The sequence below is a fragment of the Mesocricetus auratus genome, unplaced genomic scaffold (genome assembly GCF_017639785.1).
Source record: "Mesocricetus auratus isolate SY011 unplaced genomic scaffold, BCM_Maur_2.0 Super-Scaffold_4256, whole genome shotgun sequence".
Lineage (NCBI taxonomy): Eukaryota > Metazoa > Chordata > Mammalia > Rodentia > Cricetidae > Mesocricetus > Mesocricetus auratus.
Genome location: NW_024429182.1, coordinates 95,047,857 through 95,192,035, shown reverse-complemented (window position 1 = coordinate 95,192,035; position 144,179 = coordinate 95,047,857). Strand labels below are relative to the sequence as shown.

Below are 144,179 nucleotides of genomic sequence, written 5' to 3'. Positions count from 1 at the left end.
TTTAATCTTGCAAAATAGATTTCAAATCAAAACTAATCAGAAGAGACCAGGAAGGGCACTATATACGAATCAAAGGAAAAATATACAAAAGTGACATTTTAATTCTTAAAAACTACAGTGCAAGCATAAGAAAAACTCAGTTTGGAAAAGAAACCATACTATAACTTGAATAAAATGTTGATTCTCATGTGCTAAGGATGAGAGATCTAAGTACTCTACTCTCACCAATAGAAAGCTCATGCAGACAAAAAGTAAACAGAGAAATGCCAGAGCCAATAGAAGTTATAAACCAATTGGTCCTAAAATATACTTATTGAACATTTAACCCAAACAAAAAAGAATATAAATCTCCTCATTTCATGGTAATTTCTACAAAACTGACCACATACTCAGACACAACACAACCCTCAGCATGTAAAAGAAAATTGAAGTAACATACTGCATTCTTTCAAATCACTACAAATTAAAGCTGGATATTAAAAATGTCAGAAACAACAGAAAACTTACAAACTTATGGAAAGAGAACAACTCTCTACTAAATGAAATATCAGTCCTACTATATTTGAATGAAAATTAATAAGCAACACACTCAAACATATGGGACACAATAAAAGCAATTAAAAGAGACTAATTCACAGCACTAAATACTAATGTAAAAAACTGGAGAAAACTCATACTAGCAAGTTAACAGCACATCTTAAAGCTCGAGAACAAAAGGAGTAGCTGGCAAGAAAAAAAGAAACTCTGGGCTGAAATCAATAAAATAGAAACAGGGTAATATAAAGAATCAAGGAAACAAATAGTTGATTCTTTGAAAAAAATCATTAAGATTGACAAACACTTATCAAAATGTACTGAAAGGGAAAGAGAAAATACCCAAATTAACAAAATCATAAAAGATGAGTGGGACATAACAATACACATTAAGGGAACCCAGAGAATCAGGTGGACATGCTTTAAAAACCTATATTCTACAGAATTTGAAAATTGAAAAAAATAAATGGATAGTCTTCTCTACAGATACCACTTATGAGTTAAATCAAGGTCAGATATGCAATTTAAATGGACTTGTAACCTCCCTATTGAAATAGAAGCTGTCATTAAAAGTCTCCCAGTCAAAAACTTTCCAGGGCCAATTGGTTTTAGTCCAGATTTCTACCAGATATTCAAAGGAAAGTTAACATCAGTTCTCCTCAAATTATTCCACTAAATAGAAACAGAATGAACTTTAATCAATTTGTTTTAAGAGGCCACAGTTATCCTGATACCCTCACCACATGAAACCTCAACAAAGAAAGAGAATTATAAAACAATTTCCCTTATGAACATAAATGCAAAGATATTCAATAAAACACAAATTGAATCCAAGAGCACATCAAAAAGATCACCCACCATGTTCAAGTAGGCTTAATGCCACAGAGGCAGGGATGATTAAACATAACCAAATCAAAAAATATAATCCACCATGTAAATAAAATGAAAGACAAAAACCACATTATCATCTTATTGGCATCAGAAAAGCCTGTGACAAAATCCAACACCCTTTGATGACAACAGTTCCGGAGAGATTAGAGATACAAGGAACATATCTAAACCTAATGAAGGCAGCTCACAGCAAGCCCATACCCAATATAACTTAAATATAGAAAAACTCAAAGTAAAATCCACTAAAATCAGTCATAAGACAATGGTGTCCATTCTCCATACCTATTCAAAAATAGTAATAAAAATTCTAACTAGACAAAATAACAGAAGGTGATATAATTGGAAAGGAAGAGATCAATGTATTTTTATTTGCAGGTTATGTGACAATGTATATAAATTACCCCAAAAATTCAATTGAGGAACTCATAGACCTGATAAACACATATAGCAAAGTAGCTATATACAAATTTAAATCACAAAAAACTTAGCCCTCCTATATACAAATGGCAAATGTACTAAGAATATTGGGGGGGGGGGAACACCTTTCACAACAGCCTCAAATACTATAAACTGCCTTGTGGTAAATCTAATCAAGCAAAGACTTGTGTGATAAAAACTTCAAATCCTCAAAGAAAAAAAAGTGAAGAACATATCAGAAGTTGAAAACATTTGCAATGGTCATGCTTAAACAAGATTAACATAGTAAAAATGCCCATCCTATCAAAACAATCTACAGATTCAATGCAATCCTCATCAAAATTCCAGTACAATTCTTATAGACCTTGAAAACACAAATCTCAGCTCATATGAAAAACAAAAAACCTAGGATACCACAAACTATCCTAAACAATTAAAAAAACTGCTGAAGATCTTACCATTCTTATGGCACCTCAAGAAACTGAAAAACTTCTGTAAGGAAAAATAATTGTCATTGGAACAAAGTAGATGCCTATATAATGGGAAAATATTTCCCAAGCCAATATTTGATAGAGACCAATATCCACATGAATAAAGAATTAAGGAATGAGATATCACAAAAACCAAATTATCCAATTAAAAACAAAGCACAATTCTAAACAATAATTCTCATAGAGCAAACTTCCATGAGTGAGAAACACTTAAGGATATGTTCAACATCCTTAGCCATTAAGGAAATGGAAATGAAAACCACTTTGAAATTGTATTTTAAACCTGTCTGGATGGTTAAGAGCAATAAAAGAAGTGACATTTCAAATTGTCAAGAATGTGGAATAGGGTGAACACTCCTGCATTTTTGGTGGGAGGACAAGCTTGTACAACATTATGGAAATCATTATGATGATTCCTAAGGAAGATGGGAATTTATTTATTTCAATAGCCAGCTATACTACCATTGGACATAAAACCAAAGGACAGCTCATACTATCACACAGATACATTTTTGGCACTTTTTTAAAAACCATGTTCCTTGCATCTCTATTCATAAAAGCTAGAAACTGAAAACAACTTGCATGCTTCTCAACAAAAAATAGATAAAGAAAATGTGGTACATTTATTTACACAGTAGGGTATTAATAGTTGTAAAAAATGGAACTAGAGAAAAATCCCTAAACAATCCAGTCTGTGGCCAATCTACTAGGTTGCTCTTCACAAACTGAAAGCAAGGCACCACTGCAGACAACACCTATAAAATTCATAGAAAATGGAGAAGTCTTTGGTGCCTATATAGAACCTTCACCCCTATTTTCTAGAGTTTTTGGTAAAGGAAGGTCCTTTGTGGCCTACCAAAAGAAAAATATACTCCAAACCAGTCACAAACCTTTGATGTACAATCTGTCCTATCTGTAAAATATAATAGGGCAATGGTGTCACAAAGCTTGTAGGAATAACAAACCAATGTCTTATTTGAGTTATGGCCCACTCCTGGACATGGAACCCATACTTGACACTGCTTCTGTAACCAATATCCAAAGACTAGATAGTCCAGAGACCTAGGGTAAACCAAATTCAATGAAAACATCATGGTCTAAAAAATGTAGCAGTCTGAAAATTAAAAGAAAAAAAAATGAAATGACACCTAATGATACTGGGCTATACTCAGATCATGCCTTATTCAGCCATTATCAGAGAGCTTCCTCCTTCCTGCAGCAGATGGGAACAAATTTAGACTCATTGCCAGATATTATGCAGACAGACAGAGAGAGATAGAGAGAGAGAGAGAGAAACAGAGACAGAGAGGCAGACAGGCAAACAGACACACAGACACACAGAGACAGAAAGAGATTGGGATGGTCTAGAGACACCATGAATACACAGCTCTTAGGTAACCCTGTGAAGAGGAATCATAAAGAGTCTTAAGAGGGAGTATGGATGGATGTAAGACTCCAGAATAACAAGTCCCTCTAAATCTCCCAAGAAAAGATCATATGAATTTACAGAGTCTGAAGAAGGAAACATACAGACTGAATGGGTCTGTACCCAGTCATCTAAGTATATATCACAGCTTTCAGTTTAGAATGTTCATGGCACTACTGAATATATAAATGATTGTGTCTCTGATTCTTGTGCCTTCTCTTGGGTTTCTTTTCCTTTTGTTGATTTTTCTTTCTTCAGTTGATCTTGCCCTTTCTACAGTCTCTGAGCCACGTATGCTTGGGATATTCTGGTTTGATGCCCATGAAATATACTTTGGTGCCTGTGTGGCTCAGATGTTTTTGATCCATGCCTTCACTGGCATGGAGGCTGAGGTTCTCATGGCCATGGCTTTTGACCGTTATATAGCCATCTCTGCTCCACTCCACTACACAACCATTTTGACATCTAGGGTGCTGCTGGGCATTAGCATATGTGTTGTTATTTGTTCAGCCTTGTTTATATGTCCAATGATCTATCTCATCTACCGCCTACCATTTTGTCAAGCTCATATAATAGCACATTCTTACTGTGAACACATGGGCATTGCCAAATTGTCCTGTGGAAACATTCATATCAATGCAGTGCATTGCCTTTTGTGGTTTCTTTATTTCTTTTGAACCTTGTGCTTATTGGCATCTCATATGGATACATTCTCCGTTCTGTGTTCAGACTCCCATCTCAGCATGCACGGTTAAAAGCCCTGAGCACATGTGGTTCCCATGTTGCTGTTCTCTGTGTTTTTTATATCCCATCAGTCTTCTCTTTCCTGACTCAACGATTTAGACAGAACATACCACATTATATTCACATTCTTGTTACAAACCTCTATTTGGCCATTCCTCCCTCACTTAACTCCCTCATTTATGGTGTGAGAACAAAGCAGATAAGACAGCTAGTTCTTCATGTGTTTACTAAAAGGTAAGATTCTCTCATATTATCTGATCCATCCACCTAGGATGACTCATGTTCTTGTCTTTGTGTGTACTTCCTATGTTTTGCTGTAGGCTGCCAGTTTGCAAGAAGAGTTGGTTTGTCTCAACATGTGGATTAATACCACAGTCCTGTGGAAAATCATCATATCTCCAAGTTGCCAGACTATTAGATTACACTGGACAGACTATTTTTCGACAAGAACTTAATGAGTCTTTTATAGACTCATTAAGAGCTCTGAATTCCTTTTCCTATTTTCTTTCATTCCTGTATGTTTGTAATCATCTTTGATTTGCATTACTATTGTGTCAGTGTGTATCTTGAAATATCCTAACTTTGAACTATCAACTAAGAGCCAAAAAAATTCAAACTTTTTGCCTCCGTTAAGATTGTGTTCCTGTTAAGTCCAAATGGATCAAGGACCTCAACATAAATCCAGCCACACTGAGCCTCTTAGAAGAGAAAATGGGTGGTACCCTTGAATGAACTGGCACAGAACACAGCTTCCTGAACATAACACCAGTAGCACAGACAGTGAGATCAACAATTAATAAATGGCACCTCCAGAAACTGAGAAGCTTCTGTAAGGCAAAGGACACAGTCAGCAAGACAAAAAGGCAGCCCACATAATGGGAAAAAATATTCACTAACCCCACATCTGACAGAGGGAAGATCTCCAAAATTTACAAAGAACTCAAGAAGCAAGTCTCCAAAACACCAAAGGATCCAATTAAAAAATGTGCTACAGAACTAAATAGAGAATTTTCAATAGAAGAGTCTAAAATGGTTGAGAAGCACTTGAGAAAGTGCTCAACATCCTTAGCCATCTGGAAATTGCAAATCAAAACAACTCTGAGATACCACCTCACTCCTGTCAGAATGGCTAAAATCAAAAACACCAAGGACAATTTATGCTGGAGAGGATGTGGTGAAAGGGGAACACTCCTCCATTGCTGGTGGGAATGCCAACTTGTTCAGCCACTTTGGAAATCAGTATGGAGATTCCTCAGAAAAATGGGAATAAACCTACCACAAGACCCAGCAACTCCCCTCTTAGGCATATATCTGAAAGATGCCCATTCATACAACAAGGATGTCTGTTCCACTATGTTCATAGCAGCATTATTTGTAATAGCCAGAACTTGGAAGCAACCTAGATGCCCCTCAACTGAAGAGTGGATAGAGAAAATGTGGTACCTTTATACAATGGAGTACTATTCAGCAGAAAAAAAAAACAATGGAATCCTGAGATTTGCAGGCAAGTGGATGGCAGTAGAAGAAACCATCATGAGCAAGGTAACCAGTCACAAAAAGAGAAACATGGCATGTACTCTCTCATGTATGGATTTTAGACATAGACCTGGGGAGTGCCAACCTACAATCCCATGGCCAGAGAATCTGGGAAACAGAACCTTCATTCAGTGACTGATGGAAGCAGAGGCAGACTCCCACGTCTAAGCACTGAGCTGAACTCAAGAAATCCAGTGACAGAGAGGGAGGACTGATGACCAAAGTCATTAAGACTGGACTGGTTTAACCCTCAGAAACAGCTGACCTGACAAAGGTTAGCTCTTGAATCCCAAACTGATGCCTGGGTATCCAGAATGGGACTGATCAAGACCCCCTGAATGTGGGAGTCAGTGAGGAGGCCTAGGTTATCTATTTAGCCATGGGTAGTAGATCAGTATTTTATTCCAGGTATACAAATGGACTTTGACATCCATCCAACAATGAGAGATGCACTCTGACCCTGAACTCTTGGGGGAGGGTCTAGACCCTGCCCTGGATGAAATGATAGACTATGGATACCCCCATGGAGGGCCTCACCCTCCCTGGGGAAATGAGGGGATATTTGGGGGGTTGGTGGGAGGGCTTGGGAGGAGGGGAGGGAAACGGAGAAGGACCTGGAATTGACATGTGAAGCAACCTTGCTTCTAATTTAATTTAAATTTAAAAATTATATATATATATATAAGAAAATGGAGAAGCCTTTGGTGCCTATATAGATCCTTCACCCCCATTTTCTAGAGTTTTTTGTATAGAAAGTTACCTATACAAACCTACCAAAGAAAAATATACACCAATCCAGCCACAAATCTTTGATGTACAATGTGTCCTATCTGTAAAATATACTAGGGTAATGGTGTCACAAAGTTTTTGGGAAGAACCAACTGATGTCTGATTTGACTTATGGCCCACCACAGGAGATGGAACCCATACTTGACACTGCTTGTGTAACCAATAACCAGAGACTAGATAGTCCAGAGACTCAGGGTAAACCAAATTCTATGAAAACATCGTGGTCTAACAAAATGCAATGGTCTGAAGATTGAAAGAAAAAAAATGAAATGACTCCTAATGACATTCTGCTATACTCAGAACAGTGCTTTATTCATCCATCATCAGAGAAGCTTCCTCCTTCCTGCAGCAGATGGCAAAAAAAATTTGGAGACCGGCAGTCAGATATTGTGCAGAGGAGGGGGCAGACAGGCAGAGAGACACACAGACAGACAGATAAGACAGAAACACAGAGACAGAAAGAGATAGGGGTGGACAGAGAAAAACCATGAATACACAGTCTCTATCAAATCCCAACATTCAAAGCTCAGGGAACCCTCTGAAGAGTAGGCAGAAAGAGTCTAAGAGGAAGTAGGGAATGATATAACATACCAGGAAAACATGTCCCTCTAAAGCTCCCAAGCAAATATCATATGATCTCACAAAGCCCAAAGAAGGAAACATAGGGACTTTATGGGTCTGTACCAGGTCTTTTGAGTATATACTACATCTTTCAGTTTAGAATGTTCATGGCACTACTGAATATATAAATGACTGTATCTATGATTCTTGTGCCTTCTCTTGGGTTTCTTTTCCTTTAGTTGATTTCCAGCTTCGATGTCACAATTTTTGTTTTATCTTACTTTGTTATATATTTTATTTTACCTCATAGATTCCTATTCTTTTCTAATGAGAGATAAAAAAGGAATGAATCTGAATAGGAGGGGTGGTGGGGAGAAACTTTGATGAGCAGAGGGAGGAGAAACTGTAATCAGGATATATTGTATGAGAAAAGCATAGATTTTCAATAAAAAATGGGAAAATAAAAAAGTGGAAATGTCTTTGAAAGGGGATACCAGTTTGTCTGGATTACTTGCTGCTCCTGAAGCTGCTTCTAGAACAAAACCACAGTGATTAGTTAATTTTATCATATTTAGTCTTCTTGTTTCTACAGGTGATCTCAGGAGATTTCAGAAAAGCCACTTTCTACTATCTAAATTATTTTCTCTCATAACAAAGATGCATTTATACATAATGAACTGAATGGTCTTTTGTGGACTTTTCATTTCATTGTGTTGTTTGTCTTATTGGTCTTTTATCTGTGTTGGTTTTCATTTATTTCTGTTTGTATTTTTGTTTATACTTCATTTTGAAATATATTTTAACCTATTTAAAGTGTGATGGTTGGTAGTTCACTTGTTAGACTTCCTTGCCCTGAGTTTTTATTTTGATAGAATACTTTAGCATCAGTTTTTGTTCCTACTTTCCTCAATTTTATTTTTTGGTTTTTCTAAGAAAATATGCTTATTAAAAGAGATATCTTCTGACAATTTTTATGCTTAAAGACTATGAAATAGAAGCTACTGAAAGGTTGAAAACAAGAAGTCTAAGGTATGTTTTTCATAGAAAATTCATAAAAGGCTTTTGTTCCTTTTTGGGGTGGGTCATCAAAACAAGTTTTCTCTATGTAGCCTTGGCTATGCTAGAACTCATTCTGTATACAAGACTGGCATTTAACTCACAGAGATCTGCCTGCCTCTACCTCCTTAAAAGTGTCCGCCACCACCTCCTGACAGAATTTTCTTTCTATATCCATTCAGACTGTGTATTTTGATGGGAGAACTGTGGAATGTATAGAGTTATTACTGAAATGTAAATGTTATTGAGCAGATCATGCTAAGGATTTTTGGTGGTTGTGTTTATTTCTCTGTGATCCTTAACTTTTTAACAATTAAGGTCTCATATTTATCTCCAAAGTCTTTTTACCATGCTCATTCTTCTCTTTAGTCTCAAATAATAGTACTTTCTGCACTTTCTTGAGGTTTGGTTTGTTGCATGCACACAGATACATATGTATATATTGTTGTGTGGACTCTTTCCCACCAGCTGCCTGGGTCCTGCAGTTGCTTCAGCTCCAAACTAACATATGAGACAGTATATTAATTATAAAGTTGTTTGCTGTTGCTTAGGACTTCTGATTGGCTAGCTCTGTGTTAATTATGAACGCATTTCTATAAATCTAAGTATTTCCACTTGATCTTATCTTACAGTAGAAAAGATCTGGACCTCTTATTCCATTGTGGTCTACCATGCGTCTCTCTATGCTTACACTTCCCAGAAAGCTCCTCATCTCCTAGAACCACCTATATTTCTTCCCTATTAGCCAACAGTGCTTTATTCATCAACCAATAAGAGAAATATATTTACAGAATGCCATCTCGCATGAATATACATATATGTGTATATATATATGCTATTATGTCATAAAATTGTTTTTCTCTTTCGATCATGGCAGATAGTTTTATTTGGTAAGTTATCCTAGGTTGATCCTTTAAATCTTTCAGACTTAGAATGTATTTATTCAGGCTCCTTTGACTTTTACATTTCCATTGAGAAATCAGCAGTTATTCTGTTGGATTTTTCTTAATATATGACTGTCATTTTTTTCTAATGAAGCTTTCAATATACTCTCATAGTTCTGTATACTTAGTGTTTTAACTATAACACATCATGGGGTATTTTCCTTTCTGGTCATGTTTATTTAGTGTTCAGTGTGATTCTGTGTGTATATGTTAGGTATGTCTTTCCTTACTTTAGGGACATTTACCACTATGATCTTATTGAGTATCTGCTGTACAGCATTGACATTGGATTATTTTTTCTTACCTATGCCTATTAAAAGTTTGGTTTTATGGTGGCATCTTACATTTCCTGCATAGTTTATCCTGTGTTCTGATTGTTTTCATATTCCTTGCTTATTGAGTTTAGACTCTATGTTTTGGTCCTGATATTCTATATTCTGCTTGATTCATTGTAATTTTTCCCTTTGAGGTTTCTTTTTTGTTGTTGTTGTTTCTATATTTTTAATTTAAATTAGAAACAAGATTTTTTTACATGCCAATCCCAGTTTCCATTCTCTCTCTTCCTTCCATGGCCCCTACTAACTGCCTATCTAATCCCCTTTCTGCTCCCCAGGGAGGGTGAGTCCTTCCATGGGGGATTTTCAAAATCTGTCATATCCTTTGGAGTTGGGTCTTTGCCCTCTCCCATATGTCTAGGCTGAGAGTGTATCTCTCTATGTGTAAGGGGCTCCCAAAGTCCATTTGTATGCTAGGGATAAATACTGATCTACTATCAGAGGCCCTATAGATTGCCCAGGCCTCCCATATTCAGGGGTGGGGTCTCTGGGGTCCATGAGCTCCTCCTTGTTCAGGTCAGCTGCTTCTGAGGGTTTCAACAGCTTGGTCTTGACACCTTTGCTCATCACACCTCCCTCTCTGCAACTGGATTCTAGAAGTTCGGTTCAGTGTTTTGCTGTGGGTGCCCACTTCAGCTTCCATCAGCTGCAGGATGAAGGCTCTAGGATGAGTAGTCATCAATCTCATTATTGGGGAAGGGAATTTAAGGTAGCCTCTCCACTATTGCTTAGATTGTTAGTTGGTGTCATCCTTGTAGATATCTGGACATTTCCCTAGTGCCACATTTCTCTTTAACCTATAATGGCTCCCTCAATTATGGTATCTCTTTTCTTGCTCTCCTCTATTCTTCTCCTGACTCAACCTTCATGCTCCCTCATGTCCTCTTCCCCCCTCCTCTTCCCCGCTTCACTTTCTCCTAGCTCCTGCTCCTCTCTCCCCCATGCTCCCAATTTACTCAGGGGACCTTGTCCCTTTCTCCTTCTCCATGCATGTCTCTCTTAAAGTTCTCCTTGTTTCCTACTTTCTCTGGCAGTGTGAAATGTAGACTTGTAATCATTTGCTCTATGTATACAATCCATATAGGAGTAAGTACATACCATGTTCGTCTTTTTGTGATTGGATTACCTCACTCAGGATGGTTTCTTCTAGTGCCATCCACTTGCCTGAGAATTTCAAGATTCCATTGTTTTTTTTTTCTTCTGAGTAGTACTCCATTGTGTAAATGTACCACATTTTCTCTATCCATTCTTCAGTTGAGGGGCATTTAGGTTGTTTCCAGGTTCTGGCTATTACAAATAATGCTGCTATGAACATTCATGAACAGATGTCCTTGTTGTATGAATGTTCATCATTTGGGTATATACCTAAGAGTGGATTTGCTGGATCTTGTGGTAGACTGATTCTCATTTTTTCCTGAGGAACCTCCATACTGGCTTCCAAAGTAGCTGTACGAGTTGACACTCCCACCAGAAGTGGAGGAGTGTTCCCCTTTCTCCACATTCTCTCCAGCATAAACTGTCCTTGGTGTTTTTGGTTTTAGCCATTCTGACAGGAGTAAGATGGTATCTCAGAGTTGTTTAGATTTGCATTTCCCTGATGGCTAAGGATGTTTACATTTTCTTAAGTGTCTATCAGCCTTTTTAGACTCTTTTATTGAGAATTCTCTAATTCTGTACCCAACTTTTTAACTGGTTTATTTGGCGTTTTGGAGACTTGGTTCTTGAGTTCTTTGTACATTTTAGAGATTAGCCCTTTGTCAGATGTGGGCTTGGAGAAGATGTTTTCCCATTTTATGGGATGCCATTTTGTCTTTTTCTTGACTGTGTCCTTTGCCTTACAGAAGTTTCTCAGTTTCAGGAGGTCCCATTTATTAATTGTTGATCTCAGTGTCTTTTCTACTGGTGTTATGTTCAGGAAGTGATCTCCTGTACCAATTCGTTCAAGGATACCTTCCACTTTCTCTTCTAACAGCTTCAGTGTGGCTGGATTTATATTGACGTCTTTGATCCATTTGGACTTAAGTTTGTTACATGGCAATAGAATTGGAACTATCTTCAGTCTTCTACATGCCAGCATCTAGTTATGTCAGCATAACTTGTTGAAGACGCTTTCTTTTTTTCATTGTATAATTTTAGCTTCTTTGTCAAAAATCAGGTGTTCTTAGGTGTGTGTGTTAATATCAGGGTTTTCAATTTGATTCCATTGGTCCACGTATCTATTTTTGTGCCAATACCTAGCTGTTTTCAGGACTATAGCTCTATAATAGATCTTGAAGTCAGGCATGGTGATGACTCCAGAAATTCCTTTATTGTACAGGGTTGTTTTGGCTATACTGGTTCTTTTGTTTTGCCATATGAAGTTGAGAACTGTTTTTTCAAAGTCTGTGAATAATTGTGCCAGTATTTTGGTGGGGATTGCATTGAATCTGTAGATTGCTTTTGACAAGATTGCCATTTTTACTATGTTGATTCTACCTATCCAAGAATATGGGAGATCTTTCCATTTCCTGGTGTCTTCTTTAATTTCTTTCTTTAAAGACTCAAAAATCTTTCGATACAGGTATTTCACTTGTTTGGTTACGGTTACTCAGTTTAAATTTAGATAAGAAACAAGGTTGCTTCACAAGTCAGTTCCAGGTCCCTCTCCCTTTCCCTCCCCAAGGTATTTTATGTTGTTTGTGGCTATGTAAACGGTGATGTTTCTCTGATTTCTTTCTCAGACCATTTATCATCTGTATATAGTAGAACTGATTTTTTTTAGCTAATCTTGTATCCTGCTACTTTGCTGAAGGTGTTTATCAGCTGTTGGAATTCCCGGGTAGAGTTTTTCGGGTTACTTATATAAACTATTATATCATCTGCAAATAGTGAAAGTTTGACTTCTTCCTTTCCCCTTGATCTCCTTTTGTTATCTTTTTGTTCTAGCTAGAACTTTAAGTACAATATTGAAAAAATATGGAGATAGTGGACAACCTAGTCTTGTTCCTGATTTTAGAAGATCCCTTTGAGTTTCCTAGTTGAATGTTTGAGTTTTTCAATTCCATCTTTATTTCAGTTAGAGTCACATTCATTGTTTCTGTCACCTTATTGAATTTCATTCTCAAATCCAGGATTGTCTTTGGCATTTCAACCATCCTCATGTTTGTCTTTTCCTGGGTACCTCTCAGGAATTTATTCTCCTAATGTTCTGCCTTCTTAATTTCATTGACATGTTTCTTTGTGTCTTCTTTGATATCCTTGAATTCTTTGAAGAAGTTCATGATTTTTTAACATTCTATGTCCTGGGGTTCATTTAGGTAATTCTCGTTTGTAACCATTTCTATAGGACTGGTTGATTTTGAAGAGAAGGTACTGGATTGATATTTCACATTGTAATCTTGCAATCATATCTGTGCATGTGACTTCTCTTATTAACTATAAATCTGATATATATATAGGGTAGTATGGGGCAGAATAGAGAATATACAGGTAGGGTAGGCCTAGAGGTTGGGTATGGCTTGTGTGGAATTAGGGCAAATGGACAGAGAGGAGTGGTGTGCAGTATGTGTTTCATGGTCAAAAACTGTAGCATGAATGTAGATCTGGTATGGTAGAAGGAGCAGCTGTGACTTAGAAAGGGCCTGCCCTTTTTCTGTTTGATGGGAAGTATCATGACTGAAACTTAGAAATGGTGTATTCAATGGTGGCTAGACTAGTACAGGGCACTAGATGTGAGAAGCAGTATAAATCTGGCAGTATATAGAGGGACATATATTTGGAGGGCTATGAAGGAGACTCACTGGGCTAGACCTTGATGAAAACTGTGATATCTGGCTGTGTAGAGAACTTGAATGTGGCATAGAAAGAATGGATCTGTGTGTAGAACAGGTAGCAAATCTGATCTTTTAAGTAAATTGGTTGAAATTTTGTTTAATTGTTAGGTAAAAGAGGTTAAATATGTTTATGAGTGTAAACTAACAAGGGCTCGTACAGATATAGTTATGGAATTGAATTTCATGGAATTTCTACTGTGGTCTTCTGGGGTCAGTGAGATACCAAAGTCTTAGAATTTCACTTCTATATTCTTCTGGAGTAAAATTGTAATATATTATATTATTACCTGGTAAACCCTGAACTCCATATCCATGTATCTATAAACATACACATATTCACACAAATACACAAATACTCCAACATGGGGTCATAGCTATAAGTTACCATTTTATCTTCATTGCTAATGTTATCTCATTTTATTCTTAGTATTTTATGATAGGGAATACTATAAAATACAAATAAGAAAATGAACTTTAATGAATATTGCTTTTTTCAGGATGGGGATTAGTCATTGTTGTTCTGCTTCCAGGGTAGGATCTAGGATTACATAAGCTGTCTCTGAGGATTCTGTCCCACAGCTAAGTCTCACTTGGATACATTTTTAGAAAATCCTTACTGTGCTTGAAATACAACATAAATTCATATTTTGGGTACTTCTCAGAAAGGAGTTTAAGTAGTATTCTGTTGGAGGTTTTGCAGTAGACTGCAATGAATCTGCTGCTGATGTCTGATGAGTAGATAAGTCAGTACTGACAGAAACATATGAAAGTACAGTCTAAGATCCTTCCTCATGTGACTCTATAATGGTCCATACAGAGAAGTCAGAATTTATATTCTGAATCCATGATTGATTTACTTTGCTTATTGCATTTGTTACTTCCTTGGTAGTGTATTCTCTTTCCCTCTATTAAGTCCTGCAGCAGAGAGGATTCCAGTTAAATCACATTCTGCAAATATTTTCAAAGGAAGAAGAGCAGTCTCATTATTACAAATCTGCATTGAGTTCACCATAATGCCTATGCTCAGAGGTAAATGAAAACCTGCAATACGAACATGGTGAGAATTATTCAGATGTCTAAAGAGATGAGTGAGCACAAAATCTGCTACAACAGTCTGTATAACATAGTAAGTGAATTCAACTCTGTACCTTTCGTTAACAGTTGCGCTAACTTCTCCATCTCGGTTCTGTTATCAATTTCTTATTATTTTGTGTTCTCTCTCTCTCTCTCTCTCTCTCTCTCTCTCTCTCTCTCTCTCTCTCTCTCTCTCTCTCTCTCTGTGTGTGTGTGTGTGTGTGTCCATGCTTGCATGTGTGTGTGTGCCTGTCTCTGTCTCTGCCTTTCCCTGTCTTTTCTCTCTCTCATTTGTGTGTGTGTGTGTGTGTGTGTGTGTGTGTGTGTGTGTGCGCGCGCGTGCGTGTTTCCCTCATTTTTTGCTAACAGGAGGAAGAGCTTTACCTCTTCTGACCAGTGTAATATGGCAACCCAAAACCGGAGCATTACCCACCCAGTCACATTTTTCCTCATTGGGATCCCAGGTCTGGAGGAAATACATTCCTGGATCTCCCTGCCTTTCTGCTGTATTTATCTTCTGGCCCTAATGGGAAATACCACCATTCTGGTAGTTATCAAGACAGACCGTTCTCTCCGAGAGCCCATGTTCTACTTTCTGGCCATCCTTTCTTCAGTTGATCTTGCCCTTTCTACAGCCTCTGAGCCACGTATGCTCTGAGCCAAGTATGCCCATGAAATATACTTTGGTGCCTGTGTGGCTCAGATGTTTTTGATCCATGCCTTCACTGGCATGGAGGCTGAGGTTCTCATGGCCATGGCTTTTGACCGTTATATAGCCATCTCTGCTCCACTCCACTACACAACCATTTTGACATCTAGGGTGCTGCTGGGCATTAGCATATGTGTTGTTATTTGTTCAGCCTTGTTAATATGTCCAATGATCTATCTCATTTACCGCCTACCATTTTGTCAAGCTCATATGATAGCACATTCTTACTGTGAACACATGGGCATTGCAAAATTGTCCTGCGGAAACATTCATATCAATGCAGTGTATGGCCTTTTTGTGGTTTCTTTATTTCTTTTGAACCTTGTGCTTATTGGCATCTCATATGGATACATTCTCCGTTCTGTGTTCAGACTCCCATCTCAGCATGCACGGTTAAAAGCCCTGAGCACATGTGGTTCCCATGTTGCTGTTCTCTGTGTTTTTTATATCCCATCAGTCTTCTCTTTCCTCACTCATCGATTTGGACAGAACATACCACACTATATTCACATTCTTGTTGCAAACCTATATTTGGTCATTCCTCCCTCACTTAACCCCATCATTTATGGTGTGAGAACAAAGCAGATAAGAGAACGAGTTCTTCATGTATTTACTAAAAGGTAAGATTCTCTCATATTGTTTGATCCACCTAGGAAGACTCATATTCTTGTTTCTGTGAATAGTCCCTATAACTTGATGTGAGCTACCAGTTTGCAAGAGTAGATGGCTTGGCTCAGCCTGTAGATTATAACATATTCCTGTAGAAACTTCATCATATCTCCAAGTCGACATATGGTTAGACTAGCTTGTACAGATTGTTCTTATACAAGAGTATGTAGAAATTGTTTATGTGGACTTATTAAGAGCTCTGTGTTCCTTTTCTATTTTCTTCCATTCCTGTATGCTTGTAGACCTTTCTTTCATTTGCATTAATATTGAAAGATAAACTAAGATTCAAAACTCAAAACTATTTGCCTCTGTTAACACTGTGTTACTGAATATTCCTCTAAAGCCACTGCCTTGTGTACAAAACAATTATCACTAAATTGGTAGTTTATATTTTAATAATCTGCCAATTATACAAGACTCAGTATATTAATAGACAAAGCAAACTCTTATTTTCAAGAACATTTACCACAAAGCTCCTAGCAATGTATGTTTAACTATTCTGCATTAGCTCCTTGTAATTGCTTAGCACTGTAGCTAGTCTTGCTTTTTCAATTTACTTTTTGATCTTATAGTACTCTTTTACAATATCCAAGGTGCCTTTTCATGAGTCTGTGAAATAGTTCTCATTCTGTTTAAGAAAGAAGAGGAGAAGCTGAGAATAATCACTTTTTACATGAGGCTAAAGGGGGTTTTCAAGTGATTTGCCAACAAAGTCAAAGCCTAGAAATGAAATACGTGACTAAATAAATCAAATTACATCTTCATACTTTTATGCATTTGAAACTAAAAAGTCAAATGAAAACATAAGGGAAACTGCTGCTAGGGGGAAAAGTGCACAATCCTACACTTACTCATGTCCAAGAGAGCACTTATTAAGGCATATGCAATGTTGCCTTTAACAATGACCTGACACAGTAACTCTCTTCTGTTTTAGTGGCAAAATCTTGAGTGTGATTTTGCCAAGCAAAAATATTTAGTCTGAGAACAAGCATGGACTTTTGTTAGATCATTTGTTTTTTTAATTACATAGATTAAATCTTTTAGAATAGCATTTTATTAGTTTTTGAGACGTTTATACAAATAACCTTTATCACCGTATCCTTCCACCTCTTCCCATATCCATCTCAACCTACTTTTCCACTCAAATGTTCATCTTTTCTATTATTTTCTGTTTTTTATTATTTTATCCAAATATACCACTAACAACCACTTAATGCACATAGTCAGTCTGCAACACTCTACCAACAATTACTTAACACACAGTCACTCTCCAACTATATGCCACCACCAACCACTGGAAGGCTATTTTCTGTTTTTAAAGCCCTTCAGAAGCAGAACAATATTGGAGCCTACTTTTAAAATTTTACATTGGTTGCTTTCCACAAACTAATGACAAGTTCCTATTGCTGAAGATAACACCTATAAAAACCATTGAACACAGAGAAGTTGAGCTGGTGAGTAATTAGAGCCTTTATTCTAGTGTTCATGGTACTGGAAGATAATATGCTTACTACTGATAAAGGGGAACCTTGGCAAATTCCATGGCAGATAAGGCAGGGGACAAATGTGTCAGGCAGATAGTCTTAGTAAGGGGTTTTAATAGAAAGGGAAGAGGGGGGAAGAGCAGAGGTAAAGAGATGCAGAGACTGAGACAGGGCAGAAGAGAGGAGGGAGACAGGAAAAGTCCTGTCTGCCCCAGGGGAACAACATGATAGAGAGAGGGAAAGAAAGTGGGAAAGGGGTTGTAAGTGGGCAATGGTGGTCTGTTTTTAGAGGGGTCATTTGCACCTGCATGTGAACTAGTAGTTATGGAATGCTGGGCAGACCAGAGTACCACCTAAGTAAATTCTGTGGTCAGCATAATGCCTGCATCCTTACACTACCAAAGGAGAAGTGTAAACATCAACACAGCTGCAAATCCTTGTTATAGAATTATGACCTACTTGCAAGACATTCTACTACAATAGTGGCATAAAATCTGTGGGAATAATCAACAACTCCTTGAGATTGAATTCATCCTTGACATTGCCCAGGTGGCTAAGAACCTGATACGAGATTGACTAGGGACACAACGGGAAAAACCAAATAGTACTGTTCTGCTAAATAAATGAATCAATAAAATGACTCCTAATGACATTCTACTATACTCATAGATTAATGCCTTGCTTAGCCATCATAAGAAAAGCTTCCTTATACAGTAGATGGACACAACTATAGAAACCCACAGCCAGACAATGCTAGAAATTTTGAGAGATTTTGGAATACTCAGTCCTAAATGGGAAGTCTCCATAAAATCCCTCACTTCAGGGCTCACGAAACATTGAAGACGAGAAGGAAGGAAAGTTGGAAGACCCAGAGGGGATTGAGACCATCAAAGAAATAAGGCCTTATGAATACAGGAGGATCAATTTACATATAAACTCATAAGACTGTGGCAACATGTACAAGGACTGCACTGTCCTGAGCCAGATGGGATTCCAGTACTGACAGAGAAGTGGGTACAAATCCCCATTTCTAACTAGAAGCTAAATCCATGATATAACCATTCCCAAAAGAAAATTTAGTTTTCTTTAACAGAGTCTCACTGAGGATACTAACTACTCAGAGGACCATTACAAAAATAACTCAGTGATATATTTGAAGGTTCTTTGTCTCATAATGTTTAGTCAGGAAATTTATTTTTAGTTTTTTTATGTTTAAATTAATTGTCATTATTAATATTGTTTTACCTTAGAGGTATTTTGTGTATATTTTATGGCTTCCATTTTATGGGATTCATCTATGTGCTAGCATGTGTCTCTGTGTCTATATATGTTTCTTGTGCTAGCTGTTTGTCTCTTTTTCTTCTGTTTATTTGTTTTATTCCCATTTCAATTTATTTTCTTTCAGTTCTCTGATTTTATTATTGTTATTATTATTAGCATTATTCCTGTTTTTTCCTAAGGAAAGACAGAAAGACTGAGGATTCAGATGGGAGAACATCAGTTGGGAGGATGCTGGAGGAGCTGTGGAAGAGAAAACTGCACTACGAATGTTGTATGAAAAATTATTTTCAATAAAAGAAAATCTCAAAAGAAATAGAAAGCCCTCTTATTGAGTCAGTAAGGAAAAGGCATTTGTGCCTTCCACATTAAAGAGAGAGAAGAAAATATATAGATAGATTTGCTGATAAAATGTCACTCAGGGTACCTCTTTGGCCTAACTATCAGGAATGTAGAGATTAGAAATAGAGACTGGAAGTTAACTATGAAGCAAGAGTTGATCATACATGTCTGTAAGTCCAGTGCTGTGAAGCCTGATAAATATAGATCCATGATATCCTGGAAAACTTCGCTGCATAATTATTTCCACTCCCCTTTGGGCTACAACTCAATAGATTTTCTCAGGAAAGAAGAGAAAATAAAACTAATGATAAATAAAACAAAACAAAAGAAGGAATAAAGGCAACATCTATGGGTTGTAAATGCTTTTAGAAGGTTAACCAGGAGGGTGTCTACTCACTCACATCCAAAATTGATTTAGGAAATCCTATTTTGCTGCCCTATTGTTACTTGAAACTTATAGTGTTTGTATAATTTAAAAACACCGCCTGGGAATACAGCATGGGACTGATCAAGACCCCCTGAATCTGGGTGTCAGTGAGGAGGCCTAGGTAATCTATTGAGCCTTGGGCAGTAGATCAGTACCCATCCCAAGTATACACATGGACTTTGGACTCCCATAGAACAATGTGAGGTGCACTCTCACCCTGAACTCTTGGGGAAGTGTCTAGGCCCTGCCCTATATGAAATGACAGACTATGGACACCCCCATGGAAGGCCTCACCCTCCCTGGGGGAATGAGGGGATAATGGGGGGGGTATTGGGGGGAGGGCACAGGAGGAGGGGAGGGAAAGGGAGAGGGACCTGGAACTGACTTGTGAAGCAACCTTGTTTCTTATCTAAATTTAAACTGGAAAATAAAATTAAAAAAAAACCAAAAAAAACCATCACCCATAAAAAATCATAATGATATTTATTTACTTAGAATCATGTCCCATCCACATAGTAAATTATCACTACTTAAAGTATTCTTCAGTAATTTAAGACTAAACATTTCTGGAATCTCTTTTTACATTTAAATAATATTAGAAATATTTTGTCTCATTCATATTTTATTAATCTAGATCCCTGATACTTTGAATTGTTGTAGCCAATGGTGCAAAATTGAACCACAATCTTAAGGTAATGAAGTAGAGACTTTCCCTAGTTTTTTCTCTTGCAGCCAATCTCAGCATACCATTTGTTAAGTATATGCTGAAAAACTTGATCAGTGTCTATTAAACAGAATATCAAAATTAGTTAGACTCATATGATGAAGTTCATAGAAATTTTGTCACATTTTACAGTTTAAGATTAGAGTGAGATTGACTTCACTGTGCTCATTTCAGGCCATCTTTCAATACTCTAGTTTTAAAGAGCTGAATTCAAGGAAAATAAACTACCTATATTCTATTATTTTAAAAAACCTTATTGTATCACCAACAAAGGAAATTACTATTAGTAAATATGGCACCTTTAACATGAAATTCAATGGAAAATATACAGCATCTGTTACAAAAGTGACTTTTCTGGACTTACTGTGACATTAAAATCATCCTTTAATGCTTTTGTCCTAGTCACAAAAGTAGCTCTATCTCTTAGTATCCTAGTCACATTTTGAATGAGGTTAAGATGTTTAGTCCATGTCTGTATGTTGACAAATGTTTGTTGAATTGGTTGAACATTTGGTAAATTCACCAGGGTCACATTTGGGTTGGAAGTTTACCATCAAGATACTTTATTCCCATTCAATTACTTTAATATATGAGTTGTTACTCATGATATCAGCATCCTCTTGTTGGATGTGAATGAATCACATACTTCACCTTCCTCTGTGTTTACTTTGTCTATAATATGTGAGCTGGTTGGTCAAATGATCTTTCTCAGCGGAGATCTTTCCCTTTGTTCTTGCACCACAGATAACCCCCGCTTATATATAGTATGAGTTTGAGCTTTAAGACGCAGAATGTTACATATTAAAAACATAGGCATTAGAACTTGATTCCAAAGTAGGTGTGTCGTTTCTAGTGAATTATTTGCACACTCATGCTATAAAGGGGTTTTCTGTGTCTAACTTCCATCATTTAACAGATTGTTAGTCAAAGTCACCCATGAGAAACAACCAAATACCAAAGGCAAGCTCATGTTTCAACAGCAGTTAAACAACAAAGATAATTACTCACAAATTAATAAGAACTTGTCTAGCAACAAAGGGTTTCTAAGCAATAATGTAGTTGTGAGGTATATAGTGATGGCTTCCAAAGCTAAGAGATGTGATAACTGCTATGATAGCATTGTTTCACTAGAAAAGTATTTATTTGGAATGAGGATAAACAGTAAACTTTCAAGAGAATGGATAACAAAGTTGTTAACATTTAAATATTCTCAATATGCGAGTTGAAGGGCATACTGGAGAAATAATGCAATTTGTTCAAGTTGTTTGTGATAAAACAAACAAAAATTTAATGTGATTCATAGTGCACATGGACTCACACAAGCACACACAAACACATGCACACATACTCACTCATTCACCTAAATAAATAGTATTTAAATAAATGAAAACTTTAGAATAATTATAATCCAGGCCTGTTTTGTGAAAGTACATAACACACTTATTTGTATGAACCATAACCACAGATTATCCAGTGTTTTGTAAGCATCCAGTACTTGTCTAGTGTGTGCATTAAAAATATCAGAAAATATACAGCCTGTACTGATTTCTCCTTTGCTTTTTCTTTCAATTAACTTTATACTCTATCATCTTAAATAATTCAATACTCTTTCTTTGGAATATGATTTGATGGTTCTATAACATTTTACTGAATAAGTATCCCACTATGAACAAACCTTTCCCTCTCACGGGACATGAGCCATTTACTTTGTCTTGTTGCATGCAACATTTTGGCAAATAGTTCACCACCCACGTGGTCATCTTAACTAGATATTCTAAAAGTGGAATTTCAGGATTAAAACATATGTCGTGACTGTTGCAAGACAAAAAAAAATTTAATGTGATTCAAATGGTGAAACATCCATGTATGAAATTCCTCTCACTCTCACTCTTAATATACCCACATTGGTCTCTATTTTCTTTCTTATATTATATGCCATATTGCATTTGTTTGTTGTTTGTTTTGAATAAACAATATTTTGATAAAGTGTTTGCCTTAGAATCACATCTGTTTCATAATGGCTGTCACTACATCTATGTTCTCTAACTAGAAGATTGCTACTATTTTAAAACATATATCTTCAGTATCATGAAGGTTAGTTGTCAATATGACTAAATATTTGGTTGTTGTGAATAGTTTTATTATTCATAAATTACCATGAATGTTTTTAGAAAGTTGGGTGTTAGCCAATCCTCAAAAAATATATCATTATCAATAATTCAGGAAACCAAATGATAAGGAATGGAACCTCAGAATACTTTTTACTAAAAAATCCAAATGTTGAGGGCTGGAGAGATGGCTCAGCGGTTAAGAGCACTGACTGTTTTTCCAGAGGTCCTGAGTTCAATTCCCGGGAACCACATGGTGGCTCACAACCACCTTGTATGAGATCTGGTGCCCTCTGCTGGCATGCAGGCAGAAGGCTATATACACAATAAATAAATAAAATATTGAAAAAAATCCAAATGTTATCAATGTTGTCTAAATTTCAATTAAAACTACATTTCATTATCTTTTAAAAGGTTAGAAACTTCCCAGAACAAATGACTGACAGACAACGTTTTGTGGGTTTACATTAAGGATGGATGACAAATAAGATCCTCTCAAAAAAGAAGTGAGAGAATTATATTGGAGTAAATAAGAATTAATTGCAACAGGCTAAGAAGAACTATATAGTGTTGTCAAAATGACTAGTGAAGGGTATGTTCAAAGTAAGATGTTCTCAAAGATTTCTGCTTTTCTATAATTTTTCTATAATTTTCTAAAATTTCCACACAAATTCAGAATCATTTTTCTGTAAATGAGAATACAGGCATTATGTTAAATGAAATGTTTAAATGCCATGAATTACAATGAAAATAATTAAATTTACATAATTATTTATAGGATAATGCTTAGAGCATCATTATAGAGCAGTTGTCCCTTGTTTTGGAAGCAGGTCTGAAATTCACAGGAAACCTACAATGGCATCTATTTTTAGCAAACAATTATGCCTTTGTAAGTCACTTTCCACTGAAAACCCTTAGCAATCTTACTAAAAAATTTAAAATTGAAGAAAATAAACTCATGTCCTAAATCAGGCAAAAGAATGTATTTAGGTTTCACTCATCAATAAAACCAATTCAGGTGGTAAGCTTTGAAAACCTAAACACTCTGAGAAATCTCTTTCTTATGTTCTTGGTCCTTACACCATAAATAATGGGGTTCACCATGGGTGGTACAAGAAGATAGATGTTGGCCACAAATATGTGCACTTGGGGCGTCACTTTATGTCCAAACCTGTGGGTGAGGAAGGAGAAGAAAGCAGGGGTATATGATACTAAGATGACACAAACATGTGAGCCACAGGTGCCCAGAGTCTTGAGTCTGGCATCTTTGGAAGGAAGATGGAAAACAGTGTTGAGTATGAAGACATAAGAACAAATGATCAATATGAAGTCCACCCCTCCAGTGAGGAAGGCAACAACGAGGCTGTAAGCTCTGCGAATGCTCGTATCAGCACAGGCAATCTTGATGAGGGCCATGAACTCACAGTATGTATGGGAGATTATATTAGTCTTGCAATAGGGAAGCCAATTTAGCAAGAAAGGATGAGGACTTAGAAGGGCTATTCCCCGAAGTACAACAGCTAGACCTATCCTTCCAGTTACAGTGTGTGTCAAAATAGTTGAGTGTCTTAATGGGTTACAAATAGCTATGTAACGGTCAAATGCCATGGCCAAGAAAAAGCCTGACTCCATGGTTGAGAATGCATGGATTAGGAAGATCTGAGTGAGGCAAGCTTCAAAGGAAATCTCTCCATCATGAAACCAGAAGAGGCTGAGAAGTTTGGGAACAGCTGTGGTGCATACCACAAGGTCAGCCACTGCTAACATGCAGAGGAAGAGGTACATTGGTTCATGGAGGCTGGAGTCTGTCTTGATGATGAACAGAAGAGAACAGTTTCCCACTAATGCTAAAATGTAGACCACACAAAAAGGAATGAAAATCCACATGTGTGATGTCTCCAACCCAGGAATACCAATAAGAACGAAGGTTGAAGGATGAACATCAGACTTATTATAGACAGACATAACAAATGTCAGATGTCTTAGCTTCTTTTTCATGGATGTTTTCTATAAAAGGAGCAAAAATGATTTCTAAATTTGAAACTTCTCATTACTTAAAATGTACAGGGAGTACTTTTTTTACTGAAGGAATTACTGTACCTTTAAATGTATAGCAGAAAGTTATTTTATGGCATAAAATAATCAGCTATAATTACAGCATTACTCTGCCTTTGAAAACTTACTACTCAATTCAGAAATAGTTGATATGTGTAATGATATCTTCATGAAAATTCTTGTTCTAGTGGTATGCCCTGAACTCTTTGTTCTCTGTAACCACACAGAGAACAACTTTCATAATTTCTAGTTATGTATTAATGTTCTTATTTTCATTACTATATGAATTTCCAATTTGTCATATTATTGATGTGCAAATACAAATGAAGAAGACATTGGAGTACTAAAATAGAGATTTAAATGTTTGGAATTTCTATTATCCTTCATTGGAAAGAATTTGATACTGATTGAAAACTGAAGAATGTGTATGTTATGGTATAAAAGAGTAGAACATATTAATAAGAAAACTATTCCATGAAGGACTAGATGGGGATTGTTTTCCTTTCTTTGCTTTTATGTCTATTAAAAAATAAATTTTAGTGACAATACTTTAGAGAAATTTCAAATGACCCCGTACACGTATCTATGATACAGGGATACCAATATATTTGAAAGCCCAACAATAGCAGTGGATGAACGACCATGCACACTTTGCAAGACTAGCTGAGAACCATTTGAGATAACAGCAATATACATATATATGTATCAGAAAAAATATATATATTAGGAGATAAGCAAAGCAAGGTGTTATTCATGATAACTTTATTGTACTTTCCTTTTAATTTACTAGGCAGTTTTTGCAATAAATTGTTTATAACATTATTTTGGCTATTGAAACTTCTTTTAATTTATCTATGAGTCAAACATGCTCTCCTTAAAAACAAACTCTCCTTAGCCAAGTTAATAGATCAGGTATTCTTCATCAAACCTTCAGTTCATAAATTTTTCTTGCCTAGTATGTTTTTGTTCTCTGATACTCAACTCCAGAATTGTGCTGGAAATTAATGATTTCACTTGTTTAATTTTTAACCTATTATTAAAACACAACCTGTAAGTTGTATCAGTCTTATAATACATAAATTATTTTTCTCTTATACTTAGAAATACCATTGATACTGCTCCTAAAGTATTTACTAATACAGATAGTCTTGTATTATGGGTTGTTTATGATCATGCCTATTAACAGTATCCAAAAAATCAGACTTACAATATGTATTACAGACTGTGTGTCTATCAAATGTTAGATTCATTGTTTATTTTAAATTTTAAACACAAAGTATGTGCTCACTTCTACTATGTGACATTCAGAGAGCTTTGAGATTGAAATTCCTTTTTAGTTATAGAAATAGTTGAATAGCTAGGTCAAGGCAGGTTTGTAATTTCAATTAATGAAATTTCTAAACTGTGTCATATAGTTAGAAAAAGAATATAAAGAAAAATACTTGGAATGTCATTTAATTACATATTATCCTATGTTTCTAATCCTGTTAGCTATTGATAAGACATTTGTTCTGAAAATATCACATGTATTAACTCATAAATCTGGTATACCTTCTTGCTGTGGAGAGTCATAGTCACTTTACCACTTTAGAAACCTGGTAAGTGATAAATCTGGATTGTAGCTCACATACTATACTATTTTTTCATTATATGAAGAAGCTCCTCCAAATCTAATATTTTCCTTGTCAAACTAGACCATAATGCAAATCTGAAAACTTAGCTGAGAAGAAATTTTCAATTCTATAATTAAGATTAATGTATGTACTTCTTTCTTATAAGGTACATGTATTCTTTACAGTTAACACAAAAACATCTGGGATCAATTGCCCCAAGAAATCTTATAGAATCTGACATAAATGACTGCTTGCTTTGAGTAGAGTCCTGGAACTTCCATGTATCCCTACTTTATCATATAATGAGAGCTACTGTGTATTCATTACCTCATTACCAATTCTTCAAGCATCAAGATGCACATCCTTACATAGGCTGTAGTTTCTTCCATTGGTTACTGTGTGTCACGACTGAATCCAGTTATGGACAATTATCAGTTGCTTCAAGTTCCCAGGGCCAAGAAATAGTGATGATTTCCTCATGAAATCAAGAAAAAGCAATACAAAAGATTGGAAGTTGGAGATTTGAGATCAGAGACAAATTTAAGATCTTTGGAGTCACATCCTATTAACAGGAGAGTCTAGAAAGCTGAGTGGACAGGGAGACCTCCTCCATCTCTGCAACCTCCCCATCAGCAGCACTTTTTAATTGTTTGAATCTCAATATTTAATTTTAAGTAAACATGAAAAGAAAATATGAAGACTCAGCATTTTGAAAATAAAAGTGGGGCTCTCGTTTCACTTCTGTTGTCATGATAAAGTATCCTGACAAAAAAGCACCTTTGGGGAGAAGGTGTTTATATCAGCTGACACAATCACATCACATCTACTCAAGAGGAGATAAGGAGACGCATGCATGCTTCCTTGCTTTTTTGTTCTCAGCTCTATTTTTCTAACATTTTATAGTTCATGAGCCCTTTCCCAGGGAATGGTGCAACACACATTGGGCAGGGTTCCCACATCAATTACCTTAATAAAGATAATGCATTGCAGACATACCTAAACCAGCCTGAGTCATAATCCCTTCCCAGGTTATTGTTGTCTCTGTTAAGTTGATAAAAAGCTTGCCATGTTAAGGTCAACCTTGCTAGTTTTCTTAGATATAAAACTGGGAATTATATAAATTTATTGTTGCATGGCATTGTATTCTTCATATATGTGTTAAATATTTATGAGCACATTATGCACACACACATATATAACTAATTAATTCTCATGATTCAGAGATTCCATATTTAAGTATATATAGTCCGTAAAACATAACTGTAATCAAAAAAAATTGTGGCTTATTCAAAGCACTTTCAAAATTTGAGTGCCCTAATATATATTTTCTCAGAAGAGATTTGGCAAAGTAAGTTTTTTAAATTCTAATTTTAAATCTCATAAACAAAATTACCCTGTAAAATGTTAGTCTGTCTAATTTCCTCTCTTCCTACATCTCCTTATAAACACTCCATCAATATAGTGCTGAGATCACAAAGTGTCCCAAGAGCCAGAACTTGTCTTGTGCTTGGTAAGACAAGTTTCATACATAATAAGTTGCAGGGCTTTATGACAGGAGTTATATGTTAAACCATCACTACAGTCTCTAAAGAGAATGAAGTTTCTCCATATATACATGGCATCTGCCTGGGAATCCTTATATCTACGTATAGTGTGTGAGGAATGCATGGAAAGAAAGTTTTATGTAAACTTTACTGTAGGTGTCTTGTCAGTGAACTTATAATGGTGGCCACGCCTCCTTGGGCATGGCCTCAGACGGAAGTAGAAAGAAAGGGGCTTGAGATGTGGTTTTCATTACATCCTCGCCTTCAAGTAACAGGATGACACTCCAAGCTATTATGGAGTCACTTGTACTAAGTGTTAGGTTGTCAAATTGAAACTCTGAAGGGAACATCCTGAAATGGACTAGTCTTAAAGCACCGAACAAAAATTCCAATGACATCCTCCGGTTCCAAGTGATTTACAGCCCGGACGCCAACTGCCTTCACTGTATACACAGGACCCAAAGCCAATCTCCCTTCTTCCAGCCTGGCTGCTGCCATCCCACTTAAAACTGCAGCCACTGTTTGCTTAGGCAGTAAAAAAAAATCCAATGTCACTTGTTAGATAATTCTGTTCAAGTTGGTGGTCATGAATCAGGGATCCCAGCAATCCTAAAATCAACATACAGCTCTATTGTTGGAAAGAGCACATATATTGATCACAGAACATGGAGAAGTCAATCAGGTGCTGACTTGGCAACCTCTTTCATCTTGGTAACTTAACCCTGTGTCAAAGGTGCTATACAGTCACCTAGGGAAGAACAGTCATGAAACATGTTTACCTGGACATGAGCCCCACTAACTACAATATTAACCAGACTGACAATGCACACCCATTGGGGTGGTGGTATAAATATTGTGGTGGCTAACTAATGGCATTGTGACTTGTTAAGTCCTACTCTTCAGGTAGAAATTCACATCTGTAAACCTGACCAAGAACCCATTGCAGTGGTGGTCATGTACCTCAGAGGAGAACCTTTTGTTGTTATTTTGATGAATGGAAATAGTGTGAAATTTCTTTCTAGACACTTATCATCATACAAATAGATAAACGCAGCTCTTGTCTGACGTTTTTGGAAGCTTCTTATTGCATCCAAAGAGACTATATAGACAATAGGCCTAGGGGAAAATGAAATACTACTGTTTTGCTGAAGGAGTGCAGCAATAAAATGACTCCTAACAATATTCTGCTACAACCAGAGATCATTTCCATCATCAACAAAGCTTCTTGCGGTAGATGGGAATCAACACACAGAGCCACAACTAGACAATTTTTAGAGAGTTAGAGGCTTTGGAACACTCAGCACTACATGGGACGTCTTCATCAATCCCCTTCCCTCAGGGCTCAGGGAGCTATGGGAAAGAAAAGGCAAAAAGATTGGAAGAGCCAGAAATGACAAATGACAGTAAGGAAGTGGTGTCTTCCAGACACAGTAAGACTGAAGCACATATGAACTCACAGAGACTGTGGCAACATGAAGGTTGCCTGCACAAGTTCAAACCAGACAGGGTCCCAGCACAGAGAGGGCGAAGTGGAAATGTGTTCCCATTTTTAACCTAGAAACTTTCTTCAGTTGATATCTGCTTACAAAGTAAAACTTATTTTTCTTCAATGAAGTCTCACTGAATATATTAACCACACAGGTCGGCCCTATACCCAGCAGTAGATGGCCAACAAAAAAATGAACTCAGTGGTATTTTTTTGTAGATTTTTGTCTCACATTTATTTGGGCAATTTTTTTGCTTCTATATTAGGTTTCTGATTTTGTTTAGAGGTCTGCGTGTGTGTGTGTGTGTTTGTGTGTGTGTGTTTGTGTGTGTGTATGTGTGTTACCTGTGCTTTTTTCTTTTTTAAAATTCTGATTTGTTTGTTTGCCTGTGTGTTTTCCAAAGAGATAGAGAAAGGAGGCATGGTGGGAAGTTGGGAGATGATCTTGGAGGAATTCAGATGGGGAAATCATGTTCAGGATGTATTATAAGAAAAAATAGTTCTAAATCAAAAAGAGATATAAGCACAAGTAACAACATTCTGAAAATAACTCCAGCTACTCAGAAAATAAGGTCAATGATCAGTAAGTTGGATTTAAGGAAATTACAATGCTTCTTTTGTTCAAAAGAAACCATTTATAAGTGAATAGATAGCTAACCGACTAGGCAGAAATCTTTGCAAGCTATATAACAAATAAAGGTTAGACCATACTAAGAATTTCATAAGAGAAACACAAAGAAAGCAAAATATTTGATAAAAAGTTGAGAAAAATAGTTGCTCAGGAAAGAAGAAAAACAAATTGATAAAAATACTTTAAAAATTATCAACACCAGGGAAATGTAAATTAAAATTACATTGATGATTCATCTTACACAAGAGTAGCTATTGTGTTAAAACAGCAACAAAACAAAACAGAAAAAGGAACACAAAAATATACTATATTTGTCAGCAAGGTTGTGGAGAATGCTGAATCTTTTTGTTTATTTTTCGTGGTAAAATAACTGGTGTTAAAGTTGTTAAATAGTGAGTTTCCTCCAAGGGTAAATACAGAGCTTCCAAATGATCTAGATGTATCACGCCTGGACTTAATTAAAAGGACTCCTAATACCATAATCAGAGAAACCTGAACTACTCTGCTCACAGTAGCTAAGAAGTAGGACAACTTTGGATGTTCATCAATCAACGAATGAATATTTAAAAGGTGGTACATATGCACAATGGAGTTTTATTCTGTGGGAAAGAAGAACGAAATTTGAAGTAAAATGGATGTATCTGTAAAATACTGTATGAGATATTCTGGCCTAGAATTAACCACAAATATTCACATATTCACATATTCTCCCATATATCAAGAACCTAGCTATGGAATTTTAAAAATAGTATGTCTAATAATGGGTTCTGGTAAAAGCCAGAATGAAAAAAGTGTCCATAAGAGAATAGGAGTGGTAATAGAAGAACATAATACTCAAGAAAATGTAGGAGGATGCTAGGGTAGAAAAATCTACCCAGTGAGTGAGGTGAGCGAATAGGGAAGAGGAAAGCTGAGTAGGGAGAGTGATAACAGTCAAGAATATGAAAAAAGTCAGCCATATGGGAACCTTCTATTTAATAAGGTTAGTAAAAGTACTATCTAAAGCTTAAAGAACATTGCTGAAGGTGCCCTTGATGGTTGGATAATAATCTTCCCATAAGTCACAAAGTATGGAAAAATAGTGAGCTCAGTGTAATACACTTCCCTATGAGTCGTTGACGGGCTAGCTCCCAAAGCCCCTCAAACAGTGTAGGCTCTTTCCACTACTCTTAGTTGTCTTCAAGAACTTGATGATAAGCTTCTATTGCTTAACACACCATATCCTTTGGCCACAATCATAGGCAAATCAATCTCAGAGTGAGCTGAAATATTCCTTCATAGTAGCAAGTACTCATAGTTTCAGAAGGTTCTCTTATAGCTTCTGGGGGGTATTAATATTCTTATTCAGTTGTAGCATGAATTGTAATTGGTCAAGCAATAACAAAATGGAAAAATATAATTGTAAAGAGCAATCTTCCCACAGTACTCTATATTAATTATGAAGCTGTTGGGCTATTGGCCATTTGATGGGGTTTCTTGTTGACTAGATCTGACTTAATTATAATGCCATAACTGCTAATCTGAGTATTTCCAGGTGATCTTCTCTTACCAGAGAAAGGGTCCGGACCTCAGGTCCTACATGGTGACTCACAGTGTCTCTGTTTCCCAGAATACTCCACCTCTCCTAGTCCCACCTATCTTGCTTCCCTATTGGCCAACAGTACTTTATTTATCAACCAATAAGACATACATATATACAGAAGGACTTCACCCACCATATAATTCTTAAAGAAGATTTTATCTCTTTAATGAATAACTGCTACTCCAAGCTAGACTTCAAGATATTGTTAATTCAAAAATAAAACAAAACTCTTCATAATTTTCATTTTAGTTTTTTAAATAACAGCATCTTTCAGCATCCAGCCTCTTAAAGGCAGCATTGTCATTTTTGCCTGAATGTTTCAATGAGTTTACTTTTTTACCTCATATATGTGTCCAGAGAGAATTAGTCTTTTATGTCTGGACTATTAAATGAATGTAATATCCTATGAGGTTAATCATGTTGTCACAAATGACAAGGTTCCATTGAATAGTTTTACTCCATTTTCTTTGCCTCTTCTATTTCCTATAAGAGAACTCAGGCTGAGACATTTTCCTTATGATGATAAATGCAACCTCATTGTGTGTTCTTACTATGCCCACAAGGTTATTGTGCTTACTGTGTAAATTTTAACATTCTCTTAAAAGAGGTTTTTAATCCATGGTAGTTATTAATTGAGTATTTCTATTGGGAAATAGATACAGGACCCTTCTGTTCTGCTATCTTGCTGTTATAACCCTAGGTGTTTTTTTGTCTTGATTTCTCTGGAAGCCAGAATTTCCCAACTGAACATGTTCTGTGCTTCAGTATAAACAATATGAACATCCTCTGTGTGAGGACTAGTATAAAAAGATGACTCTTCAGAGACTTTCTGTCAATTACAAAACCATCTCTAGGGAATCTCCCAGTGTAAGTGCCTATCCTGAAAAGGGCAGAATCTTAATAAAAATGGAGGCCAGTGAGGAATTGTAGCAGATGGGGCTCCATCTTGTTGCCAAGCCTGGTAAGTTTTCTCTGACTTCCACCTCACATTCACAGATGAGTCCTACAGATGTGAGCACATGTGCGCGCATGCGCATACACACACACACACAGAGAGAGAGAGAGAGAGAGAGAGAGAGAGAGAGAGAGAGAGAGAGAGAGAGAGAGAGATGACAAGGTAGAGATAAAAGTTACAGGGTAGTGTCATGTACTTGAAAAGGCATTTGTGTTTCTGCATAAATCCTTTACATTTTAGAAAAATCAAGCTCTTAACATCTAAAGAATGATGAACAGAATTTATTTTCAGATGTCTTAAAACAATTGCTTCATCCTAGTTAGAGCCATTCTTTCTTGTCATTTCAGTTTTGTACAGGAAAAGGAGACAAAAATGATAACGTAGTTGTGCAATATTCATGACTGACAGTTCATGTTTTTTAGACCTGTCAGAAAATAGGATTTCAACACTTTCATCTCATATAGCTCTTATGCTACAGTTAACCAAAAATAGTAATGACTTGAACTAGTCTCATTAGTGTAGAGATAAGTTCATTGTTGTTAAACACAATGGAGAATAATACCAACTGTACCTTTTAAATGATATATGAGGACAAAGGAAGGCACTGTTGCTCAGATTTCTCTTCTGGTTAGGGCACTGAACTAGAAATTTGAGACAACTGCTCAATCTTAACACTGTGTGTATTTCTTGAAATTAAGTATAAATCAATATATTGTCTACTTCTCAGACACAATTACACCATAGAATATAAATTTTTGTATTAAAATGTAATTTCCTTTATTCTCTTATTTTTCTTTAAATTATCAGTACATTGATGATTTCTCTGGTTTAAGATTTTATGTGCCCTTTACAATTAAATTTAACTTTAAATAAGTCATGAGAACTCTATAGATTAGAAGAAGCTCTCTTATTTACTGAGATTCTATTACAAGTGGGTATGTTGACAAAAGGAAAAGCTTAGCTTTCAAAGACTGTTAGTTGTCTTGTTTTTTCCACAAGGGTGATTTATAAATACAGAAAGTTTTATTTTTATAAAACAAACAAAAAAACCTCACCATTGTTTTATAAATTGATAACAGAAAAATAAATTTCAACTTCACTGGTAGAATCCTGCTTTAGCTCCTATGTAACACCTTTTTAAAAAGTGTCCTTTATCCCACTATAAGGACAGCCTTATGGGAAAAACAAAAACACTCTGGTGGATATTTCAGCAAGTTCCATAAAACAAACATACCATGTCATTGACTTTCCTTCTGTTGAAATATTTGCTTTTTAGGGAAGGAGTCTTGCATTTTCTCCACCCATATCATACTGGTCTTTTGTTACCTGTTTATGAAGGAGTAATCTCCCCACCCACTCAGTTTGCTTATTGCTTCCATCAGTGTCTTCTAGATAAAAACTTGCTCTTATTCTGACACTCAGGTCTTGATTGTAATTGTTTCATTCCTCTGGAATCTTGTAAGGAAACACATGTACAATAGTTACTTTTTACTGTGAAACCATCAGCATAGAAAAGGATTAATGAAAACATTTCTTAATAGTGTCTTAAGTAAGGCACATGAAAACAGAAAACAACAGGTATCCTTGGGTAACTGAAAATGTACATGGCTACTAATCATATACAATACATTTTTCCCTTTGTATCTGGTCTTTGAAATTTTTTGATATGTTTTGGACAACTCTTAAAAATCTTGATTGTCTTAGATTTAGAGGAAATATACTGATATCTATTATTTGAATAGACAAGAGTCTAAAATACATATATGAATATAAATTTGTCGGGAGCTTTGTAGTATGGTATAATCAAGGCAGAGGTTATCACTTCAGTTTTATTCTCTATTTTAACTCACTACTTTGCTTTCAGTTTCCCCTGGATGAAAATTATAGATGCTTTGGGCATTTGAAGAATCTGAAATCATGTGAAGTTCACTGCATTTGTAAAAGGTAAGAACATGTATGTTTCCAGGCAGTGGTGGCTCACATCTTTAATCCCAGCACTCAGGAGGCAGAGACAGATGGATTACTGTGAGTTTGAGACCAACCTGGTCTACAAGAGCTAGCTCCAGAACTGCCTCCAAAGCCACAGAGAAACCCTGTCTCAAAACAAAACAAAAAACAAAAGAATGTGTCTGTTGTCTGTAAATGTTTATAAGGATTATGTATATGTTTTGACGTAACATTTTGCATAGTAGACAGTACCTCAATAGGGGTGGTTGATGCTATTACTTTGACTATATTAAACCATAATTTTGAAATTATAATAGACATATACTGACAAATAAGTCAATTCTAAGCCTTTAGATGGTTTTTAATAGTTGAGACTACATTACAAAAAATTATTTTGACAAAACAATGTCTTTGATAACAGCTAGAAAAATTGATGCTTACTAGAGAACCTTCCTTGGCCCTCAAGATAAACAATTTACAATGAGTATTCGCTAAACCAAACCTTTACGACAACATCAATGACAAAGCCAATGCAAATTAAAAGAGAAAGGAGTAAGACGGATATATTGCTACTACTTTTATCTTGATTCATGACATGACTTCTGTAAGCCACCAAAAATTTAGCTACACAACTGTGACATATATGCAGAGGGCTTAGGTCAGTCCCATGCAGACTCCTGGTTGTAAGTTCAGGCTCCATGAACTCCTATGAGACCAGTTTACTTGATTCTGTAGGTTTTCTTGTCTTCTTGTGAGACTCCTAATGATGGGAGTAGGGTATGTCTGTGATTCTGCTGGTCTCTGAGACCCTATTCCTAATACTAGGTTGCTTTGTCAAGCCTTAATACAAGGTGAGGTGCTTAGTCTTACTGCTACTTAATATGCCCTGTTATGTTGATACACATGGGAGATCTGCCCTTTTCTGAATAGAAACCGAGGAGGTGTGGGTAGCAGAGAGGCCAAAGGGAATGGGGGAATGGAATGATAGGAGAGGATAGAGTGGAAACTGTGTTTGGGATATAAAGTAAATAAATTAAAATATTTTCTCTTAGATGTTTTGAATTGTGCTGCTATATTGAAACATAGAACATGTACAGATGTACAGTTAGTATAATCTTTTACAATAGGTCTTTAACTTTACAGATTTTGATCTGCAACCCTGAAGACTGATGAATGCTTATTACTCAGGACTATGGACTTAGGTAGCATCAAGCAGGATGCTTCTTCCCAATGACAGCCAATTTCACCCTTCCTCCTTCCTATTGCTGGGGATCCCAGGACTAGAGTCTCTCCACATCTGGATTGGCTTTCCCTTCTGTACTGTGTATCTGATTGCTCTCCTTGGGAACTTTACTATCTTGTTGGTGATTAAGAGTGAGAGCAGCCTCCACCAGCCCATGTTCTACTTTCTGGTCATGCTAGCTACAATTGACTTGGGCCTCTCAACAGCGACCATCCCTAAAATGCTTGGGGTCTTCTGGTTTAGCTTCAGGGAAATAGTCTTTAGTGCCTGTCTTACCCAGATGTTTTTTATCCACAACTTCACAGGCATGGAGTCAGCAGTCCTCTTGGCGATGGCTTATGACCGCTATGTGGCCATCTGCAACCCACTTAGATATAGCACCATCCTCACCAATAAGGTCGTTTCCATGATTGGTGTAGGGGTGCTAGTAAGATCGTTTCTTTCTGTTATTCCATTTGTATTTCTCATACTACGCTTGCCTTTCTGTGGGAATCATGTAATTCCCCACACCTACTGTGAACACATGGGTCTCGCTCGCCTATCTTGTGCCAGTATCAAGGTCAATATAATCTATGGTCTGGGTGCTATTTCAATTCTGTTTTTTGACATTATAGCCATTGCTCTTTCTTATGTACAGATACTCCGTGCTGTTTTCCGTCTCCCTTCTTCAGAAGCCCGGATCAAGTCCCTCAGCACTTGTGGTTCTCATGTCTGTGTCATCCTTGCCTTCTACACACCAGCCCTCTTTTCTTTCATGACACACCGCTTTGGTAGAAATGTGCCTCGCTATATACACATACTTCTGGCCAACCTTTATGTTGTAGTGCCACCCATGCTCAATCCTGTCATATATGGGGTGAGAACCAAGCAGATCTATGACCGTGTAAAGAAAATGTTATTACAAAAGTAAAGAATTAGTGTGTGTGTATCATGTTTATACACACTTTGATATTATATATATACATAAATATATATTTATCAGATGACATGCTTGAACAGAGGGACAACTTGTATTTGTAGATGAGAAGTTTTATTCTCTTTTGTGATTTTGAGTTTAGATTGTGATACATCAAGCATTATTGTCCAATTCATATGGTAAATGTCAACTAATGTAGAAGTATGTTTTGGTTTTCATGAACCATTTGTTCTTAGCTTTTTTAAAAAACAAATTTGTAGTTATTTTATTCTTTATTCCAACATCTCTCATATGATGTTAATAGTTATTCAAAGATTGATTATTCATTTCTATATCATCTTTTTGTTCTTTAGAAAGAGATTGACTACGATCATTACCATTAATAATCAATCCCATTTAAATGAAAACGAACATTTATAAGCAATATTTGGGAATGTGGGCATAGTTCCCTCCGAATTGCTTCCTGCTGTTTGGGGGTGCTGTCAATAATCCAGGGATCCTGAGAAAGTCCAGACCCCTGTCCAAATCCTGGATTTAGTAGTCTGAGGCTGTATTTTCCCAGCTATTTTGGATGTTGAATCACCTGGGCCATTGTTTTAGAAGGTCTTGTTTGATCAATCTATATTAGTCTGGAAGGAATCCACTGCTTTTCATATTCTGTGAAAAAAAAAGTAGAACCTCTTTTTCAAAGAAACATGTGCTTAGACTTAAATTTTAAAGTTAAGGTATTTTCAAAATGTATGTGTTGGATTTATGGTCAAATGTCTTTTAGCAACTGTTGTTCCTTTCTCAGAAATCAAACAATTTAAAGACAACATAATAACATACAGTATCTAAACTTTCTGTGTATTTTTCATGTTTATGTGGCCTTTTTTTATTACTCTATTTTTTCCTTTTTAGTTTTAATTTTTGTCTCCTCCCCCACCCCACCTCCCATTCATTCCTCCCACAGGGTAAGGACTCCCATTGTAAGTAGACAAAGCCTGGCCCATTAAGTTGATGATGGGATGCCATGCTCAGCCTTAATGCAGGGGGGAGGGGCAACAAGTACTCTTAATCTGTGAGCCATCTCTCTACCCCAATCACTAGACATTTAAAGCCATAATGCTTCCTCTGTAGTTAGTATCCTGCTTTAATGTGATTTATTCTTGGCAGTTGCTGGTATCATTACTTATGTTATTCATTTTCTCTATTTTGCTTCTACACTTAAGAGTTCTGTTGCTATTAATATCTCCTGAACTTGTAACATAAACAAAGCAAGAACACTAAAGTGTATTTACAGTGCACATAAGAAAATACACATTTAATTTAGAAACTAAAGTCAAACTAATCCAGATTTTATGTAGCTATTGTGTTTACTTTTGAAGATCTTATTCAATGAAAGTTGAAAAAAGGCTCATTTCCCCCTCAGGTCTATCATTGATTTACTGCACTTTTCGTCTCTCAGTCTTTTGGTCTCTGTCTTTCCTATTTCTGTATCTCTGTATTTATCCCTCTATCAACTTAGAAATACCTTTCAGTTTTCAAACATAATATATAAGTTGGAAGTAATTATGTACTTAACACATTCTCCTTTTCCTTTTTCTGCAATAAGTAGATGAATATTTCCATGTTTTTTTTTAATCTGAGACCACATTCCTTTTATTTTAATTATATTTTCCTCTACTGACCTTTTTGTATTGTGATTATTTGTATTTTATATTATGACCCCATCTCTGAAATCTTATCATTCAGTCTTCTCTATCATATATTACTTCATAAACATATTTTAGATATTTTCTGTATGTCTCTATTGCTACTGAGTTCTAGCAATTGTCATATGTTATCTTGTCATTTGTATCATTCTCAAGCTACAGTTCCTTTAAATTCAATTTATTCAATACCTTTAACAGTCCTCTTATTTTGTAGATATAAGCTGATTCCTTTAAAAAATGCTTCTATAATACCACCTAAATTACAAGGTATTTCTTTTTTTTTTGAGACAGGGTTTCTTTGTGGTTTTGGAGGCTGTCCTGGAACTCACTCTGTAGACCAGGCTGGCCTTGAACTCACAGAAATCTGCCTGCCTCTGCCTCCCGAGTGCTGGGATTAAAGGCGTGTGCCACCAACGCCCGGCTACAAGGTATTTCTTTATTTCAGTTTCTCATCCATGTCATTTATGTTCTGTCACTGACATTTTTAAACTTTCTCTTCAAACAATCTTTTTCTTAAAAGGTCATTTAATAGCAATGAATGCTCATGTATCAGTATATCATAAATATTAAGAGTTCAGTGGTAAGGTAAAGCTGGAACAGAAAATTGTCGAAATGGTATGATGAGATTAAAGAGGCAGGGGAGTTACGTTACTGTTTTAAGCCAACTCTTTCATTAATGAATTTAATTAAATATTTTAAATTTGTTCTCTGTCAATTTCATACATGTATATAATTCATTCTGATTATTCTTACTCTCCATTCTCTCTCATGTCATTCCCACCCCATCAGCCCCTAAATTCCTTCGCCACATTCTAGTCTTTTCCTTTGTAAACCAGCCTTTTGTTATTGTTGCCCTCTATATTGTTTAATGGTCCAGAAAGCTAAGTTTGTGCAGGGATTGTTTTGAAATAAAAGATGGTAATATGCTAATTCACAGAGGAGTTTTGTTGAAAGTACTCCCTTTATTTTTATATAAAATCTAATATTTGCAGGGTAGTTACTGTTATAAAGTAAAATTCTTTCTTCCTATTATCATATTATATCCTATATTTTAAGCTTCTATTTGAAAACCAGTAGAAGAAATGAAAACATAACAAAATCCTATAGATACTGGTTTTGCTTGACTGACTTATAAATGACTGTTTTATGATAACTGCTTTTGGAATAATAGAAAGATTTGTGAAATGTTGACCTAGTGTATAGCTTAAGAATGTGAATTTAATAAATCATATATACATGTATAAAAAGACAATAAAAAAGAGTTATAGTCAGAAAAATGTGTGCATGCAAGCTATAGAATAAAGGGTTGCTTTATAACTCTGTAGATGTGTGAGCAAACGGCCTACTTATATATGCTATATAGCTGAGTATGATACTGAGCATCCTATCTTTCTGCCTCAGCCTTGTGAGTTCTAGCATTATACCAGTGCCAGGCTTGGTTTATGTGGTGATAGATACTGAACCCAGATCATCAATGCCAGACAATCTACCAAATAAGTTACATCCCCACCCCCAGTTGAATATATTCTAAAAGCATTAAGCATGTAAATGAATAGGTTTTCTAATCTAATTACTTTATTGATGCAAAATAAATGTAAATTGGTAGGTTATTTGTGACAAGTAATTTTAACCAGTATATAATAATTATATTATATATATTTACAATTATTACCTTTGATTACATTCCTCAGGTAGCAAATAAAAGAAATAAAGTTTACATGTATTTGAACCATAACAAAATATTATTACATGTGACAATAAATCTATTGCAAGGCAGGTTTCAAAGTTGGTTATTTCAGTGGTCCATGATGTAATTAACACAGGCCCTTGAACTTGCTGGGCTTCCTAGGCAAGTGTTTTCACTGAGCTAAATCCTGTATGCATACCTCTTAGTGAGTCACAAAATATGCAGGCATAAATGTAAGAAACGGGGTTGTAGGAAGAGGGTGTAGACAAGTCAAGGGAAGGAGATAGAAGCAGATGGGGTCAGAACAATCTGTGTGTATATGTATACGAAACTGTCAGAGTGAATTTAATTAAAGTTAACAATATATAAAACCAATCAAAAGCAAAAACCAACCAAAGAAAATAAACTCAGGGAACCCTGCAAAGGCAGAAGTGGAACGATAGTAAGAGTTACATGGGATGAAGGACACCAGGAAAACAAGGCTGTCTAAATCAACTGCATAAAAATCATACCAACTCAGAGAGACTGAACAGCAAGCACAGGGTCTACATAGGTCTGCACCAGGTCCTCAGCATATTATTTTTGCTTTCAATTTAGTGTTTTTATGATAATATTGAGTGTGTAAACAAGTGGGTCTCTGATTCGCGTATCTTTTCTTTTCCTTCTGCTAGTTTGCCTTGTCCAAATTCGATGTGATTTTTTTTTGTTTTATCTTACAGTATTTTATTTTGTTAAGTTTTGCTGTTAGATCTTAAAAGCCTTTATTTTCTAATGTGAGACAGTGGATCTGGATGGGAGGTGGCTGTTGTTTTGCTGCAGCTGCAGGCGATGAAACTTGAGCCACAAAACTCAATAAATCCATGTGGAATTTATTGGGGAAAGGGAACAAAGGGAGGGGCAGGGGCTGGCCAATTGGGAACAGAGATGGAAGAGGATGGGAAAAGGGAAGAAGGGGAGGAAGGAGTAGAAGGAGAAAAAGAAGGGAAAGGAGAAGGGGAAACAGAGATGGAAGGAGGAGAAGGGCAAACAGGTGGGAGGCACACACTTAAAAGGGAAAGTGTAGGAGGAAACAGTGCCCCACCATTAACCATGTGACTTACTAGAGGCACATACAGATGAGGTAATAAAAGGGCGGTTTACCACACCACTAACCACACCCACTTTAGGCATGACTAAAGATGTATACGGACATAGGCATTGAACTACATCACTAGCTAGGCCCACTTTTGGGCATGGCTAGGGGCGTTACAGAACAGCGGAAGTCTAGCTCTCTTTTTTTTTCCAGCTTTCTGGCTTCCAGTGCGGTGGTGGAAAACTATTCGGCTCATTTGGGTTACTTGTTTGTCTCTTGTGAGTAATTTATACAATAAATACTTATTTTTACTTTCAGTAAGTGTGCTGTTTATCGTTGCAGCATCAGGAAAGCTTGCACATGCATACAGAGTCCTTATGTAGCCATGTAACACATTATGTAGCCAGGCAACACAGGGCCCTTTGAGCTAAGTATCTGCCTGAAGGTAATGCTGGTGTGCATATTCTGCCTGTTGTCAGACAGTAGGGTCAGCATGATGCCTGAATCCTTATAGTAGGGAGGAACTGGGAGGAGTACAGGGAGGGGCAACTGTAATCAGTATCTACTATATGAGACATGATTATACTCTCAATAAAACAGAAAAAATAATTATACTAATACAGGTGTCCTACATTTCTTTTCCTTCCTCTTCTCTCTCCCCCCTCTGTGTGTGTGTGTAAACATATTTGATATATTTTTTCTACAATTAAGGAATAACTTTCCCTCCTTTCCCTTCAATCATTTCTTTTAGACAAGGCCTTACTATGTATCTAAGGCTAGTCTTAAATTCATGAAATTCTTGCTTCGATATCCTGAGGGCTTGCATTATAGCATGGACCACCAGACTACCATACATTTTTTATTCATGAAATTTAAATACACAATTTGATTTGTTACACTGAGCAATACTACAGCTTTCCTTTTTTTGTAATTAATACTCTGCTTTTTAAATTTAATTGGTATTATCTTATGCTTGCCAGTAAGTTTAGCCAGGCTGGAGAAGGGATGAAACATCTTATCTGAATTGGGATCCAGGATGTCTTAGTGAACGTTGGTGAGTGCTAGGATGTGGTTGTGGAAAATGACACAAGCATATGACTTGTTAATGCTTTGAAATAATTATGACTTCTCAGAAAATGAGAATAAAAATTTTCCAGGGAAGTCTGTTCTCACATAGATACTCTGTGTGCCAATCGGTTTTATCTGTCACCTTTGAGCTTTAATATGTGTGTTTTGGGAGAAGTATATGGGGATACTTTCCACTCAGCATCAGTCTACCTGTCCCTGATGAAGAAAATGCAATCTTTCCCAAGAGATTCTAAAGTTTTAATCCTGAGAGAGAAAACAGATTTGAACTGATTTTAACTTTAGGCATCTCCCAGTAACTCTACATAATGATATTATAAAGGTCTCTTCCTTTTAGTAGATACACAAAAGATCTCTAGACCCACCGCTACTAGAGGTGAGCTTCCCATGAAACATGCCCTAGACAGGATATTGACTAGATTCCTGTTCAATGGTTTAGAAAACCTATGCAGCTGAATTTAGTAAGCTGACAGTCTCTGTTTCATGTTACAGAGAGATCTTGCCTTGTATTTTTACTGGAACAGTTTGGGGCACTTGTATTTTCAAAATAACTATCTGGAGAGGAAATTTAATGACCGTGATATAAATGATGACATCCACTTCCAGTGATATATGGTAATATCTACTCCTAATGATGATTTTTTTATTAGCATGGATTACCCCCTCGAGAAGAGTAATAATTAAAAGACTTTCAGAGAACCAGTGTCAAATACAGACTTATGAATCTGATTACATAGAGGGGGAAAAGGGGTAGAGATTGTACAAATATGTTGCATGAAAAACTTACCAGAAGGGAGATATTTACAAAACAGTAACAAATTATTCTCAAGACTGAAATTTGCTCTCTTTTCTATGGATACCTTTTGTGCTGAATTAGTTTTTCTCCCCCTGCTCTCTTGGTCTCATCTCTTTTCTTCTAAACATCTACTCTCTCCTTTATTTCTATGTCCCTACATCTCACCTACTTTTTAATTTTAGTCCTATATATATCTCTTATTTCCAAAAGATAGAGAGGGAGATACAGATTCAAGGAAGGAGAAGGAGGGGAAGAGGAAGGGGAAGAAAGAGGGAGGAATACAGTTGAGGTGTTACAAATCGAAGCAGGGATTTCTTCAGCCCAGTGTTGACCAACTTTCCTTCCCTGGGCTTGCTTGTCCCAGCTATTTTCATTTGGGCAAATTTTTCTGCCCACATGCAATGAAGGGAAAGACTGTGAGATATTGTGGTATATTTCTTGGAATTTCACAAAATATTGAGTATGTGGGCTTTCTTAGACTGACTGCAACCAGGATATGTGTTACTCCCATAGACGAGATGATTCTGAGCTTCCATGGTTCACAGGTTTGTGATACTACTTAAGCTGAACCCTGTGGGCCTATGTCAGTAACACTGGGAGGATGAATTAATGATACACAAGTCTTTATTAGGAGACTAATTTTCTAAATATGTATCATTGTTGATACTGAACAAACTAGTTTTAAGAACACACTAGATTTTCTGTTATTTCATGTGTCTAGTCACACCCATATGCTTACATATACTGAAGATTCTTTGTGCAATGATTATGCTTGACATTCTGTGATTAATTCTATGTATTAATAATCTAAGGCATTTTATTATAGAAAGATGTATGAGAATACAATGTAAACACAATCTCCATATATTTGAAATTAAACTTCAGGTTTTGTGTGAGACTTTATGAAATAATAAATTAATGTTTGAGACCTTAGGAAAGAACTTTTGATAAATGGTGCGCTTTCCATTAGAGGAGTCTCAGCTCAGGCATATATTGGGTTTTGGACTCATGTTTTGACACACATAATATCAGAATGAAGCAAAAGCAGAGACCAGTGAGAGGGGCAAGGTGAAAAAGAGAGAATAGGGAGACGTTGTGGGATAATATATTCAGCCTACAATATGTACTATTAACAATAAACATACAGGTGAAAAATTTGAAAATAATAAAATAGTTATATTCCAAGTATCAATTGTATTTCCATTGAAAATATTTCTGTAGCACATAAGAATAGTCAAATTATACCCAGATTTAACAAATAAGCAAACCAAACCAAACTAAACAAACAAAAAAACCCCTACCACCACAAAACCCCAACTGAATAAAAAAATGCTGATAGGGTGGCCATAGAGTTAAAAGGGAAGTAGACAACTTTTGACTTTTGGGTCAAAAGCAAAGTACAAGTTGCAGAGTGTAACCTATGCTACATTCAACTATGTTTTGCCTTGAACATAAAGGATTGCAAAGCAGATAATTTATGAGTACAATCATATTTCTTCTATGCAAGACTATTCCAAGACAGCAATGGATGCCTGAAATAACAGATGGGACCAAATGTTTATTAGTCTGTATTGTTTCCTATATTATATATCTATAATATCATTTAACTTATAGACTAGTGAAAATAATGAACTATTACTAAAATAAAGATGATAACATGCTGCAATAAAAGTTATGTGAAATTAGAAAACAATTTTCATAGGATGTTGCAAGCTAAGTCTATCTAAACTCTAGTTTTTCTTCTAGAGTTAATCCTTCTCTCATCAATGGCAAGATGCTTCACACCAACTTTTCCAGTTTCCACCCAGACACCTTTTATCTCGTAGGCATTCCTGGACTTGAGAATGTCCATGGATGGATTTCCATGCCTTTTTGCTGTATCTACTTAATGGCTTTGCTGGGGAATACCACAATTCTGTTGGTCATCTGGACAGACCGTACACTGAGAGATCCTATGTTCTACTTTCTGGCCATCTTATCAGCCATAGATGTAGCACTATCCACATCCTCAGTACCTCGGATGTTAGGCATCTTCTGGTTTGATGCCCATGAAATTGGTTTTGGAAACTGTGTAGCTCAGATGTTTCTGATACACACCTTTACAGGAATGGAGTCCACAGTTTTGCTGGCTATGGCATTTGACCGCTATGCTGCCATTTGTGTGCCAATCCGTTATACAACCATTCTGACTCCGCGGGTGCTATTAGGCATTGGTGTAGAAATTGTAATGCGCCCAGTCCTGCTCATGTTGCCCATTCTATACCTAACCCACCGTCTACCCTTCTGTGAAGCCAGGGTTATCGCCCACTCTTACTGTGAACACATGGGCATTGCTAAGCTGGCATGTGCTAACATTCGAATCAATGCCATTTATGGGCTTTTTGTGGCTTCTTTTCTTATTTTGGATGTGGGTTTGGTTGGAATCTCTTACGCTTATATTCTCCGTGCTGTTTTTCGCCTCTCTTCCAAAGATGCAAGACACAAAGCATTGGGCACATGTGGCTCCCATGTTGGGGTCATGTGTGTTTTTTACACACCTTCACTCTTCTCCTTCCTCACTCACCGATTTGGAGAAAGAATCCCTCGCTATGCCCATATTCTTGTTGCCAACCTCTATGTGGTCATCCCACCAGCCCTCAATCCTGTAATCTATGGTGTGCGAACCAAGCAGATCCGTGAGTGTGTGGTCCACACTTTGACTTCAAAGTAGGGGGTTGCAATCTTTAGTTCTAATGGTTGAAAATACAACACAAGAACTCAATTTTGATTGAGTTCGGATTGTAATTTGAAGATATCCTTACATAAGAATCCTATAGTAACTAAAGGAACAGGCATTGGAGAATGTTTAGGTGTCTTAGTGTTCAGTGTTACATTATTCTCCTTGGTGGATTGCACTAGAGGACACAGAGAGAGGAGTGGATCTCAAAGACGATGTGAAACTCTGTGACTATTTGAGAATAATATAATATTCTATTTGGAAACAATTACTTGACTTCAGAATTCTTGATTTTCTGTGATAAAATGATTAAGTTCAAATGAAAACAAGAATCTTGTTTCCATTTTTTCCAATATAACTATAATGCATTTAATTGATCTGGGAATGTAACTGGGATATTAATTTAAGTCTTACAAATGTAACTGCTTTGCTTTCAACATCTGTGGGCAGCAATGCCCTCACTCAACCTCCTTTGTGAGGAAGTATGAAATATACCCAGTATATTTCCTAAAGTGTGTAGATACTATTTTTAAGAGAATTTGAATGTACAGAATTTTAAAAGCATTATTTGAGGCCTGAAACTTTGCAGAAGTGTTGGAATTTAATGTGCAAAATAAAATTTCAGTTTCACTTACATTAACTGTAGTTATCTGGGTATCCCTCTAAATAACTTGTATTGTAGTCAAAGGGATAATTTCACCAGAACTTCTGAGTTATGGGCAGTTTTTTATTAATAATTGTGATTTTCTGTTGACAGAAGATAATATATAATGCTGCTAGAAGATACATAATGCTGATCAGGGGCATAGAACAGATTTTCAGGCATCAAGTTGTCATTAGATGACAAACAGCTTTGTAATCCTATGCCATTACTAAATGGACTAGGAAAATACTCAGTGCTTACAAATACAGAAGATTAATTATCTTATTTCTTCATGAGCTAGAGTCCACTAAAATATCTAGAATTAATTAATGGAGGTTAGAAAAAGAGAATATCTACCTATGATTATTCAAAAATTGTATTTTCTATGTTCTTAATAATATTGACTGAATTGATTTTAAAGTAAAAGACGAGTTGGTGGTCCATGCCTTTAATTTCAGCACCTGGGAGGCAGAAGCAGACAGATCTCTATGAATTCAAGGCCAATCTGTTCTACAAAGCTAGTTTCAGGATAGCCAGGGCTACACAGTGAGAACGCAGCCAGAAATTATGAAGAGAATGAGTGACCTTGGAACATTCTGCCCTAAACAGAATGTCTCCATCAGATCCCTCCCCTCAGAACTCAAGAGATCCAGAGGCAGAAAGAGTATAAAAGCCATAGGGAATGGTAGACTCCAAGAAAACAAGATTCTCAGAATAAACAGGATCAGTGGACATATGAATTCACAGACAACAAGGCAGAATTCATGGGCCTGAACTGCTCTGCACCAGATGAGACCCTAGATCCGAAATGAGAAGTGGACAAACGCTCCATCCCTAACCTAGAAACAACCTCCAATTAATAGCCACTTACAAACTGCTGGGCAATAGATGGTTAACAGAAAATAAACACAGTGGTATCTTTGGAGGTTCCTTGTCTCACAACGTCATGTCAGACTTGTCTTTTTTAAATATCTTATTATTTTTTATTTTAATTTTATTTAGATATTTTTCTTTTCTGCTTTCAGCATATAGGAACTTTGCATATAAATAAAGACTTCCACTTTAGAGGTTTTATGGCATGTCTGAGTATGTGAGCAAGTGGATTTCTGTTTTTTTTTTTTTTTGGATTTCTGTTTTTAATGCCTTCTCTTGGGCTCTTTTCCTTCTGTTTGCTTTGATGAATTCTTATTCAATACTTTCTGTTTTATCTTATTTTAATACAGTATATTATTTTAATAAACAATAAATAAATAAAAGATGATGAAAACAACAAAAAACAACACAAATTTGTAAGTGATATTATCTGGAAAACAAAATTGTAACTTATTAACTAGGAGAAAATATGTCATTAATGTGTCTGAACATGCAGTTGCTTTTTAATACATAAAGTAGTTTTTGGACAAAGCAGAGAAAAGATAATTAATTCAGCTAAAAACAGCAATGGATTTTAAATCTTTTGCGAAGAAGATATGCAATTTTCAAACAGTTTGTTACCATGGAAATGAAAAACAAGAGCTACGGTAACAACAATATTTTATATCAACCGTGATGGGAGCAGTAAAAGAAAAGAATAAATAACAGCAAGTAGTGTGGAAAATGCCACTTGGATTCCTCAGATGTGGTTCATGAAACTATAAAGAGTTGTTGCCACTGCTATTTTGATATGCTGACTTAGTGCTTTGCATCTAGGCACAAGTTAAGTAGGTAAACAACACATATTTTTAGGTTAACTTCAAAGGAGGATCGATGATAAAGACAATTTGAATGATGATAATAAAATGAAGTTCACAGAAACAGGTAGTGGAAGGGTGTAGTAGATATAATGTTAAACTTGTAGAAGATGAAAACATAAAATGTGAATTCAGTGACAGTTTGACCATCTGTTCTCAATCATGCTATCTGGAGAACGTATATTGTATTAACCACCAATGCTTTAGTCAGGAGAAGTACATGTGGGGGGTTTTAGAAGATACACAATTTATATGCTAACCTAGCTGCATTACATTTTTATTTGTGAGTTCACTGCAATTTGCCATGTATGAAATTATCACAGAGAAAATGAGACAGTCTGCCAAACTCACGTCCCTTATGGGACAGTATTTTACTGAGTCAGGTACACATTTCAGTTGTCAGAGAGACAGCATCCACAGGATGGAAACCACTCACCATAATCAAACTTTCAGGAGTGTGTTTGAACCAGAAGAGATCATGCAGTTGAACAGCCATCTTGGAATAATCAAGAAGAACTACAGCTGAAGCCCTAATTAGAATGAGTTCTTTGTGCATATGTTATATCAGAAGCCTAGTATTGAGGGCATTTGGGACTAAGTATTACCTGTCTGATGTGCTTTCGTAGATATTTAGAAACATAAACAATGATAACGCACAGACAGGAAGGTCTTGTTTCCTAACCATGAATTTAGAAGTCTTATTGTTAGAACAGATATACTAGGCAGGGTTCCACCGTTAAGCCATATGTCAAGATTGAGGGAAGATAAGCAACATTATCCCACAAAAGTGCATCTACGTGCTTTTGAAGCACACTGATGAAAGAAATGGAAGTTTTCATAAAACATAATGGCCTTTCATTCTTCAAGATGTTAAGACATCTATAGATGATTAGAATAATATTTAATAAAAATTTTTGTTTTCATGGGAAATAGTTCTAATAAGAATATATGACATTTCCTGGTCTACAAAGTGAGTTCCAGAAGATGTTCCAAAGCCATACAGAGAAACCCTGTCTCAGGAACCAAAAACAAAATACAACCAAAATCGTGGCATAGAACCTATGATTCCAATAACAATAATGTGATTACAGTTTTCATACAAACTATGCCATATTATATGCAAATATTTAACTGTTAATTGTGACAGACACAATTGAAAATTTACTAATAATTGAACATTTGAAAATCTACCCATTGTTTAGAATCTGGTAATAGAAAGCATAACAATATTTGATGTCAGCAATAACTAAGAAAAAGCATATAACTTAGGGTGATATTGTATAAAATTGGTCTTGCTTTAAGAATAAAGCACACTTGCAAAGATACTAAAACTAAATGAAGTTTTCCTTGAAGGCATTATGAACTCAAAAAAATAGGAATGAAGAAAAATTAAAATGGCATTTAGATGAACATATAGTTACTTATAATTTATGATTTTAATTATGTGTGCCTATCTTATACAGAATATAATCAATACAAAGATTATCACAGTGTTATGCTATATGACAAGCTTGTTAAACACATTATAAAGAGTGCAGAATATCTGGAGAATTGCCCATTTAACCTTTGGAAACAAACATTTTGATAACTCCCTCTCGAATCTGTTTGGTCTTCACTCCGTAGACAATGGGGTTAAGCAGGGGTGGTACAAGCAGATAGAGGTTCGACAGCAGAATGTGAACATAAGGAGCAACATTAAAGCCAAATCTGTGTATGAAAGACGTAAAAAATGTAAGGATGTAGAATTGGAGGAAGACAAAGATGTGAGCTGTGCATGTGTTGAATGCTTTAAATCTGGCCTCTTTCTGTGGCAGTTTAAAGACAGCCCGAAAGATAAATGCATAGGACAAGAAAACGAAGATCACATCAAATCCAAGAACTGAAAATGCCACAAAAAGTCCGTAGGCTTTATTGATCCTGACATCCTCTGAAGCCAGCTTCACCACAGCCATATGCTCACAGTAGGAATGAGAGATGACCAGGGTCCTGAAATGAGTCAGCCTCAACTTAATTAGAAGAGGGCACATGATGATGATAACTGATGCTCTTGTGGTTACCAATGTGATGATGGTAATTAGTACTTTCTTAGTGAGAATAGCAGAATGCTTCAGGGGATCACAGATTGCCACATAGCGGTCAAAGGCCATGGATAGGAGAATGCCAGACTCCATGCACTGGAAAGTATGAGTAAAATACATCTGAATTAAACAGGATTCAAAATGAATCTTCTTTGACTGAAGCCAAAATATAGCCAGCATCTTAGGGGTGATACATATGGTGAGTCCCAGATCCACAGCTGCTAGCACAGCTAAAAAGACATACATGGGCTCATGGAGACTGCGGTCTCTGTGAATGATGGTAATGAGGAGGCCATTTCCAGTTGTGGCCATAACAAAAGAAATGAAGAATGGGATCCCAATCCAGTGCTGCACTGACTCAAGGCCTGGAATTCCAATCAGTGTAAAGATGGATGGCTTGAAACAGGTGCCATTGGTCAATGGCATGGTGACACAGAGATGTAAAATGTCTCAGACCTTTAGTTCTATTCAGAAACAAAAAGAAATTATTAGCCTCAAACATGAACTACAGCTCTGAAAAACTATTTTTGAAAAATAATAAAATCATTGCATTCCTATACTGATAGACTAAACTTCAGATTGATTTTACTTGGGGAAATATGTATTTTTCTTTATAAGGGTTTTAGCTAAAGTACCATCTTAAACAATTGTTTCTCATTCTTTAAAGCATGTGTAGGAAAGGACAATGAAGATGAGTACAAAAATCTATCAATGATAGTACCAAAGTTTATATATTCTAATTTTATTATGCCTTTATTCTCTTTAAACTTAAGGGTATTATAAATTTTGTGTTGAAACCCTTCATAATAAAGGTCTTGGAGAGATCCGGGATAACAGGAACATACCTAAACATCATAAAAGCTATATACAGCAAACCAACAGCCAACATGAAATTGAATGGAGAGAAAATCAAGGCAATTCCTCTAAGATCAGGTACAAGGCAAGGCTGTCCCCTCTCCCCATACCTCCTCAATATTGTGCTGGAAGTTCTAGCTAGAGCAATAAGACAACAAAAGGAGATCAAGGGGATACAAATTGGAAAGGAAGAAGTCAAGCTTTCACTATTTGCAGACGATATGATAGTTTACATAAGTGACCCAAAAAACTTTACCGGGAACTCCTACAGCTGATAAACACCTTCAGCAAAGTGGCAGGCTACAAGATCAACTCAAGAAAATCAGTAGCCCTACTATATACAGATGATAAAAGGGCTGGGAAAGAAATCAGAGAAACATCACCCTTTACAATTGCCACAAACAACATAAAATACCTTGGGGGTAAACCTAACCAAACAGGCGAAAGACCTGTATCGCAAGAACTTTGAATCTTTAAAGAAAGAAATTAAAGAAGACACCAGGAAATGGAAAGATCTCCCATGCTCTTGGATAGGTCGGATCAATGTAGTAAAAATGGCAATCCTACAAAAAGCAATCTACAGACTCAATGCAATCCCCATCAAAATACCAGCACAATTCTTCACAGACCTTGAAAGAACAATTCTCAACTTTGTATGGAAAAACAAAAAAACCAGAATAGCCAAGACAACCCTGCTCAACAAAGCAACATCTGGAGGCATTCCTGACTTCAAGCTCTGTTATAGAGCTATAGTCCTGAAAACAGCTTGGTATTGGCACAAAAATAGACAGGTAGACCAATGGAATCGAGTTGAAAGCCCTGAGATTAATCCACAAACCTATGAACACCTGATTTTCGACCAAGAAGCTTAAATTATACAATGGAAAAAAGATAGCATCTTCAACAAATGGTGCTGGCATAACTGGATATTGGCATGCAGAAGACTGCAGATAGATACATGTCTATCACCATGCACAGAACTTAAGTCTAAATGTATCAAAGACCTCAACATAAATCTAGCCACACTGAAGCTGTTAGAAGAGAAAGTGGGAGGTACCGTTGAACGAATGGGTACAGAAGACTACTTCCTGAACATAATTTTAACATACCTGATGTTATGCACAGAGTACAAAAATTGTTTAAGAGTACTTACATTTTTGTCACTGCATGCCTATTAAAGTTCTATTTTGCATTGATATAAATGAAGCAAGGAATGGTCAGTACAGACACATTGTCTCAATACTTTAAGCAGTTTACATAGCATTATTTTCACTACACTAGAACAAATGATGATTTAATTTAATTAATAATAATTTTAGTTTGATGTGCATAATGAAGCCATTGATGGAAATCACTGAATTATATAGCATTACTTTGAATTCTTACTGTAATATATTGACTAACAATTATCTCCTCTGATTATATATAATGTATAATGTATAATTATATGTTGTCTTGTTCTTTACAACAGTTATTATAAATATCATATACTTACAGTATTTTATAATATAGTGTATAATATAATATAATAATTATAATATATAAAATATTACCTTATAAAATAACTGTTGTTACTTATAATAAGTACACTAGGAAGGATATAAATGCAATAGATCTGTCAATTCTTCAATGAAACTATGGAATTACCAAATTTTTAATGAAATTCAATTATTGAGATGACTATGGTATATATTTTGCCTCCAGCATAATATAGTGTATTAGAAGTAATTAAGAAATAGGAGTATGTTTTTAACATGTGGGCTTTCATATTTAAAACCATCAATGTTTTAAATCATGGTTGTAATATAAAAACAAACATGACATGAGTTAAAGGAAATGTCCTCGCTGGTACTCACTTAAGCAGCATGAGAGCATCTACATCTACATCTACCTTTTATGAACAGGCTGTTCCACAAATAATTTATTTCAGTGATTTGTATATTTATTCAACTCAAACAAAGCATGTGCTCTGCATTTTCTATGTCTGAGGCACTGCTCAAACACCCACAATTACAGCTATAAAAACAATCAAAACTGCTCCACATTCCACAAAATTCATTTCCCATCAGGTAATACTAGACTGTGAAACTCCAGTTGCTTCAAAAGACAGTAAGAATACTCAACATTGTCTGAGGCTGTCAAGCCAGACTGAAACTACAATTCTGAAAATGCTGAAAGCATCAGCAAAGTAGTAGATCTTGGTCTTTGGCATTTTGGACTTTGCATGAACCCACCTGCATTATCTCTTTTAATTATAAGAAATAACACTCACAAAGCAGACTTTGTGTCAATTGGATTTCCTTTTCTGTATATCTATGGTTTGGCCACAGAGCTAAGTATCTAAAATGAAATCTCATTCATATCAATGTTTTAGAGCTAAGGCATACCCTATGATTCTATTCAGTATCTTCTGTCTTACATTCTGTAGCCTTTAGACTTGAGAGCCTACCTCAGGCATTTCAGGAGAAGGGAAACAAAACAAAGATGTCTCTCTCTCTCTCTCTCTCTCTCTCTTACTACATCATTACAGTTACTTACAATTTGCTTCTTCTTTGTTCATTTTCTTCATAATTATTAAAAATCTCTGTATTAATCTCTCCTACAATGATAACTGTTTTTATTGCTCTTCTCTATCAGAATAAGACCTGCTCTTAGCTTGATGACCTTGACTGATCTTTCTAGGTACTGCTAAAATACTTACACAAATCTGACAAGAAGAAATGTATTAGATGTTCTAATAGCCACCTGCAGATGTTCCACACCACTGAAGATCTTCACTGCAGTGGAGTTTATAAGATTCCAGATGTTTCCCACAGGAGTCTAGTGGCACTCAAGAGAGAAAGATTCATTCTGACATCCCAAAGGCATTCACCTTAACTAACTTTGATTTTTTTCTCTTCATCTTCTTACTTTATGCTAAGAACAAGAAGAAAATTCGGGCATTTGAAAGAATGGATAAAGAAGCTGTAATTAAATAATTTTGTAACATAAAGATATCTATCCAGATCTCAATAACAATAGAATATTGCTACCAATTCCCGAAGCATTTTTTCAGGAATATTGAACAGTTACAGAATTAATTAACCCTATCAAATTTATCTATAATATACCTTAAAATACAAAGGCATAATCTTGACAGTCCAAGAATAATATTTTTAGACAGCGTCTTACCTTACTATGGAGTCCTAGCTGATCTTGAACTCATAGAGACCTATGCCATCCATAAGATTTTCCTTTAAAATCAAGATTATGCAGTGTTTATAAAATACATTTATCACTACATGATATTATTGAGCCTAAAAGAATAGAAGTGGTAAAATATGATGTCTCTATAGAAAGAAAAATCATACACTATTTGTGATAGAAATAGTTTCAATGAGAAATGTATAGTTGAAGAATAATTGATGGTGAGAAACTAAGATAAGAAACAGTCCAAAGCTTTCCCACCTTAAATATTATGCTAAGCTCTAGATAATGTACTAAATTATAACAATTATGTATGGCACATTTTTATATATGTATTTACATATGCAATTATGTATTATATATACATATAACTTTTAATAATTTAATGCATTTCTTAGTGAGTAGTCTTAGTTGGTGTCCTCCTTGTGGATTCCTGGGAATTACCTTAGCACCAGGTTTCTCCCTAAGCCCATAGTGGCTCTCTCTATTAAGATATCTTTCATTGCTCTTCCACTTCATCCCTTCCCACCTAAGCCATCTTGTTCCCTCCTGTTCTCATCACCCCTCCCTTCCCCCTTGCCACTCCCCCAGTTTGTCCTTTAGATATCATCTAATTTCTCTTCCTATGGTGATCCATGTGTCCCTCTTAGGGTCCTCCTTGATACCTAGCTTTTCTGGAGCTGTGGACTTTAGTCTGGTTATCCCTTGCTTTACATCTAATATCCACTTATGAGTGAATACATAACATTGTATTTTGATTAGTTCACCTTTTCGTCAAGATTTAGATTTTAGGCAATATACACAGCCATTTAGCCATTACACACACAGCAATAGCAATCAAAGAAAAAGGTTATCAACTTGAGGGGGAATGGGAGGGTTGCGAGGGAGGGATGGAAGGGATGTGAGGAAGGGTAGATAAATTTTGCTTGTGGACTAGGGGCAGGGTGGTGGAAACCAGAAGGATCATATGTGAGGGCATGAAGGGAGCGACAGCTGGAATTGGGGAGCAAGGGGAGTGGTATGGAAGGAAACCTAGTGCAGTGGAAACTTGCTGGAATCTATGAAGGTGACCTTAGTGAGTCACCCGCCTAGTCATGGAGGATTCAGTATGAATTGGTCTTTTGTTGGATCCCACCCCCCATGGGGTCTTTGTAAATTGCTGGTCATGCAACAGGTACATCCTGTTTTCCACTCCAAGTGCATCCTGGTTTACTGCCCCAGGCTTGCCCCACTGACATCAACATCTAGCACAAGGAAAACATGATCTCTTCCACCTGGGGTTTTTCCACTGTGCTGTAAGGCTACTCCTTCTCTACAATAAAAGAGAGAGACCTCTCAGCACTTGTAATAAAGACATATACATGCAATCTCTTGCAATAAAGGCATACACATACATTCTCTTAGCACAAACAACTGGTACCTCATTTCCCGGTACCTCAGACTTGCTTTGATGCAGGAGCCACAGCTATCTTTTGTAGCCACGCAAGGTTTCCAGTGGTGGAATTTGATTGTATTTGGTTGAGTTGTTGGCCGAGAGGGTCCTGTGGAGATATCAAAACAACTCAAGCAGAAGGCCACTCTCTGAAACCTGAGAGTGGGGCAACTTTGAAGACAACTTTTATAAAACTCATTCCAGGTAGAGAGATCAAGCTGTGCCTGCTTAGAACCTTCATCCCTACATTCTATACTCTTTGACATGAGACTGAACGCAGTACCTACTGAAAAAGAAAGCTGGACACCAACTCAATTGGTAAGATTTATTATCATATGGGCTCACCAGAGACTGAAGTAGTAAGCATGAGGTCTGCATGGATCTGCACCACCAGATCCTTTGTTTGTATGTGAAGACTTAGTTTGGTGTTTTTGTGGGAGTGGCTTATCTATGACTCTTGTCTGTTCTTTATACTCCTTTACTCCTTTTGGGTTGCTTTGTCCAGCCTTGTAGTGTATCTTGTTTTGTCCCGTTTGGCTGTTGTTTCTTGGAGGTCTGCTTTTATCTAAAAAGGAAATTTATTTTCAATAAAAAATTTTTTAAAATACTCTAGAAAATTTTTAAGTTGTAGATTTTTAAATGACTTAGTTTCAGTTAAATTTCTTTCATCTTTCTGATATGACTTAATTTAGAAATAGAGTATTCAATAAACAATCAGATGTTAAGAAAATTTTAGGAATAAGAATTACATTACTCAATTCGAAATGGAATTATAAAAGGCACTGTGCATTGCTTTGATGTCAGAAGAAATGAGTAAAAATTGCAAGGATGTATTTGAATATATGATTCCAAATATAAAGACTATTTTTTAAAAATTACAGAAATTAAGGGCATAAAAGCTAAAAATAAAAGTGAACTACATAGAAAATGGTGTTCTTTGAAACAAAGTTTAAAAGAGATTCCCAGACTACTGATGAATTTTGAACTCCTAGGATTCTGATGACTTGATCCAGATCTCAGAGACTCTCAGTCCCTGAACAGCCTGACCTCAGCTATCTTCTCAAGGGAGTTCTCTTCTCTTCACAAAATCTTTATCTGGAGAAAGCTGTAAACCAGAACACTTGAGATGCCTGCCGCTATGGCAAACAGGCAACATTTGTCTTTCTTGATAAAGGAGCACAAGTCTTGTATATGTATTTGGCCCCTCACTTAAACATTTCAATGAAAGTGAGGCAGTCTGGTACAGTGGACCCAGAAGAGATACTGGAAGTTCTATCAGATGGTACTAGTTACAGGTGCAGCACAGGTAAAAGTGTCACCTTACTTTGTTCCAGTTGTCATTATGTTTGGGAAGGTCCCAGACAAGGCAGGGTACAGTCTTCTCTGATAAGGGCCTTAATAAATGCCTGGTGTCTAGAGCCATGATCTGTACTTGACATATTCATGTTGACTCTTAGTGACCTCTTGGATACACTTGGCATGGCTTTAAGAGCCCTTAGATATGACCTTGTACTATGGGCTCCAATATATGTGCTAATAAATGTTAATGAGTCATATTCTGAAAGGACTTAATGTTTTTCAGGTTGAGGATAGTTTGAGTGAGGAAGGGCCAATTTGAATCAAGTCTTCCACACATGTTCCAGGTTTCACAGTGCAATTCAGGAGACGCATAAGCTTATTCTTAAATGGTGTTTTATCTAAATAAGTATCGGTAATGGATTCTTAATTGATTCTTCCTTTTGCCACCTAACAAAATAGGTAATGTGTGGGTAGAATGATGATCTAACTGAACTTCTTGACTTTCAACTATACTGAATGGTGCAGACTCAGTTCATAATAATCCTTCTAGAATAATTAATTTTTGTCTGAATGATTAACAAAAATTTTATTTGCACTCAGATGTTAGAACCACAACTGTCCTCATGCACAATAATAATGAAAATTTATTCCCTCCTAGTGTGAATAAAGCCTTGCCATCAAGGCATTCCACTCAACTCCTCCTGTTGATAGTGTTACTACAGTCACAGCTCTTTACAGACAAAGAAATTAAAGCTCATGAAAATAATTTTTCCAAAGCCATCAGTAAGTGACATAGTACAGTTGTAAATGTGGGTTTTTCTGTACCCAAACAGTGTGACTATCCATGATAAATAAATGAATCCCTAATCACCAACAGTGGAGCAAAGAAATTTATGTGATATAAGTGGATAAGACAGAATGGATCAGAAAGACCTGGTAAGAGCATCTTTGAAAGCTTGAGTTCTTCAAGTAAATGCATGTTTATACTACTGTTGGGAAAGGTGTAATGGAGAATAAGTGTGGAGATGGTTTAGTTGTAGGGTCATCATCTATAAATGGTTAATGAATTCCAGAAATGTGGTGGCATTCTGTTTCTTAAGCCATGAATGCTAAATTTTGAAATCAATTAATATATTATTGGTGTGTATTTAAGAATGTAGGTATATACTGTTATTAGTTCTCATATAAAGGATATTATTGCTTTAGACACCAAATACGTGCAATCCTAGAATGAGAGTCAGTATAATGAATAGATTGAAAGGGAAATTGTCCCTTAATGACAGAAGAATAACAGATATGAATAAGAACACTTAGTACAAATAATGACTGCATCAGAAATACAAGGCAATTCATTCAAAACATAATGATGGCACAATAATCTTCTAAGATGTTTATTTTATGCTATAATAATGTGATTAAGAAGTAAGACAACCCAGTTTTAGGATATTTTTATTTTATTACTGAGTGAAAATAATTCCTATTCAAGTAAATTATATTATCTCTAAAATTCACTGCAAAATGTAAGACATTTTTAAAGCAAATCACATAATGTTATATGGCACTTACTGTGATGAGATATACATTTTATACATTTTTACTATGGAGAATTTAAAACAGATAATGGTATCATCTTGAGCATTAATAATCATAGAAAGATAGATAATAGGTAGATAGATAGATAGATAGATAGATAGATAGATAGATAGATACCCTAAAAGCAGAAGGGAATGTTGTTTTTAACAATATAGATGAGTTTAGAGTGCATTATGTTAAGGCACAAAAAATAAACACTGCATAACCTCCTTTTCAGTTAGCATGTAAAAATGAATTCATAGAAATAAAGACTAAAAATTATAAAATCATAAGCTTTCTACACTTTTCTCTTAACTGGAATTTGACTTATTAAAAAATGATATTTATGTATATATAAAACATGCATATTCATAGTTTTGCAGGTGCATATACCTAAATATTTAATGTCACTGTAAAGACATAATTTTTTTTCCTTAACTTAAATCTGGCACTGGTGCCCATTTCTAGTCCACTCGACTCCTTTCAACCCTTGACAGCTCACCTGATGCAAGACAGTTTCACTTTCCTGTCTAAAAATCCATACATGTTTGGTAATATGTGCTATGTTAGGTATGTTAGAGGGTATATTAACTACATATAATGACTGAATATTTATTTATTCATTTGCATCAATAATTAATCCATAAAAATTGCTGAAAGGTTCTGTTTATATAAAAATGTTTCCCTATTTCTTGGCATTTTGAGTTTACTCCTGTAGTGGAACAGTCATGAATAAAGCTGTCATGAACATCCTTGCGCTAATCTTTAGATGGACACGTCTTCTCTGTGCTTACCAATGATTTTAGAGATTAATGTCTTTATGAAATGATGGATATGGGATAATGATAAACTTAGAAGATACCATATTTTCTAGCTCCAACTTTGTACTTTCCATTTTACTGAGTCTATCTGAGCCCTATTGTTCCATCATCCAAAATCTTGCTGCTATGATTTTCAATTTCAGGCATCATGTGCTCATTGTCAATTACAGATGCCTAGTTATTTAATTAATTTTTAATACATTTATGTATTTCCCTTCAAAATGCCAATTTAAGCCAATTTTTCCCCCTTACATTTAAAATTGTTTGAAAACATACTTACATGTTCTAAACAAAAATTGGTCTTTGTTGAGAAGTAGAGGTAGGGATCATGACTATTTATTCCCATTATATACCTTCTACATTCACAGTTTTACTAGCAAACTTCTGTTTGGGGTTGTGAGCCTAGCCTTTAACAACTAATCCATCTCTCCATCCCAACTAGCAAACTTCTAAACTTGGTGAGATAAAATAGATTACTCTTATAGCTATTGCATCGTCTGTCCTAAGAAGTGCATGGTAAAATTTATTTTCCTATGTTGAGTCTAAAAACATTTGATTTTTTAAAAAGATTTATTTTCTTGTTATTTTTAAAGTCTATTTTCCCTTAAAAATATTGATATATTTCAGATGTGCAAGTCATAAGTTTGGAAGAATAGTATGTTTGACTTGAGATTTTACTCTTTTAAATATAATAAAATTAGTTTTGCAATGATACATGTTTACTAAATTATTATATTAATTTTTTTCTGTTTTGTTGTTTTTGAAACAGGGGTTTTTGGTGTAACAGCTCTGGCTGTCCTGGAACTCTCTTTATTCCCCAGGCTGCCCTTGAACTCACTGAGATCTGCCTGCCTCTGCTTCCCAAGTGCTAGGATTAAAGGTGTGTGCCACTCTGGCTGGCTAATTTCTTTGTAAAAATCAAGTTGCATGTAACTCTGTATTTCTTTCTGATTTTTCTAGTCTCCTTGTTCACTGTGCAGGTGTCACTTTTTCTTCAGTCTTTATTCTTTTAATAACCTTGATATCTTTTAATGCAAAATACTATACTCTGAAACTTTTAATGGTAAATTTAGACTACATCTATTATTACCAAATAAATTTCAGTTTTATGGTGTTGGTTGGAACTGTTCCCAATTTATTAACATTCTAGGAAGCATTTGCAACTTAATATAGTTTAGTACACAAATTATGGCTACACCCCCCCACATACTTCTTATGTTTTTTTCTCATAGTACATAATTTTTAGTGCTTATTGCCAAAGAGTTTATGTTTTGGGTTTTATGATTGTTGAAATTTTAAACATAATTTTAATTTTTGTTGATAACTATAAAGAGTACAAATATTTATACATTACTAATTGATATCTTAAATTATTGGTTACAAATATTTACTAAAAGTTTATTCCTTATCCTTCTTTTCAGTACTGTGGATGGAGCCTAGAGTCTTGTGGATTGTTGTCAAATATTCTACCAATGAATTCTATTCCTGGCTCAGATCTATTAATAGTTTAATGTTCATGCATGAATATAATATGCTTGGATCCAATCCAACCTATATCTCCCCTCCAGTTCTTCCCCTATTGTATAATTTTCCTCACATTTTCATGTTCTCTTTCTTCTCTTTCTCATTTTTAAATTTAATGCTTACTGAAATCATTTAGTATTGTATGTGTGTGCAGATTTTATTCTGTGACATATTCTCACCAAGTTGCTCTGCCTGGCCTTGAACTCACTGTGGAGCCCAGCAGACCTTGAAAGTGGGATCCTCCTGCCCCATCATCCTGCAGAGCTGAGATTACATCCCTGTGCCACCAGGATTGCTGTCTTTTTTCTTGGTGTGCTAAACATGAAGAAACCCAAAAATGTATATTGACAGAATTGATGAAATTCATATTCTTAGTTTCTTATGAATCCTATAAGAACATATTTCTGTGTTTCAGCATTTAGTATAATATTATCTTAGATTTTATTCATTTCCAGACTAAACTAAATTTTTTCAAAATGATCAAAAACAGAAAACAAATTTTTGGTGGTCCTAGGCAAGCAATCCTGCACTGAGCTAACCTTGGCAAAGATCCTTAATTTAGCTACATACATTTCTTCCTCCGTTATAACCATTATATTTTGCATTAATTATTTATGTCATAAACACATAAATTTACTCTATCAAAATAGGAAAATACTAATAACTGATTCATCATTGTTTCACTAAAATGCAGGTGTGAGAACAGTATTATTTTAGCAAATAAAGAAAGAGGCTACACCTAAATATCAGGGACTCTGATGACAGAGTTGTAATTTCTTCCCATTTTAATTGCCCCTCTTCTTTTGTCTAGAATTTTGGGTGGTTCTCTTAAATATGCTGAATCCCAGGTACCTTGAATGTGTTAAAAAGGAATTAACTACTAAGAGTTTACTTAGTATGTCATCATATGTACTAATAAACAACATTCATTTATTTTCTTGTTTCTTCCCAGAAATACTGAAGAACGATTGTAGATAATCTCCTAAGATCCCCAGAAGGATGTCCCCTATCAATAACACTGCTTCACACCCCTCTGCCTTCCTTCTGCTGGGCATTCCTGGCCTGGAAGCTTTTCACATCTGGATAGCTTTCCCTTTCTTTGTGCTTTACCTGATAGCACTTGTAGGGAATTTTATAATCCTCTGTGTGATCAAGAGTGAGCAGAGTCTTCATCAGCCCATGTTCTACTTCCTTGCCCTCCTCTCTTTCATCGATCTTGGCCTCTCCACTTCTACCATTCCCAAGATGCTGGGTATCTTCTGGTTCAGCCTTAAAGGGATAAGCTTTGAAAGTTGCCTCATCCAAATGTTCTTCATCCATACCTACACAGGCATGGAATCTGTTGTACTCCTGGCTATGGCAATTGACCGTTTTATTGCCATCTGTTACCCACTTAGATATTCCTCTATTCTCACCAATAAGGTGGTAGCTATCATGGCTTCTGTTGTAGTAGGGAGGCCTGTCCTTCTTGTCACTCCTTTCTGCCCACTCCTTAAGCGACTGCCCTTTTGCGGACACTACATTATTCCTCATACCTACTGTGAACACATGGGAATAGCTCGTCTAGCTTGTGCCAGCATAAGGATAAACATCATCTATGGCTTATTTACCATTGCTGCTCTGATCTTGGATTTAATTCTCATTGCTCTCTCCTACATTTGGATCCTAAAGGCTGTTTTTCACCTTCCTTCTAGGGATGCCAGACACAAAGCCCTTAGTACATGTGGTTCTCATGTCTGTGTCATTTTGGCCTTTTATACACCAGCATTTTTCTCTTTTATGACCCATCGATTTGGTAGAAATATTCCTCGCTACATTCACATCCTTTTGGCCAATCTCTATGTGGTTGTCCCTCCATGTTTAAATCCGGTTATTTATGGAGTGAGAACGAAACAAATTAGAGAGGGTGTCATGAAAATATTTGTAAAGAAAGAGTAACTCAAATATTGGAGGTTCATGAACATTGTCAGGCTGCTTCTCAGCATGTATCTTTTTCAGTGTTCTTCAACTGACAATTTGATCAAGGGGCATTCAGACACTTCAGTCATAATCATGGAGTTCTCACTCAATGTTTCTCTTACAAAATGTCTCTTACTTTGACTTTAAAAGTTTCTTACCTTTCTTGAAAATGAGAGTTAGAGAACATATAGGAATGAAGTCCAAGTTAAATGTGTAAAAAGATTCTCTAATGTGTGTAAAATGGCATTTACTATGTCAGTAGCTGAAACTACACACATGGTTTAAAAAATATTTGATGAACACATATCTTAAAAATTTGACTCATTAATCAATTTTTTGAGTGAAACACTTTAAGTATCCACTTATCTTCCAGTATTACTATTATTTATATGATTCCACTTAATTTCATATAGTTATTGCAGCCCTCATGATACTTAATCCTCATATCTGAGTCACATTTATTTTCTGCTATAGGTGCTGCTATAGTAACAAAATTAGAAAAGCAGTTTATATCAAAATAAAATGAGACAACAAAGCACTTCATAAAATTTTAAAGACAAAGTTTTTAAAATTTAAAGTTAATATGACATTATGCTCTAGGTAGCATTTATCTCACAAATGCAAAGGAATGTCTTTGAATTTTAAATCCAATGGATATATCTTGCTGTGTGACCAAAAAGATTGTTGGAAAATTATTAGGTTCCCTCTGATTAAAAGTTCCTCATAAAAATTTAAGAGAACATGAAAGAAATGGGACGATTATCTCAACTGGATGAGAGGCACATCAGAATCTAAAGGCTTTCTTCGCATTTCTCATTGATCCAGACTTGTAGAATTAGCATCCTAATTTATTTTCAGAATATTTTATGGTATTATGAAATATTTCTTCATTTTCTTCCCTTCCTGTTTCACTCTTAACTTCACTGCAATGCTAAGAATGCATTGCAAAAAATGTTTATATCCTTCTAAATGCAACCTAATTCTTTCAGTGAAGATTTCGTACTTTTGTAGTATTTCTTAGTCAGGGTAAATTAGGATGTTGATCATGTAGACAGAGATATCTGAATGCTAGAAGCATAGTCTTGTGGTCCTACATAATTAGGAGGCTGAGGCAGAGAGAATTTAAATCTTCTCTACATTCTAGAGTGAGTTCAAGCCAGCAGCTTGGACTCTGAAGACCATGACTCACAATTACATATATAAAATTTTAAGTCATAGATACATGTATATATATGGCTTAAGATGTAGCTTAGTGGTAGAGTAAATGTGCAATATTTCCTATTCTAGAAGAGATTTATTCATTTTACATTCTTTATATGGATGCTCTACTTGCATGCATGTATCTGTAACATATGTACTCCTGTTTGATACCCTAGAATTTGGGATATGGATGATTATAAGCTACCTTATGGGTACTGAGAACTGAATCCATGTCCTCTGTAAGAGCCACTAGTAGGCTTAGTCACTGAGCCATCTCTGCAGCCCCTACAACTTAAAATTAATACATCATGATTGTCTAGAACTTTTATTAATGGGCCAAATCTTTAGAAGTTTATTTTATTTATTATGTGTAGAATGAATAATGCTTAAATGCTGTTTGTGCATTAATGAATAATTTCCATTTAACTCTGAATTGGTTCTCCTAATGCATCTATGGCAGTACTACAAATTATATTACAATTATATTATCATTCAAGTAGCATATTATCTGTATAATTTTGCCTCCCTTCCCTTGTAAATGCAATCCTCCAACTTGAAATTCTGTATTATACTTTTTACTCAATGAACACCCAATTTTGTTTTCAGGACCCAAATGAAATCTAGGACAAAATGTATCATTGGTAAATTTCAGTCATATGTAAAGTTTCACAGAGTGGTGGGAGCAAGAGAATAACCTATAATTGAGAGGAAGGACTTTCTGGGTGCTGGGAAGTTTCAGCATCATCTTTTGGGTAATGGATCCTCTTAGTGAACATATCCTATATTACATTAAGATTGTTACACTGAGGTGGTTAGGTTTACTTTAGTGCTATTATATATGATCTTCTGTAAAAGTTAAGATAGTTATCTTACTATGGAATCTCACTCTTATTTGTCTTAACTAAATACAAATTAATGGAATTATTGGAAGACAATGTAAATATGCGTTTATTTGTTTAGAAAATTTCAGCAGAGAGAAAAATGAAAACATTAATATGGCACTTGAAAAATAGAATATGAGCATGAATTTTATGTCAATAATTTAGCTATTAAGGACAAGAGGAAATATTTTTAGAATATTTTTGTGGAAATGATAAAATTATGTTAACATTTATATTCATGTATGAGAAATAAAAGAGACTAAATGCAAAATTTATAGAAAATTGATGAGTCCTAATTTCAAGCAATTAAATGAGATAAAGGAACTAAAGCAGAAGCTAAACCTGAATGAATAATAAAATCTTAGATCAACTTCAAAGAAAGGAAGAGAAAAAAGTAGAACAAAATTGACAACTGTCAGTTTGGTTACTTCTTTACAGACAGAATTACTTTTGTGTGTATGAGTCTTTACAAATGATTGTGGAGCTGATCCCATCCAAGGGTAGAGAGTGTCAGAAATCGAATCATATTCTGAGGGGAGTACAGTTTCTGAGAAGATACTTTGTGAAATATTTGGTCAACCGTGTAGCTTCATCATCATTATGTTAGTTGATATTGCCTGAAGTCTGACAGAGAAAAGGCAGGTTGTCTTTTTTCTTTTTCTTTTTTGTAATTAGTGTGTTATTTGTACTATCTGACAAAAGAGTGACTTACTAAACTTAGCTTTTTAAATGTCTTCCCGATATTGACAATGAAATGCATAATGGTAAATGATATATGGAACTTCCTACCTTGGGATTTGCGGAGATCCCTAATGAAACTGTGTGTGTGTGTGTGTGTGTGTGTGTGTGTGTGTGTGTGTGTGTGTGTGTGTACTAACTCTTAATGGCAAACAAACAATATCAGGGAAAGGGAAGTTCTATGTGAAGAATTCAAATAAAGGTGTTTCAGAACTACGAGTATTGGAGAAAAATGCATTAGATTCAGGCTTGGTTGCTGAGATCAACTGCCCCATCTCTTGAGAGGAAGAAGCAAAAGGACTATAAATTCAAGGTCTTCCTCAAACTAGAGGCCACCCTGTCTAACTTGAGACTGGCTCAGAAAACAAATCAACCAACCAACTAACACAACAGGAAAGAAGATGCACTGGTATTAGTATGCTTCATTTGATCTTGACCAACCATTTAGCTCATTGTCTCTAAGTGCACATTTGTAAGTAGATGTTGACTAAAAGCCAATTCAGATTCTTCATTTGGATAACACAGAGAACTTGTCTCTGGGGTCATTTTGTTTTATGCTGTGTGTAGTTAAGAGGACTAAAAAGTAGCTGTAGTAAGGGCAGTGGCACATTAAAAAAATCAGTGTCCTTAAAAATAGGTCAATGACAAATTTTCTGATGTTTCAATAGTGAGAACTTATAAAACCTTTGTGTGGAAAAAGTAGATTTTCATTGTATTAGAAAGTAAAATTATGAGCTATGTTTTACTGTAGTAGTTGAGTTCTTTCTTGACATTTACAGAATTTGATTGCCAGTATATAAAACACAAATTCATATAGGCACATATGTACCAGTGAAAATTACTACAAAATGTTGCCCAACAGAACTGGCATTCATTAAATAGTTGGTTGAAGTTGATAGCAGGCAATACTGGTGCATTTATAAAAATAGTTCATACTCATCTACTTTTGCTCTAGGGATTGCCAGATAACGGGATAGAAAAGACATTTAGCTTTGATAGCTACATACTAAGAAATCTCTGGCAGGGCGTTGGTGGCACACGCCTTTAATCCCAGCACTTGGGATGCAGAGGCAGGTGGATTTCTGTGAGTTCTAGACCAACCTGGTCTACAGAGCAAGTGCCAGGATAGGCTCCAAAGCTGCACAGAGAAACCTGTCTTGAAAAACTGGAAAAAAGAAAGAAATCTCTGTTGCTTATGTTTACTTGACCTTACTGTTACAGTTCTCAGGAACACCATGTTATGATATGATGTATGACAAGATAGTTCCTACTTCTTTTGCAAAGGAGACTACTTTTAATTTAAAAATATCAGTGAACTTCCAATATGTGTGTTCTGGTCCTGACGGTTTGCTTTGGGAAAACAAAGGTAAGATTCAAAGAGAATAAGAACTGTCTTGTGGAATTAGAAGGACAAGGATGTTCTTAGCTCATGTTGTAGTAGAAAGTACAATGGCTCTTCTATCAACATATAACTGTGATGGAACTTAGCAGTGATATAACCAACATATGCCAGCCCATGCTTCAGCCCTCTCAAGTATGTTTTTCTCTCTACAGAGTTTAAAGTGGGAGTAAAAATATAATTAAAAAGTTTCAAGAATACTTTGTTCAGTTGTTTTTTTCTACGTTTTATTTGTTTGTATTACTTTTTCATAAAATTGCAGTGATTTAAATTAATGCACGTTTGAAATGTTTTCTTTTATTTTTTGAGTATAATTACATCATTTCTCCCTTTTCTTTCCTCCTTCTGAACACACCCATATACTTCTACATACATTCCTTTTAAAATTCACACAAGCAACATTATGCAGGCTAAACAGATTGTGTTTATGTATTTAGGAATAATGCACCTTTTAGTTATGTTAATTACATAATATGCTATTCTGCTTATGGTCCCAAAGTAGATAATGACAACTTCCCTGTCTATGGTCAATAGGATTCCAATTAACTCTACAACTCTGTAATATTTTGAAAATGAAAAGGCAGTATTTCAGGGTAATCTGTTAATTCTCTGTGAGAAATCTCGACAAGTTGTATTATGAAGGAAATATAATAAAGATGAAGCAAGAATGCACCATAAACATTTAATATCTGAACCATTTGCCAAGAAAAATTTTCTTTCAGGGCAAAGAACATCCCAGATTCCATTAATCTTCTTACCTCTTTTGAGTAGCATTAATATTCACTCTGTTTTCTTTCAGTAGACATTGATTACATGTTTGTAATTGTGTTGTTTCAGAATTGTAAGGTTAATCAGCTTGAAATCCTACTATCTTTTGTAGGAACTGAGTTTCTGGAAAATGAGGTACCCGAGTACCTTCCATTAAGTTTCTATGTGATTCTAAAACCCAGAAAGGATAAGTAAGCATTTTAATTTAATTAAGAGATAGGCACTTTTAAAGTATAGTGCATGGAATTCTAAAATGTAAAATAAATAAAAGCTTACATATATTTAGTTTAAGAATTGTTCCAAATACTGATCTGTTGGAAAGACTATTTCACTAAACATATGAGAGGAAAGGGAAGTATTGTCAATATATAGATGATGAAGCTGGAAAACAGGTTTAAGCAAATTTTGTAAATAGAATGTAGGCATCAAGTACCAGTGGCAAGATCCTATTAGTGATTAATTTTCCAAGCCCTTGTTTTAAGCACTCATTGAAAACAAGGTGCATACAGTGGGAGAAGCATGAAATATTTTTTGGCTTTAAGCTCTTAGGCAATTAGTGAATGAAAAAAGAAGCTTCTACAGTTTCTGGCACATCAAATCATAAGTGTCATAAACAGCATAGAATTATTTCAGCATTTCTTCCACCCCATTTTCCCCCAATACCATATACAAATAACAAACTTAAATGGTTTTCACATTGTTTACATAACTGATACTTATGGCTCTTTTGACCACAGTCCATTCACTGATGGTGTTGTAAGGTAAGAAACAGCAGCTCAGTGCTCCTCCATCCCCTATTTACGAAAGAATTTATGCTCCAAATTATTTTTGTTCTTTCATAAATGAACATAATATAAACATGAAGCCTGTGCTTAACTAAGAGAGTCCACATAACTGCCATGCAGGGAGGAAAAGAAACTGCTCTCCACTGATATTTCATAACATCTTCCCTTATGAGTGTCCTGATGTGAATAGATGAAAAATCCTTCGTGGAAGATATTTGTATCCAGAAAGACTGGAGGAAATTCTAAATATTTTTAAATAGACTGATTAATAAAACTGTGATTAAAGGAATGGAAAATATTTAAAATAATGAAATCCCCCCAAATAAATGTGCACTATTTTCAAAGATCTTCAAGAAACTTTGTTTTTTATTTTAAATTATGTTTTCAATCCATATTCTATTATTTTTTCACTTGATTCCAACAAGAATAATACTCAAATTCCATAGCATTTCCCACAAAAGTTTGCAATGAGTAAACTATTTTCCTCATTTCATGTACATTTAAATACAGTTCCATTATTTATCTACCGTGTTCTAATAAACTTTCACAAGTCTCTCAAAACAATGGTATAAACAGTTTGTACAGCTTATCATGTGATTAAAAAATTGAAGTCAAAATTCCTAATGCTTTATAACAGCTAGGCATGTGTTTGATGACACCAACAAGAATACCAAAGCCAGTTAGGAGGCTCCTGAAGCTCTAATGGGAACAGCAATGCCTTGGGCTCACACGCCTGACATGCCTCAGAGCTATTGCAAGGGATGAATGTAAACTGGAAAAAAGGAACACCTTGTTCCTCAACCATCCATAAAACAGCCCCATCCATCCATAACTGACCTATGTTACTGTTTCCGGCACTGACAGCAGAAATTTCATGTAAGAAAAAATGCCTTATTCCCTCCTAGAATGAAAATCATAAAGGAAAATAAAGATATTATTTTTTGAGTAGGGTACACACTGACCTGAGTTATGTGCTTCCTGCTTTTCTGCAGAGCCATGGTCTTCAGTACCTCAATTGGGACTTGACACTAGATCACTGAGAACTAACCACCAGTCACTAGCAGCAGTGAGCCACCTAAAGTCTGAAGTGTACCTTGCATTGGACAGCTTGGAAAGTTCCAGTAATATCCATATAATCTTAAAAGTTTAAACTATAGCATACTTGTGACAATTTACGTTTCATTATCTGTAGTCTGATGGTAGGAGATCCAAACTCTGGTTCTTAAAATTTAGACTTTTTTCAGTAGATAATTATATATGAGCCCTAGTTGGAATAAATACCCAAGATATCTTTCTGAAGTTTAACAGATACTTTCACTTTAAAAACATGCATGTCTTGATGAGACTCAGTTCTCACACCCTGCATACTTTTTCATTCAAGAATCTTGCATAGATTGCCTCTTATCTAGGACAGGTAGTCTAACATCAACAGGGATTAAAACCAAAAGTATTCACAGTTAAGTCACCAAACACAACTGAAATAGCCAACAGTTACTCAAAACTTCACAGGGACACTGTGAGGTTGACTCAGTGCCAGACACATGAAGCTTGTTCATTAATTCTCCATAAGGTCTAAGTTATTTATTACACTTTGATTGAAACTGCCATATAAAATGCCATCTTAATAGAATATATATTTTCTAGTTTTCAGCATTCTATTATGGAACAATCAAATTCTGATTCATTGAAGGAACGGTGTATTTTACTAGTCTCTTTCATAATCATGACTATCATCCTGAGAAGTAATAGACCATTCAATAAATTGATGAAATAATGATTGATTCTAAGATGATTAAAAAATCTGTCCAAAATTGTCTTTAAGAACACATATCAGTGATCAGAAAAAACCTTTACTAGGGGCAGAATGGCTCATACATGATGCTCTCATGGGATTGCTGATTAGTAAAAAGAGGTCTCTTCTATCACAGAAGAATTTTTCAGTTTGACAATTAAGGTTGTCTTCTAGAAATAAAGGAAAAACAGATACTTAAAACTTCCAAGCAAATGAGTCGGAAGTTCCAGAAGGGAAAGAATAGTGCTCTCATTGGTATATTTGCATGTTCAAAAACATTAGCAATCCATATACTTTCAGTTTTACCTCTTTCATGAAACTATTGAAGGATTCATGTGAATGTTTGCTTCTGCTATCATGACAAACATCATAGACCTTTCATCACCCACTGAACAAAAACCACTGCAGGCCATGATCTCTGCTCAAAATTCATTGTGGTTGAATGCTAGCAACTGTTTGAATAAGAGTAAGCTTAACTGAAGTCATAGATATTTTCACTTCCCTCCTAAATTCTCTTTTTCAGGTATCATGGTCAGTGGCAAGAAGACAGAATGATGAGCTCTGTGAAACCCAAGAACATGTCATATCTGAACCCTAGAACTGTAGTATTGATTGGAATCCCTGGGCTAGAGCATGTACAGTTTTGGATTGGATTTCCATTCTTTGTAGTGTGTCTTGTAGCTCTTTTGGGAAATACCATTTTATTGATCATCATTCCAGCTGAGCGTAGCTTGCACCAGCCCATGTATATCTTCCTAGCTGTGCTTGCAGCAACAGACATAGGACTCTGTGCCGCAATTGCCCCCAAAATGTTGGCCATCTTTTGGTTCAGAGCTTACTCCATGTCCTTTGATGCTTGCCTAGCCCAGCTGTTCTTCATCCATACTTTGCAGTGCATGGAGTCTGGTATTCTATTGGCAATGGCTTTTGATCGCTACATTGCCATCTGTGATCCTCTGAGGCATGCATCTATCCTTACACCTTCAATTCTGGGTCGTATGATAGTGGTGGTGGTAATTCGTGCGATAGTGCTAGTAGGTCTGTTACCGATTCTAATAAAAAGACTGCATCTTTTTCATTCCATTCAAATTGCCCATTCTTATTGTGAACATATGGCTGTGGTGAAGCTTGCAGCAGATGATGTGAGAGTCAATAAAATATGTGGTCTTTTTGTGGGTTTTAGCATTCTGGGGTTTGACATGATTGTTGTTCTCATATCTTATGCACTGATTTTCCAGGCTGTTTTTCATCTTCAACAGAAGGAGGCACGGATCAAAGCCTTTAACACCTGCACAGCTCATATTTTTGTTTTTCTAGAGTTTTATATTCTTGCCTTTTTCTCCTTTTTCAGCCACCGATTTGGTCATGTTGTTCCTTCAACTCACATTCTTCTGTCTACCATCTACCTCCTCCTGCCTCCTGCTCTCAATCCTATTGTCTATGGTATAAAAAATATGGTCATTCGTAAGAGGGTGGCACAAATCTTTCTTCTAAATCATGGATGTTGGCATTGATCTACCAAACACTGTCTTGCAGAAAAGGCTGTTGCTTTCTAGGGATAAGGAAGTTTTATGCCCTCTGCTCAATGTAGTGGTTTCACATCCTCATGATGGAACATCTAGGGATTCATTTCCACAATTAGAAATGGATTGAAACATAAAGTCTTCAAAATAAGACTGACATGACACGATGTTTTCATCTCTGATATATTTGATTTCAGATATATACTTCTCATATTTTCTTTTGTTTAATTAAGTTCAATCTTTGGTATCTGTAGATTTGATGAAAAGTAAGTGTTAGTTATTTGCTGATTGCTTGAGGTAATATTTTTGATATATTATCTCATATATGGTATATTTTAGTTGTTGATTACATTGTATCATTTATTTTGCATTTCATCTTATTCAATTAAAAATAATAAAAGTAAGTTAAAATTTAATATAATCAATTGTCAATGTGATTATTATGCTATTAATTACTTATTGAGATTTTTATTGATTTCTTAATGCATTCTTTTTTATAACCTTTTTATTTAAAGTAGAAACAAGCTTGCTTCCTATGTCAATCTCAGCTCTCTCTCATTCCCCTCGTCCTTTGACTTCCAACCCCCTAATCCCCCACTCAATCCCACCAACTCCACTCTCCAGGGAGGATGAGGCCCTTTATGGGGGGCTTTCCAAAGCCTGTCATACCATCCCAGGGTAGGGGCTAAGCCCTCCCCAGTGTGTCCAGGCTAAGAGAACATCCTCCATGTGGTATGGGCTCCCAAAGTCCATTTGTATGCCAGGGTTAAATACTGATCTATTGCCTGAGGCCCCAAAGAATGTCGAGACCTCCTTACTGACACCTACGATCAGGTGGTCTGGATCAGTTCCATGCTTGCCTCACAGCTATCAGTCTGGGGTCCATGAGCTCCCTCTTGTTCAGGTCAGCTGTTTCTGTGGGTTTCACCAGCTGGGTCTTGAGTCCTTTGCTCATTGCTCCTCCTGCTCTGCAACTGGTTTCCAGGAGTTCAGTTCAGTGTTTACCTGTGGGTGTCTGCCTCTACGTCCATCAGTCACTGGATGGAGGCTCTGGGATTGCATACAAGGTAGTAATCAGTCACATTATCAGGGAAGGGCATTTAAGGTAACCTCTCCACTATTGGTTAGATTGCCAGTTGGTGTCATCCTTGTAGATCTCTGGAAATCTCATTAGTGCCATATCTCTCCTCAAACCTATAGTGGCTCCCTCTATTATGTTATCTCTCATCCTGCTCTCCTCTATTCTTCCCCGAACTCAACCTTCTTGTTCCCCCATGTCCTCCTCTCCTCTTCTCTTCGACCACTCTCTTTCTCCAAGCTCCCTCTCACCTCCCCCCATGCTCCCATTTCCCTCAGGAGATCCTGTTCAGTTCCCCTTCTCTGGGGTACCATGCATATCTCTCCTAGGGTCCTCCTTGTATCCCAGACTCTCTGGCAGTGGGATTGTAGGCTGGCAGTCCTCTGTTTCATGCCTAAAATCCATATATGAGTGAGTACATACCATGTTTGTCTTTTTGTGACTGGGCTACCTTCTAATGTTAACCATTTGCCTGCAAATTTCAGGATTCCATTGTTTTGTTTTGTTTTTTTCTGCTGAGTAGTACTTCATTGTGTAAATGCACCACATTTTCTTTATCCACTCTTCAGTTGAGGGGCATCTAGGTTGCTTCCAGGTTCTGGCTATTACAAATAATGCTGCTATGAACACAGTGGAACAGATGTCCTTGTTGCATGAATGTGCATCTTTTGGGTATATGCCTAAGAGTGGAATTGCTTAATGAGTTCTTATTTACTTGTAATTTAATCACTGCCATCAGAGAGTGCTAAATTCACATTTTGTCTCAGTATAACCTTTATGCTATGTGGCTTTGTATTTACATATTTATTATTTATTGGATTGTTCATGTGTGTGTTTATGTGCATGTATATGAATAAATTATCTGTTTATAACTTCAGGGTTTAGGGAGTTGGCTCAGTGATTATGGGCACTTCTTACTCTTGCAAAATACCTGGGCTTGGTTCCTATCTTATACATTGTGGTTCACAACCACCTATCACTTCAGTTCCAGGGAATCTGACACATTTTTCTGAATTCTCTGGGCAGGAAGTAGTCACTTGTTTCAAATTCATATATGAAGAAACATAGTCAGACATAAAGTAAAATACACAAAGTAAAATAAAAATATACAAAGTAAAATAAAAAGAAATAGATAACTAATGAACAATTAGATAGATAATAGATAAAAGTTTCATATATAGAAACAGAGACATCTTTCCAGCAAAAAATAGATCACTGACATAAAGAAATGAAATTATAAACTGAATTCTACATGTGGTACATAAAGGTAAAACATATTTTGAATAAGCATATGCTGATAAAAATCACTGTTATAAATATACTTGTAACACTTTCTGGAGGATATGTTTTAAAACTTGTTCCTAAGTGAATTTGACTCCTATCCTACAGGTAGGAATATATGCCTAGTACTGTAAACCCATGTTTAGCATCACAGGCATGGAAAGGGAACTAAATCAGCATAGTTTCAAACTGACTTCTAAATGTTTAAATATATATATATATATATATATATATATATAGGCACTTGCTACTTTCACTCTCAATAAAAGAAGGCTCCTCTTTGTAGTGAAAGACAGTGAATGCAGAAACACATGGATGTTCAAAACCCAGAATAATCGATGCTTGAGGGCTCATTCATGAACAAAACATGTACATCACCTCATTAAGATGCAGGGAATATTGAAGAATAGGTATTCAAGTACTTAAAAGCAATAAGTTAGGGAGAAGAGCAATATAATCTTTGGGAATGACATAGCAATTGCATTTATGAACTCATAGCAGCTGTGGCTACCTATACAGGGCTGACATGTCATTCATCAATGGGGAGGCACATTGGGCACTATTCCTTCCTGCTGAACTGTTGTCTATTTGCATATTCTGGGAGATGGTGAGTCATTGCTATCACCTATGTACTCTCTGGTGAGCCCACAAGGTTCCAGTGGTTAATTACAAACCCATGGTCAAATTAATACTCATACCTCATAAACTAAACAAAAAGGCATGAGTATAGGAAGGATATTTGTAGGGAAGAGGGCTATTGGGGGATGATAAGAGAAGATGGCAGATGAGAATAACCAAAATGATTATATATGTGTGTGTGTGTGTGTGTGTGTGTGTAGTTTTCAAAGAATGAATTTAATGAATAACAATTATAAATCACTGTCTTATTAAAAACATCTAAATCTTTTATGTTAAAAATTTGCATTCTCTCCACACTATTTAATACAGTACTTAAGTTCTAGATACAGCAATTAGACAGCTAAAGGAGATCAAGGGGATATAAATGGGAAAAAGACCAAAGTAGTGTTATTTGCAGATATGACAATATATACAAGCAGCTCCAAAAGTTCTACCAGAGAACTCCTACATATGATAAACACTTCTAGCAATGGAACTAGTTACAAAATAAAAATAAACAAACAGCATCTTTCTTTATACAAATGACAAATGGATTGGCAAAGAAACAGCACCATGTAGGACAGGTTTCACTTCCAGCATTGGTAAAGTAAGAGCTCTCTGGTGGCTCGGCTGCTATGCGTCTCTGATCTTTAGCTTGAACTTCAACATCTATGTCTGGTTTCTTATTATTCATGTTACAACAACACCCTTCATAAAAGGTACAAACAGTATAAAGCATCTTGGGGAAACCCTAAAAAGCAAGTCAAAGACTTCTAGGACAAAAACTTCAAGTCTTGAAGAAAGAAATTGAAGATATCAGAAGATGGAAATACCTCTTGTGGTCATCAATCAGCAGAATTAACATAGTAAAAATGGCCATCCTACCAAAATCAATCTTCAGATTCAATGCAATCCTCATCAAAATTGCAACATAATTCTTTACAGACTTTTGAAATAGCAATACTCTATTTTATATGAAAAAAGACAAAAAAACAGTGATGGGGATATCTTTTTGTATATATGTTTTTCTTATTAGTTGATTAATAAAGCATTGTTTGACAAGTAGCCAATAGAGGCAGGAAGATAGGTGGGGCTAGGAGACAAAGAGAATTCTGGGAAAGGTAGGCAGAGATGAGACCATAAGAGTCGCCATATGGAGACCATGAGAATAGGACACACCATGCATTCTCTAGAAAGATAAGGTCATGTAGAAATACATAGATTTGTAGTTATGGGTTAATAATTAAGACAGAACTAGCCAATGAGAAGCCCTAACAATTGGCCAACAGTTTTATAATTAATATAGCATCTCAATGTACTTATTTGGGGCAAGGCAGCTGTGGGACCAGGTGGAACAAGAAAAATTGAGCAACAACCCAAGATAGTTAAAACAATCCTGAACAATAAAAATTTCCAGAAGTATTAACATCCCTGATTTAAAGCTGTACCACAGAGTTACAGTAATGAAAAAACATATTGGCCTGAAAACAGACACATTGCTCAATGATATCAACTTGAAGACGGAGGCAAATGCACACACCTATGGACAAAGGTGATCAAGAAACAAAAAATACACACTGGGAAAAAGAAATCATCTTCAACAGATGCTGCTGGTCTAACTGAATGTTGGCATGTAGAAGAATGCAAATCCATACTTATCAACCTGCACAAACTCAAGTCCAAGTTAAGCAAAGACCTCAAAATGAAGTCAGACACACTGAACCCGATAAAGAGAAACAAGGGAATTGTCTTGAACATGTTGGCACAGGAAAAGGCAATCTGAACAGAACATTGTTAGCACAGGCACTAAGATCCCAAATTAATAAATGGGACTTCACGAAACAGATTTTTCTGTAGGGCAAAGAATATCATTAATAGAACAAAACAGTCGTCTACATAATGGGAAAATATCTTCACTAACCCCACATCCAACAGAGGGCTAATTTTAAAAATATGTAAAGAACTCAAGAAACTGGGCAGCAACAAACCAAATATTACAATTAAAATGGGATACAGATCTAAACAGAGAATTCTCAATAGAGGAATCCCAAATGTTTGAGAAACACTGAAAACTTAACCATCAGGGAAGTGCAAACCAAAACTACTTTAAGATTCCATCTTGCCAAGCAGTGGTAGCACATCCCTTTAATCCCAGCACTTGGGACACAGAAATAGGTGAATCTCTGTGAGTATGAGGCCAGCCTGGTCTATAGAGAGTGCCAGAAGAGGCTCCAAAGCTACACAGAGAAACCCTGTCTCAAAAAAAATCCGCAAAAGAGAGAGAGACTCCATCTTACACATGTCAGAATAGCCAAGATAAAAAATACAAGTGACAGCTAATGTTAGCAAAGATGTGGAGCAGGAGGAACTGTCCTCCATTGTTGATACAAGTGCAAATCTATACAACCACTGTGGAAATCAATATAGACTTTCCTAAGAAAATTGGTAGTCAGTCTACCTCAAGACCCAGGTATACCACTCTTAGGCATATACCCAAAAGATGCTCCATCCTACAACAGGAATACTTGCTCAACAATGTTCATTCCAGCGTCATTCATAATAGCCAGAAACTAGAAACAACCTAGATTCTTCCACTGAAGAATAGATAAAGAAAATGTGTAATATTTATGTAATGGGGCACTCTGATGTTAGGGGGAAAATGACATTATAAAATTTGCAGTGGTGACTCAGAGCTTGTGGGCTTGCCAACCAATGAGTGCTCCAACTTGAGACCCAGGCTACTAGAGAAAGCCCAAGCCCCATATGCCTGAAGCTGGCTAGCCCAGACACCTAGGGTAGAACCAAACAAGACTGAGAAAAAAATATTCCTAATGATATTCTGCTACACTCACGATCAGTGCCTAGCCCAATCTTAAGGTAGGAGCTTGGGAGCTAAAGTAACTAGTAGAAGATGGTGAGGAAGGATTGTATGAGCCAGAGGGGTCAAGGACACCAGGAGTAGGAGATGGAGAGGAAAGATTGTATGAGCCAGAGGGGTCAAGGAAACTAGGAGAACACAGCCCACAGAATCAACTAAGCAGTGCTCAAAGGGGGTTATAAACTGAAGCAGCGATCACAGAGCATGCATGAATCTGTTCTAGGCCCTCTGCATACATGCTGTGATTTCTTAGCATGAACGTTTTGCAGGACTTCTAACAGTAGAAGTGGGTGGTGTCTCTGACTCTTTTGCCTGCCCTTTGGACTCTTTTCCTCCTATTGAACTACCTTATCCATGAGGCTTTGTGCCTGGTATTATTACAACTTTCTATGCCGTATTTGATTAATAGCACTGGAAGGCCTGCTTTTCTGAAAGGAAACAAGAACAGTGTATTTGAGAGAGTGGGTAGGTGGGGGTAGGATTGGGGGTGTGAAATGAGAGAAGACTGCAATAGGTGTATATTGCCTGAGAGAAGATTTAACAAAAAAACCCTTTCATATAGTCTAACTTATCATTTTCCTTGCACAATTCTATCAAATGCCTTATCAAAAAGACTATCAATCTCAAAACAGTTTCAGAAAATGCAACAATAGTACATTGAAAAATTGCATAATGAATCTGAAAGAAAACAAACAATTCCAGGAAGATTCTGTGACTAAATATTTGGCTAACTACACTTGGTGGAAAATATCAGGCACCTTCCCTAAAGCTGGGAACAATTAAAAGGCATTTGATTTCCAGCATTTCCACCACAATTTGTGTTTACAAACTTGGCATAATAAGATAAATAAGCAAGGATAAAAAAAGGAAAGAAGAAAAGAAGAAATAAATCTATTTATTTATGAGTAGCATTGTTCCCCGACTGCAATGAGGAGGTGGAAAGGGCTTGGAAACAGGCAAGAGAAGAGGAGGTTACATTCTCAAATGAAGTTCAGCCACAGGGGACATCTGCAATGCCTTAGTGTGGAGACTAAGCATACTCCCCTTTATTCTTGAAACTACAAAGTAATATAATACTTGCAAAGAAATTTAGTGATAAAGTAGTAGTTGCCAGGGGTACATGACTAACAGCTCTGGTGACATTGCAATTTCCAGGAAAAGTAGTAATTTCTTCATTTTTGCTATAAAAGTGGCTATAGGCCTGAAGGTTAGGACAAAAGCAACATTGACTCTGTCTATGTATCTACATATCTACGTATCTACCTATGTACCTATCTATCTACTTATTTATTTTAGGCAAGCAGAGTGCAGGGTGCAGTCCTGGTTTTTCACTCCTCAGTCACACTTGACTGTCCACTGATGTACTGCTGTAAATAAACTACTACTAATTTTTTTAGGGGGGACAAAGTATACAAATCTGATATTAATTTATTAACTGTTTTTAAGTTGCTCTCATTCTCCATATTTTAAATTTTGATACTTTGAATTCTATGAATGCTATATACTATGGTATGTTGTAGTTCTAAATATGTCTTAACAGAACTACGTGACAAAATACAAAGGCTTTAATATGATTTTCCTTTTGAATCAACTCAAGGACATTATTTGCTTATTTGGAGAAAGTACAAGCAATAATCTATATTAAATGTTATTATGTTTGCCTATCTTAATAAATGAACCTTTTCTCTTCTTATCCTACATGTCTTGTATGTCTCCTGTTTGTTGTCTTCCAGATTCCAAAATGTCTCAGATCTATTAGGTTATAACAGTGACACAGAGCTTCCTCTTATAAAACTCTTGATTAGAAAGAACTTCCCATGAGGTAGATACTTGCGTTTGGGCTGTGCAACTTTAAGTAATGAGAATCTTTCCTATACAAACTAGAGATAGATATGAGAAATGTAGCAGCCCTCCTCTAGAGACCAGATCAAAACATGAACCTGGGAATAGGTCTGTTCTAAGAAAGGTCAAGAAAAGAAGTGGTTGGAAGCAGATGACGCAAGGTGATAAGCTATTAATTCATCTCCAAATTTAAACTGCAACAGAGAAGATCTGTTCCATTTGGCTGTTTTTCTGTCTGGGTGAGTTTCTTTTCCATCGATTAAGACCTCCATATAGCTGAGCATTTCTATTCTAGTCATGGTAAATTTTAAAAGGAATCAAGCCAATAGGTATGAGCATCAGATGACTTAATTGCAAGTGTTTCAATTATGGATATCTCTCTAGCATAAGCCAGTTTTCTTCCTTGAACTCAAGATTTTTGTCTTCTTAACAGTATGTGATATGGATGACACTTATATATAGATATAGAAAAATCTTTTGAGATGGAAGAGGTAGAAAGTAATTTTGTATTATCGTTTTAATTGCATGTGAGAAAGACACAATAGATATGCTATTAACTAGTATGAAGAACAAGGTGAGAATAAGATCATCAAGGTTATCTTTTCAAGCAAATTTTGCCTAAGATTAGTTGATTAAAAATTGAAAATAGAACAGTTTGTTCTTTGTGTGTGTGTGTGTGTGTGTGTGTGTGTGTGTCTGTATAAACAGATATACAGTTTGAGCAAAACATCTGGAAGTATGTGAAGAGGGAGCCAAAGATAGGAGCATCCTATTTTTCTTAGCTCATTATCTAATCCTGTTTCCTGAGCAGTCACAGATCACATCACAGGCCTGAAGTCTACATTGTTAGTGAAACATATGTTTCTCAAAACACATACTTTTTCTGATACATAAAAACAAATTACAAACACCTATTGAAGATGATATTATATACTTATATGTTCATATACCTAAATTTATAGTATCCTATATAGAAGAAATCAGTTATGATGTCTGCACAAAATGTGATTCCTGAATTATCTATTATGAAGAGAACATAGCTAATTTTTCCTTGTGTCCTTAGATCATCAATCAGCTTTTAAATAATGACCTCATATGGAATTTCTTTCTGCAGTTTCTTTACATTTTGCCTCAACAACTTGTGCCCTATTCATAAAACATTTATGGTTTTGGTTGTAATCACCATTAAGTAATTTTCTCTTTCTACTGAAGATCCTATCTTAAATAGGTGTCTGAATGATATTATGATAAAAATTTCCCAATATTTTAATCAAAATCTCTTTATTTTCCTGGTCATATTTTCATAGTTTATGTTGCTAAAGAAGTCATGTAGAAATATTTATCCCTTTTCATTAACTACTGGAGCATTTTATATTCTATGACAATGAAGAAGTTCAGTTTATACTTGTGTATGTGTTAATGAGCTAATTAATATAAGCAATATATTATTTTGATACAGTTTTAACACAATTGTTTCTCATTTCTTTCCAATAAAAGCATTTTAAAAATTCCATTCAGAATTATTCTCCTTATTTAATGACTTTATTTATGTGTGGTTAATGACAGAGAAAGTGGAATGAAAATTATATATAATTTTATATTCCTGAAGAGATTGGTGAAGAAATTTGAAAGACAAGAGCATAAATTTGGTGAGTTTTAATTTTTTGCCAAAGATAGAGAATAAGCACATTTTGAAAAGAAAAGAAATTTAAACAATATTTGAGTTGGAAAAGCTCAATAGTGTTAGAAATTATTTTAACTGTCAATTGGTAGCAATTAAATGAGTGAAATAAAATAAGTAACATTGAACTCCTCTACAAAATTGAGATCCCTGCTGCTTTTCTGCATATGAAACACATTAGATAATAAGTATGTTTGAACATGTGTAAGCAGAGGCTATACAGTATTCTGGTTGTGGGATTTTCCTTTCTTAGTTTATGGTTCTGTTTTATTTCATTGACCTCTCTGTGTTTTATATTCCTGCTGGGCTCTGAGATCTGTGAGTACTTGCATCATCATCTGGTTACAAGACGGATGATCTATAATAAGACTTTGTCACAGTGACCTATAATATTGTCTGGAATATATACCTTGTTTGGAGACAGATATGGAATGAGTCACATTTGCTTCTTTGAGACCAGCTAGGGTGACTCCAGAAGCTCATAGAATCAATGCAATTAAATCATTAAGTTTTCACTTATACTGTGTCTAGAAGGTGAGCATAAGGTCATATTCATTATCTAAAATCAGCACTGGATTTACAAAAAAAATACAGGAAAACAGCAATCTTATAAAAATAAGTCAATACCCAATGATTTAAAGCCACATGGCCATACTTCCATAATTACGATTATGAGAGGAAATGTGAGTGTACCTCTCCTCTACCACATTCATCAGTTTTCTCTGATTAGGTTTCAAGATCAATGGTGAGTAGAGCATTTATCAGCCTCATGGGATACAGCAACTTATCATATCTGAACCCAAGAACAGTGATTCTGATTGGCATCCCTGGACTGGAGCATGTTCAATTTTGGATTGGATTTCCCTTCTTTGTTGTATGCCTTGTTGCTTTGCTGGGAAATCTCCTCCTGCTAATCATTATCCCAAGAGAACGTACTCTGCACCAACCAGTGTATATTTTTCTGGCAGTGCTGGCAGCTACTGACCTCGGTCTCTGCTTAGCCATTGCTCCTAAGATGTTGGCCATTTTCTGGTTTAGTTTATGCTCAATGACTTTTGATGCTTGCCTTATCCAGCTCTTTTTCATCCATTCCTTGCAAGGAATGGAATCTGGCATCTTGCTGGCCATGGCCTTTGACAGATATGTTGCCATCTGTGATCCTCTGAGACACACATCCATCCTTACACCTTTATTTCTACTTCGAGTGATTCTTATGGTTGCAATTCGGGCAACTGTACTGGTTGGGATTCTGCCTGTTCTCCTTAAACGACTGCAGTGGTTCCACTCTGTTGTAATTGTTCATTCTTACTGTGAGCACATGGCTGTAGTCAAGCTGGCAGCAGAAGATGTCCATATTAATAAATCATATGGGCTCTTTGTGGCTTTTGCAATTCTAGGTTTTGACATGATATTTGTTTTCATCTCCTACATTTTGATTTTCCGAGCTGTTTTTTGTCTTCCTCAGAAAGAGGCACGAAGTAAAGCCATCAACACGTGTACAGCTCATATTGTTGTCTTCCTGGAATTTTATATTCTTGCCTTTTTTTCCTTTTTCAGTCACCGCTTTGGTCATGTATCACCGTATGTCCATATATTATTGTCTACCATCTATCTGCTTCTGCCCCCTGCACTTAACCCCATTGTCTATGGTGTGAAGACCAAGGAGATCCGCAAATGGGTTGTGCAAATTTTTGTTCTGAAGTCTAATACTCAGTAAAGATCCTTAAAGTATTGTGTTAGAGAAACACTAGAGTGTTGCCTGTTAAAGATATTTATACTATTACATGCCTATTTTTATGATTTTTCCAATGTAGTGATCTTCCATAAAGAGTCTATATTTCCAAGATATAATCAGTCTGAACATGAAAACCATAAACGTATCTCATATATTCCCATGATCCCTTATATATGTTTTTCTTCTCCATTTTGTTATCTTTCTTTCTTGTATTCTTATACCTAATTTTCTTTATCCCGACCAAGATATCTATTATGTTTTCTGTAATACAAAGGTAGTTTTCCCCCTGACAGTATACAATAACACAGACATAGTCTATGATTCTATAGTCATGATAAAAATAGTGACCTACTTTTATGTAATGCTAGTTAAAGTAAGAGACGTTTCAAACAATATATTTGACTTCACATGGAGAAGCTACTAATCTAAACTGAAAAAAGAATCATGCAAGATTTCATGAAGGACATCATGATAAATGTGAGATTTGAATGTCAAACTTGACTTCAGAAGTTTTATTAACAACATTATTAGCTTAGTTTTAAAATTAATGTACTTAGTCTGAACCTTTGTAGATGTGTGTGACACTGACTTCCTTGAGAATTCATATCATAAAAAGCAGTATCGTCACATTTTTTAAAATAAAGCATTTAATTTGGCTTTCAGTTTCAGAGGTTTAAAGTACACAATGTCAGAATAAAATCACTAAAATCACAGTGGTAGGAATAGCTGAGAGGTTACAACTTAACACCCAAGTAGAAGACAGAGAACACTTAAAATTGTGTCTTTTGACACTCAATGACACACTTCCTCTAGCAAGGCCACAACTCCTAATACACTCCCACAAGCCACTAACTAGAGATCAGGTGTTTGAACACATGAGCTTATTGGAACTGTACTTAATTAAACCACCACAGTCATGTTGACTGGATCATTCACCCATGAAGACATCTAAATGAGAGGTAGGACAAGCCAGTGGAAAAGCCTACCAAACCTGTTCACAAAGAGCTAATTACAGTTGTCTCTGCCCACAAACAATACCTTGCGGTTGTTGGGCAAGTATCATAAAAAAAGAAAGAAAGCAGGAAAGAAAGAAATGAAGAAAAAGAAAGAGAGAAAAAGAGAGAGGGGAAATCAAATATTAAACAAATTTGTTCACACTAAGCAAGACCCAAAGTGGACACAAAAGGAAGAGATGGACTAGGTCAAAATCTTCTACAGCTGCCCATACAACTGACTTTAAATGATCACACATCTGCTTTTTTTATTTTTTAATTTTATTTCTCTCTTTTGTGTCTTATTTTGTAGCACTTACATTTTCTATATAAACTTTTAACCAGATATAAATATTTAGACATAAATTCCTATTTTGAAACTTTTTGTCTTTTATATTCTCCTCTTATTTTTCCTCATTTTAACACCTAATTTTTATGTCTACTTTTCTTTTTTATTGTTTTCCTATCTAAGACCCCTTCTCATCATGGGGACCCAAACTGACCTCAGTCTTATAGTTTCCCTGACTGTACCACTCAGGTGCTAGAATTGACAAATGGTATAGTAATGAAATAAAAATTGCTACATAGCATAAGAAACAAGTAACTGGTGAGGCACTCCACATAATGGAACAGAGGTTTAGCCAGGCATTCATCACATAGGGGATTAGTCTCCAAAATATACAAAGAACAAAAAAAAAAGCACCAAGAGAAAAGTAGCCTCATCTTAAGCAGCCTCATCTCTGTAGTTAACAGTATCAAAATACAGAAAATATCCTGCTGCAGAGAATCATCTGCATCCATACCATCTGTTACATGGTTTTATGTACATGCAAAATAGGCATTACATATGAGTACGCATTTACATAAAATATGCATTACAAAATTGCAAGTGGAAATTTGCATTTTATTCCAGTGTTTACTTTATTCATTGTTTTTCTTGTTTTACTGAAACATAAGGGACATTCCTAGCTTCCTAAAGAGGCAATGTTGTATTGAAATGCATAATCTTTAATAATTAATATTTTAGTAATTAAGATGTATAGTTTTGGATGTATTAAATTTATACAAATATGTGAAACCAGATATATGGTGAGGAAAATGTAAAGCAAAAAGTAGCTCTTTAAAGCCATGGTTTCTTTCCATTTAATTCCTTTTTTATTTTTAACAGTTTCACACATTTATATAATAAATAGTAGTCATCTTAACCATTTTCTTTCTCCCATCCCCATTGATTTCCCTCTGAATTCTTTCTTCACATCCAGTCCTCCAGCTTTGATGTCTTCTTTTTGTGTCACTCACTGAACTTATTACAGTTTCTCATCTGAGCATGTTTTGGATGTTATTCATTGAAGAAGTAACAATGTATTAGTGGTTACACCATTGAATAAATGACACCCCCCAAAAAATATCCCTTTTGCAGCTATGGCAGCTTTATAGGAAAAAAACAGTTTTTTTTCCTATGTCTTGTGACCAAAGTGTGTGATTTCTTCATCAAGAGTATCTTACCATCACATTCTGATAAGAAAGCAAGACCAATAGCATATACAGATTTGAGGGCCTCAGATGTCTTCCTAGCCAACAACTCATAGGGAGGTATCCTGCAGTTGAGGCTACAGTTATTGTTTGATATCCTTGAGTTCTGGAAGGAGCACTATCCACATCTAGAGGGCACCTTCATTCAATGCTTCCAGAAGCTATGGATTATACTTTAATTCCTCTTTATCACTGAGTAAAATCTCATTATCCATAGCTAACATATTTTCATTATCCATTATTCTATCAATAAACATCTAAACTAGTTCCTTTTCCTAGCTCTTGTGAACATAGAGAACACAGATGTGTGGGTGTCTCTGATATAGAGTATATATAATGTTTTAGGTATACACCCAAGAACAATGTGTCTGAGTATTGCTGCTCTATTTTTTTTTTGCTTTCTGAGTAATTGAAGTTAAAGTTAAAGCCCATTATCTTATATGGAAATGCCTATATCTCAAATAATTTTATTATATACCTCATATGATCATTTTATTACCCTATAAAGGTAATTATTTATAAATAAACTTATTTATAACTTCAATGATATGTTTATACATCTATTTTCATTACAATTATCTTCTATAATATATGATTGTGTGTTGGTGGTGAGAAAAAATAATGATCATTAAAGGACAAAATTAAACTAGTATTGTGTGAATGACACACATTTGAATTGTACTCTTACATATTTTGGATAATATTTTCAGTTCATGTGACCCTATTTGATTAAATAAAAAATAAAATTTGCAATAAAGTACTCCCATTTTATTACATATAAGCAAGCACTTGGAATTTTCATGCATCAGTATGGAAAGAACATACCCTAGTTATATTCTCACACTGACAGAGTTCTCTTGAATCAGTAGTTTTTTCCCCCTCTCAAGAAAATCCTGAACTTGCAGAAATTATTTTAACTTCTGTCTGTACATAGCACTCAGCTCCATTCTGCCATGCCTTCTTTTCATCAAAAGTACGAGTTCAGTCTCTGTGACAGTTGAGAACCCGAAACACCCACTCCCCCATCTGCTTGGTTCATGCTGCATATATTAAGTGGTTGACCATGGGAGGCAGCAGGAAATACAAATTGTCTGTTATAATCTGTAATTAGGGAGCCATATGGTACCCTAAAATCTGGGATAAGACAGAAAAGACAACTGGTGAGTAAAACAGACCAATGACACAAAGATGAGAACCACATGTGTTGAGAGCTTTCCTTTGGGATTGCCAAGATGGAATATGAAAGACAGCATGGAGGACTAGTACATATGACAGAATGGCAAAGACTAGATCAACACCCACAGATGCTACAATAACCAGGAGGCCATAAACAATGTGATTAGTGATGTCTCCACAAGCAGTCATCACTACAGCCATGTAGGCACAGTAGGAGTAAGCAATGACCTGAGTTTGGAATTGTTCCAGTCTTTTTATCAGGATGGGTGCAGGGGTCAGCACTGTCACTGCCCTTGCCAGGATGGCTAATGCCATCTTCACAAGCATGTTACTATCAAGGATTATTGTGTACCTCAGAGGGTAACAGATAGCCACAAATCTATCAAAAGCCATGGCCAAGAGGATTCCTGATTCCATTGCATAAAAGGAAGGGATGAAAAACATCTGTGTGAGTCAGGCATCAAAGCTGATCTCTTTGGCATTCATCCAGAAGACTCCTAGCATTCGTGGTACAGTGACTATAACTAGACATAGGTCCACAACTGATAGTATAGCCAAGAGAAAAAACATCGGCTCATGAAGACTCCTCTCTATCCAAATGATATTTAAGATGGTGACATTTCCCATGATGGTTGTTACAAATATCAAGAAAAAGGGCACAGAGAACCAGTCATGAGAGGATTCCAAGCCTGGGATTCCAGCCAGACTAAATAACAAGGGCTGAGGAATGGAGGGCATGGTCATAGGATGTCTTCAAAGTCTGATTCCTAGGGAGAACAGAGATAATATAATATGAAATTTCTATATTCACACTTAGAGATGGTGGTCAGTATAGTAGTTTATTATGGCAATGACTCATAAATTGATGACCAAGTCAACATGAACTACTTGGACTGAGAATGAGGAAAATTCTGGATAACTTTATATCTAAGAAGAAGAGCTTTCTCAAAAATAAGTTCTCATTAAACATATACTAATTCAATTGTTTTGACCGTCCCATTGCTCTGATTCTGCCATACTCAACATTTACCATTTTATAATATAACCACCTAGGTGATAGGATATAGGCATGTCTTCCATATTTCAAGCATAGTGTGTGCATATGAACAAGACAGACATTTGAGTGCTTGCTTCAGGCAAGGAAGCTAAATATAATTATGTATTAGTCTTGTTTGAGGGATTGGAATTTGGTACTTTAGGATTTTCCCTGAAAATGTTTAAATGTAAATATTTCATTCTGATAAAAGCTCCAGAACTCTATGGGAAATTTAGTAGAAAGCAAGATGATCACTTTAATAGAATGTCCAACAGGATGACAAAACTGAGATCTCCAAGAGCCTCAGCTGACAATAACTTAGTAGTTTTCCAGATTGTTCAGTAAAGGACATTTGGAGTGTGAGTAAAAGTAAAGAGGAAATAGTGATTTTCTGTGCAAAGGTTTGGCTGTGTTTGTATTGGGAGAAATATTGGGGGCTTAATATAATAAATATCTCTACCAAAATACCACTTTATTTTAGTTAGTATATTTTTAAACTATGTTACTATTTTTATAGAAGTACAATTTTTCTGGCATTAAATGGAGGTCATGAATGTATGTTATTATGCTAAAATGGAAATCATGTAATCATAATAAATATTAATATGAGGAAATGATAATAAGTTTTTAAAATTATACAAGCATAATTACTCTCCACTTCTAAGGCTTAGACTTCATAATTTTATTAAACATTTCAACTTTATAATAATAAATAATACAGTAGAGGATAAAAGCTTAAGATCATGAACCAAAGCATGCATTCCAAAGTTGCTTTACATACAAATGTGATGGTATGAATCTTAGTTCATAATTCCTTCTTGTAGTTGACAGTTTTCTTGGATTACTAGGGTTTTATAGTTATATCAATATCAAAACCACCCCATAATATATTTAGCATGTTCCCAATTAGTCTAATGATTTGATTTTATTGCTGTTACTGTTGTTTTCCCTTGGAATTTTAGTTTGAAACAAGGTATTGCTATGAAGTCCATTTTGACTTCAAACTCAGTAGGCAGTCAGGTTCTTATCATGTTCATGTTCCTCCTGCCTCCGTCTAATGAGTGCTGGTATTAAAGACACACCTGGGATAGTCACTACGTGACTCTCAATGAGTTACTGTTAAGTTTCTGGTATATGATATCCTTGACATCATTATAAAGACAATTAGAACACAAATAGGCTAAATAATACAGGAATAGTGAGTTTTTTATATAGTTAAATCATTACAAATATGTAAGAGCATATTGTGTTGTTGGGTAAGGTGCTAAAATTCCATGTAGCAATGTTTACATACTATGTTGACTGATTTGGAAACGAATATTTCATATTCTAATTACATTTTGTCAAAGGCACTCTGGAGTTCAACAACTGACACATCTCCTGAGAAGTAACTTGGCGTAGCAAAAATATGAAAGCCTTTGGAATATCAGAACTCAAACTTACTCTGTGTAACTTGATCTTATCTTTTTCTTTTCTTTTTGATATTCTACTATGATTACTTCATTTCTTCCTTTCTTTTCCTTTCCTCTCCTCTTCTCACCTCTCCTCTCCTCTTCTCTTCTTTTCAACCCTCCCATATACTCTTCCTTGTTCTATTTCAAATCAGGTGATAAAGTAAATGTCCTCACGTCAAAAATTAGATACACCATATAAGGCAAAATATGTAGCTAGGTTTAAATCCACCAATTAATCCCTATGTGGATAATACATGCATATTCATGGCATAATTCCTGAAAAAGATTTTCATTCTAAAATGCAACAATGCATGCCTTTTAATGCAATATCAATTTGAAGTAATGTAAAAGTTTGTACTATAAATTTTTAGTTACAAAAGACTGTGATGAAGATAAAGAAAAGTTTTGAATAGATACCGTAAGCTGAAATAATTGAAAATCTTCACATACTTTTGTACTCTAATGTTTCTGTTAATTATATGTTTGAAGAGAAAATATTTGGTATCACTGTAGCTATATATATATGCACAAGTAATGATGACTAAAACATCAAAATATAATTAATCCCCTAGAACTCAGAAATCCTATACACCATGTTAAAGTTTCCAGGAGAAACTGTATAATCATGTATCAGGAATATTATGGATGATATCGCCTACATGGCAATGTCTTTAGGATAGTATTGGGATTTAAACCAAGGTGACAAAGGTTTTGTCTGTGCTATCATAAAACATTGACAATGGTCATGTGAATATTAATAGAAGTAAAGATACAATTGATTCAAGAGTAAACACTTGGAAGGTTTGTTTTGCATTTTGTTTTTCTTTTTTGCTTTCTTAAACAAGTGTCTTTGGTCATTCTAAAATAACTGCAGAATTCTACAATGGGTTTGGGTATTTAGTTTAAATAACAGATTCTATTCCTCCTATATAACTCTGAGTCCAAGGACTATCTCACTCTTTTCTCTTATTCCTTTGTCTCTTTTCATGGAATCCTACCCGCAGACAGTTAAAGATCTGGTCACAGTGAGCCTGGAATAATCCCAGTGAACTAAAGGGCTGTGGAGGAGCTGTTTCATTCAAGAATAGGATGTTGTGATTGAGCTTCATGTCCATTTAAGTTGGTTTGATTTTCCTCCCTAGGTCCCAAGTGGCCTTATCTTATATCCAATGTGCTGCTCTTAGCTTGAATGTTGTAGAAAAAAAATCTTGAGTCAAGTCACTAAGGACAGACAGTGACATCAGCAATAAAGAATTTGCTGTGGATTGCAAACTCCAGAGGGATAAGCAAGAGCAGGTGAATCAGAATGGGTGTCTAAAAAGGCTGAAGATATATGATGTGGGCGGGGAGTCAAATCCAAAACTATGTTGTACTATATTTGCATGTAAATGTATATGTTTTCAAGCTATTTTTACTTCTATTAAACTTCAGGCTTCCATAAATAAGTGCAAAATGGATATTAGACTCTTAATTCCTTAATTGGTATTAAAGCCCACATATATCTAGAAATAGTATAGACCAAGTAAAATTAACTTTTTAAAAAACATTTGCAACGTAACAAGAGAAAAGCAAGAAATGGTAGAAAGTTGAGCAAGAAAGGAGTTATAGATGAAAAATATCACAGAAGACAAGGCTGATGAGGAAATGTTTTAGAAAGACACTGGGAAGAATTGTGGATATAACTAAAGGAGAAAGAAATTTTTTAGAACTATGATATTCAGAAATTACTGGTAGAGTATAAATATCTTGAAGAGAATAATTAGGGCCCTGACTACTCATTCTTTATTCATTCAAATTACTATTATTGTTTTAAATTATTTCTTCTTTTTGAAGTTATAATGTAATTACATCTTTTCCCCTTTATTTTTCTTCCTCCAAAGCTTCCCATATACCCTTCTTTGTTTTCTTTCAAATTTATGGTATCTTGTTTATTGTCATTACACAACTATATGCATATTTATGGACATATATGTCTAAATACGTATATACAACCATCTTGATCTGTATAATGTTGCTAGTATGTATGTTTACAAAAGTGACTACTTGGTATTGGATAGCTAATTGGTTGTGTTCTTCCTGGAAAGCACTATTTCTCCAACTCTCAATATTCCTTAGTTGCTTCTAGTTGTTTGTGTAGGGTTAACACCTCCTAGGATTTCTCTAGTACGCATTAGTATGTCTATTGCTCTTATTCTTGTTCAGCTCATGTTTAGGCAGTCATATTGATGAAACTATATGGTTATAGCTTATGGTATTACTAGAAGATACATCTCAAAGCAAATTACATTATAAATATTTGTCCTTATACTCAGAGAGATTTGTACTTCTTACCCTCATCAAGGACACTTTTCTTTGAACTAGGCAGAGACCATAACAGAAAACCACAACCAATCAAAGTGCAAAGTTGTAACGCCCAGACCCAGTGGATTCATCTTCAAAACAGCCACTATATCCAAGGTTCAGAGAGCATTGCAGAAAAAGGAAGAGGGAAATTGTAAGAGTCAGAGGAACAGGAAGTTTACTGTGAAGTTGCATCTATTTACTTTTATATCGTTTTTGCCAAGTAAAACGTAGGCCATCAAATAATAAAATAATATCTGTGAATAAATATGAGCATTCTCCCCACACAATGTTTTTAATCAATTGTCAACTGTAAACTCTTAGACGTAGAATAACATTGCCAAGCATTTATTACAGTCATGTAACCTCAGAATTTAGCAGAATCTTCATCATTTGTACTGGGCAAAATAAATTTGTTATGCTCTAGTGAGTAAAGTTCTTTCTTGGTCCTTATGGAAAACCTAGATCAAGTTATTGTCTTTTTGGACAGTGAAAGTTCTCCTATGACGGCTACATCATTCATTTCTTCCATTTTGTGTCACCATCATTTACATCATTACAGCCACAAAAACCTTTCCTTTATAGATATATATGTTAATTATTTAAGTTAAATTGTATAACGAGATTGTATTCATTGTGAAGTATTTAAAGAAGCTGAGCAAATTAAAATATCTGAGAAGGGTAACTTAAAATATTAAACTCACAATTTATAATAACTAATTATTACATATAGTCTGTCTTTAAATTAAGTCCCTTGACTTCTCCTTTATAGCTAGAACTGTTCAACTTGTGTGGCTCTCCATCACACTATGCTACTCTTAGTAACTACATTTCTTCTCTTTTCTCTAATATTCTTTTAAAAATGTATTTCTTTCATTTTTGAAATTATAATATAATTACATCATTCTTCTCTGCTCTATTCCCTCTGAGCATGCCCATAAATACTTTCTTGTTGTCTTAGAATTTCCTGGTCTCTTTTCTAATTAATTATTGTTATATGCACAAATTTTTATGTATATACATATAAGTCTCTAACTATAACCTACTCTGTCAACACATGCTGTTACTTTTATGCATGTTTTTAGGGCTGATTATTTTGTTACTGGATAACCAGTTCCTGTTCTCTTCCCTTGGTACGACTGTTTCTTCCACTCTCAGCATTCTTTTGTTGCCTGTAGTTCTTTGTATAGGATTGTCTTACCATCTTAATTATTGCTTACTTAGATTCTACAAATACAGTGAATGTATTTTTCTTTCAGGATTGGACTTCATTTACTACACTGTCCTTTATATTCATTCATATTGCAAAAATGGCCAGGTTCTTCTTTGTTTCAAGACTCAATAATGTCTTCTAAAATGCAAAGTTGAGTGCATTTCTCATTTACACACTACTCACCTTGCCCTCTTAGTTCAGCTACTCTCCAAGCATGTGTTCTCACTCTTGCCTACTACTATACCAGTCTTAGTCAATGTTCTCTTACTCTTTTCAGTAGCAACAAAGAGTGTTCCTTCATTCTTCCAAAGCTTCACAGCGTATACTATCTAAAGACTCATATAAATTCATACATCCCATTTTCTCTCCTTGTGACATTAATAGCCTATTTCCATGACCTTTCTGACACTCCTTAGCTGTTCACTCCCATATAAACAATCATGTTTAGACACACACCCATACATGTCTGTGCCCCCACACACCTGTGTACGTGTTTGTATACACATAGGCCCCTCCTACATACACATACCTTATCTAAGAAAGAAAGAAAATATAAATAGTATTTTTATAAAATATGATGCTATAGAGACAATATCAGATTCACAAATATTTATTGAGTTCCTCTTGTGCGAATTTATCTTGTGTAAGGCAAGAAATAAAGTAACGAAATGAATTTTACCAGAAATAATTGTTCAATTTCTGAAAGTGTTCCAGAAAAAGCAATATTTTAATAATTTCATTTTCAACATTATGTTTATATAATGGTTCAAAATTTTAAACTTATTTATTTTAAAAATGGACTTTTACAAAAGGAATTTCCTTTTTTTTAGAATAAAAAATGAAATCAATGTGTCAAGTAAGCTATGGACTTATTCATAAAAATGTAGCGACAGTCATGAATAGAATCTGAGTAAATAGAAACAAAAGGTTTAAGGAGGCCATATGTTAGTCAGCTCATGTTAAAACCAGTATAAAAAAATAGTCTATAACTACAAGGTGATTTAAATATTTGTAGAATAATCTAGAGAGTGCCCCAGTGGCTAGAATATGTCGTGTACATGCAGAAGACTGGACATCTCATTCAAGCATCATCACTGGACAGCTCAAACAACATGTAATTTATGATTTCTGATGACATGTTTGTTCATGTGTACAAACCACCTACATATATATATATTTAAAATAAAATAATCTTAGTATTTGTTGATTGAATCATTGAATATTATATTCTATATTTACTATAGGAGGTCTTGTGTGTTAATTTTTATAAATACATTGGACATTTTCATGAATTCAGGGGCTAAAAGTTAGATATACACATTTATATCAGTTATTGACAGTAGTCATTAATTTTTCAGCAGCAAACTTTTCTTGGGGAACATTTTAAAATGGTCATATGTTTCCTTCCTTTTGAATCACTTCTTGTTTTAAGGTTAGCAGTTATCCCCAGGTAAACCATAGGTTGGAAGGACTGACAAGAAAAAGACTGCATTTATTATTATCACCAAGTTCTAAAATATGTTACTGTAAGCAAAGTACATAAAATATCATAACTATTAACTTCATCAAAATTTGGGATTTCTCTATGTAGTAATTCCTTAGCATTAAAAGCTAATGTTTGAATTCCCCTAAAAAGTCCATAATGAGAAAATGACTAATTATTTGCGTTCTTTCTTTTAGTTTCTATTACTGTGTTTTCAAACAAATTCAGCATGATCAGTTACCTTTTACTCTTAGAGTACTGAGAACATAGTCTCGGATTTTCTTGGTCCTAACACCATAAACAATGGGATTAAGAAATGGCGGAACCAATAGGTACATATTGGCTATTAGGATATGGATGTGTGGGGCCACATGTTGGCCAAAACGGTGGGTCAGGAAGGTAAACCCAGCTGTGGAATAGAAAACAACAATGACACAGACATGAGAGCCACAGGTACCTAGAGCTTTAAGACTTGCTTCTCGAGATGGAAGGCGAAAAACTGCTCGGAGGATCAGAACGTAGGAGATGGCAATGAAGAAACAATCACAGGAGCCAATACCAAAAGCAACAGTGAGACTATAACGCTTGGTGGCTCCTGTATCCACACACGCTAGCTTCACTACAGCCATGAACTCACAGTAGGTGTGTGCAATGATCCGAGATCTGCAGTAGGGAAGCTGCTTGAGCAGGATGGGGTGTGGGGTAAAGAAGCCTACGCCCCTCAGCACCACAGCTACTCCCATTTGGGTAATACGATTGTGGGTGAGAATTGTAGCATGACGCAGTGGGTCACAGATGGCCACATAGCGATCAATGGCCATGGCCAAGAAAAAGCCCGATTCCATGGCAGTGAAGCTGTGGATGAAGAACATTTGAGTAAGGCAAGCATCAAAGGCAAAGTCATGAGCTCCCATCCAGAAGAGACACAGCATGCGTGGCAGTGTAGACGTGGAGAGGACCAGGTCAGTGACTGACAGCAAGCACAGGAAGAGGAACATGGGTTCATGGAGGCTGCGCTCTGCTCTCACCACAGCCAGGATTGTCACGTTGCCCATCACTGCTACTATGTACATGGAGCAGAAGGGAATCCCAATCCAGACGTGGAGGTGCTCCAGTCCTGGGATGCCCATCAGCCAGAAGGTGCTTGGAGAGAGTTGGGACTTATTAGCTGACCCCGTGGTGGCACTGCCCACTGTTTGTGGATGAAGTCCTCCTCGTAGAGTGTGCATGCTTTGCTAAGGTGGTTACATTCAACTCTGAAAACAAGTGAGAAGTAAAACTGGAGAAATCGAAAATATGTTAGGTGATCCCCATGGATGTCATGTATGTGTTATACACCTTAGGTTTACTACTATGGAAGTGTGTACCCTGATTTAAAGTCTCATTATAAATTGAGAATATTATGAATTCATTCAAAGAAAGTTTTATTAACATTTGTGTACAATAAAATCATTTTGTATCTTTACTCCTTCCCCCATTTGGAGCTTCTTTGAAATATAAATTATCTTTTCATAATCATCAAATTAAAATAAAGAACATTTTCAACAATATTTATTCCAGTTTTTTAAAGGTTTTTTCATTTTTTAATTTCAGAAATACTTGAAAGTCAAACTTTCATTTTCCTTATACCAGTTTTAAAATGTTCATTTTATTTTTAGTGTCTCTAGGAAGCATCATGTGGTTGATGAATGATGTAAAATTTATACCTCTCCCTTTAGAACATACAAAATGAACACATAAGTCATAAGGATGAGTTTTCTTCTTTAATTTAACAGTCTAATTATGTTATGTCTTTAACTAAACACTATACTGGATCTACATTTTCTGTGAAATAATGAACAAAATAGTAATTCTTGCTTGCTTCACTGATGATTAATTACTTTGTGTAAGGTCCACCTGCCTCTGATCCCCCACCACAGGTACTGGGATTAAAGTCATGTGCCACTATTCCGGGCAAAGTTTAATGATCATAATCTTCCCATTACTTTGTTTTCTAACTCTCCAATATGGGAAACTGAGACATGAGACATAAAGCATGCAAATCAATATTCTTTATTTTATCAACAATTTTCCAGGTAACTTAGCCATTTTTTAAATAAGCCATGTTTTCAAGTCCTGTACATATTATGCAACTGAAATATACATTTAAAAATAACACTGAAATACCAAGACTAGATTTTCTTTATATGTTTATTTTTAAAGGTTTGACATTTTTATTTTAATTAAGGTATGATTATATCATATTATTTCCCCCTTATTTCAGCTACTCTTAGTTCCCTCCTTTGAGTTCCACCCTTGCCTACTTGCTCACTCCCTTTCAAAACCATGAGGTCCTGTTCATCTTAAGTAAGACACAATTCTACTTTACCTCAAACTCTAATTCTAAATAGAAAAAAGTAGGAATCCCTTCACATAACTACAATATGTCCTGGGCCTTAACAATGCTACTGCAAATCTAGTTCAGAATGTCAGTATTTTAGTTGGTTGAAAGACATACTATATAACATTTATGAAAGATTACTTCTTTATATATGTCTATAACTTATTATATTATTATTCTTAGCTCTATTATGGGTATTCTTAGAATGGAATATTACCTTTCTGAAGATCTCATAATTCTACAAATTTGTATATTATAGTCCAGCCTTATTTTTTCTTTCCCACCCAGCATTTCTGTTTTCATTCTTACAATTTAAAAGATGCTTGTTCTCCAGAGAGCTCCCTCTGATGTCTCCAGAGAGCTACTTCTGATGTGCAGATACATACACGCTCTGCTAACAGGAGCTGGAATTAGAGCTCACTATGGATCCATCCTAGATGGAGCAATGATTAGTGGTCCTCTTGGGTCAGGGTGAATTTACCATCAAAAAAGCCTTAAATTACTTTTAAGGAGAGTAAATAACATGAACTCTTTTTAAAGAAAATTAAGACAGACATTGTTTCCTTTATATGCTCTGGATACTTTGGCATCTAATGTATATACTTACTATATACAAGAATATTTTTATCACGAGTTTTGTTGATGTCAGTTACTTGGATGGTGTTCTTACTTTCTAATCTTATTTTCTAAAGATTGTACCTTGTACCTGGCTCCTAGTTGTAGATCTGCTCCTCAAATATTATTACATGTGTAAAGCTTACCTTTACACAATCTCACCTTCAGATCACTCTATTCCTTTCTGTTACTCCATGGAAATCTAGTATGATTCTTTCCATACATCTTCCTCAAAAGTCAACTCCTGTTCTGTATCTTAATAAAGCAATTGTCAGCTTTCACCAAAGTCAGACTCTTCCATTGACCTAAATATTTATCCTCTCTGACTTTATCCTTGTCTTAAGTGACATGAGAATCAGGTTACTTGAACCACATAAGTCCATTCACAAGGAATTTAAGAAAAATTGCCTCCTTCTCTAGCAAAAGAAAGGAAATTACTTTATCCAAACTGATCATGGTTTGAATACGAAATATTCCTCTATAGGCTCTGGTGTTAGATTCCAGCTGTTATTTGTACTTTAGGAGGCTCTAAAATCTCAATAACATCCAAGCAAGCAGGAGGAAAATGAATGGAAAGTAGGTGTGAGACTTTGATAGTGTCATGCTTCTCTTTCTGTTTCTCCCTCCTCCTCTCCATGTACATCTCCATTTTTCCTTCTTCCTACTCTTCCTCCTTCTTTGCTTTAAGTTCTATCAGCACAATTGTGCCTTTCTATGCTATGTGCCATCATTAGCCTTTTATTATGGTTCATAATTTCTCCAGATTTCTAAGAACAAATCTACAGCACATGTACAGTGTCCTAAAATTCATAGGAATATGGTACTTATTATGACATGAGGACTTTCTCTTAATTCAACAAACTTTAACTCGTTTCCTTTATTGTTGTTCCATCTTGTTTTGTTTTAAAACTGTTTTAATTAAAATATTTCACATGAACTAACCTGTTGAGACAATTCAAAGCCTCAATATATCCTTCTCTTCTCCAAAAGTAAAATTTATCATAGAGGAGTCATTAAGTTGGAGAATTTAACCTTCTCTGAAACTCTTATGTTTTTTTCTGTTAGCTCAGCAATGTTTCACTTTCATGTTGCTTACTCAGCAGAAAAAAACAATGGAATCTTGAAATTCGCAGGGAAATGGATAGCACTGGAAGAAACCATCCTGAGTGAGGTAACCCAGTCGCAAAAAGACAAACATGGTATGTACTCACTCATATATGGATTTTAAATATGGATCAGGATAGTGCCAGTCTGCACTTCCACAGATAGAGAGTCTGGGAAACAGGAAAGAACCTAAAAGATATGCATATATGCATAGTACCCAAGAGAAGAGGATGGAGACAAGATCCTCTGAATGGATGGGGAACACGGCGAGGGGGGGGTAGTGGGACCTGGGAAGAATAGAGGGGGTAAAGAGGAAGGGAGTTGGTCATGGGGGAACAGGAAGTTGAGGGGGTGGGGGTAAAATAGGGGGAAGAGGGAATCATAGGATCGAAGACAGATCAGGCACCAGAGTGACCTCGAGTGATCTAAAGGTATAACATCAATTGGCAAGCTAAGCAATAGTGGAAGGACCACCTCGAATGCCCATTCCTGATAATGAACTTGATGTCTATAACCATCCGGGAGCCTTCATCCTGTGACTGATGGAAGCAGAGGCAAACACACAACTAAGCACTGAACTGAACCCAAGGAACCCAGTGACAGAGAGAGAGGAGTGATGAGCAAAGTGGCAAAGAATGGGCTGGCAAAACCAGCAGAGACAGCTGATCTGAACAGGGGAGTGCTCTTGGACCACAGACCGACAGTGGGGAGGCCAGAATGGGACTGATCTGGACCCCCCAAATGTGAGTGTCAGTGAGAAGGCCTGGGCAACCTATGGGGCCCTGAGCTGTGGATCAGTGTCTATCCCTGGTATACAATCTGTCTTCATGTGCCTATAGCACAAAGAGAGATGCTCTCTCAGCCTGGACTCTTAGGGGAGTGCCTTGACCCTACCAAGAGTAAAATGATAGACTCTAGATATCCCCTATGTGGAAGGATTTGGCAATAGGGTGGGAGGGAGGGTGGAAGGGGAGTGTGGGAGGAGGGGAGGGAGAGGGAACTGGGATTGACATGTAAAACAAGCTATTTAAAATTAAAATAAAAAAAATTAAAAAAAACAAGAGCCCTTTTTGTTTGCATGTTTAATACTTAATTTTTTAAGTTTCCCAATTTTTCTATGAATTTTTCTTTATCTGAATTAGATTGTGTTTCCATCACAAACTAGATCTTATTTTTTTCTCAGAATACCTCACTTCCATCAGATCATAATGCTTCACAATTTTAATTATTTCTAAAGGTGTATTTTAATTGATTGTTTTTTCATTTTTACTAGTTCTTTGATAATTTCATATAAATTTACCACATTCAACACCCTCTCCCAACTTCTCCAGATCTACCCCAATTACTTGTCTACCTAAGTTTATATGCTCCTTTTTATGTATTGGTTTTAAATACATCAAGTACAGTTTTTGCTCTCTATTTACTTTTATATGTGTGGCTTTCAACTGGAGGTTAGTCTATCTACCAATGGCCACACCCTTAATGAAAGCTGACTCTCTCAGGGTAGCTGTGAATATCTTTTTCAAAAAATGTTAGATTATAATGTAATTGCAAAGTGTCTCCATTCCTATAATTTTCACATAAGTATCTTTTTAAATATCTTATTAGAACTACTGAAAATCAATCACCTAATCACACATAGAAAGTTAAAAAATATTTACTATAATTGCCAAATAATGAACACTACTTTAGGATTCATTATCTTTTTGCTTTTATTATGTAACATTGATTTTGTCTCTTACAACAGCAAACATTAGACTGGAAATCATTTCATTGTATTGATTGTTTTTCTTTTTGGAAAATATATATTCATAAATATCAATTTTTTGTTTTACCATTAAAGAAATTTATTCACAGAGAAATGACAATGAAAAATACTAATCAGTGATAGTTTGTAGATTTCAAACTGAGCAATATTGACTTTCATGGCCATTTTCAGAAATGTTAGATATGTGTACAAATCTAATACTAATCAAGAAAATATCAAAGTATGAAAAACTAAGCTTATAAACATACATAAGAATTAAATACTCTCTTTTTTATGGTAGAGTTATTTAGAAGTAGAAAGAGTAAGAGCATCAAAGAATGGGAGAGGAGGCTGTAGCTCTTAAAGACCCCACTAGGACAATAAAGAGCAAACAACAAGAAAAGAAATGTTAGAATAATCTGGGATACTATTAATCCTTTGGGAAAAGTAATGAGAGCTTTTAGGGTCCAACCTCAAGACTCTCTTCAGGGTACAGACTGGACACAACAGCAGGCAAAACGGATTTATTGTATCTGAGGGTGAATGAATTCTCTCACTCATTGTGCTGTTCCATACAAATCTCATTATTCCTCTGTTTCCATTCTACTTTTCCTGTCCTCATTCTGTCCTCTTCTCCTACCTAAAAACTCTTCTTCTTACAAGTGTAGTGATTTAAAAAATTACAAGAGTTACCTCTCATTGAACAAAACACATTCCTAGAGTAAGCAATAGGAAGCTGAGCCATAGCCATGGCAACACAAGGTTTCAAAGTTACAGGAATAAGACTTTGACCAGACCGGGTGGGTGGGGGTGTCCACAATGCCCAGTAGCAAACTTTGAGATATAGGTCTATTGTAAGCAGGCTGGCAAGCAAAGAATTGGTATGTTTTTCTCAGGGTGCTTTGTGTTGCAACCTGGTTAGACATCTGCGACTCTGACCTTGTCCATAGTTTTAAACTTATGATCTAGTCACAAAAAGACATCAGTCTAGTTTGAACTTGATCTGTAAACAAATTGTATGCAGTTAATCTGAGCAAAATGAACAAGCAGGTTTTTAAGCGTCTATAGCTTAGTGGGACAAATAAATGTAGTTATGAAGCAAGTCCTAGTATATTTTCTACATATCAAAATGTATAGCTAAATGAAAAATCATCTTCCTGATTACATACAGGTACATGCGCTCATGAGATTGAGATGTAATCATGAGATTACATATACACATCAAATGAATTACACACTACAATCCAGGTATTGGGAAGACACCAAGGAGCTTTAGCAAATGAGAGCAATAGTTTCCAGAGTTGATGCTCCTGCAGACTTTGCCTGAACAGGATTAATCTCCATCAGAGAATTACTTCTCTGGTGGGCTGACATCTCAACAATAGGTGTCACCTTCTATAACTCTCATGGACTCTGACAGGAAAGTTTTTTTGTGTTATTTAGCTTCATTAAAAATATCTAGATAGGCAGATTATATTTCAAAACTTCCAGGAAGGACTCTAGAAGGCATATTCCAAAGACATTTATTTTAATATCACAATCTCTATTGTCAAGGTTACAAACTATCAATGCTACATGATATGGATATAACTATATTAACTGAATACAAAAAAGGAAGACTTTTCAAGGAATGTCAATTAATGAGTCAGAAAAATGTGGCAGATATTTTTAATTTTTTCTTTTTTTCTTTAAATTAGAAACAAGCTTGTTTTACACGTCAATTCCAGTTCTCTCTCCCTTTCCTCTCCCATGCCCCCCACCAAACCCCTATCCCATCCCCTTTCTGCTCCCCAGGGAAGGTAGAGCCTTCCATGGAGGATCTTCAAATTCTGTCCTATCATTTGGAGCAGGACCTAGATTCCCCTCCCCGTGCGTCTAGGCTGAAAGAGTATCCCTCTATGTAGATTGGACTCCCAAAGTCCACTCATGTACTAGGGATAAAAACTGATCCACTACTAGAAGCTCCATGGATTAACCAGACCCCAAAACGTTCAGGGGAGTCTGTGACAGTCCTATGCTGGTTTCCCAGTTGTCAGTGGGGTTCATGAAATCTCCCTTGTTCAGGTCAGCTGTTTCTGTGGGGTTTTCCAGCCTGGTCTTGACCATTTTTCTCATTACTTCTCTGCAACTGGATTCCAGAGTACAGCTCAGTGTTTAGCTGTTGATAGCTGCTTCTGCTTCTGTCAGCTACTGAATGAAGGCTCATGTTTGTCTTTTTGTGACTGGGTTGCCTCACTCAGGATGGTTTCTTCTACTTCCATCCATTTGCCTGTGAATTTCAAGATTCCAATGTTTTTTTTTCCCTTAGTAGTACTTCATTGTGTAAATTTTCTCCATCCATTCTTCAGTTGAGGGGCATCTAGGCTGCTTCCAGATTCTGGCTATTACAAATAGTGCTGCTATGAACATGATTGGACAGATGTCCTTGTTTTATGAATGTGCATCTCTTGGGTGGATTTGTAGAATCTTGTGGTAGACTGATTCCCATTTTCCTAAGGAACTGCCATGCTGATTTCCAAAGTGGCTGTACAAGTTTGCACTCCCACTGGCAGTGGAGGAGAGTTCCCCTTACTCCACATCCTCTCCAGAATAAACTGTCATTGGTGTTTTTTATTTTAGCCATTCTGAAAGGAGCAAGATGGTATCTCAGGGTTGTTTTGATTTGCATTTCCCTGGTGGCTAAGGACACTGAGCACTTTCTTATGTGTCTTTCAGCCATTTCAGACTCCTATATTGAGAATTCTCTATTTAGTTCTATACCCAACTTTTTAATTGGAATATTTGGTGTTTTGGTGACTAGCTTCATGATGTCTTTTTATATTTTGGAAATCAGCCCTCTGTAAGATGGGGTTGGAGAATCTTTTCCCATTCTGTGTTGAAATAATGACACATTTATGTCTGACAGTAGGATAGGTTTGTAGTATCAAATGTATGAGCAAATAGGATCATATAGTTAGAGAAATATTAAGTAAAGGTTTGGATTCATGCCTCTAGTGAAATATCTTATATTTAATTTTTTTCATAAATCATTATAAACCTTTAAGGGAAAGTTGGATCATTTAATACTTTCTATATGTCAAAATTTGGAGAAACTGTTCTTAGTTTTAATGCCACAGATCATTGGATTTGCCACGGGAGAAACAAGGTTGTAAATATTAGCCACAAAGATATGAATGAGAGGGGCCACATTATGGCCAAACCTGTAAGGAAGGAGAAAAAGGTTAGTGCATAGGCTACTAAGATCACATAAATATCAAATCAAATCTGCATTTGTCCAAGGTTGTCAGCTGAGCTACTTTGGATGGCAGATGGAAGACAGTGTAAAGGATGACAGTATAGGAGCATATGATCTATACAAAAATCTAAACTACCTGTTATGAAGACAACAGTTAGAATGCATAATCTGAAAATCCTGGTCTCTATACAAGCAAGCATGATTAGAATCATAAATTCACAGTACGTGTGAGGGATGATGTTTGTTATACAGTAGAGAAGCTAGTGAAGCATTGAGTGACTGAGGACTAAAAAGCAATGCCCCACAGAAGACAATAACTATCCCCAAGTTCTGGATGACCCTGTGGGTCAGGATAGTAAAGTGTTGGAGAGAATTGCAGATATCCACATAGTATGCAAGGCCATGGCCAAGATAAACCTGAGGCCATACTGTATAGTGAGTAAATGAGAAAAACCTGTACCAGACAGACTTCAAAGTAGATCTCTCTATCATTGAACCAAGAATTGCTCAGGAATTTAGGCATGGTAGTTGTAGAGAGAACCATGTCAGTCACCGTGAGCATATACAGGAGGAAATACATGGGCTCATGCAGGTTGGAAATCTGTTCTGACAATAAAGACAATAATTTCACCAAGAGAGTATCCAGGTAAAGAGGGTAGAAAGGCACTGATAGACATATATGCTTGGATTCCATTTAAGGAATGCCAAGGATATTGGTAATATTGGACAATGAAATGATGAAAACTTGGAATATCATCAGTATATTAGGGGCAATATTGGTATAATCCAATGATCATCTTCCATGTAATTATTGATTTAAATGTAACATGGAGAAGGATTTTGTATTACCCACTAGATGAAATTAATTCAACCCACTTATATGAGTTAATTGATTCATAGACACGACGGTTAATCATTATGCCTGGACCTTTAGAACAAAGAGAAAAGTATAAATGTTCAAAATTCACAACCACAAGACATTATTTTCTCTGTTGCTAAGGTAAAAGAACAGTTTTTCTTTTTATAGACCAGGATAGAATATACATTTTAAAATGTTTGCTATTAGAAAATACTCAAACACAAATTTTTATACATTTTCATGCATTACATATTGTGTTGAAAGATGCATGCTTGGTACAATAGAGATTGTTCAGTGGTTAAAGCGGTTGCTGCTCCTGCATACAAGTCAGAGCAAGAATCTCCAGAACCTATGTAAATGACCTGTGGGAGTTTCAGTTGCCTGCAAATCCAGCCTCCAAAAGCATGGGTGGGGGATCCCCAGGGTGAGCCTCTTACCTAATCTAAGCATGTCCATAAGCTCTGGGTTTGATTGATGCATGCTTCAACTAACAAGGTGGAGAAATGGTCAAGGATGATTCTGAATTTCAGCTTCTAGTCTCCATGTGATATGTAGCCATATGCAAGGGCACTCATGTGTGTGTGCCCGCACACCAATACATACGCAAATGTGCATACAGTCTCATGCATACCACAAACAGACATGCAACAGACAAGAACTGGAGAAAGATACATATTAAAGAGTGATTAAGTTAATATTTCACTTTGTTAGTAACATTAAAACATTTAAAATAGTTATAGTTTCTACATACTACAATAGATCCTCAACTTATTATATATTTCTTGGCTGACATTTCCACTAAGTCTTATTAATCTATGATATATAACTATTAGTTAACTTTTAAGAACATTGTATATATGAGAGCATGTGGCATTTTTCTTTTTTTATATACCAGGTGTCTTGTATTACATACTTAATAGGTATGTCCATCCTAAAATTTGTTAGTTGGTAAAGGGAAGTTTCTGCAGATTATACTTACCATGAGTGCTTTAAATGGGGGAACACACATGAGACCTCAATCTACACAGAGAACTATGAAAACTAGGGAATGCTGAGAGTGGGAGAAATCATCTTTCCCAGCAAAAAGCCCTCTAGTTGGTTATCCAATATAAAATGGTCAGCCCTAAACACATACATACAAGTAACATTATATAGACACATCAAACTATATTTGGGAATATAAATGCATATATGTATATGCATGTATGAAAAATTACTAGGAAATAGGCCAATTTGAAAGAGGAAAAGCAGAGTATGTGGGAAGGTTTAGATGGAGGAGAAAGGAGGAAATGATATAAACATATTAAAGTCTCAAAAAGAAAAGAAACAAAGGATCTTTTGCACATCTGTTGACAAAATGAAGTCTTTCCCTTCTTTATACTAATTAATTAGCATTATTTTTATAAGTTATACTATATACTTAATTCTAATGTGTTCAGAAGTCCTATCATTAACTCTGAGTGTAGTTTAGACTAGATATACAGAGATTGAAATAGCAACCCAGGTGTTGCTGTACTCCCTCAAAGTGCCCAGCTTATGTCAGAGAGGCAATTTTAAAGGAAATATAACATCAAATCCCACGAATATTCATTCTTTTAAAAACTAAAGATTTCATATTTCTCAAATGTATATGTTTTGGGGACTGACCACTTGGCAATGAATAATTAATCAGAGCAGTTTAACCTTTGAGAAGATGGTTCAATGGGTTTTATTTATATATTTGTTCATATAACACACACACACACATTACACACATGAATACACATGAGCCAATACTAATTAAAGAAAAAAGATCAATAATTTGAGAGAAGCAGGAAAGGGACTGAGGAAGGATTGAAAGAATGAAGGGAGAAATTATTTAAATACAGTATACATATATAAAATTTTAAAAAGAAAAGAAAAACTAAAGATTGAAGAATAAGAGGAGGGAAAGAATTTAAATACCATGTGTCTTGGAGTATATTTTTGGCAATATACTAAATGACAAAATATGGTCATTTTACTTGGTCTGCTCTATATGTTCTATTTCAAATTTGTCTACATTTGCTTTATCTTTTCCAACTGATCTCACCATCCTTGTTATTTTAATTGGTGTACAGGATGAGTGGACAGGTCTAGTCTGTCAGAGTACTTGAACCTGGGTTTGCACCAAATCATGTATTATGACTAAACAAATATCAAACTCTCTTGCTTATGACAAAATCCATAATAGAACAAAAATACTATCAACTGGAGTTGTCCATTGTTCTTGATTTATAAATTAATTCCACAGATACTGGGAGGAAAATTAAACTGTTTTAAACACTCAAATCTAATGGACACAGTCTGGTGCACGAACAGAAATGATACTGAAGAAAGAAGATTCAAGGACACCCTATAGGAATTGTTTTTAATAAAAGACAGGAGGTTTGGGGTGGAATTGGGAGGGGTGGGGGGCTGGAAGGTCATAATCAGGATATGTTATTATATAAGAGAAGAATAAAAAATAAAAAGGAAAAATGTAACTTTAAATGACTTAAATATAAAAAAGTTTATTTGTTAGTAATATAAAGAAAATACATTGATTTCTTATTATTACTTAGAATTATTGAGAAAATGAAAAAATATACAGAAACTAATTTAATATTTATCAAATAAAAACCTCACCCTTCCTTATAAAGGGATTAAATTTTGTTTAGAGTGATGTCTCCCCTCTGTAGTATGCATACTGGATCCCATGAATGACTCCATAAATTACCAATGAGGAAAAATTGAAGAATATGTAATCAAAACTTGACATTGGAGAACAAATAGGTAGTTATTTTGTTTCCTTATTACACCACTTAGTGAAGACTTTTTTGGTGTTTGAATTAAGACTAATTCAAACCGATGCTGCACTCACTTGGTTAGAGTAGGTAAAAATAGTTTATGTTGTTTGAGGCTTTTTTAAATGGTGTTGTTCCCCTTATTTCAGTTTCAGTTTGTTTGTCATTTGAATATAGGAGGACTGTTGGGTTTTGTGAGTTAATTTTGTATTCAGCTACTTTGATGAAAGTGTTTATCAGCTGTAGGAATTTCCTGGTGGAATTTTTCAGGTCACTATATATGCTATTATATCATCTAAAAATAAAAATACTTTGATTTCATCCTTTCAAATATATATCCTATTGATCTCCTTTAGTTGTCTTATTGTTCTAGGTCCTACTTCAATTACTGTATTGAAGAGGTATAGAGAGAGTGAACAACCTTACCTTGTTCCTGATTTTAGTAGAGTTGCTTTGAGTTCCTCTTCATTTAAGTTGATGTTGGCTGTGGGCTCACTGTAAACTTCACTTATTATGTTGAGGTACATTCTTTATTCCCTACTATTTCCATCACTTTTATCATGAAGGGGTTTTGGATTTTGTCAAAGGCCTTTTCTGTATATAATAAAATGATGATGTTGTTTTTGTCTTTCAGTTTGTTTATATAGTGGATTGCATTTCAGTTTTCAAATGTTGAGAAGTCATTCTTTTATTTTTTTTAGAGGTAAGGGCACATTTAATAGAACATTCTGTGATATCAATTAAGTTTTATAATTTTTAAAGTATATCATATGTTTCTCAGGGAGCAAGCTGTTTATAATGTATATTTGTGTGAATATATAATGAAAGTTAATTAGTTGCTACAGATCAAGGGTACCATGGCAAGGCGACTGACTTTTTCTCTCTTCCAAATTGAATTTCTATATGCTGAGTTGCAAAAGGAATCCAAAGAGTGCATTTATGTGAAAAATAGACTGTGGTCTCTAAAGAACTCTGGAATTTTATTAGAAGCAGTCATAACTTGCCCATATTAAGACAATCAATAAGCATATGTTGATTTATGGTATATATCAATATAGCATTAGTAAGATTTGGTAGTAGTTTACATTTAGGGATTTTCTTTTTTTGGGTTCCGTGATTTTTTACTAACTTTTTTTTTATTATGAGGCATTTTTTTATTTTAATCTTAAATAGCCAGTTTTACATGTCAATCCCAGTTCCCTCTCCCTCCCCTCCTCCCGCACTCCCCTCCCCCCCCACCCTCCCACCCTATTGCCAAATCCTTCCACATAGGGGATATCTAGAGTCTGTCATTTTACTCTGGGTAGGGTCCAGGCACTCCCCTAAGAGTCCAGGCTGAGAGAGCATCCCTCTTTGTGCTATAGGCACATGAAGACTGTTTGTATACCAGGGATAGACACTGATCCACAGCTCAGGGCCCCATAGGTTGCCCAGGCCTTCTCGCTGACACTCACATTTGGGGGGTCCAGATCAGTCCCATGCTGGCCTCCCCACTGTCAGTCTAGGGTCCAAGAGCTCTCCCCTGTTCAGATCAGCTGTCTCTGCTGGTTTTGCCAGCCCATTCTTTGCCAATTTGCTCATCACTCCTCTCATTCTTAACAATAGTGTCAAGGTGAATTTTTGTCAGTATGAGATGAAGAAATTAATCTTTCAAAGGACAGGAATTTAAGTGGGAGTTGCCTAGTTCTTCCTAGGCAAGAAAGATGTAGAAAGGAGGAAAATTCTGAGCAAAGACACAAAAGATATGGAGGCTACTGTGGCTTGAATGCAGATGTGAGTCTTCATGGGCAGAAAGCAGCACACAGGGAGGGATTCGAGGAAACTAAGAGAAACTGGAGAATAGTGATTTACTAAACATTGCTTATACACACGTGTCTAAATCTACTCCCCCTGTTTATCTATCATCTACCTACCCACCATCCATCTACATAGTCACAATTGATTTTTAGAATGTGGAGAAGGCACTAGTTATGCTATTAAAATAAGAATTTTTGAAGCAGTTTTGGCAATAAATAAATTCTGAACAATTGTTTTTTAGTTAAGAGTACTAAATATTTACCTTCAAGAAGCTCCTATATTGGAAATGAACCAAAGAATTACCAAAGAAAGGAGTACATAATATTTAGAAATTATGCATTTCTATAAAGACAGCATCACTTAAGTGAAATTAAACTTGACTTTATTGACTGGTTCTGAAATACTTTATTCCCTGTATAGACTAAGAGAGGGAGATTGAGTTACTAATTTTGAGGAGTAGTTAATAATATATATATATAAATATATATATCATAAATATACAAATATACTTACACTATAATTAATAATTTGATTTTCAATGTTTCTGAAGGAATAGACATACAAAAATGTAAACAGTGCTTAACACAGTTATGTACTTTTTATTTAACAAAAAGTAATGCCATCTAATAATATCAAAAGAGTCAAGTTAATTGCTCTTGACAGGTCTCTGAGTATAAATATAATTAAGTATGTAATATGAGTAAGGAAGGTACAGAAGCTTTGAGGACCAGTATAATACAGACCAAGTATTAGTTAGTGTAAAAATCCAATAGCAAACATGTTAGTATTTTTTCACAATACCTGTTTATATAGTATTATAGAATGATCCCTGGGCTTTGTGCATGCTAGACAAATACTCTGCCACATCTTCAACCACAAGTTTCTCTTAGCAGGGAGAAAATGTTCTGTTAGAAATATGACCAGGTGGTGGTGGTGAATGCCTTTAGTCCCAGCACTTAGGAGGGAGAGGCAGGTGGATCTTTGTGAGTTTGAGGCCAGCCTGGTCTACACAGCAAGTTTCAAGATAGGCTCCAAAGCTTCACAGAGAAACCCTGTCTTGATAAACCAAAAATAGAAAAAAGAAAAGAAATACGTAGATTAGATAAGGTGGAGTTAATGGCTGCAGTATTGAATTTCCTGACTGAGAGTGCATGTAGTCTTCCTTATATTCAGATGCTACTAGACCATTTATGATATCTCTTCATAGTGGTTATATTTTTTTAATTATATGATCTTCATGGACTTGTTTTCAGATTTTAATGTGTCTATATCATACATGAGTCATTCATTTTTAAATGAGCTTATGTCTATTACATCACACTTTGGTAAACGCAAGGCATTAAGAGGTGAATTAGTTCAGTGTACAGACCCTGAATGGCAGATGTCCATAAAAATACTACGGCTGTTAGTTTTATTAGATTTCACACATTCAGTATTGTGTGAAGAATTTGTTTCTAATATAAAACTAAAAAATGGCAGTTATGAAGAAGACTTTAATTACTTGTCTGTTTTTCTTCCTATATTGTCATTTTCTCTGCAGATAACTTTTGAAACATCAGAAACTTTTATTCTTAGAAAACTAACAACATACTCTCTAATTTTCTTTGTCCTAATGCCATAAACAATTGGGTTAAGAAAGGGTGGTACCAGAAGATACATATTGGCAATGAAGATATGAACTTGAGGGGCCACGTTGTGACCAAAACGGTGGGTCAGGAATGTAAAGACAGCTGTGGAATAGAAAACCAGAATTACACAGACATGGGAACCACAGGTCCCTAAAGCTTTAAGACTTGCTTCTCTAGAGGGGAGGCGAAAGACTGCACGGAGGATCAAAACATAAGAAAGGGCAATGAAGAAGCCATCACAGGAGCCAATGACAGAAGCCACGCTGAGGCTGTAACGTTTGGTAGCTCCTGTGTCCACACACGCTAGCTTCACTACAGCCATGAACTCACAGTAGGTGTGTGCAATGATCCGAGATCTGCAGTAGGGAAGCTGCTTGAGCAGGATGGGGTGTGGGGTGAAGAAGCCTACTCCCCTCAGCACCACAGCTACTCCCATTTGGGCAATACGATTGTGGGTGAGAATTATGGCATGACGCAATGGGTCACAGATGGCCACATAGCGATCAATGGCCATGGCCAAGAAAAAGCCAGATTCCATGGCAGTGAAGCTGTGGATGAAGAACATTTGAGTAAGGCAAGCATCAAAGGCAAAGTCATGAGCTCCCATCCAGAAGAGACACAGCATGCGTGGCAGTGTAGACGTGGAGAGGACCAGGTCAGTGACTGACAGCATGCACAGGAAGAGGAACATGGGTTCGTGGAGGCTGCGCTCTGCTCTCACCACAGCCAGGATTGTCACGTTGCCCATCACAGCCACTATGTACATGGAGCAGAAGGGAATCCCAATCCAGACGTGGAGGTGCTCCAGTCCTGGGATGCCCATCAGCCAGAAGGTGCTTGGAGAGAGTTGGGACTTATTAGCTGGCCCCATGGTGATACTGCCCAGTATTTGTAGATGAAGTCCTCCTTGTAAAGTGAGCATGCTTTGCTAAGGTTGTTAGAAACAACTCTGAAAGTGAATGAGAAATAAAGCTAGGGTATCCTAAAAACTCACAGTACAATAGTATGCAAACTTTCACAAAAGCAGTGGGTTCTCAACCTGTGGGTCATGATCACAGGGGTTGCTTAAGACCATCAGAAAACACAGACTTTTACATTACAATTCATAACTATTGTAAAATTACAGTTTTAAATTATCAATGAAAAAATCTATGTAGGTAATGGTCACCAGAACATGAAGATCTATATTAAAATTTTGCCATATTAGAAAAGTTGACAACCATAGAACTAGAGTGTAAAATACATCCTTAGTGACACTGGAAAAAAAACATGCACCCAGACATCAAAAGTTGATAATAGATCAAGTGAAGAATCTCAAAATTTTAAGAAACATTAAACTTATTTTGCAATTTGTGATAAAACAAATTCCAAGCTTATTTTATATTCAGTTTGTCTTAATTCTCAGAAACATTTGAAACTTTAGATGTTAGCATCATACCTAAATCTTCCTCCCTACCTCCTTCTCTCTCTCTCTCTCTCTCTCTCTCTCTCTCTCTCTCTCTCTCTCTCTCTCTCTCTCTCGTGTGTGTGTTTTCTAAACACATTATTTGTGTTCCACAGACTGTCCATTGGATCCTTATTTGCCAATACTGTCATAGACACTATTCCCAAGGGACATTTTCTACTATTGTACAAATGTGCAGTGTTTTCTACATGCCAGATTTTCTAAAATCTTCAAATTAACAAGAGTTTTCTGTTTTTTTAAGTAAAAATTTTCAATCCATATGATCCCATTATTTTAAACTTTAATTTCAGAAAATGTGGTTTCTGTTTCTTCTTTACTTCCACTATGCTGAACAAATTTGGTATAAAACAGAAACTCTTATACTTTTCTTGATATTTGCACATATGTGTGTTATCTGTCACCTTTTTTTTATATGAATTGAGGGAAGAGCATAATGTCTAGATTCTCCTGAAATGGAAAACAAGGCATAATCTTAGAATGTCTATATATGTTAATGCTTAGCTGAAAATTCTATGCAAAGTAAATACTTATTTTCATCTTGCAGGTATAGAAAAGGAGCTCAGAACCTTATAGATAATGCAAGAGCATCACGGAAGGCAAAGGAAGGCATCATGCACAGGAAGGTCCTGATCCATGAGAATTCTACTATACCGTTGACTATACAGTTCATTTTTTTCAGTGTGTTAAACTTAATTTTTCCTGTCACATATTACATTAAAAATTATGTAAAACAAAATTCTGAGATACCTATTAAAAATGCTCTGAGTTTTCTCTTCCAAATTTCGTAAAGGAATCATGTTGATGTGGGTGAAGTGTTGAAAAGGGAGCTACGAATGATTGCTTTTCTTTTTACCCCTCAGTTCAGGATACTTCTTTATGACCCAATATTTTTAGTCTAGAATTCATTGCTTGCTTTTTATTCTTTCTTATTTCTAAAGACTTACTAGTTTGAAAAATAACTGACTGAATAGTCATTTTTAGGGACAGAGCTTTATGAAACCTAAGACGTCCTCAAATTCTCTAGAGAAACTTAGGATGATTTTGAACTTTTTATCCTCCTGCTTCTACATCCCAAGTGCTAGGATTGCAGAGGTGTGCTACCAGGCCTAACACTAAAAACATATTTAAAACATATTTCTTAACTAATTTAACATTTCTAAGATGATATATAAGCATATAAATGTATTATGCATGTGAATGCCCATGATATTTGATATATGTATAAATATCAATGATCACAAGCATACAAAATGTCCTTATGGTGAAGGCATTAAAAAGTCTTTGATTGGGCTGGACAGATGGCTTAGCGGTTAAAAACTCTGCTCTTCTGAAGGTCCTGAGTTCATTTCCCAGTAACCACATGGTGACTCACAAGCATTTATAATGAGATTTTGTGCCCTCTTCTGGCCAGCAGGCATATATGTAGGCAGAATACTGTATACAGAATAAATAAATAAATAAATCTTATTAAAAAGTATTTGATTTCCTTTTGTAAAAGGCAATTAAGGTAACTAGGAGAATATATCAGTTTGGGTTGTGTTAAAAGAATGTTTCCTGCTTGTTCTTGCTCAACTGATCATCTGAATAAGGACACTTTTTAACTACAGGCCTTGATGACATCAATTTTTAATGCTAAAGAGGCCAAAACTAGTTGTTTCTGCATGCAACTGTCTCTGCTACCATGATCTGTCTTGGTCAAGCTACTGAGATGTTATTGTAATTCTTACCTTTATTGCTAATCATTCTATATAGCATAATTAGCTAGCAAGTAACTATATTTACTGTACTTTCAAAAAGGCTTTGAGCATTTATTTATGGTATTTATCCTTAACTTTGACACAGTTCTTCAAAGAATAAACATTACCGTTTTGAGGATAGCATTATTCTGTCCATACAAATGCAAGTGTAGCTCTCTTCCCCATCTCTGTTCTTATGTAACTATGTGAATAGCTGACCATTCTCCAGAGGTCCACCTTCTGTAAGAAATAGATTCAAATCTCATTCACCTTACATCAGCTGGACTTACAATTCATTCTGGGTTTCATCTGATTAAGGGTGTTGCTTAAAGAGCAATTAGTGGTCCACTGGGAAAAATGGTTATTTTCTGAAAAGACCAGAACTAAATGAATTTTAGGAAAAGTAATTATTATGAATATCTTTAAGATAACTAATGATGACATTGCCCTGATGTCATTTTGGTATTTTGATATTTAAATTTTTGTTGAATGTATCAAAATGAAACACAAATGAAGCAGTACCTATATATATATATGTATATATATATATATATATATGTACGTATATATCTTTTGAGAGCTTAGGTAAACTCTTTGTTAGGCTGGCGGGTTAATGTTTAAAAGTGTCTCTTCTCTGTTAATCTTTTTTTCTCAATCTTTTAAGTAATCTTTTGTAATAGAAAATTACATTTTAACAAATAAGGAGAAAGACTTATGAATAGACAATAAAAGGTAATGTCAGGACCTGAATCCAGACAGGTCTAGCTTCAAATATAGTTCTTGTAATTATTGGATCACTGAAATTAAAAAAGAAGAGTTTATTTGTCTAAATTCAGTTGCATGCTTTCTTTTATAAAGCACTTAGTTCAATGGATGATATCCCAAATGATCAGCAGTTGCTACTCAATCTGATTCCTGTTGCCAATCTTCACATCACCTAGATCACTCTTGGTTTATTTGAAACTTCGACAGTGTAAAACTTTGTGTCCTCTAGGCTAAGCTAGGCCCTGCTCCAAATAATGTAATATACTTTGAAGATTCCCCTTGGAAGGCCTCACCCTAACTGGGGAGTAGAAAGCAGAGAGGGTGGGACAGGGTGGTGGGGAGCAGGGGAGGAGGGGAGGGAGAGGAAGCTGGGATTGACATGTAAAACAAACTTGTTTCTAATTTAAATAAAAAAGAGACGGAAAAAAACCCAAACTTTGTATTGTCTTCTTGTTGAGCACTGCTTTGTGTTAGTGTTCTTCCTATTTTCTTTCCTCCAACATGTGTGTCCTGTGTGTTTTGAGATTAAAAACAGAAAGTCCCTGTTTAAGAAAGTGCTGATGTCAAGAACTAGAATCAAAACTGGAGAAAAAAAAGTGTCTGATGGGAAGGGGAGGGGAGAAGATGTGGAAGACAGTCAGGTATGGAAACAATATTTTCAAGGTTAATTTTATTTGCACATGAAATGATCTAATGCAACCCCTTAAAAAATACTAAAGAAAGAGTGGCCAATTCTACCTCTTCCAGCATTCATTTTGCTGCTTTTAGTTCTTTGTCTGGGGATTGTGCCCTATAAGACTCCCTCCACCATTCTGTGTTAACAAACCTATCAATATTGCCAATGTTCATGTTTTGTTTATATTGTCATTTCTAAGAAAGACTGTTTGAAAGCAGACTTTCTGGTATTGTGGCTGTTACCATATTTGACCTCCAAGCCATGGTCTTTTGAATAAATCCATAGTATCATAACTTCCTCCTTCAGAGACGTCAACTCCAGCTAGAAAAGAGTTGGTAATCTCAGAATAGTAATGCTATTATTGCACCAGGAGCATATATCCTGTCTGACAGGTTCTTACTTGTTGGGGTCCATAAAAATGGCTTTGCTTTATGTTGGTTTAAGGTCAGAGAGTTCAAAACTACCTGTACATTTCCAAGGTTAAAGTCATAAAACCTAAAGTTCTAAGATATGACTACTATAGGATGTCTGCTCTTAGGCAAGGATGTCTTATCTATATAAGAAGAGATTTGGTCTAAGGTGTAGTGACTCTTAACCCTTGAGGTCAGATAATGAGAGATTTAGTCTAAGGCTTGGTTATTAAACATTTGGAGAATTAAAGAAGAAACTCTGTTTCTTCCTTATTTCATGAGAAAGAAGTCTATTGCCATTTTCCCCTATTGGGTTGGCGTGCATAAGAATAAACTTGGGGCACTCAGCATTCACTGGATTGCCCTCTGTGTCTCTGTCTTTTCCACAGTGTCTTTACTGGCCTTTTCGTAATCCACCCCCTCCCTGTCCAGGTATGAACCAAAAAAGTTGGCTGGATTTGACTGAAGGCCCCCAAAGTCAGGTTACTTACAATTACTGTAGTGTTAAGTTCCACAGCAAGATAAAACCATTTATGACTTTTCCTCCTAGCTGCCTTATTAGCAACCTCCTCCACTATGAAAGCAGCTAGATGTTTCCCAGTTTAACCTCACCTCATCCATTATGATCACCACACACAATAGATTTTAGACTTTGTAGAACTCTGGGCTTGGATTGATTATCTATTGTTATTGAAATGTCTGACAATTCTCAGATATAGTTTTTTAAGTTCTCTCATGCTTCCCTACCACCAAGCAGGGTCTGGGAGGTATTTCTTACTTTATTCTCCATAACTTTTCTGTTTTTCCAAGCTTTTCAGTTGTGCTATCACATGATCTTCTTTTCTTCTCTCTTCCCCTTTTCATTCTGAATATTCTCTCACACAGTCATACAGAGGATGATTCTAATATAACATCTTATACTGGAAGTAAAAATAACACTTGATGTGCTAGAAACTAACATGAAATAGGGCCAGCTACAGAAAGATGGCTAGGAAGGCCCCTGAGATGGGAAATTTTTTCAGTTTACAATTTGGTGGTATGCTGAATTAGCTGTTAACACACTGAGACATAATATGGTAGGGAACATGATTACAAACTAAACGAGCAGTACTTATGGGGGAAATCCTTATTAACTATTAAGAAAGAGTAGGATACTGTAAGAAAAGAGAAAAATGTCACAAAATTGGAGAAAAATCTACATCATTTATGATCATGTTAATCATTTAAAAAGTCCAAGATTTAATCAAGATACAGTGGGAAACCATTTCCCCCTTAATTTGTAGTAAAATATGCAAAAGAGAAGATTTATATAAATGTCAAAAGTTGGATCAAAGCTGATTATAGAGTAATTTTTCAGAGCCAGGTTCAGATTGTTTCTGGTTTCCTAGAGCAACCAAAACATTTGTATGGTGAAAAGCAGAACAAAAGCAAAAAGTATAATAAATGTGCTTTCTGTATTTAGGTCGTGTGGTGGCCACTGTGCTGGTCAGCCAAAGTGGTCACTGTGGTGGTCAGTTGTAATGTCCATTTGTTGTTTAGTGATAGCAGCCACTGTTGTGGTCAGATGTAGTGTTCACTATAATTGTCAGTCACATGAGTGTCTCTGTTTCTTGTGCCTTCTTTTGGGCTCTTTTCCTTCTCTTTGTCTTGTCAAACTGTGCTGTATTACTTTTTGTTTTAACTTATTATATTGTACTATTTTATCCCCTAGAAGCCTGTTTATTTTCTAATGAAAGATGGAATTGGGGGAAAGATTCAGATGGGAGAGGATGTAGAGAGGAGCTGGAAGGAGTAGATACAAGAGAATCTGTAATCAGGATATAAGGCATAAGGGGGGGGGAAGGTATTTTCTATAAAAGAAGATTAAAGGTTGGGGGAAAAAAGAAAAGAGAACATCAAATCTGATGAGAGTTTTTATCAGTTAGTAGTGTACTTGCCAAGGTTGTCAATCAGTAGTGTACCCATCAAGACTGTCTGTCAATATTACACCCATCAAGACTGGTGTATATGGAATCAGTCAGCAGGCATTAAGAGAACAATATTATTGAAAGTATGTGGGGAACTTACTCTATGTGCTGACTACTTTTGCATCAACTTTCCACAAACTAAAGTCACCTGAGATGACAGAACCTTAATTTTAAAAAATGCTTCCAAACGATCTCACTGAAGATAAGCCTGTAGGCATTTTTAAAATTAGTGATTGACATGGCAGAACTGAGACTCTTGGGGTTGGTGCCATTCCATGGTCGGTTGTCCTGGGTTCTTAAGAAAGCAGACTGAGCAAGATAAGAAGGGCAAGTCAGTAAGCAGCACCCCTCCATGACCTCTGCACCAGCTCCTGTCTTCAGGTTCCTGCCTATTTGAGTTCCTGTTCAGATTTTATTCAGTGATGAACTGTGGGAGCAGACCTTGGCCGGAGACCCACTTCCCCATCAGCCTGGGAGCAGGCAGCTGTAAGACAATGTTTACTAAAAACATGTTTACTGAAAACAATCCGGTGTCCATAAGAAATGTTTACTGGAGCAATAAGTTCCTGAAAAGGGCTCACCCATGAGAACACCCTGACCTCGACCTTTCCAAAGAATAACTGCCTCTTTCTGACCCACCCAACACAGTCTCTAGTGTCAGAGCAGAACCAGCCAGGGGTAAGGGAGGGAGCAGAAGCTTTTACTGAGGGAGGCCTTTCTTGGGAAGTTTTCTTGAGCCTTCTTGGGGCCTGCTTGAAGTTTTCTTTGCATTGCTGACTGGTCTCTGTGCCATCAATCCTGATACAGGCTGCACAGCAGGCATGGCAATGAAGAAAGATGAGGAAACATAAATCAAATAAAGCTTTTCCTCCCTAGGTTGCTTTGGTCATAGTGTTCGATTACAGCAATAGTAACTCTAAGATATCCTGTATCTAAAAATCCTTTAGTATCCTTACATATTCTGGATGCAAGTCAATATTTGATTTCATGTAGTATTATATAATTTCTTCCAGATACTGAGGCACTGTATACTTGAGAAATTCTAAAGCTTAGTTCTAAGAAACAGCATAGTGCTTCAGTCTGGAAGTAGTGGGCAAAGGCCTTTGGGAAGTGGCATGAAATGAAATGTTGGCACTGAGGTAGCTACAGCCACTTCCTTGCATTTATCTTGGGGCCTCATGTCTCCTAGGACTGTAGAAAGATTTATAAATTAATCCCACTTGTTTTTTAAGTTGAATAGCCTTTCACAATAAAGGGAATTAAACTACCCAGTGTGAGAAATCAGGGAAATATTTAGGTGAGTGCAAATGGACACACACAGTTGAGAACTTGAGAAAGCAAAGAAGGTTAGGCATTTACCAAAAGTGGAAGGTAAAAGTCTAAGAAGCTGTTTTAGGGTAAGTTATTATTATTATTATTATTATTATTATTATTATCATCATCATCATTATTCAGTTAAGGGCACACTCATGAACAAAATACCTTAGATATTCATGCTCATGCTAAAAACCTCTGATTAGCCTCAAGCTTTTCAAACTGGCAAGGTCTGTATAAGATGCCCTAGGCTGATGGGACTCATGGTTTTGTTGATGGATTTGCTGTTTACAGGAGGCAAAGAAATGTTTTCAAACCTAACAGATAAGGAATTGCAGTTTATAAACTAATCCTAGTGACAGATGGCAAGTCTGAGAGGACTGATTTGAAATCATAGATCATAAGCAGCAGAAAGTGGACGTCAAATGCAGCTTGCTACAGCTTGACAGGAGGACTAGCTGCTAGAGGGTGGACAAGCTACATCACATATGTATATATTTGGATGACGACAGACGCTAACATTGATTTTCAGATTCCTAACTTAGTAAGTCTCAAGGATTTTCATCTTTGCCTGGATGAAACTTTGTATTCCACTCAGAGTACTATTTTTTATCCGGACTGGATAGAATGAAATGTGCCCAGATAGGAATACCATAATTATCAGTGGAAAATGACAATGGTACAAAAATTTAATGCTACAGACCACAGAATCATACAGTAAGAATTCAGCACACACTTCAGGGGTCAAGCCATCAGAAATTGCTTATCTCTTGAAGGACATACGTCATTTAGCAAATAAATGAGGGCTATTATCACCAGAGATGCATATCTCAACTTTATCTGCATGATGATAAGGTATGTTGCCTTCTAATTGTGACAGCTGACCCATTGCAGATTCTTGTGTGAAGAGTTCTTTCCCTCACATTATAGTGTATAATTTATTCTCACAACACTACAGTATATTAGTCATTTACTAGGCACATTTTCCCTTATGCATTGGTATATTGAATGACTCCCCCCAGCTATGTGTGATTCCGGCAAGGGAGTAATAATCACAGTCACTGACCTTACTCTCTCAACCAGATTTTTATATAAACTTAGAACTCTGACCCTCTGCAATTATCTTCCTTGGCAAACAGTTGGTGTGTTAGTGTCCAGACATATAGACCTCAATTAAGACATTCACAGATGCCTCAAAACAAAAATTATGGTTTGTCTGAAGTTGTTGAACCATACCTCTCAAAAAGATAGAGAACAAGAGTATCCTGTATTCTCTCTGTCAACATATAGGAAAGTGCTGTCCCAAGGTAGCCTCACATTAACTTTAAAGCAAGCCCATTCTTCACTTTCCAGTCTACTAACAATAGATTTGTGTCTTAATGTTGTCAGTGGGCACTGTGTCCTCCCCGTCTGGTCATGGTTTTGCTCCTATGGCTTTGAACCCTCGTATTACCATGGTAAACAGCTCAGTCCCTTATCACTTCCTCTAAGAATATGCTTTTGACCAATGAGAGAAATTTCTTTATCACTTCAAGGTCCTGAAGGAGAAGAGTTTTTAGAATAGAGAAGAAACCAGAAGAAAAAGCACAGAAAAATTAGAAATAGGACATTAGAGTAGAAACAGAATAATAAAGAGCACATGAAATAAAGAGCATGTCCCTAAGATTGTGTGTGAAGTTAATATAGAAATCCTTCACCCCTTCTTCACTCCTGAGAAGCATTTTACCTTTGAAATCCTGGGTAGCGGCTGGAGCAGGACTTATAGTCCTTACAATTCAAGATGTGATTAATATCTTGATATTTAACAGGCACTAAAGTTGTTGAGATGAAATTGATAATTCTCACAATACAGTTGCCTATATCAGTTTGAGAAATGCCCATTCATGAGCATTTTACATTAGAATGCTGGATGTCATCTCTATTTTTAATTTCTACAGTAATGAAAGACCACTGTTTTTGTAATTGTCTCTGTTGTCCTCAGCTGTAGCAGAAGTATCATTTTGTGATTACTATCCATAGCATTCATTTTAAATATTTAACTTACATTCTTTCCTGATTTATTTAATTTTAGTTACAACTGTGAATGTTTGTTCAATGAGAAACAATAACTGTGTGGTCTGACATGTAAACTAATTTCACTGCTTTGTATAAAGTATCTCCTTGGTTTCCAGGACAACACTGCTGAAGTATCAGCTAATAAAGGATGCAACATTGGTATATACAGAAAAGTAATCACTATATATAACTAGAAATTGAATTTACAATAAAAATGTTGACTACGATATAATTTAAACTGATGTAGTATAGAACCAAAGAAATATTGTTAGCAAGTGGAATTCCAATGAAGGAAACAGTCGATTCAATGTTCTTCAAATTTTGTGTTTTTCTGTTTGTTGTAAAGGTTTCTTTGAAAATTATACTTCATTTCAATGAAGTACATTTTACTATGCAATTATCTTTCAGAGTAACAATCCAAATTACAGAGACAGTGACGCTTTATAAGACATGCACAGGTTCACATCAGACAAAATACCAACAGAGATAAGGGGGAATGTATACAAAGTCCCAATCCTAACACAAAAGCTATTTGCAACTGTTACCTATTGGAAAGAGAAAACCATTTTTCTCCATTATAGAGCCATTGGTTATGTCAACTATACTCTAAGGCAGACTCAATGTCCAGGTGTTGTTGACAAAAACAAACAAACAAAAACAAAAAAACAAACCAAAGCTCACCAGCCTCAATATTTATTTTATGTTACTTCAATTTAGTGTGTGTGTGTGTGTGCATTTTATTTTCTTTGTCTTATTGTCATTCATTTGTTTTATTTTTTAAAGGGAGGTAGGGAGGCTCAGGGAGAAGTTGGAGGAGAAAAAGAATAAGTAAATTAGATTGTATGAAAACTTTTATTTTTGATTTTTTAAGTTTTTTTACTTTAATTTTAAATAGCTTGTTTCACATGTCAATCCCCCCACCTTCCCCCCAGCCTCCCACCCTATCCCCAATTCCTTCCACATAGGGGATATCCAGAGTCTGTCATTTCAGATAGGGCAGGGTCCAAGCACTCCCCTAAGAGTCCAGGCTGAGAGATCATCCCTCTTTGTGTTATGGACACGTGAAGTTCATTTGTATGCCAGGGATAAATACTAATCTACTGCCCAGGGCACCATAGGTTGCCCAGGCCTCCTCACTGACTCTTACACTCAGGGGGTCTATATCAGAAAACTTTTAAATAAAAAAAGCAAAGAGTTACAACTCAAAAATCTTTGGAGTCTACTGTCTAAAGAGAGAAAGATCATGACATCAATTATACAACTGGAATAGTTGGAGAAGGATAATACATGTGTTGGTCAGAACTTGACAGATTTCAGTAAAGATCCCTTACATGGTGTTCTAGAACTGTGAATGAAAAGATCACATTCTACAAGATAACAAGTAAATTTAAATCTCTGCCATAGTCATATAAAGAAATGATGGTGCGAGACTTCTACCTGTCAATAACATGTCTTTGGTAATTATTAAGTCAAAATTGTGGTTTTCATTTGTATGTATGTGCTCGATCAGTTTGATGTCTGTGGAAACTCATTCATGTTTAAAGGAATGTTGAATGATTCTGCAGAAATTAAAGACTTGGTGAGCAGAGGTTAGATAATTTTAATTAACTGACCATAATCACCAGTGACACTGAGAAAAGGGAAATAGGATTGGGATGGTTTAAGAGTTATTAGAAGTAAGAACTGAAGATTCTTTTGTTTACTTTGTCTTTTTCTCCTTTTCATCTTAAAATACAGATCCTGGCCTTGTCAATGCTTTCCCAATTAGAGAGTAACTGTAGAATTGGATTATACTCTAACAATCAGCCCAATGGCAACCTCAAACTCCAGCAGCATTGTATCCTCCACATTCTACCTCACAGGCATCCCTGGTTATGAGGAATTTCACCACTGGATTTCAATTCCTTTCTGCCTCTTCTACATTGTTGGAATAACAGGCAACTGCTCCATCTTGCACATTGTGAGGACAGACCCAAGGCTCCACGAGCCTATGTATTACTTCCTGGCCATGCTTTCTCTTACTGACATGGCCATGTCCCTGCCTGCCATGGTATCCCTTTTCAGGGTGTTGTGGTCCATTTCCCGTGAGATCCAGTTCAATATTTGTGTGGTCCAAATGTTTCTAATACATACCTTTTCCTTCACTGAATCATCTGTGCTCCTGGCCATGGCCCTGGACCGGTATGTGGCCATCTGTCACCCCCTGAGATATGCTACCATTCTTACCCCAAAACTTATTGCCAAGATTGGGATTGCAGCCTTGCTTAGGAGTGCAATTCCACTCATTCCTCTTCTGGTTCGTCTAGCATTCTTTCCCTTCTGTCACTCCCATGTCCTTTCTCATTCTTATTGTCTGCATCAGGACATAATCCGCCTCGCCTGTGCTGATGTCAGGTTTAATGTTATATATGGAATGGTTGTGATTACCATGCTGTGGGGCATGGATTCTTTGGGTATTTTAATAACTTATGTTTTTATCCTTCACTCAGTGTTAAGAATTGCATCGAGAGAGGGTAGGTTTAAGGCACTCAACACATGTGCATCCCACATCTGTGCTGTGCTCATTCTATACGTGCCTATGATAGGGGTGTCTATTGTTCATCGTTTTGCCAAGCATTCCTCTCCCTTTGTCCACATCTTCATGGCTCATATTTACTTAATGGTGCCACCAGTACTCAACCCAATCATTTATAGTGTGAAGACCAAGCAGATACGACAAGGAATCTTTCATTTGATCTGTCCCCACAAAATTAATTCTGCAATGTAATCATGTTGTCAAGACAACAAGCTGTTAGACTAATGAGGTAATGTCATGGCAAATTATCTATTCTAAGTATGTTGTACTCAGAGGTGACAAAAATATGCAAACCAGAATTAGAGGTTCTAAAAGTGCTCACAGTTGCTCAAAGAACTAGATGGCCCTTTTCTTACACATACTTTTAAAATTATCTTCAGTTATTAATGTATTAGAGAGAAATATGATGATGATGCGTATCACTGTCTTCTGTTCTTGCTTGCTACTAACCTTAAGCTTCATATAAGGATCTTCAGAATTTTCCTTGAATTAGCGAGTTTCTTTTTGCTTTTTGACATTTGATAATGTTTGGCATAGAACCCTATATTATCTTTTAAATTTCATTAATATTGTTCTTGAAGTCTTTCCTTTTGATCATATTTATAAATGGTAATAACTTTACTTGGTACTAAATTTGTACTGTAGGTCAAACAGAAGTTGCCAGCTGGCTTATTGCCTAGGAATCACCTTCTTAAAAAATTATACCTGTTCCTTCTTGCCTGGGGAGGTGTGGTCACTTTAGAAGGGATCAACATCAGAATCAATTTTCTTTATTTGTTTTGTGGAAATGATTTTAATTTTAAAGAATTTGAGAATAATTTTGGAATGTTCCAGAGATTATTATGTAATGCCAATAACTATATCTCATTAGTTTAATATGTGTTTTAATAAGAATACAGGGTGAAAACACAATTAAATCCTTGCAAATGCAGGTGAATATGCTTTAACTATTTATAATTTTTGGAAAAAGAAAACATGAACTACTGATAACATCTGTAGGTAGCTATTGTTATTGCATTTATATTGTTTAACTCATTTTATTTAATTTTTTTCAAACAATATAGTTTGAGCATGTGTTCCTCTCCCCAATTCCTTCCAGATCCTCTCATGAGCCTGATCACTAGTTAAAATTAAATCATCTATCTTTGAACTAATCCAGTTCATAATTGTTTGTAAAGTGTGGAATAACAATAGAAATTTAGTTCAATCTGAACGAAAAGAGGCAGAAGGGGTGTAAGGTGTCACCTGCCTTGCTAGCAGACATTGTCTTTTTCATACATTTTATTCTAGCTGCTGTCCCAGAATTTGACTTCCTTTGGTGTAAGAGCAGACGTAAACAATTGCTGAATGCATAAACCCGAAGAAATAAACAAGACATTAAGTAAAAGAATGAGTACTTTAGGTGTTTTCTTTTTAATAGAAGTTCTGTAAAGAGGTCACACTTAATATAATAGAAGGGATTCTAGAAACTTGGAATCAGGATTTGAGATTCCAGGCAGTTGTTCCATTTCTAAAGAGCCCATGATTTCCTCTTTGGTCAATGTTAGCCCATTTTTTTTGTTACTTTTCTTTAATCCACCTATGTCTTTTTTCCCCAGTTTTGATATTTTCCTAGAGAGTGCTTCTTGTTCCTCTTCTATTTCAGCACATTCAATTTTATGCTCTTTCTCTTTTTAATTCTGTTGAATATTTTTACTGAATGTTAGATGGTCCAGGACTAGATCCAAACAGACTGTTTTTGGATTTCTATTTAAGCCTCCCGATTTATCTTAGATTCCCTGTTCTTTGCTGTTTCATTTAGACTCCAATCATTTTGGTCGGGAGCATGGCCTTACTACCTGAATCCTTATCTTTCTGGTCTTTGTTCCATAAACAATGGGGTTCATACTTGGGGGTATCAGCAGATAGAGATTTGCCAAGATGATGAGGGTGTGCCTGGCCACATGGTGCCCAAAGCGATGAGTAAAGAAAGAGAAAAAAAGCCAGTGTGTAGAATATCAAAATAACACAAATGTGAGCTCCACAGGTGCTGAAGCTTTTGTCTGGGCTTCCCTTGATGGCAGTTGCAGGATTGTTTTCAAGATTAGCCAGTAGGACAAGGAAATGAAGACTAAGTCTAGTCCTGTGGTGAGGAGAGCCGCCGAGAGCCCATAGATGCTATTTAACGTAATGCTGTTGCAGGCCAGCTTTGCGATGCCCATGTTCTCACAGTACATGTGGTGGATAATGTTGTTCCTGCAGAAGTCTAGGCAGGGAATAAGAAGAACATTAGGAGTGACAACAACTACACTCCGAGCCACCAGGACCAACCCGACCTTGATAATGAGAGAGCCTGTCAGCAGGGTTATATAATGCAGAAGTGTGCAGATAGCCACATAGCAGTCAAAAGCCATGGCCAATAAGACAGCAGATTCAGAGAGTAACAGAGCATGGACAAAAAACATTTGTGTGAGGCATACAGGAAAGGAGGCTGCCAAGGGGCTCTGCCAGAAAATGAGCAGCATTTGAGGCACCTTGACAGTACAGAGGAGAATGTCGTTAAAGGCCAACATGGCCAGGAAGACGTACATGGGTTCATGGAGGCTCTGGTCCCAGACCACCACTGCAATGACCAGCACATTGCCTAACACAGCCAAGAGGTACATGAAGGTGAAGGGGATGGAGATCCAAAACTTGATATCTTCTAATCCTGGCACACCAGTGAGCAGGAATATGTAGTGTTGAGTTCTGTGAAAGAGAGATGTAGAAGAGTTTATAATATGAAAACCAGTTGATGTAGACTAAATATATACACACACATATATATATACATCTGTGTATATGTTATACATATGATATATATATATATATGTATATATAGGTATATGTCATATAGGTAAATAGATAGATATGAGGTTGAAATTCTTTGAAGCTAGTGAAATCTGAATTATTTTTAGTTTAATGAAGACAAAGGAGTGAAAACCATAGTATGATTGTCTTAAGTGAGTTAGTACATGGAATTCATTTCTGACAATTTGCTTTTACAGCACATTTTTAAAAAATATGTGGATCAGACAGAGCAGAGCTTGTTGAGGAGTTTCCCGAAGTCATATGGCCCCAAATAAATGTACAGATGTTCTATCAGTTATAAAACTGTTGGCCTGTGGCTTGGGCTTGTTTTTATCTAGATCTGTCTTAATTCTTAACCAACAACTAATAATTTACATATTTCTACATGGTCTTATGTTACTAGAGAATGCCTGACAGGAGTCCTCTCTTCCTGGGTTTACATGGTGACTCTTCTCTGCCTACAGTTCCCCAAATTCTCCTGTTTGCCTTGTCCCTCTTATCTTTCTGCTTATTGGTCAACAGTGTTTTATTCATTAACCAAATGAGAAACATATACACAGAAAGACAACCCCATCAGGAGCTGAATGGGGGTAACCCTAAACTCAAAGGCTTTACTTCTAGTAATTTAGAAGTAAAGGAACTAGACCCTCACTCAGTCCCCTGCTTTAGTAGCCATGACAGGATATGGAAGAAACACCTAGGCCTCTAACACAAGAAAATTCTAGATCCTCTGCCTCCTGGAGTCTAGGGCCAAAACTGAACACAAAGAAACTCCAGACCTCCTCCCTCAGCCTCCTAGATACTTGGTTCCTGGGTATTGTTTGGCCATAAAAGAAACTCCAGGGGAGACCAAAACCTTCCCTGTAGTTTCAGGTATATAGTTCTGAAAGCTATTGGTATCTTTTTTTTTAAATTTTATTTTCCAGTTTAAATTTAGATAAGAATCAAGGTTGCTTCACAAGTCAGTTCCAGGTCCCTCTCCCATTCCCTCCCTTCCTCCCGTGCCCCCCCCCGTTATCCCCTCATTTCTCCAGGGAGGGTGAGGCCCTCCATGGGGGTGTCCATAGTGTGTCATTTCATATAGGGCAGGGCCTAGACCCTTTCCCAAGAGTTCAGGGTGAGAGTGCACCTCACATTGTTCTATTGGAGTCCAAAGTCCGTGTGTATACTTGGGATGGGTACTGATCTGCTGCCCAAGGCTCAATAGATTCCCTAGGCCTCTTCACTGACACCCAGATTCAGGGGGTCTTGATCAGTCCCATGCTGGCTTCCCAGGCTAATGCCTGGGATTCAAGAGTTAACCTTTGTCTGGTCAGCTGTTTCTGGGGGTTAAACCAGCCCAGTCTTAATCCCTTTGATCATCAGTCCTCCCTCTCTGTTACTGGCTTTCTTGAGTTCAGCTCAGTACTTAACAAAGGGAGTCTGCCTCTTCCTCGATCAGCCACTAAATAAAGTTTCTGTTTCCCAGACTCTCTGGCCATAGGATTGTAGGCTGGCACTCCCCAGATCTATGTCTAAAATCCATATATGAGAGAGTACATGCCATGTTTCTCTTTTTGTGACTGGGTTACCTCACTCAGGATGGTTTCTTCTAGTGTCATCCATTTGCCTGCGAATCTCATGATTCCATTATTTTTTTCTGCTGAATAGTACTCCATTGTGTAGATGTACCACATTTTCTCTATCCACTCTTCAGGTGAGGGACATCTAGGTTGCTTCCACGTTCTGGCAATTACAAATAAAGCTGCTATGAACATAGTGGAACAGACATCTTTGTTGTATGAATGGGCATCTTTTGGATATATGCCTAATAGTGGAGTTGCTGGGTCTTGTGGTAGGTTTATTCCCATTTTTCTGAGGAATCTCCATACTGATTTCCAAAGTGGCTGAACCAGTTGGCAATCCCACCAGCAATGGAGGAGTGTCCCCCTTTCACCACATCCTGTCCAGCATAAATTGTCTTTGGTGTTTTTGATTTTAGCCATTCTGACAGGAGTGAGATGGTATCTCAGAATTGTTTTGATTTGCATTTCCTGGGTGGCTAAGGATGTTGAGCACTTTCTCAAGTGCCTCTCAGCCATTTTAGACTCCTCTATTGAAAACTCTCTATTTAGTTCTGCAGCCCACTTTTTAATTGGGTCCTTTGGTGTTTTGGAGACTTGCTTCTTGAGTTCCTTGTTAATTTTGGAGATCAACCCTCTGTCAGATGTGGGGTTAGTGAATATTTTTCCCATTCTGTGGGCTGCCTTTTTGTCTTGCTGACTGTGTCCTTTGCCTAATAGAAGCTTCAGAAGCTTCTCAGTTTTGGGAGGTCCCATTTATTAATTGTTGATCTCACTGTCAGTGCTAGTGGTGTTATGTTCAGGAAAATGTCTCCTGTACCAATTTGTTCAAGGGTACCACCCACTTTCTCTTCTAAGAGGTGCAGTGTGGCTGGATTTATGTTGAGATCTTTGATCCATTTGGACTTAAGTTTTGTGCATGGCGATAAACATGGATCGATCCACATTCTTCTACATGCCAGCCTCCAGTTATGCCAGCACCATTTGTTGAAGATGCTTTCTTTATTCCATTGTATATTTTTAGCTTCTTTGTCAAAGATCAGATGTTCATATGTGTTTGGGTTAATATCCGGGTTTTCAATTCGATTCCATTGGTCTACCTGTCTATTTTTGTGCCAATACCAAGCTGTTTTCAGGACTATAGCTCTATAATAGAGCTTGAAGTCAGGGATGGACATTGCCTTGTTGAACAGGGTGGTTTTGGCTATCCTGGATCTTTTGTTTCTCCATACAAAATTGATTATTATTCTTTCAAGGTATGTGAAGAATTGTGCTGGGATTTTAATGGGGATTGCATTGAATCTGTACATTGCTTTTGGCAGGATTGCCATTTTTTCTACAATGATCCTACCTATCCAAGAGCATGGGAGATCTTTCCATTTTCTGAGGGCTTCTTTAATTTCTTTCTTTAAAGGTTCAAAGTTCTTGAGATACACGACTTTCACTTGTTTGGTTAGCGTTACCCTAAGGTATTTTATGTTGTTTGTGGCAATTGTAAAGGGTGATGTTTCTCTGATTTCTTTTTCAGCCCTATTATCATCTGTATATAGTAGGGCTAGTGATTTTCTTGAGTTGATCTTGTATCCTGCCACTTTGCTGAAGGTGTTAATCAGCTGTAAGAATTCCCTGGTAGAGTTCTTTGGGTCATTGATGTAAACTATCATATCATCTGCAAACAGTGAAAGTTTGACCTCTTCCTTCCTAATTTGTATCCCCTTGATCCCCCTTTGTTGTCGTATGGCAATGGCTAGAACTTCAAGTATAATGTTGAAAAGGTATGAAGAGAGTGAACAGCCTTGTTTTGTTCCTGATTTTAGAGGAATTGTGTTGAGTTTCTGTCCATTTAGTTTGATGTTGGCTGTTGGTTTACTGTATATAGCTTTTATTATGTTTAAGTATGTCCCTGTTATCCCACATCTCTCCAAGGCCTTTATCATGAAGGGGTGTTGGATTTTGTCAAAGGCTTTTTCAGCATCTAGTGAGATGATCATGTGATTTTTGTTTTTCAGCTTGTTTATATGGTGGATTACATTGATGGATTTTCGTATGTTGAACCATCCCTGCATCCCTGGGATGCAACCTACTTGATCTTGGTGAATGATTGTTTTGATGAGGTCTTGGATCCGATTTGCCAGTATTTTATTGAGTATTTGTGCATCAATGTTCATGAGGGATATTGGTCTGAAGTTCTCTTTCTTAGTTGTATCTTTGTGTGGCTTGGGGATCAAGGTTATTGCAGCCTCCTAGAAGGAGTTTGGCAAAGACCCTTCTGCTTCTATTGTGCGGAATACTTTGAGAAGAATTGGTATAAGCCGTTCTTTGAATTTCTGGTAGAATTCTGCACTGAGGCCATCTGGACCTGGACTTTTTTTGGTTGGGAGACTTTTGATGACTGCTTCTATTTCCATAGGGGTTATAGGTCTGTTTAAATTGCTTATCTGTTCTTGATTTAGTTTTGGCAAGTGATAGCTATCCAGGAAGTCGTCCATTTCCTTTAAATTTTCGAATTTTGTGGAGTACAGGTTTTCAAAGTATGACCTGCTGATTCTCTGCATTTCCTCAGAGTCCATTGTTATGTCCCCTTTTCCATTTCTGATTTTGTTAATTTGCATATTCACTCTCTGCTGTTTGGTAAGTTTGGACAAAGGTTTGTCTATCTTGTTGATTTTCTTAAAGAACCAACTCTTTGTTGCATTGATTCTTTGTATTGTTTTCCTAGTTTCTACTTTATTGATTTCAGGCGTCAATTTGATTATTTCCTGGCGTGTACTCCTCCTGGGGGAGTTTGCTTCTTTGTGTTGTAGAGCTTTCAGCCCTGCTGTTAATTCTCTATTATATCTGTTCTCCAGTTTCTTCATGTGGGCAATTAGAGCTATGAACTCCCCCCATAGCACTGCTTTCAAAGTGTCCCATAGGTTTGGGTATGTTGTGTCTTCATTCTCATTGAATTCGAGGGCGTCTTTAATTTCTTTTTTTATTTCTTCTTTGACCCAGGAATGGTGCAGTTGAGCATTATTCAATTTCCATGAGTTTGTAAGTTTTCTGCAATTTGTGTTGTTGAATTCTAATTTTAAAGCATGGTGGTCCGATAAGATGCAAGGAGTTATTCCAATTTTTTGTAGCTGCTGAGGTTTGATATGTTGCCAAGTATGTGGTTGATTTTTAAAAAAGGTTCCATGTGGTGGTGAGAAGAAGGTATATTCTTTTATATGTGGATGAAATGTTCTATAGATGTCTGTTAATCCCAATTGAGTCATTACTTCTATTAGACCCTTTGCTTCTTTGTTGAGTTTCTGTCTGGTATTCCTGTCTAGTGGTGAGAGTGGTGTGTTGAAATCTCCCACTATAACTGTGTGGGGCTTTAGATGTGATTTAAATTCTAATAATGTTTCTTTTACGAATGTGGATGCCTTTGTATTCGGGGCATAGATGTTCAGGATAGACACTTCATCTTGGTGGATTTCACCTGTGATGAGTATGTAATGGCATCCTCCATCTCTTTTGATTGATTTTATTTAAAAGTCTAGTTTGTTTGATATTAGGATTGCTACCCCTGCTTGTTTCTTTGGTCTATTCGATTGAAAAAATTTTTCCCAACCTTTAATTCTCAGGTAGTATCTGTCTTTGAGGGTGAGGTGTGTTTCTTGTATGCAACAGAAGGAAGGGTTCTGTCTTTGAATCCATTCTGCTAGTCTGTGTCTTTTTATGGGTGAGTTAAGGCCATTAATGTTGAGGGATATTAATGACCATTGATTGCTCATCCTTCTTCGATTTGCAATGGTTGTTGGTGGTGGAATTATGTGTGGAATTTCACCCCTTTGTTCCTTTGGCTGTTGGTAGAGAGGGATTCTCTAATGCCTATGTTTTTCTGGTTGTAGTTAGCTTCCTTGGGTGGGAGTTTTCCTTCCAAAATTTTCTGTAGGGTTGGGTTAGTGGTTACGTATTGCTTGAATCTAGTTTTGTCACGGAATATCTTGTTTTCTCCGTCTATAGTGATTGAGATCTTTGCCTGGTATAGTAGTCTGGGCTGGCATCCATGGTCTCTTAGTGTTGGTAGAATATCTATCCAGGACCTTCTGGCTTTCAGAGTTTCCATGGAGAAGTCAGGTGTAATTCTGATAGGTCTGCCTTTATATGTTACGTGACCTTTTTCCTTAGCTGCTCTTAATATTCTTTCCTTATTCTGTATATTTGGGGTCTTGATTATTATGTAGCGAGGGGACTTTTTTTTGTGGTCCACTCTATTTGGTGTTCTGTAAGCCTCTTGTACCTTCATTGGCATGTCTTTCTTAAGGTTGGGAAAGTTTTCTTCTATGATTTTGTTGAATATGTTTTCTGCCCCTTTGAGGTGGTTTTCTTCTCCTTCTTCTATACCTATTATTCTTAGGTTTGGTCTTTTCATGGTGTCCCATATTTCCTGGATGTTTTGTGTTAAGGATTTGTTGGACTTATGGTTTTCTTTGGTTGATGCATCCATTTCTCCTAGTGTATCTTCAACACTTGAGATTCTCTCTTCCATATCTTCTATTCTGTTGGTAATGCTTGTATCGGTAGTACCTGACTGTTTGCCCAGCTTTTCTATTTCCTGCCTTTCTTCAGATTGTGTTTTTTAAATTGTCTCTATTTAAGTTTTCAACCCTTGCAGTATTTGCATTGCTTCTTGCAATTTTCGGTTTATCTTTTCATCCATTTGTTGCCTTTTATGAATTATTTGGTTTGTTCTTTCTTCCATTTCTTGCATTTTTTGGTTTGCTTTTTCTTCCATTTCCTGCCTTTTTTGGTTTGTTTCTTCTTCCATTTCCTGACTTATTTTGGTTTGTTTCTTCTTCCATTTCTTTCATTTTTTGCTTTGTTTTTTCTTCCATTTCTTGCATTTTTTGCTTTGTTTCTTCTTCCATTTCCTGCCTTGTTTGGTTGTTTCTTCTTCCAATTCCTGCCTTTTTTTGGATTGTTTTTTCTTCCAATTCTTCCTTTTTTTGGTTTGTTTTTTCTTCCATTTCTTTGAGGGATTTTCCTATATCCTCTTTTAGGGCCTTTATCATTTTCATGAAAGTGGTTTTAAGGTCATTCTCTTCTGCTTCGTTTGCATTGGAATGTTGGAGTCCTGCTGGTGTGGAGTCTCTAGAATTTGGTGGTGTCATATTTGTTTTTCTGTTGCTGAGTGTGTTTTTGTATTGTCTCTTTCACATCTCTTCTTCTAGTGGGTGCAGAAAGAGCCCCTTACTGGTCTGGTGGTTAGGGGACCAGAGTTCCCTTTTGGTGGGTGCTAGCAATTCCAATGATCTGGTGGTTCTTCTATTCCTTGTCCTCGTTCTGGTCCCGTGGGTGGAGAAGAAGAACAGGAATCTGGGGCGCTTAGCCTCCCACCTGGTCCCCTGGACCCTTTGTTGGATCCTGTTGTACCTGATCCTGCAGCTGGAACAGCTGATTCCCTGGACTCCCTGGCTCCTCTGCTTTCCTGGTCTCGTTGGTGGGAGAGAAGTCCCGGAGTCTGGGGTGTTTGGGTCCCACTGCGATTGGAAGCTCTGTGCAGTTCCCAGGCGATCCCCAGGCACTGGAACACAGGCTCAGCAGCCGGCCTCTTGTATCTGATGAAGCCGCCAGAACAGCTCTATTATATGGTTTTTGAACTTCTATATTAAATGTTTAGACATGCTAAATAATAAGCATAAAAACCATGGTTTTCTTCCTTTTTCCACCTAAGTAAAGTCTGGAGAGAACATTCCCTTTGCTAAACCATCACCTGTTATACTGGTATACCATCAGCTTCAATAGCATGGAAATTCTTTAGGATTATAATTACTTTTTAAATAATAAATTATATTATCCCTTCTTTGTTCACGAGTTTGTGTGTGTGTGTGTGTGTGTGTGTGTGTGTGTGTGTGTGTTCGTAGGTGGGGCCATGGTCTAGAGTGCATTCAGAAGTCAGAAGACAACTTGCAGGTGCCCATGTAGGCCCTAGGAACTGAAGTAGTATTCTCAGTCTTAGTATTAAATGACTTTATTTGTTAATCATCATATGTGCCCTAATAAGAAAATTCATAATTCCTACTTGATGGTTGTGAAAATTTCATTGTTGACATATTTTTTATTAGCCAAAGGAGTAATTTGATACTCTTGTCTATTGTTCAAATTCTTGAAGACAATAACTCAACAAACATGGAATTTAAAGATCACTGCAAAAATTAAATTACCTGCCCTGCTCAAGCATCAGGATATAGAATCAAGTAAAATTCCAGACCGTTGTTGATTTTCATTCAGAGAAAGCACTACCCAGACAAGTCACTATTGAACAGTTAACACTGGAGGGGTTTTCCAAGGAGCAGAGAAATTTCTATTTTCAGATCTATCAAGAGAAACAGGTGAACATTTACTAATATCTTTATAGTGTATGTCTTGTTTTTATATTTTTAAAATTATATCATTGTTTCCTGTAGATGGAATTTCTGTTCCACCTGCTCCCACAGCTGTTTACAACCTAATAAACACACGGAGATTTATATTAAGTATAAATTGTTCAGCCAATGGCCTGGCATCCTACCTTCCCGGTAGCTACATGGAGTCTCTCTAATGGCTCCTCTCCTTTTCCCCAGAATTCTCATCTCATAGCCCTGCCTCTACTTCCTGCATGGCTGCTGACCAATCAGTGATTTGTTCATCAACCAATAAAAGAAACATATATACAGAAGGACATCCCCCATCAGCTCCACTTACCTTTACTCTCTCCAAACCCTCCTATTCACACCCTTTGCAATCTCTTAGAATCAGGGCCCTATTCTTTACCTATTTAGGACACACATTAATATTTTAAAATTAAGATGTGATTTATATAAAATGACTCACATACAAAAATATGCATTTTCTGATCTTATAAAGCATTCACTTAAGTAGTAAATTTTGTAGTATGAATTATCAATTTCAACAAAGGCACAGAATTTATTTATCAACAGGGTTTGACTTCAACTATTAGGAAGCTTAAGTGGAGGACAATGGATAGTTTTCTGTCCAAAATAATCTACCAAAATATCCAGTATGTACAGGTTCCATTTTCCATGCTGAAACTTCATGCAAAGTCTCCAGAAAACCCATGTTGAAAGATAGCAATCCATACTGATTCCCAAAGTGGCTGTATGTGTCGACACTCCCACCAGCAGTGAAAGAGTGTTCCCCTTTCTCCACATCCTCTCCAGCATAAACTGTCATTGGAGTTTTTTATTTTAGCAATTCTGACAGGAGTAAGATGGTATCTCAGAGTTGTTTTGATTTGCATTTCCCAGGTGGCTAGGGATGTTGAGCACTTTCTTAAGTGCCTCTCAGCCATTTTAGACTCCTCTATTGAGAATCCTCTATTTAGTTCCGTACCCCACTTTTTAATTGGATTCTTTTTGTTTTGGAGGCTTGCTTCTTGAGTTCTTTGTAAAATTGGGAGATCAGCCCTCTGTCAGATGTAGGGTTAGTGAATACCTTTTCCCAATCTGTGGAATACCTTTTTGTCTTGCTGACTGTGTCCTTTGCCTTATAGAAGCGTCTCAGTTTCAGGAGGTCCCATTTATTAACTGTCAAACTCAGTGTCTGTGCAACTGGAGTTATGTTCAGGAAGCAGTCTCCTGTACCAATTCGTTCAAGGGTACCTCCCACTTTCTCTTCTAAGAGGTTCAGTGTGGCTGGATTTATGTTGAGTTCTTTGATCCATTTGGATTTAAGTTTTATGCATGGCAATAAACATGGATCTATCTGTAGTCTTTTATATGTCAGCTTCCAGTTTTGGCAGCACCATTTGTTGAAGATACTTTCTTTTTTTTCCATTGTATAATTTTAGCTTTCTTTATCAAAGATCAGGAGTTCATATGTGTATGGGTTAAGGTCGGGGTGTTCAGTTCAATTCCATGGATATATCTGTCTATTTTTGTGCCAGTGTCAAGCTGTTTTCAGGACTATAGCTCTGTAATAGAGCTAGAAGTCAGGGATGGTGATGCCTCCGGATGTTGCCTTGTTGAACAGGGTTGTTTTGGCTATCCTGGGTCTTTTGTTTTTCTATATAAAGTTGAGAATTATTTTTCCAAGTTCTGTGAAGAATTTTGTTGGGAAATTCCTCAGGAAAATGGGAATCTGTCTAACACAAAACTCAGCAATTACACCCTTAGGCATATACTCAAAAGATGCACATTCATACAGAAAGGATTTCTGTTCCACTATGTTCATAGCAGCATTATTTGTAGTAGCCAGAACCTGGAAGCCCCTCAACTGAAGAATTGATAGAGAAACTGTGGTACATTTACACAATGGAGTACTACTCAATGGAAAAAACAAAAACAAAAACAAAAACAAATAAAAGGAATCTTGAAATTGCAGGCAAATGGATGGCACTAGAAGGAACCATCCTGAATGAGGTAATGCAGTCACAAAAGGAGAAACATGGCATGTACTCTCTCATATATAGATTTTAGACATGAATCACGGGAGTGCCAGCATACAATCCCACTGCCAGAGAGTCTGGGAAACAGAACCTTCATCCAGCAACTGATGAAAGCAGAGGCAGACACCCACAGCTAAACACTGAACTAAACTCCTGAAATCCAGTGACAGAAAGGGAGAACTGATGAGCCAAGGACTTAAGACTGGGCTGGTTTAACCCACAGAAACAGTTTACCTGAACAAGGGGGAGCTCTTGGACCCCAGATTGATGGCTGGGTAGACAGCATGGGACTTACCCAGACCCCTTGAATATGGGTGTCAGGAAGGAGGCCTAGGTAATCTATGGGGCCTTGGGTAGTAGTTATCCCTGGTGTCCAAATAGACTTTGAGTGCCTGTCTGACAATGAGGGATGCACTCACAGCCTGGACTCTTATGGGAGGGCCTAGGCACTGCTCTGGATGAAATGACTCTGGTGATCCACCATGGAGGGCCTCACCCTCCCTGGGGATAGGAGTGGAGATTGGGTGGGAGACTGGGGGATCTGGTGGGGAGGGCGTGAAGGAGGGGAGGGAGAGGGAGAGGGAGCTGGGATTGACATGTGAAACAAGATTGTTTATAACTTAAATTAAAGAAAAAGGAAGAGGAAAAAATAAAGATAGTCACTCTGCACATTACCTGGAGTCCTCCTTTCAAGATAGTACTAGTCTAGCAGAGAAGTACAGCATGCCATCACACCAACACACTGCATATACCCTCTTTTCCTGTACACATTCCGTTTCTTCTTTAGCTCCCTTGGTCTCCTACACTCTTTCCTATCTACTTCCACGTATTTTTTTCTCTTCCACAGTTCCAATAAGGAAGAAAATGAACCATTTTTCCATTTTCATGGCACACACATAATATATATATATATATATATATATGTCTTTAAATTAAATAAGGATAGCTATTGTTTAAAATATGATTGGGATCACAGATTCATCGAACATCTGAAATTGAAAGTTTGTATTCTCTAAGATTTTTTTATAACAACCACAGATAAAATAAAAATATTGTATTTGATATGTAATATAGGAGACATTTCAATAGGAGACAAATCACATATCAGCCTAGCAACTGGCAATATAATATAAATAGTGAATGATAATAATTGGATACAATTATGAATGCTTATGACCAGTCTAATAAGCCTTTTCCTAAAACTTTAGAAAACCTTCTCATTCAATAAAATGTAAATGAAAAGAGTACTTTACTAACTTTTTTTTAGTTTTGTGTGGGCAGAATCTTGGATAGTTAATGATATATGCAGCTTCTTTACTAAAACAGAGATGTTACTTTAAAATTTTATAATTTCAGCCATGAAAAGATTCGAATTTACCTTGTGGATTCACAGCTTTTCTGAGTCAATAAGAATGTCAAAATGAAGGTTTTAGTGCCTTTTATTGTGATATCCATAAAGCTTGTGTGAAATAGACGAGCCCTGCTGGCATAAGCACATGGGAGAGGTATACAAATACTTCTCTGTATTTCACAGAGATATTTTTAACATTAACCCATGGATTAGCTTCTCCTTGAATTGAGAAATCTTTTGAGAATTATTATCATTGAGTAACTTTTTCCACAACTGAGACCACATTTGGAATTTGACTACCTGAGTTGATCTTGCCTTTCACAACCCCAAATTGATATTTTCTTTTCTTGAATTATATTTGATTATTTTTTAACCCATAGTACATATTTTTTCAACATATGTATACACTGTTTAAGTTCAATGTTCAATCCTCATATACTTCTATAATTACACCAAAGTTTCCTTTACATGTCTCCTATGGAACATGAACAGCTTCTTCAACAAAACCTAATATGTGAGAGTATTTATATTTATTTCAATAAAGTAAAAAATGCCTCTTAGTGTGACATTTATTTATTTATTTATTTATTTATTTATTTATTTGCTTATTTTTTTATCTTTGAGACAGGGTTTTCTGTATAGCCATGGCTATCCAATAACTATCTCAGTAAACCAGGCTTACCGTGAGCTCGCAGGGATCCACCTGACTCTGCCTCCCAAGTGCTGTTATTAAATGTATGGTGCTGAAGAAGATATATGAAGTGGTATTTAGAGAACTCCCAATTAATGTGTTTGAAAAACTAATAGAGCCTTGAAATTGTGTTCCATGTCATTAATCCTAGCATTTGGGAGATTGAGACAAGTGGATCTCTATGAATTTGAGGCTATCCTGTTTTACATAGTGAGGTTTAGGCCATCCAGCACAACATAATGAGATTGTGTCTCAGAAAAGCAAAAAATAAATAGTAATACATTATACCCTAATATCTTAGGTTTATATAAAACATAATAAAAATTAAATAAGAAGTATTAGCATATAGGTATTGTCAACTGAAGATGGGGAGCTATAGCAAATCTGTCAAATAAAGCTCAGGTCTGTCAAGAGTCTGCATGTGACCCTGTTCTTTTAGCTACATGACCTCATTCCATGTCATGAACCATCTTTACATTTAAACACTTTGTACTTTTGCTCACTGATCATAGCTACACTACTAAGTAACCAGGTACTTATGGATATATGCATGTATATTATAATATATTATACATAAGTAATTAAATGCCTAATCTTATTCACAAAATATTTCCTTAGGTCTATATGTTTAAATTAATTTATAAAATTAATCTGGACACACAAAACTAGCTATAATAAAGAAATAGTTCTTATTCAATTTATTTGATGTTTATTTTGCTTTTAAGGGTGAAAATTAATTTATTTTGGCACACTAAGCATCTATGCAAAAAACACAGTTTATAAAGATGTCTTTTAGTAGAATTCTTACATTTTCACGCAGTAAGTTTATTGAATAGACTAAAAAATCATCAAAGTACTAAGAATGGGTTGATTGTTATGTCCTTATCCCTAAGCTGGACATCAATATATCTTTATGTAAAGGCCAGGGATAGGTACTAAAGGGCTTCAAGAACCAGATGTGTAGAAAAATCAACAAAACTTTGTCCTCAGAATATGCCATGTCTTCAAAATCATGGACACACTAAACTTGTGGTTACCTATGCAAACTTGCAAACACACACACAAACAGAGAGAAAGAGAGAGAGAGAGAGAGAGAGAGAGAAGAAAGAGAGAGAGAGAAAGAAACAGAGAGACAGAGACAGATGGCATATACATGCTCACTCACATATACACACACACACCACAGAAGGAAGAAGTTAAAAAAGTGGGGTACAGAACTAAATAGAGAATTCTCAATAGAGGAATCTAAAATGGCTAAGAGACACTTGAGAAAATGTTCAACATCCCTAGCTATCAGGGAAATGTAAATCAAAAGAACTCTGAGACACCATCTCACTCCTGACAGAGTGGCTAAAATAAAAAAAAAACACTAATGACAGTTTATGCTGGAGAGGATATGGAGAAATAGGAACACTCCTCCACTGCTGGTGGGAGTGCCAACTCTTATAGCCACTTTGAAAATCAGTATGGAGACTCCTCAGGAAAATGGGCATTAGTCAACCACAAGATCCAGCAATTCTACTCATAGGCATATACCCAAAAGATCTACATTCATACAATAAGGACATCGGCTCAACTACGTTTATAACACCATTATTTATAATAGCCAGAACCTGGAGGCAACCTGGATGCCCATCAACTGAAGAGTGAATAGAGAAAATGTGGTACATTACACAATGGAGTACTGCTCAGTGAAAAAAAACAATGGAATACTGAAATTTGCAGGCAAATGGATCACATTGGAAGAAAACATCCTGAATGAGGTAACCCAGTCACATAAAGACCAATATGGTATGTACTCACTCATATATGGATTTTCAACATGGAGCAGGGGATTGCCAGCCTACAATCCCACTGCCAGAGACTCTGAGGAACAGGGAGGACCCTAACAAAGATATGTATGGTAACCCAGAGAAGGAGAATGGGACAGGATCTCCTGAGAAGATTTGGGGCATGGGGAGAAAGGAGAGGAGAGGGAGATGGGAGAAAGAGACAGCATAAGAGGACATGAGGGAGCAGGACGGTTGTGACAGAGTAAGAATAGAGGGAACCTTTATAGGTTTGAGGAGAGATCTGGCACTAGTGAGTTCTCAGAGATCTACAAGAATGACAACAACTGGCATTAAGGCTACCCTAAATGTCCTCCACTGATAATGAGATTGATGGCTATCTTATATGCCATCCTAGAACCCTCATCCAGTGGCTGGCAGAAGCAGAGGCAGACACCCACAGCTGAAAACCGAACTGAACTCCTGGAACCCAGTTGCAAAGAGTAGTGACTAGCAAATGAATCAAGACTTGGCTGGTAAAACCCACAGAGGCAGCTGACCTAAACAAGGGGGAACATATGGACTCCAGACTAATGACTGGGAGGCCAGCATGAGACTGATCCAAACCACCCTGAACCTAGGTTTCAGAGAGGAGGCCTCAAACAATCTATGAAACCTTGGATAGTAGATCAATATTTATCCCTGGGATAAATGAACTTTGGGAGCCAACAAATGAACTTTGGGAGTCCACTCCACATGGACGGAAGCTCTCACAGGCTGGACACATGGGGGAGGGCCTAGGCCCTATCTGGGATGATATGACAGACCTTGAAAATCCCCCATGGAAGGCCTTATCCTCCCTGGGGAGCTGAGGTGGGATAGAGTGGGGTATTGGAGAGGTTGGGATGAGGGGTGGAGAGGGAGCTGGGAGTAACATGTGTAAAAAGTTAAATAAAAATTATTATTAAAAAAAGAAATTCAAACAAAAAATGAAAGGTCAAATAGGCTATCAACTGTGGGGGAAATGGGAGGGTTTTGAGGGAAGGTAACTTGGACATGGGGAGGGGAGAGTGATATAATTCTACTTCAATTAAAAGAATTAAAAGTTACAAAGAAATAAAGCATGGTATGTATAGGCAACACACATATGTTATAACAGAAATCTTATTATGTATTATCACTAGCTTTTATTATTTGATGAAATTCTTTATCTGGTAAGAAATTATGGAAAACTGACATACACAGACGCATATAGGATACAAACATTTAGCTTACTCTAGTACACTGATTTCCCTGTGATTACTGTAGTGGGTGAGTACACTCTTCAAAGGTACTTACATTTCCTGTAAGTTTCCTATTTATGTCACAAAAATAACCTTTTGAAATAATATACTCTGTGGTTTACTTATTTTAAAACGTTTTGTGTATTTTTATTTAACGTTTCATATAGTGTATTTAGATTATTGTTTCCCCCCTCCTGACTCTCCCAAGAACCTCACCACATCTCCATCCACACAGCTTTATGCTCTTTCTCTTTTTAATTCTGTTGAATGTTTTTACTGAATGCTAGATACTCCAGGACTAGATCCAAACAGACTGTTTTTGGATTTCTATTTAAGCCTCCCCATTTATCTTGGATTCCCTGTTCTTTGCTGTTTCATTTAGACTCCAATCATTTTGGTCGGAAGCAAGGCCTTACTACTCGAATTCTTATCTCTTTGGTCTTTATTCCATAAACAATGGGGTTCATAGTTGGGGGTATCAGCAGATAGAGATTTGCCAAGATGATGAGGGTGTGCCTGGCCACATGGTGCCCAAAGCGGTGAGTAAAGAAAGAGAAAAAGGCCAGTGTGTAGAATATCAAAATAACACAAATGTGAGCTCCACAGGTGCCGAAGGCTTTTGTCCGGGCTTCCCTTGATGGCAGTTGTAGGATTGTTTTCAAGATTAGCCAGTAGGACAAGGAAATGAAGACAAAGTCCAGTCCTGTGGTGAGGAGAGCCGCCGAGAGCCCATAGATGCTATTTAACGTAATGCTGTTGCAGGCCAGCTTTGCGATGCCCATGTTCTCACAGTACGTGTGGTGGATAATGTTGTTCCTGCAGAAGTCTAGGCGGAGAATAAGGAGAACACCAGGAGTAACAACAACTACACTCCGAGCCACCAGGACCAACCCGACCTTGATAATGAGAGAGCCTGTCAGCAGAGTTGTATAATGCAGAGGTGTGCAGATAGCCACATAGCGGTCAAAAGCCATGACCAGTAAGACAGCAGATTCAGATAGGAACAGAGCATGAACAAAAAACATTTGTGTGAGGCATGCAGGAAAGGCGGCTGCCAAGGGGCCCTGCCAGAAAATGAGCAGCATTTGAGGCACCGTGACAGTACAGAGGAGAATGTCGTTAAAGGCCAACATGGCCAGGAAGACGTACATGGGTTCATGGAGGCTCTGGTCCCAGACCACCACTGCAATGACCAGCACATTGCCTAACACAGCCAAGAGGTACATGAAGGTGAAGGGGATGGAGATCCAAATCTGGATATCTTCTAATCCTGGCACACCAGTGAGGAAGAAGAAAGTGACCTCAATATGGGTAGTGTTGAGTTCTATAAAAGAGTAATATAGAAGAGTTTATTCCAAGAGAAGCAAATGACCTAGAGTATATATGTTTATGTGTGTATGTATGTGTATATATACATATATATGTATATGTGTGTATGTGCATATATGTGTAAATATATGAAATTTTTGCAGCTAGTGAAATCCAATTATTTTGTTTTAATAAACAGAAAAGAGTGAAAGGCAAAGTAAGATTGTCTTAAGTGAGCTAGTATATGGAAATCTTTTCTGACAATACTCTTTCACAGCACATTTCTTTGAAGCATATGAGTATCAGAAATAGCAGAGCTCTTCATTTTCTGTGATTGCTGCTGTTTGTTACCACCAAATAATTTATCATATTGTTTTTGAACTTCTCTTCTAAATGTCTAGATCTGCTAAATAATAACCACAAAAAACATAGTTTTCTTCCTCTTTCCCACCAAGTAAAGGCTGGAGAGAACATCCCATTTTTTAAACCATCACTGGGTATAACATAAGCATCAATGGAGTGGAAACTCTTTAAGCTTATAATTCCTTTAAAAAATAAATTATATTACTCCCTTTCTGTGCATGAGTGTGTTTACATGTGCTTGCAAGTGTGTGTGTGTGTTTTTGTGTGTGAAAATGTATAATATGTATCCTTGTAGGAGGGATGGCATGCATGTTCTAGAGTGCATGCAAAGGTAGAAGACAGCACTTAGGACTACATGAGGACTGAAGTCCACTCTCAATCTTAGCATTCCATGATTTTAGTTGCTGACCATCATATGTGCCCCAACAGGGAAATTTATAATTCCTATATGAAGGTTGTGAAATTATCATTATTGCCCTAATATTTTAGTACCAAGAAATTAATCTGATTAACTTCTCTATCATTCAAATTCTTGAAGACAGTAACTCCACAAACATGGAATTTAAAGATCAGTGCAAAGGTTAAGTTACTCATACTGAAATTAACACTGCCGCTCAAGCATCAAGACATAGAATCAAGTAGAATTCCAGACTATTGTTGATTTTCATTCAGAGAAAGAACACCCCAACAAAGTATCAAGGCTCGTCACTATTCAACACCTAACATTGGAAGGGATTTCCAAGGAGCAGAGAAATTTCCATTTTCAGATCTATCAAGAGAGCCAGGTGAAAATATACCAATACTTTATAGCAGTGTGTCTTGGTTTTATATTTTGATAATCATAATTATAACATGGTCCATCTTACCTTCCTTCCCTCAAAATCCTCATATTCATACCCTTTTCTCTTAGAGTTGGGGCCTTATTCTTTGCCTGTTTAGAGCACCCATTAGTATTTTAAAATTAAGATGTGATTTCTATAAAATGACCCACATAGAAAAATATGCACTTTCTGATCAGATAAAGGGTTTACTTAAGTAATAAATTTTGTAATATGAATTATCAACTTCACCAAATTTACAGAATATACTTATCAGTAGGTTTTGACTACAAGAATCAGGAAGCCTAATAGATAGTTTTCTGTCTGGAAAGAAATCTACCAAAACATCCAGTATGCAAAGGCTCTATTTTCCGTGCTGAAACCTCACTCAAAATCTCCAGAAAACCCATGTTGAAAGATAGAAATCACTCTGCACATTACCTGGAGTCCTCCTTTCCAGATACTAGCCTTAGCAGAGGAGTACAGCATGCCATTACACCAACACACTCTGCATTTACCCTCTTTTCCTGTACACATTTTCCTTTTCTCTTTAGCTCCCTTGGTAACTTACACTCTCTCCTATCTACTTTCACTTATTTCTTCTCTTTTCATTAGTTCCAATAAGGAAGAAAATGCAAAATGCAACTTATTTTCATTTTCATGGCACACACACAATATATGTGTCTTTTAAATAAAATTAGGATAGTTATTGTCCAAAATATGATTAGGAACGCAGTTTCATTAAACATTTGAAGTTG

The 144,179-nt window shown here is 36.3% G+C and overlaps 11 protein-coding genes and 4 pseudogenes across 12 annotated transcripts; 8 read left to right on the top strand and 7 right to left on the bottom strand.

The window, feature by feature from the left end:
* Nucleotides 1-3,926: 3,926 nt before the first annotated feature.
* LOC121135222 lies at nucleotides 3,927-4,741 on the top strand (annotated as a pseudogene).
* Nucleotides 4,742-15,013: 10,272 nt separating this feature from the next.
* On the top strand, nucleotides 15,014-15,943 carry LOC121135220 (olfactory receptor 52J3-like). Its single transcript, XM_040733699.1, is given in 1 exon segment — nucleotides 15,014-15,943. A coding segment is annotated over 1 exon segment (930 nt).
* A 7,422-nt stretch (nucleotides 15,944-23,365) lies between these two features.
* Nucleotides 23,366-24,349, bottom strand: LOC101833254 (olfactory receptor 52D1-like). Its single transcript, XM_005074087.1, has one exon. It carries the CDS (start codon nucleotides 24,347-24,349, stop codon nucleotides 23,366-23,368), a length of 984 nt encoding a protein of 327 aa, XP_005074144.1.
* Nucleotides 24,350-32,795: 8,446 nt separating this feature from the next.
* Nucleotides 32,796-36,317, top strand: LOC101833512 (olfactory receptor 52E2-like). Of its 2 annotated transcripts, XM_021229478.1 has the most exons (2): nucleotides 32,796-32,818; nucleotides 35,402-36,317. In XM_021229478.1, the coding sequence occupies exons 1-2, from the start codon at nucleotides 32,796-32,798 to the stop codon at nucleotides 36,315-36,317; spliced, it is 939 nt and encodes a 312-aa protein (XP_021085137.1). The 2 variants fall into 2 exon arrangements, with proteins under 2 accessions (XP_021085137.1, XP_005074145.1); XM_005074088.2 differs by lacking the exon at nucleotides 32,796-32,818 and having other exon boundaries at nucleotides 35,382-36,317.
* Nucleotides 36,318-44,432: 8,115 nt separating this feature from the next.
* LOC101829977 (olfactory receptor 52J3-like) lies at nucleotides 44,433-45,368 on the top strand. Its single transcript, XM_005074146.3, has one exon. The coding sequence runs from the start codon at nucleotides 44,433-44,435 to the stop codon at nucleotides 45,366-45,368; it is 936 nt and encodes a 311-aa protein (XP_005074203.1).
* Nucleotides 45,369-49,306: 3,938 nt separating this feature from the next.
* LOC101830243 (olfactory receptor 52A5-like) lies at nucleotides 49,307-50,251 on the bottom strand. The gene has a single exon (XM_005074147.1). The coding sequence runs from the start codon at nucleotides 50,249-50,251 to the stop codon at nucleotides 49,307-49,309; it is 945 nt and encodes a 314-aa protein (XP_005074204.1).
* Nucleotides 50,252-61,507: 11,256 nt separating this feature from the next.
* LOC101833761 (olfactory receptor 52E4-like) lies at nucleotides 61,508-62,452 on the top strand. Its single transcript, XM_005074089.2, has one exon. It carries the CDS (start codon nucleotides 61,514-61,516, stop codon nucleotides 62,450-62,452), a length of 939 nt encoding a protein of 312 aa, XP_005074146.1. The 5' UTR covers nucleotides 61,508-61,513.
* An 8,135-nt stretch (nucleotides 62,453-70,587) lies between these two features.
* Nucleotides 70,588-71,550, top strand: LOC101834021 (olfactory receptor 52A1-like). Its single transcript, XM_005074090.2, has one exon. It carries the CDS (start codon nucleotides 70,588-70,590, stop codon nucleotides 71,548-71,550), a length of 963 nt encoding a protein of 320 aa, XP_005074147.1.
* A 10,156-nt stretch (nucleotides 71,551-81,706) lies between these two features.
* LOC101834282 (olfactory receptor 52A1-like) lies at nucleotides 81,707-82,654 on the top strand. Its single transcript, XM_005074091.2, has one exon. The coding sequence runs from the start codon at nucleotides 81,707-81,709 to the stop codon at nucleotides 82,652-82,654; it is 948 nt and encodes a 315-aa protein (XP_005074148.2).
* A 3,524-nt stretch (nucleotides 82,655-86,178) lies between these two features.
* On the bottom strand, nucleotides 86,179-87,111 carry LOC101830520 (annotated as a pseudogene).
* Nucleotides 87,112-94,132: 7,021 nt separating this feature from the next.
* On the bottom strand, nucleotides 94,133-95,128 carry LOC101830786 (olfactory receptor 52M1-like). The gene has a single exon (XM_005074148.3). It carries the CDS (start codon nucleotides 95,126-95,128, stop codon nucleotides 94,133-94,135), a length of 996 nt encoding a protein of 331 aa, XP_005074205.1.
* Nucleotides 95,129-109,937: 14,809 nt separating this feature from the next.
* On the bottom strand, nucleotides 109,938-110,939 carry LOC101831052 (olfactory receptor 52M1-like). Its single transcript, XM_040731667.1, has one exon. It carries the CDS (start codon nucleotides 110,937-110,939, stop codon nucleotides 109,938-109,940), a length of 1,002 nt encoding a protein of 333 aa, XP_040587601.1.
* Nucleotides 110,940-122,266: 11,327 nt separating this feature from the next.
* Nucleotides 122,267-123,223, top strand: LOC101834553 (olfactory receptor 51G2-like). The gene has a single exon (XM_005074092.1). The coding sequence runs from the start codon at nucleotides 122,267-122,269 to the stop codon at nucleotides 123,221-123,223; it is 957 nt and encodes a 318-aa protein (XP_005074149.1).
* A 1,558-nt stretch (nucleotides 123,224-124,781) lies between these two features.
* Nucleotides 124,782-137,293, bottom strand: LOC101831313 (annotated as a pseudogene).
* Nucleotides 137,294-141,321: 4,028 nt separating this feature from the next.
* LOC101831581 overlaps nucleotides 141,322-144,179 on the bottom strand; it is a 3,326-nt pseudogene continuing 468 nt past the window's right edge.

Bases quoted from the DNA above. Each gene is read 5' to 3' on its own strand.
- LOC101834282 (XM_005074091.2), top strand. From the start codon at position 81,707: ATGGGATACAGCAACTTATCATATCTGAACCCAAGAACAGTGATTCTG.
- LOC101830786 (XM_005074148.3), bottom strand. From the start codon at position 95,128: ATGCACACTCTACGAGGAGGACTTCATCCACAAACAGTGGGCAGTGCC.
- LOC101833512 (XM_021229478.1), top strand. From the start codon at position 32,796: ATGATATATGAGGACAAAGGAAG. The intron at 32,819-35,401 runs GCACTGTTGCTC...TCCCAATGACAG, and splicing joins ATATATGAGGACAAAGGAAG to CCAATTTCACCCTTCCTCCT.
- LOC101831052 (XM_040731667.1), bottom strand. From the start codon at position 110,939: ATGGGGCCAGCTAATAAGTCCCAACTCTCTCCAAGCACCTTCTGGCTG.
- LOC101833761 (XM_005074089.2), top strand. From the start codon at position 61,514: ATGTCCCCTATCAATAACACTGCTTCACACCCCTCTGCCTTCCTTCTG.
- LOC101834553 (XM_005074092.1), top strand. From the start codon at position 122,267: ATGGCAACCTCAAACTCCAGCAGCATTGTATCCTCCACATTCTACCTC.
- LOC101829977 (XM_005074146.3), top strand. From the start codon at position 44,433: ATGCTTCACACCAACTTTTCCAGTTTCCACCCAGACACCTTTTATCTC.
- LOC101833254 (XM_005074087.1), bottom strand. From the start codon at position 24,349: ATGAAAAAGAAGCTAAGACATCTGACATTTGTTATGTCTGTCTATAAT.
- LOC101830243 (XM_005074147.1), bottom strand. From the start codon at position 50,251: ATGCCATTGACCAATGGCACCTGTTTCAAGCCATCCATCTTTACACTG.
- LOC101834021 (XM_005074090.2), top strand. From the start codon at position 70,588: ATGATGAGCTCTGTGAAACCCAAGAACATGTCATATCTGAACCCTAGA.